Raw genomic sequence first — 144,179 nt, 5'->3', positions numbered from 1 at the left:
AGGGCCTGTTTCCACACTGTATCACTCTATGACTCTATGCTGATTTAGGATATACTGCTTTAATATAGGAGCGTTCTGAAAAAACAGTGAAGCGGCTTCATTTAATGACGCGGCGGTACGAGGCACTGGAAAAGCGACGAGCTATGGAAGTCGAAGGCTTTAAAAATGATATAAAGCTACTACGGCAGAGGCTAAAAGATGTGGAGAAGCAGCTGTTCAAGGTAGGCTTGAGCATTTAATATTCACCACAGGAATATTTCTCATTCGTTCTCTGAGACTTTAATATTTTCATCTCAATGGCTCACCAGATCATGGACAAGTTCTCCAGTCCTGAGAATTTACTTTATTACTCTATATATTAATCTGGAAAAATTCAGCAGCCTCAGGTTTGCTTGTCCATTTACTGAAAAGATGATGTTTACTGTGAAGTACAGTCAGTAAGCCGCTGAGAGGCTTATATAGATTGCAGAGCAATGTGCAGAGTCATACAGCATGGAAATGGGCCTTTGGCTCAATTCGTCCATGCCAACCAAGATATCCATCTAAGCCAGTCCCTTTTGCTGTGCCTAAACCTTTTCTGTGCATGTACTTGTCCAAATATATTTTAAATGTTGTTATCTACCTCAACCACTTCCTCTGGCAACTCGTTCCTTATACCTACTACCTTTTGTGTGAAAAAGTTGCCCACTTCAACCCCACCCCTTCCTTTCTCAGATTCCAATTAAGTCTTTCCTCTCTCATCTTCTAGTTTTATAGATGTGTTGGGGAGGGTCTGTACACATTTCTGATTTCCCAAAAGTTCTGACCCAAAACGTCGCCTGTTCCTTTTCTCCAGAGATCCTGCCTGCTGAGATGCTCCAACATTTTGTCTCTATCTTAGGTATAAACCAGCATCTGCAGTTCCTTCCGATACATCTAATTTCTCCAACCCTGGTGAACGCTGGCATTCACACTACCTTTGCCGTTCATGATTTTATACACCTCTATAAGATCACCCCACGGTCTTCCACACTCAAAGGAATAAAGTTCTCGCTTGCCCAAACTCTATAACTCAGGCCATCAAATCCTGGCAACGTTTTCGGAAATTTTCTCTGCACATTTTCCAGCTTAATGATTGATGTCCCTCCTTTACAGTGTGATCAAAAGTGAACACATACTTAAAGTGCAGCATCACCAACATCTTGTATACCTGGAACATAACATCCCAACTCCTGTACTCGGTGTTCAAACTGATGCAGGCCAGTGTGCCTATCATCCTGCGATGGCAATTTCAGAGAGATATAGATGGTCTAGGTCCCTCTGATCTTTTACACTTTCCAGGGCCCTATTGTTCACTGTGAATGTCGTACCCAGATATAGGTGTAGTGCAAGTCTCAGCAGTATATAAATGATACTTGTTTCTCAGTCTCATAATGGCTTCTTTGACTTTCATTGGCACAACTTGGGTCCTCATGTTGATAAACAGCAATAAAAGTTTCCAAACGTGATGGGAAGACTAGGTGCTGAGAGCTCCCTTATACCTGCATTAAGGAGGCATTTAAACACACCTGAGCAATTACAAACACCTGTGAACCCCTGCGTCCCAAACATTATGGTGCCCTGAAATAGGGGGGCTATGTATAAACACAGCTGTGAAACCAAAATGTATAAAATTATCCTTTAATAAAATCTGACAGTGTGCACTTTAATCACATGTGATTTTTTTTTTCTATTACAAATCTCAAATTGTGGAATACAGAGGCAAATAAATAAATGATGGGTCTTTTGCCCAAACATTATGGAGGGCACTATTTTCTTCTATATTTGATGTCAAAATAATTCTATGTTCTGATAATCAAATGTCTCCTTTATTTTGCATATATTGTGGTCAATAGTATTTGCATTTGAACAGTAACATACAAATGGCAAGTTTCTTTTAAATAAGAATTGTAAAATATTCAAATTCTGAGAATATCCAAGTCCTCTATTAATCTACTTACAGACATTCCCCAATTTACATAATTGGTGACCTGGGTAAACCCGCACTTACGTTAGCAACTCTTTAGGCCTACCGACGGCCACAAGGTCTCCTTGTCGGAGCTTGCCCTCATGGCAAATTTATGTGGGCGCAGTAGCACTTCCTTTTCCAACTTGAGTAATATTTGATTTACGCATGGGTCTACAGGGTAAAAGTTGAATAAGTGAGGGTGCTTCTGTGTGCATTTCCAAGAACCAGCTTTCTATACTCCTTGTCATGGTAGCCCCTAATCTAAAATGAAACCTTTATCATCCTGTAGCATTAACTTGTTTTTTCTCTTTGCTGTTGAGATTTTCCAGCATTCTTTTTATTTCCAATTTCAGGTAACTGAGGTTCTTGTTGTCTCTTGTTCCCTCCTCTATTACCATTTACACCATCTCCAGGCTGGTTAACTGCCTTTGTGAACCCTTCATCATTCTCTTCAGCGAACACCAATCTTTTCATTTATTTCCCCTTGTCTCCAGCTTATCAGATATATCTTTTGTTCTGTACTGTTCTAACCTTCCTCTACAACTTAAAACATGGTTATGGCCTAACTTTTTCTTCTGTTAAAAATGTAATTGACATATTAACTCCAATTAAACTCTGTTTCGAATGACACTTACCGATTTCTACAGATGCGCCATGAAAAGCATTCTATTGGGATATATACATCTCGCTATGGTAACCTTTCTACCCGAAAGAGCAAGAAATTGCAGAGAGGTGTGGACACAGCCCAGTCCATCATGCAAACCAGCCTAAACCCCCCCCCATTGACTTTTCTTAGGAAAGCAGCCAACATAATCAAGGCTACTCGCACATATAACCATATTGCAATTACAGCACAGGCCATCTCGGCCCTTCTAGTCCGTGCCGAACACTGATTCTCCCCTAGTCCCATCTACCTGCACTCAGACCATAACCCTCCACTCCTTTCCCGTCCATATACCTATCCAATTTATTTTTAAATGATAAAATCGAACCTGCCTCCACCACTTCCACTGGAAGCTCATTCCACACAGCTACCACTCTCTGAGTAAAGAAATTCCCCCTCATGTTACCCCTAAACTTCTGTCCCTTAATTCTCAAATCATGTCCTCTTGTTTGAATCTTCCCTACTCTCAATGGAAACTCTGTCTATCCCTCATCATTTTAAAGACCTCTATTAAGTCCCTTAACCTTCTGCGCTCCAAAGAATAAAGCCCTAACTTGTTCAACCTTTCTCTGTAACTTAGTTGCTGAAACCCAGGCAACATTCTAGTAAATCTCCTCTGTACTCTCTCTATTTTGTTCACCCCAATCATTCTCTCTTCTCTGCCCTCCTGTTGGTTCAGAAGATACAAAGGCTTGAAAGCATATTCCAACCAGATTCAAAAACAGCCGTCAGATCATAATTGCTACTTATTTCCATATTTTTAATAGTCGAATTCCTTTCCTCTCAATATTGGATTGTATTTCTTATTCAGTGATTTCACCCATACCCTCTTCGGTTTAATGTTTCAATATCATCTTTTCTCTTGGTAGGTAACACTTGGAATTGGTCCTGACCAGGATCTTGCTATACTTCATGAGGTGCGCCAATCAAATAACCACACAAAGATTATCCAAGGAGAGCTCAAGAATTTAAAGGCAAAGATTTATGGCTTAGAAAATCGCTTGCGATTTGGCTGATATTTTCTGTGGACAACATTTAATTTTTAGTAAGGCTATATCAACAGCACTACTATACCAGCAATGATGGAATATCTGCAAATTACATTATAATGACCAAGCAAGGCCTGGCCATAACTAAGCAACATGATGGATTTTTTTCTAACTATAAGAAAGCAGAGGGACAAAAATGGTAGTTTGCCATTTAAAAAAAATTTTTAGTAGGATTTACTTTTTGATTTAAAATAGCAAAAAAGGTTTATTTTAAGCGAAATGAGCAGCTTTCCATTACTCTGTTCAGACTGACTCTGCGTGTATGTTTCGGTTTTCTATTGGCTTAAATTCTGTTTTTAAATGATTTGATAAGTTTCTTGATTCCTTGAATGATATCAGAAAAATGTTGCATGATGTGTTGCTGAACCCTTGTGTCAAATCCTTGCAGGTGATTTCTGGCTGCCTTAATTGGCCAGATAACTAATAATTAATACTTGGTTGCCTGTCATATTTTTGCTGTTATAGAAATAATTTACCAGACTGACATTGGTAGAAAAGCTGGCGTGTACTTGTAATTCTGTTTGGGCAATATCCAAAGCAATTCACTGCACCATTATAAGTGGATGCTCTTCTTTTCAGCAAATTAGTCATCCATTCTTGATCCTTAAAAAAAAAAAAAAAAAAATTACTTGGTTATCTCAGTTTAAAATGGTGATTTCAACAGTTTTAGTCTCTTCTCCAAATGAGCCCGATTTTAATGGAGCCTTGTTCTTGACAGCTCTACCTGGGTTATTACGACATTGTGATGGCTAAATTTCTTGTTGTAGCAAAAGCTCTTATCAACCAAATTTCTTCTCCATTATCAAGCCATTCACTGCACGTAGTGATTTGTTACCAGCACAATATGATTTCCTTGTTTGGAGTTCTCAAACTTGGTACTGAGGGCCAAGTTCACGAAATCTTAAAATACATACTCGACAGAATAAAAATCTGTTATACCTTTTTGTTCAGGCTAACAAAAACAAATAGCTTGAAAAACTTTTTGCTAACACTGAGATATTGCAAGCAATTTCTATTCAAAATAAAAAAGCAACTGATACATTCTCTTAAAATTGCAAAACATTTTTTAAACTGGTCCATGTACTATAATTATGGATAATGAGATTAGCACCTCGAGTTTGGGTATCTTGGGACCACCATTCCACAATGCAAATTATCATTGGTAATACAGATGTGAATGGAGCTACTCTAACTTGATTCATAATAAACGTATTTTACTTCCACTAAAAAGCTATTTTGATCAACATAATTAAATATAAGCCTCTTTTTGCCAGTCACATAAAACCCGCCAGTCTCACTGACGAGGATTACATCGTTGACAAAGCCAAGGATATGTTGTTCATAACTAGCCTTCCCTTATCAAATTTTATCTATCCTTTTTTTCTTTACTATTTTCCCTTGTACTCCATTCTTTTTCCTTTCAAAAGACCATAGGTGCTCATTCAGAATTCCGATTTTGCTTTCTGAGTTATCTAAAGATCATTTTTATTCCTAATTGGCCCGATTCCTTTGCTTATATCTTACTTTTTACACACCTGCAGATCGAAGGGGGGGGGGGGGGGCGGCGCATGGTAGGTGTCTGGAATATATTGGCCTGGGGTGGTGGTGGAGGCAGATACGATTGTGGCATTTAAGAAGCTTTTAGATTGGTATGTGGATATACAGGGAATGAAGGGATATGGATAAAATGCAGGCAGATATGAGGGTTTTAATATCATGTTCGGCACAGACATTGTGGGCTCAAGGACCTGTTCCTGCACTACTGTTCTATGCTCTAATTCTCATCTCATTGTGTTATTCAACTGACAGTGGTCATAAACCTTCTTTATACTTCTCCATCTGCTTTATCTTCAAGTTTTGGATTTCATCATCCAAAATTCTATAGATTCTCGAATTGGTTCCTCAGATAAAAGAAAGCAATGGGACCTTCAATATTTTAATAAAGGAGGAAGAGAGAAAGCAGGAACTACAGACCAATCTGAGCATAGTGGATGAGAAAATGGAAACGGGACATGTACAAAATATCAGTGGGATTGACCATAATCAATTTGAATTTATGAAAGGAAAATTACACTTGACTATTTATTAGATCTTGAGGTTAGCCTTTTGAGGTGTTAACTTGCAGAGAAGTTAATGCAGAACCATCAAAGTAGTGTTTTTGGACTTCAAGGAACCTTCAATAAAACATTATTAAAAGTGGAGCGTGTGGTTGGATAATGTACTCTCTGGCTCAGTTGGGAATCTGTTTACAGAAAGAAGAGTTCAAATTAATTCGTCATTTTCTGGTTGAGAGAGTGATAAAAAGGGTTCTGTTGGGATCAGTACTGGCTCCCCAACCATTCAAATCTCAATCAATGATTTGGGTGGGGGAAGCTCGTGTACCAATTCAGCAATGAAGCTTCCACAGTACTCTTGTGTAGGAAAGGCTGATCCAAAGCTGAATGACGGTGTGGCTGTGAAAATGATGCAAAGTGATTTAAGGGGATACAAATCTGATTTAATGCATGGGCAAGGTTATGTCTGAAGGAGTGCAGTGGGGAAAAATTTGGTCTTTTTGATAGGAAAATAGAAGGGTATATATTTTTTAAATTACAAAACAGTTCAAGGTTCTGGTTAGTATTTTACACAAGTCATTGAAAGTTAATAGATATTGTAAAATATATGTTTTCTTTATTTACAAGAGGATTTTTGTTTGAGACTAAAGCCACCTTGCTCCAATTATAAAGGACTCCTCTGATGGTTCATCTGCGATATAATGTACAGATCTGGTCTACGGAAGGATGTACTGGTGAAAGAGGAAGAGTCGCAAAGATTCACCAGATTAATTCCTGGGTTTCCTGGAATTAATTACTGGAAGAATTGTCATATAAAGAGTGAATAAACAAACGGGTGTCTATTCTTGTGTGCAAAAGATTGAGAGGTGACATTGAAATATGGAAAATTCTTATGATGCATGCGAGGGTAGATGTGAAGGATAAACAAGCCAATACCCAATAAGGTCCTAATTGCAGTTGGGCAGGCCTTGCCCTTCTCATGCCTGACACCAAACCCCTGAAGCAGATACCCTATTTCAACCTCTGTCAAAGAAAGAGGTTGCCAAGGGAAATAGTTCAAGACTGTGCTTAAAGCCTCTTTGAAAAATGCAACATCCTGATAGATACTTGAGATTCCTAGCCAGCAACCAATCAAGCTGGAGGAGCAGGAGCCGGGATGCTGTTGAGAACCTCATACATATGCCTTGGAAGAACACAGAAGCCTTGTGTAAATAGCAGAAGGAGCAATGTATCCACTCACCTGCCTCATCAGGTATCTTCTGCTGAATCTGGGGTAGAGCATGTTGGTTCACACATAGGCTCATCGATTACCAGAGTAGAAGCAAGACATCAATACAGAGGGACCTCCAAAGATAACTTCCAAATAGCTCTTTCTAATGCACTTTTGTTAAATCCTATCTCGGCCAAATAAAATTAGGCTCCCTCCAATTTAGAACTTTTGCTCCTGTTCTATTTTATTTAAATTAGACTGAGTAACTCCAAAAGATTCTCTCACGTGAGTATCCCTGACCATTACTAGTAGAGAAGAAACACTTAGAATAGCAATGAGTACATCAAGTCCCTTTGTTCGGAACCTGTACAACTACAGTGTAAAGAAAGCATATTATCCCCCAAACTACTGACCCATTCACACTTTAAACATCCTTGACCCTTAAGGATGGCCAGTTAATGGCATGGTCGTCTACACCTTCCATCACTTGCCTGATCTTCTTGCGTATGGCATGCCACAGCCTATAGTTGTAGGTCCACTTGTTCTATTTGACCTTGTTCGTGCACGTCGGGTTGGTTGCATTAGTCGAAACAGGGTGGACCACGTGAAGGTTGCAATCTCCCACCCCACTTGGCTGATGATTGAGATAGACTGAGAACACAGTAATTAGCCAGATTGGATTTGTGAAAACATGTCTTCCACATTCACAAAGTGCTGGTGGAACTCAGTCTGAAGAAGGGTCCCGACCCAAAACATCGCTTGTCTATTCTCTTCACAGACGCTGCCTGACCCACCGAGTACCTCTAGCACTTAGTGTTTTGCTCAAGATTCCAACATCTGCCATTCGTCCCCATATCTTCCACATGGATGGGTAGATGTCAGTGTTGTAACTATTTGAAAAGCTACGCTAGAGGTGCAATTAATTCTAAAGAACTTGTCTTCTCGACTATGGTCTGGTCGTTTAGCCAATGTTGTAGCCATTGCTCGTTTGCATTTTCTTGATACCTCAACTGTCTTCTATGTTGGTGGGGATAGAGGAAGCCAAGTTATATCATATACAATGCCCTCCATAATGTTTGGGACAAAGACCCATCATTTATTTATTTGGCTATGTACTCCATAATTTGAGATTTGTAATTTAAAAAAATAAATCACATGTGGTTAAAGTGCAAATTGTCAGATTTTATTAAAGGGTATTCTTATACATTTTGGTTTCACCATGTAGAAATTACAGCTGTGTTTATACATAGTCGTCCCCCCCCCCCCCCCCCAATTTCAGGGCACCATAATGTTTGGGACACATGGCTTCACAGGTGTTTGTAATTGCTCAGGTGTGTTTAATTGCCTCCTTAATGCAGGTATAAGAGAGCTCTCAGCATCTAGTCTGTCCTCCATTCATTCCATCACCTTTGAAAACTTTTATTGCTGTTTATCAGCATGAGGACCAAAGTTGTGCCGATGAAAGTCAAAGAAGCCATTATGAGACTGAGAAACAAGAATAAAACTGCCAACCTTAGGCTTACCAAAATCAACTGTTTGGAACATCATTAAGAAGAAAGAGCACTGGTGAGCTTACTAATCACAAAGGGACTGGCAGGCCACGGAAGACCTCCATAGCTGATGACAGAAGAATTCTCTATAATAAAGGAACACCCCCAAACACCTGTCCGACAGATCAGAAACACTCTTCAGGAGTCGGGTGTGGGTTTGTCAATGACCACTGTCCGCAGAAGACTTCATGAACAGAAATAGAGGCTACATGCAAGATATAAACCACTGCTTAGCCGCATAAATAGGATGGCCGGGTTACAGTTTGCCAAGAAGAGAAAAGAGCAACCACAGTTCTGAAAAAAGGTCTTGTGGACAGATGAGACGAAGATTAACTTAGATCAGAGTGATGGCAAGAGCAAAGTATGAAGGAGAGAAAGAACTGACCAAGTTCCAAAGCCTACCACCTCATCTGTGAAACATGGTGGTGGGGTGTTATGGCCTGGGCATGTATCGCTGCTGAAGATACTGGCTCACTTATCTTCATTGATGATACAACTGATGGTAGTAGTATAATGAATTCTAAAGTGTGTAGACACATCCTATCTGCTCAAGTTCAAACAAATGCCTCAAAACTCATTGGCTGGCAGTTAATTCTACAGCAAGACAATGATCCCAAACATACAAAGGAGTTTTTGAAAGCTAATAAATGGTCAATTCTTGAGTGGCCAAGTCAATCACCCGATCTGAACCCAATTGAGCGTGCCTTTTATATGCTGAAGAGAAAACTGAAGGGGACTAGCCCCCAAAACAAGCATAAGCTAAAGATGGCTGCAATACAGGCCTGGCAGAGTATCACCAGAGAAGACACCCAGCAACTGGTGATGTCCATGAATCACAGACTTCAAACAGTCATTGCATGCAAAGGATATGCAACAAAATACTAAACATGACTACTTTCATTTAAATGTATAAACACTGCTGTAATTTCTACATGATGAAAACTAAATGTATAAAAATCGCCTTTATTAAAATTTGACAATGTGCACTTTAACCACATGTGATTTTTTTTCTATTACAAATCTCACATTGTGGAGTATAGAGGCAAATAAATAAATGATGGGTCTTTGTCCCAAACATTACGGAGGGCACTGTATAGGCATGATGTTATTAAACCGAACTAAAAAAAAAAGATTTATGAGGACGTTACTGAAAGGTTCGGGTTATGAGAGGCTGGATCTTTTCTCCTGTGGAGCATGGGAGGCAGAAGGATGACCTTAAAGATTTATAACATCAAAAGCGGCAGAGATAAGCTGGTCACAGTCTTCTCCAGGAATGTGATGTCTAAAATGAAGCCATACTTTTAAGGTGAAGAGGGAAAGATTTATAGGGGACCCGAGGGGGGGACCAGTGCGTATAAGGAACAAACTGCCAAAGGAAGTGGTAGAAAGGAAGAGGTGGATACAATTACAACATTTAAAATATAGTTAGACGGGTGCAAGTGAAAAAAGGTTTGAAGGGATATGGACCAGGAACAGGCTAGTGGGACTAGCTCAGTTAGATAACTTGGTTAGCATGCCAATTCATCCATGCTACCAAAACGACCCAAAGTAACTCAAGGGGTCAGGCAGCATCTCTGGAGAACATGGTTAAGTGACGTTTTGGGGTCGGGACCCTTCTTCAGACTGATTGAGATGGGACGGTAAGAAAGCTGGGGCAAGACAAGGCCTGGCAAGTAATAGTGGGTACAGTTGAGGGGGGTAATGGGTTTGATATGCAGATGGTTAGAGAAAAGCCAGAGATGAAAAGACAAAAGCTGTGGGATAAGGACGGAAGAGTTCCAAATTGTGACACCAGAGGAAGGAATCCTATGGAGGGCACTCATTCTGGCAATGGAGGAAGCCCAGGACAGAAAGGTCAGTATGGGAATGGGAAGGGGAGTTAAAATGCTTAGCAACTGGGATATCCAGGACGCCTTGATAGACCGAGTGCAATTGTTCCCCGTGTCCCACTTTCCGATGTAAAGCAGGGCATCGGGAACACCGGAGGCAGTAGATGAGGTTATTGGAGGTGCATGTGAACCTCTGTCTCATCTGGAAGAAGTGCTGGGGTCCCTGGATGGAAGTGAGGGAGAAGGTGTAGGTGTTACATCTACTGTGGTTGCAGGCGAAAGTATCTGGGGAGAGGGTGGTTTGGTGGGAAGGGATGATTGAACCATGTAGTTGCACAGGGAGCAGTCTCTGCAGAAAGTGGAGAGGGGTGGGGTTGAGATGATGTGACTGGTGGTTAGGATAGATGCGGCCTGACTAGTTGAGTACCTCCAGCACTTTTTTTGCTAAAGATTCCAGCATCTGCATTTTTTTTGTCTCTGTTCTGAGTTAGTGGATAGAGAGAAGTGAGAGAGACGGCAGAGCAACCTGAACATGGCATGGGGAAGAGAAGGAAGAAAAGAACAGTGTGTGCGTACGTGCACAAGAGAAGATGTCAAGGTATGAATGGAGGTGAAAGCAGAGGCTGTAGATGCAATGAAGCATTCTCACATTGAGGATCTACCTTATCCAATCTTATAATATATTTTGCGATCTCTTGAATAGAGGACTTAGCAACATAGAAAATAGGTGCAGGAGGAGGCCATTCGGCCCTTCGAGCCAGCACCGCCATTCATTGTGATCATGGCTGATCGTCCCCAATCAATAGCCCGTGCCTGCCTTCTCCCCATATCCCTTGATTCCACTAGCCCCTAGAGCTCTATCTAACTCTCTTAAATCCATCCAGTGATTTTGCCTCCACTGCCCTCTGTGTCAGGGAATTCCACAAATTCACAACTCTGGGTGAAAAAGTTTTTTCTCACCTCGGTCTTAAATGGCCTCCCCTTTATTCTAAGACTGTGGCCCCTAGTTCTGGACTTGCCCAACATTGGGAATTTTTTTCCTGCATCTAGCTTGTCCAGTCCTTTTATAATTTTATATGTTTCTATAAGATAACCCCTCATCCTTCTAAACTCCAGTGAATACAAGCTTAGTCTTTTCAATTTTTCCTCATATGACAGTCCCGCCATCCCAGGGATCAATCTCATGAACCTACGCTGCACTGCCTCAATCACAAGGATGTCCTTCCTCAAATTAGGAGACCAAAAATGGGCACAATGTGGTCTTACCCTATACAACTGCAGGAGAAGCCTTTCATTATAAGCAGCCATTCCCTAAAATTCTGGTGATAACAATGTTTAATAGATTAAACATTATATATTTTTTTAATTTGGAAATTAAAAGCTAATATGATCACAAATGACCGCAGTGATCTATTGTCATTGAACCCGATATAAGTAACGACCTTCAGGAAAGGAATTCTGCTGCTCATGCCTCATTGAGCTTCAGTGTCTCCTGACCTTAATTTCCCTCAAATGTCATCAATCGAGCTGGTGTTGGTCACCTGCTGAATCACTTGATATTCAAGAAATACAGAAGGTGAAATGTAAGATTAACAAGCAACACCCACATTCCAAGAATTATTTATTTTTAAAGTTTTGCTTCCATTCTTGGCCCATTCCAGGCTAAGAGATTTATTTTAACTTGCAACCCATGAGTCTAACTGTTTTCCATAATTACATGAACAGCACCTAAAATATGTGGTTTACTCCCATATTCTCTCAATAGGTATCATCCATCAAAACGGAAAATAGCTTGTGGGTGGGGACCATTTTAGCAAGCCAAATGAATTTACTGCTCATGGTATTTAACCTTTTATTACTTCATAAGACAGATCATATTTACTTTAGACACTGCAACTTGTCAAGCAGGTTTATTCACAAATAGAACAAAAAGAACCGGCAGTATATAGGAATCCCAACATGAGTACCAGATCATCCTTACACATTCACACTAGTACGACTTCACATTGCCTGTATTACTGCCAAAACCTAAATCACTCTAACAATTGAACCATACCACTTCCTGATGCATTATTATGATCTTCCATTGTTTTAATGTATTTATAGAATGTAGGTGTCATTGGCCTGGTTAGTTTATTTCATATCCCACTTGCCCTTGTGGTGTGTGTCTTCTCTCTGGAAATAGTTATTTCTGTGTAGTTCCTGTTCTCTGAACTTTGATCGCCCAGGCAACGAAGGAGCATACAAAATGTGGTGGACACTGCTTGGTGCATCATAGGTACTGATCTCCCCACCACTGAAGGGATCTATAGGAGGCGCTGCCTTAAAAAGGCAGCCAGCATCAAAACCCCACATCACCTTGACTATGCTCCCATTTCATTCCTACCATTGGGAAGAAGGTGTAGTAGTCAAAACCAGGTTCAAGGATAGCTTTCCCCCCAAAAAACATCAGGCTCCTGAACACTACACACTAACCAATGAATTGTCTTTGTCTTTGGTTGCAATAAGGACTTTGGGCTTTTTTGCACTATTATAGTGGTTATCAATTTATTGAATGTTTGATTACATATCACCTACATTTCTTGTGTTTACAGATCTGTTATGCTGTTGCAGGTAAGAATGTGATTGTTCCCTTGTTGGTACATATGACAGTTAAACATGCTTAAGTGACTTCTTCAGTGCTCTTGAGCCGAATTTTGATCTGAAAACACTGAAAGAATAGCACTATATTTCCAAGGAAGGAAAGTGTATAACAGGCAATAGATTGTGCAAGTATTACTGTTTACATGTCCCTGGTATCTATGACCTTTTAGAAATAAGAGTTTTGGAGTGTGCTCGTGAAGAAAACTCAGCAGATTGATGTATTACTATCACAGTTAAAATATATTGATGCATAGGTCAGTGAATTAAATCCAACTTTCATGGCAGCTTTGTTCTGGATGGCTGTGGCCTTTAGCCACCCAGATGATTGAAGAGTACACTATTCCACTCCTGACTCAATCTGTTTTGCTGGTGGAAAAGATTTCCAGATTTGGCAAATGATTCATCATCACAGGATACTCGGCTTCTGAGCTGTTCACATAATCACAGTAATTATGTGGCTGGTCAAGTTTTGCTCTTTAATCAATGGTGATCCCCATGATTTGATAATGGGGCATTGGTAATGGTAGTGCATTTGAATACCATGCAAGGTGGTTAATTCTGTTACTGAAGATTGTTGTTGAATTTAAATGACTTGCATGTTGTTTGGAACATATCAGTTTTTGCTTGAATGATACTTAGGCTTTCCAGCATGAGGCTAAGCCTCTTCATTTTAAGGCATTGTAAATCCGATTGCTCAATTATCAACAGACTTCCCTGGTTCTCACTTTACAATGGCAGGAGATTCATCAAAGAGATCGAGAAAACTGCTCAAACTATTCATTTCTTGGTTAACACTCCAAGTAATTTCTATTGAATATATCATATCTTTAAAAGGTCCCATCCTATTTCTGGGTCATTTCCTCCAATCTCCTGAATACATTCTCAGCAATAGGTTACATCACCGATAGGAACTCGACATGTGTGATCCCATCTTCTCACTCATTGCAATGTCCTCTACCATTCTCATCAACAGCACTTCCCACCCCTCAGCAACTCGAAATGGGACCTCCTTTTCTTCCAAATTACTCCCACCAATGGAGAACACTGCACGAAACAGGCCCTTCGGCGCATCGAGTCCGCAGCGACCAGTGATCCCCGCTCATTAACCCTACCCTACACACACTAGGGACAAATTTACACTTATACCAAGCCAATTAATCTACAAACCTGTAAGAAAGAACTACAGTTGCTGGTTTAAATCGGAGGTAGACACAAAATGCTGGAGTAACTCAGCGGGACAGGCAGCATCTCTGGAGATTCATTCTCTCCAGAGATGCTGCCTGTCCTGCTGTGTTACTCCAGCATTTTGTGTCAACCTACAAACCTGTATGTCTTTGAAGTGTGGGAGGAAACCGAAGATCTCTGAGAATACCCACGCGGTCACGGGGAGAATGTACAAACTCCGTACAGACAGCGCCCGTAATCAGGATCATACCCGGGTCTCCAGCGCCGCATGCGCTGTAAGGCAGCAACTTTACTGCTGTGCCACCGTGCCGTGTAGAAACAGAAGCATTCCGAACACTGGTCCTGTTGTCATTCAATGAGTCCATGCGTGATCTGTTACCTCAGCACCACTTGCTGTAGTGATGCGGAAGATTGGAAACTTGCTGAGAAAAATAGGAAGAAGTTGGATCAAGTTACATGGCCTCTCACGCTTACTCTAACATTCAGTGAGATCAAAGCTGATCTTTTGTTTCACGTCAGATATCACGTGATTCACAAACTAAAATCAATGGATTTCCATCTTTAAAATATACAATACCCAATCCTCCAACCGCCTTAGATGTAGAATCCCTAAAGGTCAGCAGTCTGTGGGTGGTCATTTCTCCCCATTTCTGTTCTGAACGACTGAAAGGGATTGTAGGTAAGACTATAAATATAACAGTACGAAGAAGGGTGCAGACCCGATAAGTCGTCTGTCCATTCCCTTCTACTGATGCTGCCTGACCCACTGAGTTCCTCCTGCAGTTTATTTTTTGCTCAAGATTTTGGCTTCGACAATCTCTTGCGTTTCCAGCAATGAATTTGTCAGGTGAATACAAAAGTAACAAATGGAATTCAGTCAGGAGCAGCCAGAGTCATAGAATATACGAGAATTATGGAAACGGGCCCTTCAGCTTAACTTTTCCATGCTGAACAATATGTCCCATCTATTATTTGGAATATTGTGTGCAGTTCTGGTCGCCCCATTACAGGAAAGATGTGGAGGCTTTGGAAATAGTACTGAGGAAGTTTACCAGAATGCTGCCTGGATTAGAGGGTTTCAGCTACAGGGATAGTCTTGGATTGCTTTCTCTGGAATGTAAGAGGTTGAGGGGAGACTTGATAGAAATATATAAAATTATGAGAGACATTGATAGGGAAGATAGTCAGAACCTTTTTCCCCAGGATGGAAATGTCCAACACTAGAGGGCAGAGCTATAAGTTGAGAGGGGGGAAATGTAATGGAGATGTGCAGAACAAGTTTTTTTTACAGAAAGGGTCGTGGAGCCTGGAATGCATTGCCGGGGTGGTGGTGGAGGCAAATACGATCATGGCGTTTGAGGTTTTTGGATATGCAGATGAAAATGCAGTGAATAGAATGTGGAATAGGATGTGGAACATTTGCAGGCAGATGAGATCAGTTCCTCGGCATCATGTTCAGCACAAACATTGTGGGCCAAAGGGCCCGTTCCTGTGCTGTACTGTTTTATGTTCTATCTACACTAATCCCAGCTGCCCACATTTGGCCCATATCCCTCCAAACCCCGACCATCCATGTACCTCTGCAAATGTTTTTGAAATGTTGTTACAGTACCTGCCAATACTTGTTATAGTACCTGCCAGTCCAAGATAACGTATTGAAGGAAGGAAAACAAGGCAAGAAAATAAATGGGGTGTGGAGGAAAAGTGGGATCTTGGAGCGATTGTCAACATATCCCTGAAGTAACAGGACAGGTAGATAGATATTCCAAATGTCTCCTTGATTTTAATTGGTTTAAACAAATAATATGAAAATTGCATTAAAAACATTTAGGAACAGCTAATGTACAGTTCTGGCCACCACATTTGCAATGATTTATTTAAAATAAAGGAAATGGAGTAGAGATTAAATAACATAAAACATTGAAAATCTAGACCGGTCATCTCCCTCAGCAAAGGGCAACAATTGAAGTTTATTGGGAGGAAACATGGAGGAAGTCAAGGGGCAAGACATATATAATGCAAAGTAGCCTTGCAAATTAACAAAGCTATCAGAAATCTAAGCAAAACATTGGGGTCAGTTTCTAGAAGAAAATAAATAAACAGCAGAGGTGTTACATGAGGTGAATTCTAGTCTCTGTTTCATAGGTAGGATTTAAAAGCAAGATGCAAAAAAAAAAAAAAATCTGGACTGACATTGCAAGAATCTCTCAAGACCTGCCTCTCAGTGAAGGTGAATGTTGATGATGAAATCAAAAATCTTAAGATGCTGGAAATTATATATAAAACCAGGAAACAGTCGATCAGGCTGCATTCATGGAAGAGGAACAGAGTTTCTGTCTTAGATCAAAGATACCAATGACTTTCAGTCAACGCCTTAAATCAATGCGAGAATACAGCCAACAAGATCCTCCAAATCCACAGGCCGGATATGCAACTGTGTCCTCTCCCAGACCAACAACCCAAGGATTGATGTTCTAATCATCTTCAACCAGCAGTGATAGCTGGGCAATGTTGTTCACATACCCTACAGCACACTCCTGGAACAAGCATTGTACTCCAAGTGTAATCATAGCACATGAGAACAGACCCAACTAGTCCATATCTAACATAGTCATTTGCCCATGTTTGGCCCATTTCCTCTAAACCCTTTCTATCCACTGCATTTCGTTGTCTCTGTACTGTACACTGACAATGACAATTAAAGTTGAATCTGAATCTGAATCTGAAGCATTTTGTACTCTCCTGTAAACTCCAAAGAGATCTTGAGGGGTTGGGGTAGATCTTTCTGAATCCTTGGCTCAGAACTGCTCGAACAGATGGAGCATCATCCAGAAAGACGAGCAGTACTCCCAGTCTCTCTGGATGGAGGCAGAAAGCCTGTCGCAGCTTGCAGAAGGAGCATACGGTGACAGCTTGAGGCAAGTCTGTGGATACAGCATTTGTCACTTCAGAAACCACAGAACTGGTGTGGAAGCAAATCACCCTCAACCCTAACGAACTGCCTAAGAAAAGGAATGATAACATCTCACCTCAGCTTAAGATTGTGGATTCAAGTCCTACTCCAGAGATATGAACCTGATATGGGTTTCTGTGCAGTGCTGAAGGAAAGCCTCAGGTAGTAAGAAATATGTGACAGAAGAAGGCTCTCTCTTTCTTTTATCATTTCTGTTTGTGGGATATGCATCAGACAGTGCACATCTATTCCCCTGCTCCTTTCCAACAAATATTCAACTGAGAAGATGATCTAAGTTTTTACCCAGAGGTTGGCACCTCTGGCAGTGCAGCACTCGGAGTATCAGCCTGAATTACAAGCTGAAGTCTTTGGAGTGATCCTAGAATCCACAACTTGACACAGAAGCAGAAATGACATCAGATGAGCCAAGACTTGGCCACAAAAACAACATCCGACGCCCTATCTTCGCGTCATTGTGGCTTTACTTGAACATTCGACAGCAGCAATCATGTTTTGTGGATACATTTTAATCCAGAAGAACATGCTTATGAAAAGGTATTCGAGCAGCTGTGGTGAATGTTCTATCTTTTCAGGGGTATTTTCAGCAAAGCTTCAGCATCAATGACAAACATTTAACCAGAAGCACTGTCTTCAAGAGAGGGACCAAGAACTAGAGTTTGTAATTTTGCAGTTATCTACAGCTCCAGTCTAGTACACTGCAAACTGCTCTACAAACTAGAACGTCACTCAAGGATATTACATTGCAGAAGTTGCCCTCTGGGCTCCAAATACGTTGGGGCGGTTCAAACTCAGCTAACTGCAAATAATGATACTCAACAGGGACAGGGATTTTTCTGAGGAGGTGCACCAGTAATGACTGGCCGGGAATCCATGTGGAGTGAACTCCGACTACTTTCACTGGATAAATGTAGCCCGTTCCGCGCCAGCAGCTCTCGAGTCAACAGCAGAAAGGCTTCATCGACATTCTGCGCCTCTTTGGCTGACGTCTCCAGCACAGCCAAGAGACCAAATTTTTCAGCCACATTGCAGGCCTCCTCGAACGGAACCTCACGTCTCTCCCCAAGATCAGCCTTGTTTCCTGTTGGGAGTGGAGAGAATCACAGTGATCAGCCACTTGCCTCATGTGCCAGTCCCATATCTTATGCAGATTTATCCAATGAGTGCACCCACCCTGCTCTTTTACGGTTGTGCTGGAAAGAAGATTCCTTAGGATGTTCCAAACCTGTTTATCACCCTTTAATACACTGTTTCAGATCATATTTTAACTATATCCCAAACTCATCCTTCACCATCTTCACCTCCACTGACCACAAGGTGCAGTGGAGCATTATGCAGTTGTATTGGAGTGACCCCATTAGCCTCCTTCATTAACTCTAGACTCTGCGCCTATGGCATCAGGTCATATCATTTGGATTATTGATCCAGAGACAAGAGTTCAAATTCCATCAAGGCATCTGAGAAATTTAAATTCAGTTAATTTGATAAATCTGAAATTAAAAGTTATTTTTGTAATTATAATCTTGAAATGATTGGATTGTTATAAAAACTCATCTATTTCAGGTGGGGAGATCAATTTGTTCATCTGTTCAGGCATTCCCGAATGACAGTAGACTCTGTATCTGAACATTTACTACATTCTGTTCAAAAGGGAACTGCAGATGCTGGAATATCGAAGGTACACAAAATTGCTGGGGAAACTCAGCGGGTGCAGCAGCATCTATGGAGCATACTACATTCTGCTGGCACGTGAACTGTGGCTGGGAATAGGTACAATAGAGGGCAAATACCCAGCTTCAGTGATGAATCGATTCTCCTCCCTGACTAACGACAAATTAAGAAAGCACCAAGTGCGATGAACTGAAGAGACTCACAGTCAGGGACTAGAATACCCTTCCATGACCTGATATCTCCACTATCCTGGCCATATGCTAAAGGACAATATTTAATAGGAATCTGAGGGGTAGTTTTTTCACATGCTGATCTTGTCGGTGTTTGTATAAATGAGTCAATTCCATGCTGAACATCAAAGTCACAACACAAATTCCTCTTCCCTTTTATTCTTTTGCTAATTACCTTAAATTGATATCTTCTTGTTTGTAATCTTTCTGGCTCTGACAAGAGTTTGTCAACTTTACCAAAACATTTTATAAGTTGAGATTTCTTGCAAACCTTCCCTTAAAAAGATCTGCTCCACAGATCTGCTTCTACAATCTCCCCACATAATTGAAGTAATTCAACTGAGCTACCATTCATCTATAATAAATCGCATCTATATTCTCCCTGAAGTCTTTCCTAAAATCAAGCGGCCAAAACTGCCCCAATAATCTAGATGGGACCCAACAGAGAATGTAAAGGTTTAGGATAACTTCATCACTTTTGCATGAGAGCATACAACAATACAGCATAGGAACAGGCTCTTCGCCCCATGACGCCTATGCCCTGAAATCCCTATTTATGAAGCCAATGATCACGTGTTGCCTCTCAACTGGTCTTGCTTCCCTCAAAGATTTATGTTCCTGTATTCCTGTAGGATTGAACCACTTAGGTTATGGAAGCAAAAAATGCTGGGAATACTAGGCATTCCATGGAGAGTGGAACAGAGTTAATGTTTCGGATGATCTTTGATCGGAGCTTAAACCTTCAGAAGTTTTAATTCAGCACAAGTAGGGAATGAGGAGAGTTTATTTGTATTGCAGATTTCTGAGGCTTGACACCAACCACTGTTGATCATTGACTCACGATTGTGACTTTGTGGAGAAAGTTACCAATTAGCCCCTCCAGTTTTACCATATGCAGCAAGATCATGGTTTATCACTGTCCAGCTCCTGTGCTTACCCAGTACCTACTCATCAACAAATGTTGAGCTGGAATTCCTGTCTAACAGAACACTGATTCTCTGCTTGATTGCTAATTAACAACATTTAAAAGCCATTTGGACAGGTACATGGATAAGAAAGGTTTGGAGGAATACAGGCAAATGGGACTAGCAAAGATGGATACCTTAGTTAGCATGGATGAGTTGGGCCATAGGGGTCTGTTTCCTTGCTGTATCATTCTGTGACCATAATTCTTGCTGGCACGGTGGTGCAGCGGTAGAGTTGCTGCCTTGCAGTGAATGCAGCGCCGGAGACCCGGGTGCTGTCTGTATGGAGTTTGTACGTTCTCCCCGTGACCTGTGTGGGTTTTCTCCGAGATCTTCGGTTTCCTCACACACTCCAAAGACGTACAGGTATGTAGGTTAATTGGCTTGGTAAATGTAAAAATTGTCCTTGGTGTGTGTGTCGGATAGTATCAATGTGCAGGGATCGCTGGTCGGTGCGAATCCGGTGGGCCGAAGGGCCTGTTTCCGCAATGTATCTCTAAACTAATAAACTAAACTAAAACGTGTGTATATCCAGGCAAGTAATTCTCATACTCCATTTCATTTCAATTGGATTTATGATTCTTGACAGAAACAACAACTGATGAAACATACCAATCAGCAACTGGACAACATTGGCTGCTCCATATCGCTGGATCTCGTTGACCCAGTGGGGCACCGAGTTGAAGGAGGACTGCTTGGTGATGTCATAGGCGATCATGGCCCCATGGGCACTCCGATAGTAGCTCTGTGTGATGGTCCGGAAACGCTCCTGCCCTGCGGTGTCCCACACCTGTACCTTAAAAAATTAAAAAACACCATGTTAGCAAACTGCTGTCAGCAGAAGCATCAAAGCCATACCGGACTGCTTCCAGAGCGCCAAAGTGGAAGACTAGGCAATTAAACTCCACCATGTCACTTACAGATCTCAACAGAAGATAACAGAGCTAGGATACTTGCCGGTTCTGATCCTTTCATAGAAACATAGAAAATAGGTGCAGGAGTAGAGGCCATTCGGCCCTTCGAGCCAGCACCGCCATTCTATATGATCATGGCTGATCATCCAACTCAGTATCCTGTACCTGCCTTCTCTCCATACCCCCTGATCCCTTTAGCCACAAGGGCCACATCTAACTCGTTCGTAAATATAGCCTAAGAACTGGCCTCAACTACCTTCTGTGGCAGAGAATTCCAGAGATTCACCACTCTCTGTGTGAAAAATGTTTTCCTCATCTCGGTCCTAAAAGATTTCCCCCTTATCCTTAAACTGTGACCCCTTGTCCTAGACTTCCCCAACATCGGAAACAATCTGCCTGCGTGTAGCCTGTCCAACCCCTTAAGAATTTTGTAAGTTTCTATAAGAACCCCCCCCTCAATCTTCTAAATTCTAGTCTTTCTTCATATGATAGTCCTGACATCCCAGGAATCAGTCTGGTAAACCTTCTCTGTACTCCCTCTATGGCAAGAATGTCTTTCCTCAGATTAGGAGACCAAAACTGTACGCAAATGGATTTCAAATGGATTTTGGGGTTAGACTACCATAACCTGCGAACAAGTCTGAAAACTCAAAGGTGTTCTTAAGGAGAGGACCAAAATATAAAATAAAGTATGTAGGAATGGATTAGAAGCCGAAAACCTCCCAGTGAGTCAGGTGGTAGCTTTTATAGAAGAGCTGTTATCCTGGAGTAAGTTGCAGAACACAAGGGACGTATGACGGGGAATGAGCAACCCGCAGTTATGGAACATAGAATTGGCACAAGAACATTTGGATACGCAGGGCACCGAAAAGGGCCCTGCAGCCCAAAGTGTATGCCTACCTTTTTGCCCATTTATACCTATCTCATCTGTCCATATTATGACCTTCTATACCTTGCCTGTTTGTATTAATCTAAATGTTTCTTAAAGGAAGTAAGTGTATCTAATGCATCATCTTCTCTGTTAGTGTGTTCCTGGTAGTAGCCACTCTCTATGAAAATCTTACCCTTCAGATTTCCTATTTATTAAAAATCTTTAGAATCATACAGCGCAGGAACAAGCCCCTTCAGAAAAACATGCCCTTCTGACCAAGATGCCTCATCTTCACTACTCCCACTTGCCCACATTTGACCCATATCTCTCTAAACATTTCCTAGCCATGTACCTGTTCAAATGCATTTTAAATGTTGTTGTAGTACCTGCCACAACCACTTCCTCTGGCAACATTCCATATACACATCACACTCTATGAAAAAGTTGCCCCTCAGATTCCTATTAAATCTTAACTTGCATCTTAAACCTATTCCCCTCATTTTTGATAGTCCTGGGAAAAAGATTTGACTACCGATACTTCTCAAAATCTTATGTACTTCTATCAAGTCAACCCTCAGCCTCCTTTGCCCAAGTAAAACAAGCCCAGCCGCCACAATCTCTCCCCATAATAAAAGTCCTCAAATCCAGTCAACATCCTGGTGAATTTCCCCTGTACTCTCTCCAGTGCAGTCACATCTTTACTATTGTGTGGCAACCACAATTGCATGCAGCACTCCAGTGTAATCTAACCATTGTTTTGTTAAATTGCAACATTACATCACGAGTTTTATATTCTATATGTCCTGACCCATGAAGGCAAGCAAGCCATATATCTTCTTCATCGTCCTATCGATCGCTGTTGTCATTTTCAGGAACGTATGGACCTGAATCCCAAGGTGCCTCTGTTCATCACATTCTTTAGTGCTTCATTATTTACTCTATAAGCTCTACCCCTATTTGATCCTTAAAATGCATCACATTGCACTTGTCAGAATTAAATTCCATCTATCAATGCTCCGCCCAACCTTTCAACTTTTCCTTTCAGAACTTATAACGGCCATTTAGTGCTCAAGTGTGTTCCACATTCAATAAGATCATGCCTCATCTTTGACCAATTGCATATCCTCCACATTATTAGCACCTTTAGACATCAATCTTAGATTTAAAACTCATATGTTGTAAAACATACTTGGCCAATAAAGTATTATTATGATTATGATAACCGATTCAATATCAGTTACAATTTATGGAAGTAAATTCCAAAATGTTAACCATTCCTTGAATTTAAACATATTTCTTAATTTCAACCCTAAAAACCATGGCTCAATTTTATATCATATTTAGTGGAAATGTTTTTGCCCCTTGCTTGCCTTTACCTTGAAAAATGTAACAGATCATCCTCTGACTATGTAAATTCCAGATAATACAATCAAAGTTTGTGCAATCTAATAAAGGTGATAGTGTCCAGGCATCATGCTGGTAAATCTACATTTTTCTCCCTCTAAGGAAAATCCCAATCACCTTTATGGTTATTTTCAACACCCGTGACATTTTAATCACTTTTTTTTTCAATTCAATTCAACTTTAATGTCATTGCACAAATACTGAGTATCGGTACAACGAAATGCAGTTTTGCGTCAGTCCGTAGTAGTGCAATATAGAAATTTAAAAAAAAAGAGGATACAGAACAATAGAAAATGCAGAATAATTAAACAATGGGGACGGAGGGACCGGAGGAATCTATCGGCGGGACTCCGAGTTCAGCAATGCGACGGTATGATTGTAGAAGCTGTTCCTCATCCTACTGGTACGAGACCTGAGGCTCCTGTACCGCCTCCCTGATGGGAGGAGGGCAAACAGTCCATGATTGGGGTGGGAGGGGTCTTTAATGATCTTCCCAGCTCGTTTCAGACACCGTTTTCGGTGGAGGGCATCCATGGCAGGGAGCGGGGCGCCGATGATGTGCTGCGCGGTTTTCACCACCCGTTGTAGTGCCTTCCTGTCCGCAACAGTGCAGCTGCTGTACCATACCGTGAAGCAGGCGGTCAGGATGCTCTCGATGGTACACCTGTAGAAGTTGGTCAGGATCTGGGGGGACAGGTGGGCTTTCTTGAGCCTCCTCAGGAAGTAAAGGCGCTGCTGTGCCTTTTTGATCAGCTTGGAGGTGTTGAGGGACCAGGACAAATCCTCCGAGATGTGTACCCCGAGGAATTTGTAGCTGGAGACGCGCTCCACCTCAGTCCCGTTTATGTGGATGGGGGTATGTCTGCCCCCTCTGACCTTCCTGAAGTCGACAATAAGTTCCTTCGTCTTCTTATTTACTTATTTACACGGATCCCAAGATTCTTTGAACCTCCTCTGTTATTGTTTTTTAATTATTTCGAACATACTCTTCATTATTTTTAGATCAAATTGGAGAATTCATATTTGCCTACATTGGCATTGGGATTGGTTTATTATTGTCATGTGTATCCAAATACACTGAAAAACATGTTTTGCATATCATCCAGGCAGACCAGATCATGCACGATTACAACAGAAAAATAAAGGAAACAGAGTGCAGGATATAATGTTACAGCTAAAGAAAGCGCAGATAAAGATAAAGTGCAAGGCCTCCAATGATGTATATTGGAATTGAGAATGCATCCCTAGCGTACAAGTGGTTTCAAGCTTTTGTATCTTCTGCCTGATGGGAGAGGGGAGAAGAGAGTGCGAGCGGTTCTTGATTATATTGGCTGCTTTCCCAAGGCAGCATGAAGTGTAGATGGAGTTGATGGGGGAGACTTTGTGTAATGGACTGAGTTGTATTAATCTGATCGTCTACCTTAGGAAAAAAAAGACACAAAATGCTGGAATAATCCAGCAGGTCAGACAGCATCTATCTATGTGTAGGCTCCCTTTCCTGCTTGATCCGCATAATTTAAACAATTCTAATTGTGCCAACATTGAACATACTTAAACCATCAGCATCCACAGCTCTCTGGAGTAAAAAGTTAAAAAGATTAATTATGACCAACCTTTCCTCCCAAGTCTTTGATCCCTGAACCCCCCACCACCACAATGGGAAACATCATCACAGTATTTGTCATATCAAGCCTTGAAACCTTATTTATCCATTTCCCAGCACTGATGCTGCCTGACCTACTGATGCTGCCTGACCAACACTTTGTTTTTTGCCCAGTCTTGTAGATCAGCTCGCATTTTATCTAAACGACAGGAGAGCTTTTTCTTTTCTACTCATTTTACAGTATCTGGAAATTGCTCATTAGGCCAGCATTCAGTCTTAATTGACCTTGAGAAGGCATGGTGAGTCATCTTGAACAACTACTTTAAAAAACATTTCATTCAAGACATATGTGCTTCACAGGCTGGGCCAGCATTTAATTGCCCATGAGGCGTGGTCACTTACTTTCTTGAAACACTGTCAACCTTGAGCTGTCTGAATACTCACAATGTTGTTAGTGAGGGAGTTCCAGGACTGACCCAGAGACAGTGGAGAAACAGTGATTTATTTCCAAGTTGGATGGTGTGTGGATTGGACAACTTCCAGGTGGGGGGTGTCCTGTACTTTTGCTGCCCTTGTCCTTCCAGCTTGCTGAGATTGTGGGTTTGGAAGATGGCCATTAAGGTGAAACATTGCAGTGCATCCTGTAGATGGTACAAACTGCTGCTACAGTGGTGCAGTTAGTGAATGGTTGTGACAGTGGTGCCTATCAAGAAGACTGGTATGTAAGGTACGATGTCAAGCTTCTTGAGTACTATTGAAGCTGCACTCATTCAGGCAAGTGGAGAATGCTCCATCACACTCCTGACTTGAGCCTTGTAAATGGTGGACAGAATTTGGAGAGTTGGAAGGCAAGTTACTCACTACAGGACTTCTAGCCACTGACCTGCTCTTGCAGCCACAATGTGTACATGGCTACTCCAGTTGAGCTTCTGGTCAATGGCGATCCCCAGGATATTAATAGTGGGAGGAAATTCAGTGATAGTAATGCCATTGAATGTCAGGGAGTGATAGCTGTATTTTCTCTTGTTGAACATCATCATTGCCTAACACCTATGTGTTACTTAATATTACTTGCCACTCATTGTCCAGGTCATGCTGTGTTTGGATGCAGACTGCTTCATTACCTACAGTTGTGAAGGGTTCTGAATATTGTGCAATAATCAGCAAACATCCCCATTTCAGTCCCTACAACTGAAAGAAGGTAATTGACAAAGCAATTGAAGATGGTTGGGTCCAGGACACCATCCTGAGGACCTCCTGTAGAGATGTCCTCTGGCTGGTGATGGTGGTCCCACAGTGTTGTGAGACAAGGAGATCCAGGAATGTGACTCAGTGTGATAAAGGACAGTCAATCTATTTCCAAGCACTTTACCCACTGAACTCTCCTGAACATCTATACAAATAACATGCACAGATATTCCCATCTCCAAGGTCATCAGCCAATACCTATTCATTGACAATTCACATTTTCTGTCGTCAATTAGCTGGAAATTTGAGGTACTTAGTTCCTCTAAATTTATTATAAACTGAAGTAATTTCTTAAGAACAGCTGTTGGTCCAATCATTTTATATTTCACTTTTTATTATTACTCACTTGCTTAAATAACAGTGATACAACAATTTCCATTCTAAAATAAATCAAATCAAGAGTAATAGTAGTTCGGACATTTGCAATATTTTTTTCTTATGTCTTTTAAATTTTGGCATGGAAACCATTTTGTCCTTGTGACGTCTCGTTTTAGTAACATTATCTTGTTCAATTCTTGATCCTTTTGCCAAGATATTTCTGAAAAAGAATCATTCAATTTGATAACTGATGAAAGTTTATTTTTGTGATTCTTCCTATTCATGTAATCAGTTTTTGTCCTCTGCCATTCCTCCCAGTCATTACTATCTGTACTTGTTTTTTGCATTTTGTATGGTTTCCTTTTACTTTTCCTTTTATGTTGTGTCCCACCTTTTTAATTGCCGATATTCATGGTATCGGTCGATAGTAAAATTGACTTTGCACAACTTTAAACTTTTTATCAACTCTTCTTGCAGTTTTTTCTGTCAATTTACCCTTTCAATATTTGTCCAATTTACTGTGGACAATCTCACCAAAATCACACTTAACTGGACCTACAGAAACCTGAAATCCCACACCATCATGTCCAGGAACTGTTACTTTCCTTTTGCCATCAGGTTCTTGAACCAACCTGCAATCTTTATCCTACATGAGCAACAACCACTACTGATTACCTCTTACTCTACCATGGACTGACTTTCTAATTGTGTATTTTTGGCTAATGTCTTGTTTATGGGGTTTTTTTCCTTTTCACCATCTTGTAGAATTTATCTGTAATTTATGTTTTGGGTGTCTGCGTCTACATAGCTGTGATGATGCTGCAAACAGGTTTTAATTGTACCTGTACTTCATTATACTTTTGTTTGTGACGATAAACATGAATTACTTTACCCATTTCACTAGGTTATTGCTCAACTATTTGCGCAAGATCTGTTCCTTTGGAATTTTTTCACCAGACAAGTTAATGTTCTCAGACTTATACCCTTATACCCCCACAACTTAAGCTCTAATAGATTCCTTAGTTCTCTTTTCTAGTTTAATCACTTAAATTTCCCCCTTTACTTATGTTACATAAATCACTGCTTTATTGCACTTTATTTTTTTATTTTAAGTAGTAATAACACCATTTCCACCTACAATTCTAACACCCTCTGTCATATTTATTATCTGTTGGGTTTCTGATTCTAACCTTGTTAAAATTCAAAACTTATGATTCCTTCCAGTGCCAGTGCTGGTATCTGGATGGCAAGGATTCCATTTGCCGTGGGTCAATGTTTTGGAGAATGTGAGTCACATAGTAGGAGTGATAGAAATGCAAGCAAGTTGCCCACCTTCACTTTCTTGCCTTCAATATCCATTGTTTTAACGATGAAGTCCACTCCAATGGTATTCTGTTGCTTCTCGAGGAAAACCCCAGATTTGAAACGATGAACCACACAGGTTTTGCCAATGTTGGAATCTCCGATAAGCACAATCTTAAAGAGATAGTCAAAAGCTTCATCTGCACCAGTCCCCGTTGTGTTCATACTGCAATTGAACAAGTTATTGTATCAAGTTAGTAATATAACTTCCAGTGAAACCAGTGACTGATAACAATAACAGTTTACGATCTAGAAACAAAGAACTGCAAATGCAGGTTTCTGATAAAACCTGCTGGAGTAACTCAGTGGGTCAGGCAGTATCTCTGGAGAACATTGATACGTGACAAAGCCTCGCAGGTAATAAGTTGACACAAACAAGGGGGAGGGGTGGGTTTGGAAGGCAGATGGTTGAAGAAATAGTTGCTAGTCCAGGTGGGGCACTGGGGTGATGGAACGGGAGAGAGGGATTTGCAGTTACCTAAAATTGGAGAATTCAATGTTTATATTGTTGGGTGGACCGTACCCAAGCGGGATATGAGGTGTTCGTCCAGTTTGCCTAATTCTAGCAATAGAGAGAAAGGTCAGTATGGGAAATGGAAAATAGTTAGTAACCAGGAGATCCAGTAAGCCTTGGCAGACCAAGCGCAAATGTTCAGAGAAATGGTTGCCATGTCTACACTTAGTCTTGGCGATGGCCACATCAGGAACACAGAAGGCCACATCAGGAACACTGAATGCAGTAGATGAGGTTAGAGGAGGTGCACATGAACCTCTGTCTCACCTGGTAGGACTGCTGGGACCCCTGGATGGAGGTGAGGGAGGAGGTATAGGGGCAGGTGTTACAACAACTGCAGGGGAAAATACCTGAGGAAGGGGTGGTTTAGGTGGGTTGGGATGACTGAACCAAGGAGTTGCAGAGGGACCGTTCTCTTCAGAAGGGGGAAAGAGGTAGGGATGGGAAGATATAACTGGTGGTGGGTTACATTTGAGTTGAAGGAAATGTCAAAGGATGTCAAAGGTGCTGGATGTGGAGGTTGGTGGAGTGAAAAGTGGGGAACTCTATCCATGTTCCATTTGGGCAAAGGAGGAGCAAAAGCAGAATTATGGGACACCGAGGAGACACCTGTGAGGGATGCTTCTATGACAGCAGGAGAGAAACACATTTACTAAGGAAGAACATCCTGGATGCCCTAGAATGGAAAGCCTCATCTGGGAGCAGGTGTGGCAGAGTCAGAGAAATTGAGACTAGCGGATAGCATCTTTGCAAGAGGTAGGGTGGGAGGAAGTGCAGTCTAGATAACTATGGGAGTTGGTAGGTTTCTGGTAGACAACAGTCGATAGTTTGTCCCCTGTGATGGAGGCAGAGTGATCAAGAAAGAGAAGAAAGGCGTCAGAGATAGTCCAAGTGATTTTGAGGGCAGGGTGAAAGTTAGTGGTGAAGCTAATGAAATAAACAAGTTCTACATGTGTGCAGGAGGCAGCCCTGATGCAATTGTCAATGCACTGGTGAAAAAGTTGGGGGTTGATACCAGTGTACGTTTGGAACAAAGACTGTTAGACGTTACCAACAAAAAGACAGACATAGCTGGGACAAGGCTGCACCTTGGAGAAAGTGAGACGAGAAGTTGTTGAGCGTGAGGCCAGGTGGAGGAGAATGTTCATATAGGGAAATTGATTGGGTCTATGCTAAAGGAAAAATCAGAGGGCCTTGAGACCTTCCTGGTGAGGGATGGAGGTGTAAAGGGGCTGGACGTTCATGGTAAAGAAGAGGCAATAGGGGCCTGGAAACTGAAAGTTGTTGAAGAGGTGCCTCGAATGTAGGTCAAAAGAGACTGCACAAGAGAGGATAGTGCGGCAGAGATGGAGAAATTGAGAGTGGGGGACAGTGTATTTGCAAGAGGCACGGTGGAAGGAAGTGTAGCCCAGATAACTGGGAGTCGGTTGATTTGTAATAGCTGTCTGTTGATAGTTTGTCTCCTGTGACAGAAATAGTCCAAGTGAATTTGGGGGTAGGATAGGTTAGTTGTAAAGTTAATGATATCAATGAGTTCTGTATTGGTCCAGGAGGCAATCTATTCGTTCATGGGCTATGATAAACATTGCTCACCCATCCTCAAATGGCCCAAGAGACCCATTCGTGAATGGCCCCGAGGTGTCACTGGGGATGTACCTTCTTGAACCCCTGTATTCAGGCTAATGACCAAGTAGAACTGGAAAAAGTTTGAGATAAAATAAGTTTCAATTTGCAGGCGTGGTATGGGACATTAAGGTGAAATTAAACATAAAGGAGTGGTTGTACAAGGATTAAAAAATACTGATCACTGGAGACTAAGACTCATAATCCTGGATGAAGAAAGTCAGCAAATCTGCATTAGTCTTGTAGAAGGAATATGTCATTCATTGCAAAACTGAAATGAGTGCGTTTATTATTGTTTCACCAGAAAAGTGCTTTAGGTGCTCAATCTGAAGAGTCACCTTCACTATCATTCATCCAGAACCCTTCAAGTTTCAACATTACCGGTCAAGAGAGTCATGATCAATGTTCCAAAGTACCAACAGAACAATGAAATACATACTTGCTGCAGCTTTACAGGCCTGTAAGCGCAATACACGTGTATAATATATAATAAACAAATATTCAATAAATATAGTGCCAGCTGCCTCACGGTGCTGGAGACCGGGTTCAATCCTGACTTTGGGTGCTGTCTGTGTAGAATTTGCATGTTCTCCGTGACCGCGTGGGATTCATCTGGGTATAATGGGTTTCTTCCACAAAGAGGTTTGAAGGTTTGATTAGCCCACATAAAATTGCCCCTAGTGCGACACAAGTGGATGAAGTAGTAGGATAACATAGAACTAGTGCAAACGGGAGATTGATGGTCAGCTTGGACTCAGTGGGCAGAAATGCCTGGTTCCATGCTTTATCTCCCAAAGAAAAAAACAATACTACTGCAAAAAAAAAAAGTTCTTAGTGCAGCCAAAGACAATTGCTAGTTTATAGTTGAGGTTAGTGTGTGTGGTGTTCAAGAGTCTGATGGTTATTGGGAAATCACTATACTTGAACCTGGTGGTCATGGTGTTCAGACTCCTATACCTTCTTCCCAATGCTAGGAATGGAATGAGAGTATGGCCAAGGTGATGTTCGTCTTTGATGATACTGGCTGCCTTTTTGAAGCAGCACCTCTGGTTCAATAGTTCTCTGATGGATCCCTTTGCGGAGGTTAGTAGCCGTGATGGACTGGGCAGCGTCCACCATTTTCTGTAATATCCTTCATTCCTGGGCAGCTGAGTTGCCGAACCAGGCAGTGATGCAACCAGTCAATATGCACTTGACCGTAGACCTGTCAAAGTTCAAGAGAGTATTTGTCGACATATCAAATCTTGGCAACCTTCTAAGGAAGAAGCAGCATTGATGGGCTCCCTTTATGACTGCACTAATGTGCTGGACCCAGGACAGATCTTCAGAGATATCCACACTCAGGAACTAGAAGTTGTTGACTTTCTCCACCAATCCTTTGATGAAGACAACAGTGGATCCTCAACTTTCCCCTTCTAAAGTCAACAATCAGCTCCTCCATCTTGCTAACGTTGGAAGCAAGAATGTTGGTCAGGCACCATTTAATTAGACTTTTGATCTCCCTCCTATAGTTTGATTTATCATAATCCATTATTCGTCCAACAACAATGCTATTGTGGGCGAGCTTAAAGACAATGTTGGAACTGTGTCTGGCCATTCAGTCATGGGTAAAGTGAGTCGAGCAGAGGACTAAGCATACAGCCCAGAGGTGCTCCTGTGCTGATGGTTATTGAGGAGAAATGTTGTTGTCAATTTGTATAGGTTGTGGTCTGTTGTTGAAGAAGTCGAGGATCTAGTTACATAGGTGTGAGCAGATACCCAGTTCCCCGTTTGATAACAAGTTTGGAGGGGATGATGGTGTTGAATGCCGAGCTATAGTCAATGAACAACACCCTGATGTACAGTGCATTCAGAAAGTATTCAGAACCCTTCACTTTTTCCACATTTTGTTACGTTACAGCCTTATTTTAAAATGGATTAAATTCACTTTTTTTAAAATCAGCAATCTACACACAATACCCCAGAATGAGGAAGCGAAAACAGGTGTCGAAATTTTTGCAAAGTAATTAAAAAGAAATAACTGAAATATCACATTTACATAAGTTTTCAAACCCTGCTATGACACTCAAAATTGAGCTTAGGTGCATCCTATTTCCATTGATTATCCTTCAGATGTTTCTACAACTTGATTGGAGTCCACCAGTGGTGAATTAAATTGATTTGACATGATTTGGAAAGGCACACATCTGTCTATATAAGGTCCCACAGTTGACAGTGCATGTCAGAGCAAAAACCAAGTCATGAAGACAAAGGAATTGTCCGTAGACCTCCCAGAGACAGGATTGTGTCGAGACACAGATCTGGGGAAGGGTATAAAACAATTTCTGCAGCATTGCAGGTCCCGAAGAGCACAGTGGTCTCCGTCATTCTTAAATGAAGAAATTTGGAAGCACCAGGACTCTTCATAGAGCTGGCCGCCCGGCCAAACTGAGCAATCGGGGGAGAAAGGCCTTGGCCAGGGAGGTGACCAAGAACCCGATGGTCACTGACAGAGTTCCTCTGTGGAGATGGGAGAACGTTCCAGAAGGACAACTATATCTGCAGCACCACCAATCAGGCCTTTATGGTAGAGTGGCCAGACGGAAGCCACTCCTCAGTAAAAGGCACATGGCAGCCCGCTTGGAGTTTGCCAAAAGGCATGAGAAACAAGATTCTCTGGTCTGATAAAACCAAGATTAAATTCTTTGGCCTGAATGCCAAGCGTCATGTCAGAAGGAAACCAGGCACTGCTCATCACCTGGCCAATACCATACCTACGGTGAAGTATAGTGGTAGCATCATTCTGTGGCGATGTTTTTCAGTGGCAGGAACTGGGAGACTAGTCAGGATCGAGGGAAAGATGAACGGAGCAAAGTACAGAGAGAAGGTACACAAAATTGCTGGGGAAACTCAGCGGGTGCAGCAGCATCTATGGAGCGAAGGAAATAGGCGACGTTTCGGGCCGAAACCCTTCTTCAGACTGATGGGGGGTGGGGAAAGGAAAAAGGGAGGAGGAGGAGGAGCCCGAGGGCGGGCGGATGGGAGGGTGGGAGGAGACAGCTAGAGGGTTAAGGAAGGGGAGGAAACAGCACGGGCTAGCCAAATTGGGAGAATTCAATGTTAATGCCATAAGGACGCAAGGACCCCAGACGGAATATGAGGTGCTGTTCCTCCAATTTCCGCTGTTGCTCACTCTGGCAATGGAGGAGACCCAGGACAGAGAGGTCGGATTGGGAATGGGAGGGGGAGTTGAAGTGCTGAGCCACCGGGAGGTCAGGTAGGTTATTGCGGACTGAGCGGAGGTGTTCGGCGAAACGATCGCCCAACCTACGCTTGGTCTCCCCGATGTAAATCAGCTGACATCTAGAGCAGCGGATGCAGTAGATGAGGTTGGAGGAGATACAGGTTAACCTTTGTCGCACCTGGAACGACTGCTTGGGACCTTGAATGGAGTCGAGGGGGGAGGTGAAGGGACAGGTTTTGCATTTCTTGCGGTTGCAACGGAAAGTGCCCGGGGAGGGGGTGGTGCGGGAGGGAAGGGAAGAATTGACGAGGGAGTTGCGGAGGGAGCGGTCTTTGCGGAAGGCAGACATGGGGGGAGATGGGAAGATGTGGCGAGTGGTGGGGTCACGTTGGAGGTGGCGGAAATGGCGGAGGATTATGTGTTGTATTTGCCGGCTGGTGGGGTGAAAGGTGAGGACCAGAGGGACTCCGCCCTTGTTGCGTGTGCGGGGATGGGGAGAGAGAGCAGTAGTACGGGGTATGGATGAGACCCTGGTGTGAGCCTCATCTATGGTGGCGGAGGGGAATCCCCGTTCCCTGAAGAACGAGGACATTTCCGATGCCCTGGTATGAAATGTCTCATCCTGGGAACAGATGCGGCGTAGGCGGAGGAATTGGGAGTAGGGGATGGAGTCTTTACAGGGGGCAGGGTGGGAAGACGTGTAGTCCAGATAGCCATGTGAGTCAGTGGGTTGTACAGAGTACAGAGAGATCCTTGATGAAAACCTGCTCCAGAGTGTTCTGGACCTCAGACCGGGGCGGAGGTTCACCTTCCAACGGGACAACGATCCTAAGCACACAGGCAAGAGAGCACAGGAGTGGCCTCGTGACAAGTCTGTGAATGTCCTTGAGTGGCCCAGCCAGAGCCCAGACTTGAACCCAATCGAACATCTCCAGAGGGACCTGAAAATAGCTGTGCATCGATGCACCCCATCCAACCTGACAGAGCTCGAGGGGATCTGCAGAGAAGAATGGGAGAAATTACCCAAATACAGGTGTGCCAAGCTTGTAGCATCATACCCAAGAAGACACTGTAATCGCTGCCAAAGGTGCCTCAATAAAGTACTGCATAAAAGGTCTGAATACTTATGTAAATGTGATATTTCAGTTATTTCTTTTAAATTACTTTGCAAACATTATTAAACACCTGTTTTTGCTTTTTTATTATGGGGTATTGTGTGTAGATTGATGATTTAAAAAAATGAATTTAATCCATTTTAGAATAAGGCTATAACGTAACAAATTGTGGAAAAAGTGAAAAACTGAATACTTTCTGAATGCACTGTATGTGTTCTGATTGTCCAAGCGGTCCAAAGCAGAGTCGAGAACCAGCAAGATCACATCCCCCATTGATCTATCAGCAGGCAAATTGTACTGGATCCAGATCCTTGCTTAGATAGGAGTTCATATGCGTCATAATCAATCTCTCAAAGCATTTCATCAGCATGGACGTTAGTGCCACAAGTCAGCAGTAATTGGGGCATGTGACCTTACTCTTCAATAACACCAGTATTATTGATGGCCTTTTAAAGCAGGTGGGAACTCGGATCCTAGTAATGAGAGGTCGAAGATGTCTGCAAAGGTTCCAGCCAATTGGTCTACGTAGGTTTTCATTTCATCCCCAGGATATGTACAGGAATTCCTCAAGCCCAATTATCATCAGCTCCTTCATCAAGTGACCTTCCTTCCAGAACTGGTGATGCTTGGTGACAATTGCACAGTGTTCAATTCCATTTGCAACTCCTCAAAGATGTAGTACATGGCACATGCAGCAAGATGGGGCAAAAAAAAAATTTCTGCCCCATTCCCATGCTGTTCCAAGGTATTTCAAATGACACCTCACTATCCCAGCACATCACAGCCTTCCTAGGGTGGAAGATTGCAACCTTCACGTGGTCTGCCCTGTTTAGACGAATGCAATCAACCTGGCGTGCACAATCAAATAAGATCAAATAGAACAACTTTAGGCCGTGCATGCCATACGCAAGAAGAAGAAGACAGCCTTCCTGTCTCAATACTGGGATTCACAATTTAAAATAAAGAAAAATGGGTATAGCAAAATCACTGAACTGACAAATGGCAATGTATCACAAAAGTACCAGAAAAAGTCCATCTCCAACAAAAGGGAGTCTTAACAATGAAGAAACTCAGCAGATCGGGTGGCATCTGTGAAGATAGAGGGAAACATCCCAGATACTCCAGATTCCAGTATCTGCACCCTCTTGTATTTACACTCTTTTGATGTTCATTGTCACTACTGTTACCTAGTCCTTTACTATCATCTTTGCAATCACCATTCACTAGAAACTCATTTGAACTAGCTACATAAATGCTGTGGCTACAAGAACATGCCAGAGACTGGGTATCTTGTAGAGTCATACAAGGTGGTACCAGGTCCTTCGGCCCAACATCCCCAAACTGACCATATGCCCCATCTACACTAGATCCACCCATCTGTTTTTGGCCCATATCCCTCTATCCTATAAATCTATCCTATGTATGTACCTGTCTAAATGTTTTTTTAACATTGTGGTAGTACCTGGCTTAACTACCTCCTCCGGCAGCTCGTTCCATATACCTACCACCCTCTGTGAAAAAAAAGTTGCCGCTCAGGTTCCTATTAAATCTTTTTCCCCTCTCCTAAAACCTATGTCTTCTGGTTTTTGATTCACCTATTCTGGGTAAAAAACACTGCATTTACGCAACCTAATCCTCTCACGATATTATACACCTCTATAAGATCACCCTTCATGCTCCTGCTCCAGTCCTAGAGTGCTCAATTTCTCCCTAAAGTTCAGGCCCTCAATTCCTGACAACATTCTCGAAAATCTTCTCCGCACCCTTTCCAGCTTGTAAATCTCATTTAAAATTTCCCCCTCTTTCCTTAAAATCACACACTCTAATATTTGACATTTACTTTCTGGAAAATGGGCTCTGACTGTCTAACCAATCTATGCCTTTTAAAACATTTATAAACTTCTGTCAGGTCTTCCCTCGGTCTCCAATACTCCAGAAAAAAATATTCTAAATTTGTCCACATTCTCTTTATAGCCAATACTATCTAATCCAGGCAACACCCGGGGGAACCACTTTTGCACCCTCCCCCAAACCTCGACAGGCTTCCTGTCGTGCAGTAACCAGAAATATTGTACACACAATACTTCAAATTCAGCCTAACCAAAGTTGTGTGCAGTATATTTTTTCTTCTCATTACTCCATGGCGTGCTGGTAGTAGTGAGAGAGAGAAAACAGCCAGCAAGAAGCAGACTAGTTTGCCTGACATTTCTAACTTGGACTGTATAGATGCTGGATATTGAATGTCAAGGAAAGGCGTTCTGACTCTCTCTCAGAGATGATCAGTTATTGTGAGACATCGATGTTGTAATTGGCCCCTGCCCTACTGTTATCCTGGATATACACAAATTGCTGGAGTAACTCAGCGGGACAGGCAGCATCTCTGGAAAGAAGGAATGGGTGACGTTTCAAGTCGAGACCCTTTTTCAGGCTGTTATCCTGTCTTGTTTTCAGTCGTAGATAGACTGCTTCATAATCTAAGTGGTAACTCAAATCAAACATTTCCAGTTTTGACCTTGTAATGGAGGAAAGGTCATTGATGAAGCAGCTGAAGATGGTCGAGAGTGCAACATTATCCTAAACCTTTCATGGCACTGTCCTTGGCCTCCAACAATGATGCTACTTTCCTCGACACAGGTGACAACTCCAGCCTGTGGAAACTTTCTCCTCGTTTTCCACTGACCATTTTATTCATCAGCAGTGTTTAATCAAATAGGGTCCTAGCTATTCTCTCACCTGGCCTCCCATAATAACTCTCCATGCACTCCGCAGATGTGCCGACAACCCAGGCTCTGTGCCAATATGATTACAATGAATAAACAAACCAGATAACAGTATCTATAGGAAACATTGGCTTCTGTACTAAAAAAGACTCTCCCTTTCTCTTTAATTTCCCCGCAGAATTCCTTATTTGCTTCAAAGCAAGGTACTATTTAGAGAGCTGTGTAGCACCCGAGAAGCAAGTTGTTTACATTGTCAAGACTCGCTGGGGAGGCTATGGACTCCCTCATCTCTCTTATTGTTTCCTCCAGTAGATATGAAGTCCATTTTTTTCCACATAGATCAGTTTTTTTCTTGAGGTTGACATTGAGGAAAAACACAAGCAAATATTAAACAAATCCGGTCCCCTACTGCACTAACCCCATGCCCTTAATCCCAGCCGCCCAGCATTCAAGAGGTTGTTTCCTTGCCGCGAGGATGGGAGTGAACGATAAAGTTGAAATCACAGCTCCCATTATTAAACAAAAAGTAACTCGTGTGCTGGGATGCGAAGTGCGAACGCTCCCAGTCACAGCGGGTGGACATTCCATGCTCTGCACTCAGTGAAAGGTGCGGGGTTACTGCACTCAGTCCATCGCCCTGATCGGGAAGCCGGCTTTGGCAAGATTTTTCTAAATAATACCAACAAACATAAAGAGCGAAGCCCCCTGCGCCCACCCCACCCCCGGAAATGTAGATCAGAGGGACTTACTTCGCACCATTTGCCAGCCCGCTTGCTCCGGAGCCGCCGCGACCCGCTCACCTTTCTAGCTGCAAACACCTTGCTCACACCTGTCGCACCCGCTTCCTGGGTACGCGTGGGGGCCGCTGGGACTTGTAGTCCATCATGGGCTGAGCTTCTAGCCTAGCGAAGAGGAGCATGCGCGCTTTAACAAGACCAGATCTGACCTGGAGACGCAGGAGACATTTCGGCCCATCGAGTTATACCGGTTCGCAGGGTAATCCCATTTCCCCGCACGCTTTCCCTACAATCTGTTCTCCTCATGGTCCCATCAACTTCTCCCACTCACCTACACACTAGGGACAATATCTGATCCCTCAATAAGCCCATCCATTGGGATGTGGGAATAAACCAGGGAGAACATGCACACCTACAGCAACCAAGATCAGGATTGAACCCGGGTCTCTGGGGCTGTGAGGCAGGGGCTCTGCCAGCTGCACAACTGCCACCCCGTTTCTGTTCAAATTGGAAAGAAAATTGAAAGAAATAAGTTATGTGGTAAGTGCAATTTCTGCCGGTTACTATGGTGTGGTTGTAAGCAATATAACTTATCCAGATCAAACAACAAAACTTTCTTTTTTACAACCCAGCGGTATTGATTTCTCTAACTTTAAGTAACCCTTGTATTCCCTCTCCCTCTGTCCCTCTTCCACCTTGGTCGTCATAATAGTTTCACTGTCCTCCTGTTGAGTTTCACTGTCTGGGTAACTCGTTATCACCTACCCCACAGCCAACAATGGACCATTGTGGGCTCTGCCATTGCTGCTCTTTGAATATCTTTCATTCATTTGTTCTATTTACCTTGTACAACTCTGGTTTTCCTTTCCTTTGACTCTCAGTCTGATGAACGGTCTCAACCTTTTCAGATGAGGCAGAGATTCACTTGCACCTCCTCTAACCTCATCAACTGTATCCGCTGTTTCAGGTGCAGACTCCTACATATCAACGAGATCAAGCGCAGGCTCAGTGATCATTTTATGGAACACCTCCGCTCAGTCCGCCTAAACCTACCTGATCTCCCGGTTGCTAAACACTTTAACTCTCCCTCTCATTCCCATACTGACCTTTCTGTCCTGGGCCTCCTCCACTGTCAGAATGAGGCCAGAGCAAATTGGAGGAGCCGCAGCTAATTTTCGCTTGGACAGCTTGCACCCCAGCGGTATGAATATTGACTTCTCTAACTTCAAGTAACTCATGCATTACCTCGCTCTCCATCCCGCACCCTTCCTAGTTCTTGTAAATGACCCAGTCATTCTCACAACATGGTACAACATCTATATAATTAAAAGTCTCATCTTTACCACTTCCTGTTTGCGCTGTATATTGATTTTAGAAAAAACGCCACCCTGTATCGCTGTGATTTTACTCACAGTCCTCCGATGAGCCAGCCCTGAGGATTTTTCCTATCGATGTAAAATCAAAAAGTTATGAGTTTAAAAAAAAACGTGAGATCAGCTGATTGGTCCTCTCGCTTGTCAATCACCACGATTAAGGTAACACCCCTTCCAGGGGGGGCAGGACTATAAAACCCCGGATGCCTGGACGTGAGTCAGTCACTCTGCAAGATCGCGAGGGAGAGGCCACGACTGTCATTCTAAGCTGTGAATCAACTGAACTGTGAGTCTGCAAAGAGCAATAAATGATTTGTTAGCCCTTAATGACAACGCCATGAGTTGTTTGGCCTGCTGCCCTGCCTGTGCTTGAAAGTGCAATGCTTAATTGGAAATGAAATGTAATTACAATGCCATGAGTTGTTTGGCCTGCTGCCCTGCCTGTGCTTGAAACTGCAATGCTTTATTAGGTCTGACTGTGTTTGGAAGGAATAATTTCTTAATTAGGTCTGACTATGTTTGGAAGTAATAAATCCTTTATTAGGTCCGACTGTGTTCGGAAGGAATAAATGCTATATTATGTCCGACTGTGTTTAGTCCAAAAGTCCCGCTCATTTTGTGACTTCCGCTTAGTGGACAGGTCGCGCTGATTGCGTAATTTCCGGTGAGTGCAGAGGTCGCGCTGATTGCGGAAGTTCCGCTGACTGCGGAAGCTCTACAGTGGAGAGGTCGCGCTCAGCCGTGTGAGTAGATTCAAGAAAGGTTACTGTCATATATATGATGTGTGAGTCAGTGTGTGTGTGAGTATGTATGTGAGTGTGTGTGTGTGAGTGTATGCGTGTGTGTGAGTGTGTATGTGTGTGAGTGTATGTGAGTGTGTGTGTGTGTGTGGGTGTGTGCGTGCGTCTGCGTGTGTGTGAGTATGTGTGTGTGTGTGTGTATTGGAATTGGCGGAGAGGTGGAACATTGCGTTGGGGGACCAGCCCTCCCGTGTGAAGCTGGGATCCAACGCATCCCACATATTCTAGTAGTTTTATTCAAAATTACTTACAGTACACTTCAACATGTTGTTATAGCTGTGTAGCGACGATTAGACTAGCAGCACAAGCTGGGTTACGGTAATATAAACCGTGTAGTAAGCGGAGCCTCTAATAATAAAGCACTACAATTGGTTAGTGTGGAGTAACCAATTTACATCTTTCCTTGTAGAAATAAAATGAAACACACCTAAATGCAGGTGGCCTATAAGCATAAACACACAAATACGTGATGGCCAAGAAATACAGTACCTGAAACGCTAATAACGCATGCAGTGACGTATAGATGGTTTACACAAAATCCTCATACCTAAGGGGTGGCTTACAGACTCGTCTCGCACGTGTGTGGTATAGATCCGCATCTCCTCCCTTCACCAGGGAAGTAACCGGGGACCCATGCATGGACGGCGCCGGAGACCCATGTCGGTGGGGTGGAGAAGGCGAAGCCGCTGAGCGGGGCGCCGAACGTTGTGGTGAGGTCGAACAGTTGCAACTTTTGAAAGCTCTCTGGTGCTGTGGGTACCAGGACCAGGCAGTGTCCTTGTGAGTCAGTTCCCGCAGGGGGGAACATATATCGCTGAGGTTGGGAATTAATTTTCCCCAGTAGTTGACCATTCCTAGGAATCTCTGTAAACTCGTAACGTCAGTGGGAACTGGCATCTCGTTGATGGCAGTGGTCTTGGAGGGGTCTGGTCTGAGGCCATCACTGGTGAAAATGTGACCGACATAGTTGACTTCTGTGACACAAAATCTGCACTTTAGAGGGTTGAGCTTGAGATGGATGCCTTTAGCACGGTCCAGTACTTTTTTTAGATTGGCATCATGTTCAGCCGAGTTGCATCCGGCAACGAGAATATCATCAACAATTATGGCGCACGGGTACCCCGCAAATAATTGTTCCATTATGCATTGTAAAACTTCGTTAGCAGAGTTGATGCCAAAGGGCATCCGCAGGAATTTATAGGGGCCAAAAGGGGTGCCGAACGTGGTGAGATTGGACGAGTCGGGGTCCAGCGGGATCTGTCAAAACAAACTTTTGGCATCCAGAACAGAGAACACGGATGCACTATCTGAGCAGCAACTTCCTCCACTGTGCGCATCGGGTAGTGTTGGCGTTTGATTGCTGTGTTTAGGTGTCTGGGGTTGATACAGATTCAGATTTCTTCCTTGTTTTTCTTTGTTGCAATCACCATGGTAGAAACCCAGTCTGACGGGTCAGTGACCCCCAGGGACACCATCCGCTGGAGCTCATAGCATGTGGGATGCGGTGTGGTGCTTGGACCACAGGTAGGACATTTGGATGCTGTGGCGATGCTGTACTTGATGGGCAGCTTTCCAAGCTTGTCGTCAAATTGTTATTTGTATTCTGAAAGAATCTGCTGAGTGGAGCCCTCAGTGGGAGAGATTTGATGGACGGCAGGCCCAAAGGTGACCAGTCCTAGATCCTGGCATGCGTTAATGCCAAGCAGAGTTGTAGAATCCTCACGGACAATGAAAAACTTCAGTTTGTGAGCTTGTGACTCCAGGCGGCAATTCAGTTCAGTTTTTCCAAGTAGGAGCAGTTCCCCTCCCCCATAGGCTCGTAAAGTGGCCGTAGTGTTTGCAATATGTTTGGCATTACGGATTTGTATAAATTCAGATAAAGACATGACATTACATTTAGCACCAGTGTCAATCTTTGTAACCGCAATTTTGCTGTTAACGAACAGAGAGACTTCAGGGTCAAGTTGCTTGTTAGTGGAAGCAAGCAGCGCGTTGATGTCTGGACTGTTATCTTGGTACTCAGTGAGGCGAGCAGGGGATGGCGCTTCCAGCTCCTGGAATTCGTTATCAGTAGGTTCATGTTTTAACAGGTGTACAGTTTGTCTTGGGAACGAATATGCCATGCGAGAATGACAGCATCTCATGAAGTGGTTAATCTTCTTACAGTAGTGGCAAATTTTACCATAAGCAGCGCAGAATTCGCGACCTGGAGCGTGGGAGCCGTCACAGTTAGAGCACCGTTCGATAGATCTCTGAGGCTGTTGGGGATGCGTTTGGGGTTGTGAACGCCGGTTACGATTGGAGGTGTCGGTAGCATTGACATTGTACGAGGATCGTGGCCCCGAGCCGAAAGACTTTGTGTGAGAAACAGTTCAGCAATTCTGCAAGCATGTTCAGCTTGGGCCAAAGTCAATTCAGTATCACAAAGCAATTCGTCTCGTACCTTATCACTAAGCAGGCCTCCTACCAGTTTGTCACAGATGAGATCTTCACACAGATCTCCGAAACGGCAGCGTGCAGCCATGTGTTTTAAATCACTGATGAAGTTTTCAACAGGTTCTCCTTGCTGTTGGTAGCGAGCAAAAAACTTAGTACGTTCAATTATGGAGTTGGCACGAGGTCGCATAGCTGTCTGAACTTAGTGAGCAGGACTGCAGGGTCATCAATAGTTTCAGCAGGCACCACAACCTGGTTGTTGTGATTCAGAACTGCAGGCGTGTAGTCAAAACGCTCAGCGCACTTCATTGTTTCAGGGCCACTGACATTGAGTAATACAGAGGCACGCACGTCTGGTGCAGCATTGCAATGAGCAGCGCGAATGTAATGGTTTTAGTCACGCTCAAAGATGCGCCAGCGTTCAGCGATGTCCGATTCAAAGATCAGAGGGTCTGGACGGCGAAGCGAGCTAGCCATGGCAGCGATAGTGAATATACAAAACTAAGTGAATAAAATAAAAACCAATACAATTAAACATGAGTGGGTTCGCAACCACATCTTGACACCATGTAAATGACCCAGTCATTCTCACAACATGCTACAACATAGTTTTATTAAAGATCACTTACAGTACACTTCAGCATGTTGTTATAGCTGTGTAGCTGCGATTAGACTGGCAGCACAAGCTGGGTTACAATAATATAAACCATGTAGTAGGCGGAGCTTCTAATAATAAAGCACTACAATTGGTTAGTGTGGAGTAACCAATCTACAGTTCTCTGACCAATCCGACAGTTCCCCTGATTAAATTTTATCTCTGTATGCTTCGTTATCACATTCTCTTAGCTAACAATCATATATTCTACATTTTTCTTGAACTGCATCCCCTTTGATGTCTCATTTTCACACCTTAGACTTCCTTATCTCTGTCTCCCTCTTCCCGGACTCTGAAGAAGGGTCTTGACCCAAAACGTCACTCATTCCTTCTATCCAGAGATGCTGCCTGTCCTGCTCAGTTACTCCAGCATTTTATGTCTATCCTCGGTATAAACCAGCATCTGCAGTTCCTTCCTACACATTCCTCCTGCAGGAAGTTATTCGCCGGGTCTTCTGTTCAGCCACAGGGATAGGTTCGATGGATTCCCCCGGAAGCTGCAATCTGCTGGGTCTTGAATTCGGCCACACAAGGGCCACAGCCTCCTGGGAGCTTCAGCTGCACATGGTCTCCTAGGAGCTTCCTGCTTACAGGGTCTCTGACACTGTGAGACAGCAACTTTATTGCTACTGTGCCACCATGCCATGTGCATCTTTCATTCTTTAAGATAATATTTTGTAAATTCACAATCTCTCTTCCTTTGGATAGTGCACATTAATTAAATACCACTTGTTTATACAGCATCCATACACCATCTCAGCCACACAAACATACACACATGCTCACAGATAAGCTAACACATATAGACATACAATACGCACGTGCTCACAGACAAACATATACATTCTCACAGACAAGTTAACGCACATGTGCTCCCTCACACACAACTCTGGTGTACACAAATGTCACAGTACAATGTGCAGCAGTTGCCTCTCAGTCCCGGCGATGTGGTTTTGATCCTGACCTCGGGTTCAATGGTTCAATGGTTCAATGGTGCTTTTATTGTCACATGTGCGAAGTGCAAACGCACAATGAAATTATTTTCTTACAAATAGTCCTGTAGAATATTGTCAGTATGTCTAAATGTGTGTTTTAATGTCTTTCGGTGTGTCTTGTGTGTGGGGTGGTGTGGGGGGGGGGGGGGTAAGGGGGAAACCGCTTTTGGTCGCCTCCACCACAGAGAGGCGACTTTTTCCATGTCACCTCCCTCGCGGCCTAACACCAACGATTGGTGCGGCCTTTCCCGGAGTCGGGCCCGGAGCTTCAGCAGCAGGCGCAGCGTGGACTTTTTCCGCAAAACGGCGTCCAGGGCCTGGGATCCCTCGTTGGGGACCCCCGCAGAAGAAGAGCTCCGACCCGCCGGCCCGCGGCCTACAACACCTTGAAGCTGCGGACTGCGGTGCTGCCAGCCACGGGCGCAGCGGGGACTGACTTACTTACCATCTGGAGCGGGATCCCTCGCCGGGAGTCCTTGGAGAAGAGCTCCGACCGCCGGCCTGCAGCCTGCGTCATCCTGAAGCCGCGGTCTCCGGTAGGGAAGTATCGATTCGGGACTTACCTTCCAGACGAGAGGGCCTGTTATCTGGCCACCCGCAGCGGCGACTGCGGAGATTATGGCCCCGACCATGGGGGAAAATGGAGGAGGACTGACTATACTTTGTGCCTTTCACCACAGTGAAGAATGCTGTGGTGGATTTTTGTGTTAAACTTTTATTGAGTATTGAGTGGGTTTTTTTATTGTACTGCTGCTGGCAAGTTCATTTCACTGCACTTTATTGTGTATGTGATGAATAAATCTGATTGATTGATTGATTGATTGTACATGGCCCCTGGTGTTGGTGGATGGATTGTACATGGCCCCTGGTGTTGGTGGGTGGATTGTACATGGCCCCTGGTGTTGGTGGGTGGTAGAGGAACTGAAGGGCATGTGTGAGAATAGGTTGAAGTGAAATAAGTCAGGAAAAGGAACTGGTGTGAATTCGTGTTCCAGCATACAGTGCATTCAGAAGGTATTCAGACCCCTTCATTCCTTCCACATTTTGTTACATTACAGCCTTATTTTAAAATGGATTAAATTCATTTTTTTATCACCAATCTACACACAATACCCCAGAATGAAGAAGCGAAAACAGGTGTTTAGAAATTTTTGCAATGTAATTAAAAATAAATAAATGAAATATCACATTTACATAATGAAGCCCCTATCGCTGCCCAGGCTTCACCGCCATCGCTGTACTGCTGCCGAAGCCCCACTGCCGTCAAGAGACCATTCGGCTTTTCTGCCGCCTCCTGGGAGGCCTTTGGGGGCGAGTCGGGCCTACAGACTCGACACTGCCCTAGAAAAGTTGGATGAATATTTTGACTGGGAGCCTTCCCCAGAGAGCTGCAGCGATGCATATAGAGAGAGAGTTTAAGCAGGAATCGGCATGCAGCTTGTAGCAATTCACCTTCCTCTTCCATCACCTCAACTCTGGATTTGACCCGCTTCTCTGCATGGGGTCGGTGTCCTTCCCCTCCATCAGTGGCCAATGGATCAGGTAATAGCTGCTGTGGAGGCACAGGGGGACATCACTCGACAACGTATCCTCCCGGAGTCTGAGGGTGACCCAGGAGGAGCTCTGGTTTCAGGCATCAGGAAGAGACAGGTATATTACAAAGCATTTAAGTGCAATATCAGCAGCTGTACAGAAGATGGCACAGTGGGGCATCTCGTAGAGCTGCTGCCTCACAGCACCAACAACACAGGTTCAATCCTGACTTTGGCAATGTCAGAGTGGAGGTTTCACGTTCTCTCTGTGAATATGTAGGTTGCTTCTGTTTCCTCCCCGCGAGCGAATAGTCACTGTACATTGCCCTGAGTGGGCAGTTGAGTGGTATAATCAGGGGGGAGAATAAAATGGGATTATTGTAGGATTAGTATAATTGGTTGGTTGATGGTTGTTGCAGATTTAGTCGACTGAAGAACCTGTTTCTGCGCTGTGTCTCCCTAATGACTTTAATGGAAACCAGCCATGAGTAGATTACTGTCAAGAGTCAAGAGTGTTTAAATGCCATAAGCACTGGGATCAGAATAATTACATTCTTAGTTGCTGCAGCTTTACAGGGCGCATTAGCACGCTATAGCAAATAAATATGCAATAAATAATAAATTACCGGTTATACCAGGTAAACCAGATCATCTCAGTGCAAGTTGAAGCATGTGGTGCAACATATACAAAGTCCATAGACTAGACTTTAGAGATACAGCTTGGAAACAGGCCCTTTGGCCCACTGAGTCTGCGCCAATACACAATAGACAATAGATGCAGGAGTAGACCATTCGGCCCTTCGAGCCAGTACCGCCATTCACTGTGATCATGGTTGATCAGTTCCCCTTTCCTGACTTCTCCCCATATCCCTTGACTCCACTATCTTTAAGAGCTCTATCTAACTCTCTCTTGAAAGCATCCAGAGAATTGGCCTCCACTGCCTTCTGAGGCAGAGAATTCCACAGATTCACAACTCTCTGGGTGAAAAAGTTTTTCCTCATTTCCGTTCTAAATGGCCTACCCTTCATTCTTAAACTGTGGCCTCTGGTTCTGGACTCCCCCGACATTGGGAACATGTTTCCTGCCTCTCCCTTAATAATCTTGTACGTTTCAATAAAATCCCCTCTCATGTTTCTAAATTCCAATATGTACAAACCCAGTCACTCCATTCTTTCAACATATGACAGTCCTGCTATCCCGAGAATTAACCTCGTGAACCTACGCTGCACTCCCTCAATAGCAAGAATGTCGTTCCTCAAATTTGGAGACCAAAACTGCACACAATACTGTAGGTGTGGTCTCACTAGGGCCCTGTACAACTGTAAAAGGACCTCTTTGCTCCTATACTCAACTCCTCTTGTTATGAAGGTCAACATGCCGATCAGCGATCAACCTGTACACGAGCACTATACTACACACTAGGCAAAATTTACAATTTTACCAAAGCCAATTAACCTACAAACTTGTACATCTTTGGAGTGCGGGAGGAAACTGGAGCACCCGGAGAAAACGCATGTGGTCCCAGGGAGTACTTGCAAACTCCTTACGGACAGCACCTGTAGTCAGAATCGAACCTGGATCTCTGGCATTGTAAGGCAGCAACTCTACTGCTGCACCACTGTGATACCCTAATATTTGTTATCCATAGTATTTGGTGCTGAGGTAGGGTTGTTGTTAGTATTGTCCAGTGTGGTGCAAAAGCCTGTTGATGGCAAGAAGCTGTTCTTGAACCTGGAGGTAACGGTTCTCAAGCTCCTGTACTTTCTTCCCGGCAGTAGCAGTGAGCTGAGAGTGGATTATGTTGTTGTGTGTCTTTGATGATTTTAGCTGCCTTCTTGAGGCAGCACTTCATGTAGATCCCTTCGAAGGTGGGAAGATCTGTACCCGTGATGGACCGGGCATGGATGGAATGATATCACTGTGAGCTGCTCTGCAGGAGTAGGGAGATGACACATGTCAGCAGATTAATTATCAATGTGAGCAGAGACACCGGCCCACATGTTGCCCTCTCACGGGAGTAGGGAGATGTCAGCTGTGAACGTGTTCCCATTGGCAAGAGCAGAGAAATGTCCGCAGTTACATATCTCTCTCTATTGTGAGGGCAGATAGTTCAAATTGACTCCAGGGAGAGGAATGGACGAGGCCGTGCCCAAGTCGGAGCCTGTCGGCTGTTCAGCCTGGAGGTTGGTATTGATGGTTGTACAGTCTGGGTTGTACCATCAGCTACCAAAACCCACCCGCAGTGTGGTCACGAGGATATATCATTGAGCTTTGAAAGAAAAAGAACATGAGATGAGGTGTTTGTTTTCAGAGTCATAGCATGATACAGCATAATAGCATCTCTTCAGCCCAACCTGCCCATGCTGACCCAATTGCCCATTTGAGCTAGTCCCACTCACTGGCACCGACCCATATCCCTACAAATGTTTGCTCACCGCGTACCTGTCCAAGTGTCTATTAAATATCGCAATTACACCTGCTTTTACAACTTCCTCTGGCACCTACTTTTATGCACCTCCCATCCTGTGTGAAAATTGCCCCTCAGGTTGCCTTTAAATTTTTCGCTCTCACCTTTCCAATGTCTTGTACAGCTGTAACATGATGTCCCAACTCTTGTACTCAACAGTTATTTATAAGTGGAGACACAAGAGACTGCAGATGCTGAATGAGCAAAAAACAAGATTGGAGGATGTGGTGATCTTATAGAGGTGTATAAGGAGGATGAGATGTATAAAATCACGAGAGGAATAGGTCTGGTACATGTACAGAGTATCTTGCCCAGGATAGGTGAATCAAGGACCAAAAGACATAGGTTTAGGTGAAGGGAAAAAGATATAATAGGAATCTGAGGGATAACTTTTTCACACAATGGAACAAGCTGTCGGAGGAGGTAGTTCAGGCTGGAACTATCCCAACGTTTAAGACAGGTACATGGGTAGGACAGGTTTGGAGGGATATGGATGAAATTCAGACAGGTGGGACTGGTGTAGCTGCGACATGTTGGCCGGTGTGGGCAAGTTGGGCCGAAGGGTCTGTTTCCACACGGTATCACTCTATGACTCTATGACCTTAAACCTATGTTCTCTGGCTTTAGACTCCCCTGCCCTGGTGAAAAAGTGTGGCTGTTCACCACATCCATGCACCGCATGAGTTTATAAACCTCTATTTGGTCACACCTCAGCCTTCTACACTTTGGGAAAATAAGACCCAGCCTATCCAGATTTTCTTTCTTTACAACTAAACCCCTCCCATCCTCGTGAATCTCATCTGGCACCCATTCCAGATTAATGACATTCTTCCTCTGGTAGGGTGATCAGAATTGTACACAGTATTCCAAAAGTAGCATTTCCAATGTCTTGTACAGCAGTAACATGATGTCCCAACTCTTGTACTCAACAATCATTTATAAATGGAGACACAAGAGACTGCAGATGCTGGAATCTTAACGATAAAAAGGTTTGGAGGAACTCAGTGCGTCAGGAAGCGTCTGTGGAGGGAAATGGACAGCCGGCACTTTGGGTCGAGACCCTTTTTCAGACTGATGGAATAGCGGGGGAAAAGTTAGAAAAGAGCAGTGTGGGCAGGACAAAGCCTGGCAATTAATAGGTGGACAGATAGGTGTAGCAGTGTTAAAGGCTAGAGGTGCAAATAAGACAAAATGTGTCAGATAAGGAAAGAAAAGGAGGAGTAAAATGCAAAGCCAGAGTTCTTGTCAGTTTCTTTGTTGAACTAAATTAAGGCGAATGTTGCAACCAAAAGCACTTGAACAATTGGTTGGGAAGAAAGCCAAACTGTAAAAAAGAGGACTGCACCTCCTTTTCAAGATGACTGACACCGACAAGGGAGGAGTGTGTTCAGACTTGTGACTGGAAGGATGTCATGCCAAAGTGTCTATGCAAAGAAAACTACTGTTATTACATGATTCGACAATATACTTCCAGACCAGAGCATTTTTATTTCCAAATCAGAGCTGTGTTATTCAAATCAAGTCAAGTTGAGTCAGGTTTATTGTCAGATGCACAAATATGGTGTGATACAGGAACAATGAAAATCTAGCTTGCAGCAACATCACAGGCACACACAAAATCAGTTTATCGGACTTTATCCTGCACTAAATGTTTTACCCTTTATCCTTTACAAGTGCGCTGTGGACGGTTTGATTTTAATCATGTATAGTCTTTTCTTTGACTGGATCACACGCAAACAAAAGCTTTTCACTGTAACTCAGTACCCATGATAATAATAAACTAAACTAAACTAATTACACATAACTCACAGATACATTTTTAGGGCAGTGAAAAGGAACAGTCTTTAAAAAAAAAAACATTAGTATGGAAATGCACAATTAGTAAACAAGTCCATGGTGGTGAAATTGATGGTCTGTAGTGTTCCATTACTGAGGTGGGATGAGGGTTGTGCAGGTTGATTCAGGAATCTGACAGTTACAGTAAAGTAGCTATTCCTGAATCTGGCGGTGTGGCACTTCAAACTTTTGTACCTCCTGCCTGAAGGTAGCAGAAAGAGGGCACAGTGGGGATCCTTCATAATAGATGCCCCCTTTTATAGGCAGTGCCTCGTGTCCATGCTTTTGGTGGTGAGCCCCTGGTGGACCAGGTTGAGTCCACAACTCTCTGCTGCCTCTTGTGTTCCTTTTTTTTAACATTTCATAATAGACCTTATTCGAGATATAAATATATAAAAAACATGATCCTTACAAGACTACATCCGACATTCTCAGAGGCTATACATACATACTACACAGTTTCCCCAAATCACAAATTTATCCCCCCATTCTTGCCACTCATGTGGCCCACCGGCGTGGAATCCCTTCCCTTATTTTGAGGGGCGTCTACACCACACCCTGCCCCCCATGTCCAGCAGCAGAAGGACCCTAGACTGTGGTCCTTCCCCACCAAGCCTTGGCGTTGGTTGCACCGAGCTTCAGTGTGTCCCTCAGCACGTACTCCTGCAGTCTGCAGCGAGCCAGTCGGCAACATTCCCCGACGGACATCTCGCTCCACTGGGTGGTGAACAACGCTCGGGCAGACCAAAGAGCGTGTTTCACCGAGTTGATGACCTTCCAGCAGCACTCGATGTCCGTCTCTGAATGCGTCCCTGGGAACAGTCCGTAAATCAGAGCCCTCTGTGATGGAGCTGTTCAAAATAAACTGTGACAGGGACCCTTGCGGACCTCTCCAGAATCTCTTAGCGAATCCACACTCTGCAAAGAGGTGGGCAACCGTCTCCTCTTCATAGCAGCCGTCCCGAGGGCAGCGTGTGCTGGTAGTGAGGTTCCGATGGTGCAGGAAGGATCTGACTGGGAGGGCTCTCCTCACCGGCAGCCAAGCCAGGTCTTGGTGCTTGTTGGTGAGTTATGGCGATGAGGCATTTTGCCAAACAAGCTGGGCAGTCTGCTCCGGGAACCACGCCACCGGATCCATGGAGTAATTTCCCTGCAGTGCCTGCAGGACATTCCGTGCTGACCACTGCCCGATGGACTTGTGGTCAAAGCTGTTGGTGCGGAAGAACTTTTCCACGAACGACAGATGGTGCGGCAATGTCCAGCTGACTGGCACATTGCGTGGCATCTGCGCCAGGCCCATCCTTCGCAACATTGGGGACAAGTAGAACCTCAGCAGGTAGTGACACTTGGTGCTCACGTGCCTTGGCTCTACGCTCTGCCTGATGCAGCCATACACGAAGGTGGCCATCAGGTTGAGGGCGACGTTGGGCACGCTTTTACCCCCGTTGTCTGCCGACTTGTGCATTGTGGCCGGTCGCACCCGGTCCATCCTCGACCCCCAGCTGAACTGGAAGACAGCCCAGGTGATACCTGTGGCGTAGCAGGGAGAGACAGACCACATTTTTCCCTGTTGCTTCCACAGCTCCAGTTTCTTCCCCAACTTGGCTATCCGCTCCAGCCAATTCTTGTCACCAGACCATGATACAACCAGTCAGGTTACTTTCAACAGTATATCTGCAGAAGTTTGTTAGAACATTCGGTGATAAGCCCAATCTCTTTGAACTTATAAGAATGTAGAAATACGCCTTCTGTGTGAAAATATGTATGTGTTTGCCCCAGGACAGGTCATCTGAGATGTTAACATCCAGGAATTTGAAGCTGCTAACTCTCTCCACCACCGACCTGCTGATAAAAATGTCAGCGTCAAATAAAGCCATTGATTTTGAATGTAAGAAATGCCGCCAATTTAAGTTATACAATTAATATATTTTCATCGTTAACTTATGGCAAATTGGATGCATTTTAAATTCAAAAGCCACTATATCAGAAAAGAATAATTAGTTGTTGAGAAATACTTTCAAACATTAAGGAGCGCCTCACCAAGAAGATTTACAAGAGACTGCAAAATCGTTCCAAAGTAAACAACCTCACTTCTCCTTGGGAAAAGTAGAATTATTTATTTTGGATCAGAGGAGATATTTAAATGAGATATTTAAAATGCCTCAAGAATTTATTAATAAATAAGGACAGAGAGGACGGGTCTATATCGTAGCTGGCATACATTTTAAACAATTCAATGATTCAATTATGATTTATTATCACGTATCTAGGTACAGTGAAATTATTTGTTTTGCATACAAAACACAAAGCATGCAAAGAGTCACAATTTATAAGGTGCCGACAACGTTAAGAGTCAACAGAGTTTTATTGTCATGTGTCCCAGATAGGACAATGAAATTCTTACTTGCTGCAGCACAGCAGAATATGTAAACATAATACAGAACGCAAGATAAAAGTTCAGTGTGTCTATAGACCATAGACCATATCTATATTACTAAAAGTCTGTTCTTGACCGGTTTTGGCCATCTGTGCTGCGATTTCCGAGAGAACGCCACCACCTACGGCCGTCATTTTTGGCCACCTTGCTCAGAGCCCCCCTCCGCCGTATGTGTGCCGAGGATTTTTCCCATCGATGAAAAATGACAGAGATATTAATGATTTTACAAAATTCCCCATTCTCTCTGCTGCCCCTGCTGGCTGCAGGGGGGAGGGACTATAAAACCAGGAAGTGGTGTGCCTCAATCAGTGTCTGCAAGCTGGAGGAAGGCAGAGGGTCACGTTTCTCTGAGCTGTGAATAACACGGAACACATGTCTACTCAAATGTAAGTGTCCTTAGTGGTTCTAAAACGCCTGCAGAATGTGTCTATTGGTTCTAAAATGTTTGCAAAACGTGTTTATTGGTTCTAAAATGTTTGCAAAAAGTGTCTCTTTTGGTTCTACAATGCTTGCAGAATGTGTCTTTTTTTGTTCTAAAATGTTTTTTAGGTTCTCCCCCCCCTCTCCTCTCCCTTCCCCCTCTCCTCTCCCCCCTCCTCTCCCCCACTCTCTCCTCTCCTCCCCCTCACCTCTGCCCCCCCTTTCCTCTCCTCTCCCCCCCTCTCCCCTCCTCTCCTCTCCTCTCCCCACCTCACCTCACCCCTCCTCTCCCCCCCCCTCCTCCCCCCCCTCTCCTCTCCCCCCCCTCTCCTCTCCCCCCTCCCCCCCCCTCTCCTCTCCCCCCTCTCCTCTCCCCACCCTCTCCTCTACTCTCCCTCCCTCCTCTCCTCTCTCTCTCCCACCCCTCTCCTCAATCCCCTCCCCCACCATTCCTCCCCTAAACCCCCTCCCCTGCACACACCCTACCCCTTCCCTCCACCCTCCCTCCCCCTCCCTGCTCCCCACCTCTCCCCCTCCCCTCTCAGCACACCCTCTCTCTCCCCCTCTTTCCTCTCTCTCTCCCCCCTCCCCCTCTCTCCCCCTCTCCCCTCTCTCCCCCTCCCCCCCTCTCTCCCCTCCTCCCCCCCCCTCATCTCCCTCCTCCCTCCACCCCCCTACCCTCTCCCTCCACACCCCTACCCTCTTCCCTCCACCCTCCCTGCTCCCCCTCACTCTCACCCGCTCTCTCTCCTCCCCTCCTCCCCCACCTTTCCCCCTCTCACCCACCCTCCCTCTTATCCTCCTCTCCACCCCCCTATCCCTCTTGCCCCTCTCTCTGTGTCTCTGTCTCTCTCTCTGCCTCTGCCCCTTCTCTCTCTGCCCTCACTCTCTACCCCCGCCCCCCCCCCCCCAGATGTGACTGCAAGTTGGGGGCTATGCGTCAGTAGATTGGGTGGTTATGGGGTAAAAGGAGCAAATTAATAATATTAATATAATATCAAGGGGGTAATTAGCGTGAGTGCGGGGGGGGTATAGTTAGTGTGTGTGACGCTGCGTGCCGCCTCCCCCACCCCCCCCCTCCCCCCACACAACTGCACGTTGGGGGAACAGACCCAACGGGTCTGCACTTGGTCTAGTATACACAATAAATAACAGATAAAGTGCAACAGTAATAATAGGCTGTTATTGTTCAGAGCTTATTTGATGTTGTGTTTAATATCCTCATGGCTGTGGGGAAGCAGCTGTTCCTGAACCTGGATGTTACAGATTTCAGGCTCCTGTACCTTCTTCCCGATGGCAATGGAGAGATGAGTGTGTGAGTCTTTGGTGTGGGTCTTTGATGATGTTTGCAGCCTTTTTGAGGCAGCGACTGCGATAGATCCTTTCGATGGTGGGGAGGTCAGAGCCGGTGATGGACTGGGCAGTGGTCACAACTTTCTGCATTCTTTTCCGCTCCTGGACGTTCAAGTTGCCGAACCAGGCCACGATGCAGCCAGTCAGTATGCTCTCTACTGTGCACCTGTAGAAGTTTGAGAGAGTCCTCCTTGACATACTGACTCTTCGTAATCTTCTCAGGAAGTAGAGGCGCTGATGTGCCTTCTTTATAATTGCATCAGTGTGCTGGGACCAGGAAAAATCTTCGGAAATATGCACGCCCAGGAATTTGAAGTTTTTGACCCTTTACAAAGGTATTCATTATAGTCCCGACGATCCCTCTTTGTGTTCAAGAAGGAACTGCAGATGCTGGATGATCGAAGGTACACAAAAATGCTGGAGAAACTCAGCGGGTGCAGCAGCATCTATGGAGCGAAGGAAATAGGCGACGTTTCGGGCCAAAACCCTTCTTCAGACTGATGGGGGGGTGGGGGGGGGGGGAGAAGAAGGAAAAAGGGAGGAGGAGGAGCCCTCTTTGCTGTTGGCGGGCTTCCTCTTTGTTCTCCACACCAGGAACCTCTGTTCTCTCGGCCCCCCACCGGCTCCCTCTTTGTTCTCCCAGCGCCCCCACCCCCCCCCCCCCCACCGGGAACCTCTTTGTTCTCTCGTGGGTGCCCCCAGGCCGGCTCCCTCTTTGTTCTCAGCGGTCCATCCTCGTCCAGCCACCAGGACTCACGTGGCCCGACTTCGGCCGACTCCGGTACTCGCTCAGGCCCATCCACGACTACCCCCGGCTAGTTCCTCTCTTGGACAGCTCTGTGGCGCTGCCATTTGGCCCATCAAGTTTGTACCAGTCCACGACTGCATTAAAGACATCACTTACAACACTTGTAACTGAGCTCCATTTCTCCAGACAGTGCTGTTCACCAAAAGAATCAACAACGCCTAAAGGGATCAAGTACATTTCCAAGAAAAATGTAGAAGGGTCTCGACCCGAAACGTCACCCATTCCTTCTCTCCAGGGATGTGTAAGAAGGAACTGCAGATGCTGGTTTAAACCAAAGATAGACACAAAAATCTGGAGTAACTCAGTGGGACAGGCAGCATCTCTGGAGAGAAGGAATGGGTGACGTTTCGTGTCGAGACATTTAGGCAGGTTAGGGATAAGGTAAACGAGAGAGATAGACGGTGATGTGGAGAAATGAATGAAAGATATGCAAAAAAGTAATGATGATAATGGAAACAGGCCATTGTAAGCTGTCTGTAGGGTGAAAATGAGAAGCTAGTGTGACTTGGGTGAGGGAGGGATAGAGAGAGGGGGAATGCCGGAGCTACCTGAAGTGCAAGAAATCAATATTCATACCATTGGGCTGTAAGCTGCCCAAGCGAAATATGAGATACTGTTCCTCCAATTTGCGATTAGCCTCACTCTGACAATGGAGGAGACCGAGGACAGAAAGGTCTGTGGAGGAATGGGAAGTAGAATTAAAGTGTCAGGAGATCAGGCTGGTTCAGGCTGGCTGAGCGAAGGTGTTCCGCAAAACGATCGCCCAGTCGCCGATGTATAAAAGTCCACATCTAGAACAAGGGATACAGTGGATGAAGTTAGAGGAGGTGCAAGTGAACCTCTGCCTAATCTCTGCAAGAGATGCTGCCTGTCCCGCTGAGTTACTCCGGCATTTTGTGTCTATCTAAGAAAAATGTAATTGACTGTGAGAAAAGTTTTGTTGTGTTCAATGACTACATGAAGGGTAAACAAACTTTCTATTCAGGAGGAGCCTGCGGATATTCAGGGAAGCATGCCTGGCCCTTCATGTAGCAGGCTGCATGTTGGAGAAACCTGCAGTGCTGGCAAATCAATGTGCAAGCAAATCCATCTCCAGCCCACTGAAATGTAAGTGTATAAAGTCACATTTAATGCAGTTGTGAACTGGTGCAAACTTGATGGGCCAAATGTCATCCTTCCATGCTGTAATGTGAGTATGGACTAGGGTCAGGATGGCAGGATACAGAAGTAACCTAGGCTTGTGCTAAAAGCGCATGTGAGCCCATGGGAGAAGGACGAACATACCTTGTCTTGCTACAATGTAGAAGATCTTCTTGAGAGCACACAAGCTGCTGGGGTAGAGTGAAAGAAAACCTTTTACTGGTAGCATTTAGCTTAAACATTTCATATTTACCAATCTAAGCAACACAGTGAAGACATCAGTGGCGTAACGCTTAGCAGAAACACAGTTACCGAAATCAGGTTTCAATCCTGACCGCAAGTGCTGTTTCTGTGGAATCTGCACATTTTCCCTGTGACCGAGTGGGTTTCTTGCAGGAGCTTTGTTTTTCTCCCACATCCCAAAATTGTTTTTTGGGGGGGGGGGGGGGGGGAGGGGGGAGCACAGGAACCAATGGGGATGCATGAGGAAAAATCAAATTTGTGCAGATGGGTGCTTGATGGTCGGCATGAACTGGGTGGTGCAGTGGTAGAGTTGCTGCCTCACAGCGCCAGAGATTCTGGTTCGATCCTAACTTCGGGTGCTGTCTGTGTGCTGTGACCGCCTGGGTTTCCTTCAGGTTGCTCCAGTTTCCTCCCACATCCTAAAAACAAGCAGGTTTGTAGGTTAATTGGCCTCTGTAAAAAGAAAATTGGCCTTAGGGTTAAGGAAAGGATGAGAAAGTGGGATAACATAGAACTAACATGATCCATGGGTCAGCATAGACCCAGTAGACTAAAGGGCCTGCTTCTGTGCTATCTCTAAACTAAACTAAAATAGATGGGCTGAAGGACCTGTTCCTGGTTTATAGAACTATCTCCATGTTTCTTTCACAGTGCAAGTACAGAGGCTGGAACATTTAACTTTATCAATGAGTTACAAATGTGGGCCTTGTGCAATGGGAGGAACTGGGAGTTGCTTGCAATTTCGCATTGAAATAACCATCAAGACATTGCTATTTTTAGAGCTTTTAGACCACCTGTGACAATAATGAACTGGCCCGGTTTAAATTGTTAGGCACAAAGACCCTCACATTTTAGCAAGATTATGGTCTCGATGGAAATGGTTTTGAGAAATTTTGAGAATTCCATCCATCATCAAGCACCAACCTAACAGTAGCCCACAGTCAGAAGTCAGCAGTAAAGGTGCCTTTCAGCTCCACACTGGGTCAGTAGCAGCCTGGTGTGCATGGTTTTGATGTATGCAATGGCAACAAGCTGTCGTTCCTTTAAAGGAGATGAAATGCTTTACATGCCAGAAGAAATCAATGGTGTACAAATTGCAATACAGCACCAGGAGGAATAAGAGCAAAGTTACTAATGCAGCACCTGCACAGGGAGGGTAACTCTCCAACAGGAAATCATGGAAGTGTCTGCACTGCGTCGGTTGTTGAAGATCGTGCAGAGTATGTTGTGTGTGGCAGTGGCTGCAAGCACAAAATCTTATAATCACTGTTTCTATTAACGGCAGATTATTTGACAAGCAGAATGACACAAGCGGCAGATTGTTCCATTGTGGGTAAAAGTACCCCAAGCAAGAATCTTAATCACATTCTCAGCACAATGCACAGCCTCATGCTTTCTCTGGTGAAGTTGTGAAGGATGTGGTAACATACAATGGTCAGCAATTAGAATTGGCACTTGTTGGAGCTGACTTAACTGAGTGACGTGTAGGAAGGAGCAGCAGATGCTGGTTTAATACAAAGATGGACACAAAATGCTGGAGTAACTCAGCGGGACAGGCAACATCTCTGCTTTCAAGAGAGAGCTAGATAGGGCTCTTAAAAATAGTGGAGTCAGGGGATATGGGGAGAAGGCAGGAACGGGGTACTGATTGGGGATGATCAGCCATGATCACATTGAATGGCGGTGCTGGCTCGAAGGGCCGAATGGTCTACTCCTGCACCTATTGTCTATTGTCTGGAAAGAAGATTTTGGGTCGAGAGCCTTCTTCAGCGTGACCACTGTAATTCACCAAAGTTTGGATGAGAAGAATCAAGCACATTTGGAAAGATTTATTCCATGCCTAAACACCTGCAAATACTGTTGTACAAACGTGAAATCTTTAAAGATGTCTACACCAGTATCACGGGCTACATGGCAGATGTATCTGCATTGAAACCTGGTGCCAAACCAGAACATGACATTACAAACCCCAACCAGCGAACAGTCAATGAGAACAGTCAAGAAGAACCAGCCAACCTGAAATAAACGCAGAGTAATAGTAAAAACCAGTCCGCGTTGAATAGACCAACCCAGTCCTAGGAGCAGACAATGGAATAATGTTGCAACTGCTATATGATTCTCAAACACACAACTGTAGCAAGCAAAGCCTATTGGCTACATCTCAAGGCCTGTACTCAGAGCCAAAGATTATAGAGGAGCAAGAGCTGATGGGATCTTTACCCTAGTTGGTGGGATCTCTACGCAAAGTTAGTAGGTCTGTACACAGGGTTGGTAGGTTCAGTATGCACAGGGTTGGTGGGTACAGTAAGTACACAGGGTTGTACGATCTGCACACAGAGATGGTGGCATCTGAATACAGAGTTGAGTCAAGAATTAAGAGTTTCCTAATAGTCAATGTACTCACAACGGAACAAGGAAATTCCTACTTGCAGCAGTATCACAGCCCCGTACCCCCCTTTTTTGCCTAAACATGTTTCAATGTCTCCGGCTTTGGACGAGGCGCTGCTGTGCTCTGAGCAACCTGGTCGTGGGTGTTGGAGAGTCGTGGCGGAGGGAGTGATGAAAGCAAAAACAGCGGTGGGGGCAGATGCGGATGGAGAGCCGGGGCTGGCGAGTCACTCGCTGCAGCTCCGGCCATGGGGCAGTCTCAGTGCATGAATCCCGGGCCGTTGGAGGCATCGGAGGTGTCGGAAGCGTTGCGCCGCGGCCGTGAGAGTCTCTGTGCCGAATTCGCCCTGGTGACCGGCATGGACCAAGCTGCGGTTCGGTGCATCCTGGAGGACAATCAGTGGCTGCTGGAAGTAGGTACCGAGCATTGGGTAGAAGCGGTGGAAGGTAGTGGCCTTCAAATGGGAGTGGTAAGAGAAAGCAACCACCCCCATTTGCTAGATTTTCACTTGCTGTAACTGCCAGAAAAATGTTCCCGATGTTGGGGGAGTTCAGAACCAGGGGTCACAGTTTAAGAATAAGGGGTAGGCCATTTAGGACTGAGATGAGGACAAACTTTCTTCACCCAGAGAGTTGTCAATCTGTGGAATTCTCTGCCACAGAAGGCAATGGAAGCCAATTCACCGAATGCTTTCAAGAGAGAGTTACATTTAGCTCTTGGGGCTAGCGAAATCAAGGGATATGGGGAAAAAGCAGGAGAGAGGTACTGATTTTAGATGAACAGCCATGATCATATTGAATGGTAGTGCTGGCTCGAAGGGCTGAATGGCCTCTTCCTGCACTTATTTTCTATGTTTCTATGCTTGAATATATGGCAATAAAACTCGACCACTTGATTTTGAAGCATTCATGCATGGTGGAGGTATAACGTAGTCATAGAGTGATACAGTATGAAAACAGGCCCTTTGGCACAACTTGCCCACACCCGCCAACATTGACCTTGAAACCTTGATTATTGAGTATTGATCTCAGTGAACCCTTCAAAATTCTTACAGGGTTTTATAGGATTGGTTCAGCAATGGTTTATGACCAAAAGATTGAAGAAACAATTAAAAGTAGAAGATAAAACTGACCAATAATATAAAAATAAAGGCAAATATTTTAATAGATTATTAAAAAGAAAGGTTAGCAAGTGAAATTTTCCTCAGTGCATCTGGGGAATTAATAATAGACAAGGAAATAGCAGATGAATTAAACAGATGTTTTGCATCAGTCTTTATCTTTACTGCACAGGACACAAATAACATTGGAGAAGTCGCAATAAATCATGAATTGGAAGGAAGAGGAACTCGGGAACATTACCATTATCAGGACATTGGCACTGAACAAACTGTTGCAGCTGCAGACGGACACGTTTCTAGGTCCTGACTGACTTGATCCTGGAGTCTCGTGAAATAGTTGATGGGTTAGTTTTAACTTTTCATAATTCCTTTGATTTGTAGAAGGTTCCAATAGATAGGAAAACTGCAAATGTAACTCTTTTATTCAAATAAAGAAGGAAGGCAGAAAAAAGCAGCAAACTGCAGGCCAGTTAGCCTGGCCTTTGTATAGGCAAAATGTTGAACGCTATTAAAGACTTCACAGCAGGGCCCTTTGCGAAATGCAAGGTTAAAACATTGTTTTGTGAAAGGGAAGTCATTTGGCAATTTATTGGAGTTCTTTGAAGAAGTAACAACCGGTGAGGATGGAAAGACAAGGATAAAGGGGAACCAATGAATATACCATATCTAAATTTCCAGCAACTGTTGATAAGGGCCTCATCAAAGGTTGTTGTGGAAAATAAAAGCTCAGGGTGTCAGACATAACATATTGGTGTGGGTGGAAGATTGGCTTGCGAATAGGAAATGGAGAGCAGGCATAAATGGGTTGTTTTGTGGTTCTCAGCATGTGACAAGTGGTGTGCCACAAGAATCAGTGCTGGGGCCGGAACCTTTTATAATATATACTAGTGACGTGGATAAAGGCATCGACCGTATGTTTGCTAAATGTTCTGATGTAAAAAAGATAGATAAGGAAAATAAGAAAAGAACATAATTAGACCACAGAGGGAAGTCGTTAGGTTAAGCAAGTTAGTGATGATCAGCCAAATGGAGTGTGTCACTGAAAATAGGAAATTGACCATTTTAGGAGGAAAAATAAGAAAGAAATATGTCATTTAAGCAGTGAGAGATTGAAGAGTATAGGAAGGAAATGCAGATGCTGGTTTATACTGAAGATAGACACAAAATGCTAGAGTAAAGGAATAGATGATGCTTCAGGTTGAGAGTCTGACGAAGAGTCTCAACCAGAAACATCACCTATTCCTTTTCTCTAGAGATGCTGCCTGACCTGCTGAGTTACTCCAGCACTTTGTGTCCATCTTCAGAGATTGAAGAATGCTGGTTGTAGAGGAATCTGGATGTCCTGGAGTATCTAGTACAGGTAATCCTCGGGATACAGCCGTTCAGGTCATACAAACTTGCCCTTACAGAATTTGCAAAACACTACCTAACAAATTGAGATTGGAATAAAAGTCGTACTCACCGAATTTATGTAAAAGATGTAAATAAATCGACACATTAATCTTTTAATTTTTTCAATAAGCAAGGGGCAAAGATAATCGTGTCTTCAACTCTGACCAGCAATGACTTATCACGTGGTGCAGAAGGCTCGAGACATTGTGGGGCTATATCTGCTCCTAATTCATATGTTGGTACATTCACATATTTCTTCTGACTGGGATATCCAGAACCAGATTTTATGGTGTTAAAATATAGAATATTAAATTATGGGTACAACAAGATACGTTCACAAATGCTGATGAGCATTATGTGCCATGTTAGAATTGCCACTCCTTTTCCAGATTCCCAGCCCTTCAAAGTAACGTGGAATATTTATCTCCAAGCCATGTCCAGAACAGAGTTTGAACCTGAAATTGAAGATGTCTGGGCAAGTTGGGAAGGTTGCTGACTAAAAGCACACAGGATCCTTGGCTGCAGAAACAGCATGATTGAGAAGAAACAGTTATTAATCACAGGCTGGAATTCAGGAAGGGAATTATGTTCGTTTCCGCGCACCATTGAATCATGCACACAAGGTAAGTCTTTGTGACGGTATTTTTTGACAGAACTATTTAGTTAGTTCAGCCCCTCTCTTATTTCCCCCAAAGTTCTGCAATTTTCTTCTAAGTATTCACCCAATTCTCATTGATAAATTGTTATTGAATCTTCTTCACTCAAAAAAATAGTGCTTGTGTTTAGAAATACTATCAAGAGGATTTAACAGGAAACTATTTAGGGTTGAGGGAACTCACACACAGGGGGAGCAGAAAAGCTCTGGCTTGTTCTAAATTAGAGGATAAGAAAATAATTATTTCAAAATAGTAAAAGATTTTGATAAAGATAGAGAAATATTGTCAGTGACTGGAGGAAGCAAATTTTGGATATAAAACAAATGAAAATATTACAGATTTGTAAATCTTAAATAAAACAGAAAATACTTGCAGTCTGAAGAAGGATCCCAATCTGAAACATCAACTGTCCATTCCCTCCACAGATGCTGCCTGACCCGTTGAGTTCTTCCAGCATTTTGTGTTTTGCAAATACTTGAACTAGCAAGTTGGGCAGCATTAACAAAGGGAAAGGACTTCAAGTTCAAGTTTACATTTATTGTCACTGCACCAATTGGTACAAGGAGATTTGGGTTGCCATACAGCCATACGAATAAAAAGAACACAACACATGATAGAATTTAACTTGAACATCCCCACACAGCGGAATCAACGTTTCCCATTCTGGGGGAAGGCAATAAAAGTTCAGTCCTCTATCTCTTTGTTCACCCGTGGTCGGGGCCTATTGAGGCCTCCGCAGTCGCCGCAATGGCGACCCAATGTTCAAGCCCTCTTGCCGGATGAACACTCTCAGCGGCTTGGAGTTCCGAATCGGCCGCTTCCTACCGGATACCGCAGCTTCCGAAGTCCACAGGCTGAGCTGGGCGGAGCTCCACACGGCAATCTTCGGCGAAGGATCTGTGCGTTGTTAAAGTCAGCGCCGCCAGCGGCTGGAAACTCCGCAGACCACAGCTCCATGGTGTTGAAGTCGGCATTCCCAGCACTCCGGAGCTCCAACACGGCGACCCCTGTAAGGCATCGCCCAGGCTGGTGTGTGTTCAGCAGAAGGTTTTGAGAGAATAGTTGCTACAGTGTTTTCCAAGAGCGAGAGAAATGTGTTTGTGGACTGTCCACACCAGTGAAGGTGGTTAGTCTTGTCAGGGAATGTCACATACTAGTGTAGTCCTGGTGTAGTCAGGGAAAGTTACTCATTGGTGGGAAAAAAAAGACACAAAGTGCCGGAGTATCAGCAGATCAGGCAGTATCTCTAGAGAACATGGAAAAGTGAGGTTTGGCATCGGGACCTCTCCAGACCAGTTAGCAGAAAGGTCCCCACCCAAAACATCACCTATCCATGTTCTCCAAAGATGCTGCCTGACCCACTGAGTTACTCCAGCATTTTGTGTCCATTTTTGTATCTGTAGTTCCTTATTTCCACTCCTTGGTGGACCTGGTTAGTGTAGTCAGGGAGTGTCACACCAGTGGACCTCGACTTCCTCATTCACATACCACAGTCTGTTCGTATTGGTGGAAATGTGTCAGCCTCGATAACAATCAGCACGGGAGCACCTCAAGGCTGCGTGCTCAGCCCCCTGCTGTACTCACTCTATACCCATGACTGCGTTGCCAATCACAGTGCGAACTCCATCATCAAGTTCGCTGACGACACCACTGTTGTGGGGCGTATCACTGATGGGGATGAGTCAGATTATAGAAGAGAGATCGAGCAACTGTCCATATGGTGCCAGTGCAATAACCTGGCCCTCATCACCAGCAAAACCAAGGAACTGATTGTGGACTTTGGAAGGAGTAGGAGGGGGACCCACAGCCCCATTTATATCAACGGGTCGATGGTTGAAAGGGTCAAGAGCTTCAAATTCCTGGGCGTGCACATCTCTGAAGATCTTTCCTGGTCCGAGAACACTAATGCAATTATCAAGAAAGCTCATCAGCGCCTCTACTTCCTGAGAAGATTACGGAGAGTCGGTTTGTCAAGGAAGACTCTCTCTAACTTCTACAGGTGCACAGTAGAGAGCATGCTGACCGGTTGCATCGTGGCTTGGTTCGGCAATTTGAGCGCCCAGGAAAGGAAAAGACTACAAAAAGTAGTAAACACTGCCCAGTCCATCATCGGCTCTGACCTTCCTTCCATCGAGGGGATTTATCGCAGTCGCTGCCTCAAAAAGGCTGGCAGTATCATCAAAGACCCACACCATCCTGGCCACACACTCATCTCCCTGCTACCTTCAGGTAGTAGGTACAGGAGCCTGAAGACTGCAACAACCAGGTTCAGGAATAGCTACTTCCCCACAGCCATCAGGCTATTAAACCTGGCTCGGACAAAACTCTGATTATTAATAACCACTTTCTGTTATTTGCACTTTACCAGTTTATTTATTCATGTGTGTATATATTTATATTATGGTATATGGACACACTTATCTGTTTTGTAGTAAATGCCTACTATGTTCGGTGTGCTTCAGCAAAGCAAGAATTTCATTGTCCTATACAGGGACACATGACAATAAACTCGCTTGAACTTGAACTTGGACCTAGTTAGGCAGCATCTCTACTAGTTGTGTGATTGTGTTATGTTCAGGGCTCAGCCACTGGTGAGGCTACCAGTCCAGCTTAGTCAGTGGACCTAGTTAGTGTGGTCAGGGAGTGTCACACCAGTGGACCTGGTTAGTGTAGCTAAGAACGTGACACACTATTTTGGGTGGTGGTCACTGAAGTCCTTTGTCCAGAGTACATCTGTGCCCTTTCCACTTTCAGTAATTCATGCAGTTGCTGTTCAGCATGAAGAAGCACTGATTCATTTGCGTAAGGACAATGAACGATAAAAATCAGGAGGAGGTTTCCTCACCCACATTTGACCTGACATTATAAGACATCTGCAATGAAGTCTGGTGAGGTGCCAGTAATTTACAATACTCCATCGTAAGCCACTACTCAAGAAAGGAGGAAAAGGGAAAGCACGAAACTATGAACATATATCACTAGAAAATTGCTGGAATCTGTTATTAAGGACATAGTAGAACATTTAGAAAGTCTTAAGTTAATCCACCTGATTCAACATAATTTTATGAAGAGGAAAGTATGTTTAATAAAAGTTCTATAGCTCTTTGAGGGTGAAATGTACTAGGTTGGTAAAGGAGAACAAGATGTGGTGTATATCGACTTCCAGAAGGCTTGCAATACCAGAAAAGGTTCCAATCTATGTTAAGAGCACATGGATTTGGGGTAAAATGCTGGCAAAAATGGTGTTGTTAATCAAAGAAAATAGAAAGCTGGGGTAAATGGATCATTGCGATCGGTAAGCAGTGGAGTGTCCATGGACTAAGTGCTGGGGTGTCATCTACAGGGTTTAGAGAGTTTCAGTTTTGCAATAATAAAGCTATTTCTCCTGCAGGATTTTCAAAAATAAAGGCAATTAATGTATTTTTGTTGCTGGGAGATAAAAGTACGAAAGTCTATCTATTATGTTGTTTGATAGAGTATTATTGCACAAATGTTAATAGAGGCGATTGGTAATCAATTTCAATGGCCACTTGTGGGTAAAGTATCAGCTGTGTTCCTAAAAGACAGTGATGTCTGATTACTATGGGGAGGGTGACATGGAAACCGTTTTTAGTTCCCCTATACAGTTTAAATACAAGATAGCATTTTTTCCGCTTGTCAATTTCCAACTTAACTTTCAAAATCTTGTTATAATCAATTTAGCCTGCTTAATACAAAATGTTCCCTAATTCATCACACGCGTTATATCAACGTTTGGAAATAGGGTTTATAGCAGAACCATTTGTATTTAGAATCTATACTGATAAATTGACTGAAGCGATTGAATGTCTTGCAGCCTGATTTGCTAACTATACAGAAATAGGTGGGTGAGAAAGTTGTGAGAACACAAAGATACTACAGAGAGATATAGAAAGATTCACTGAGTGGGCAAGAAGCTGGCAGATGGAGTATAATGTGGGAAAATGTAAAGTTCTCCACTTTCGAGAGAATGAAAAAGGGAATCATAATTTAAAGAGAAAGATTACAAATATGGCCGTACAAAGGAATCTGGGTATCCTACTATCTGAATTATGAGGTTAGTTTACATATATACCAGGCAATTAGTAAGACATTTACAACATTGGTTTAAATTTTTTTTTTATAAAGGTAAACTTTTGCAGGATACTGGTGAAACTGCATCTAGAGTATTGGTCTTTATATTTAAAGATGTACCTGTAATTAGTCAATTTAACTAGGATAATTTCTGCGATTAAGGAATGGATGTAAGAAGAAAGGATGGGCCTATACTCATAGAGGTTAAAAAGAATGATGAATGTTCTTATTAAAACTTGCAAGACTTTGATAGGAAAAAAAAGACACAAAGTGATTTGCGGGTTACTCAAGCACTTTCTGTCTATTTTTGTAAACCAGCATCTGCTTTTCCTTGTGTCAAGATTTTGATGAGACTTGATGAGGTGGATACAGAAGGACTGTTTTCCCCCAGTAGGATTAGAAGGTATAGCTTCAATGGTTCATTGGTTCAATGGTGTTTTTGTTGGAGGGTAGAGTTTCAAAGTAAGGGGTCGATCAATTGAAATGGAGATGTGGAAGAAATTTATTCTCCTTGTGTCCTGATTCTTTGTAGTCTCTACGCCAGGGAGCTGTGGAGATGGAGTCACAGATGAGGTTCAAGGCAGAAGTTAACAAGGGATGTGGGGAAAGAGCAAATTCGACTTGGATAGGCTTGGATAGAGTGAATGTGGAGAGGATGTTTTAACACGAGTTGGAAGGTCTAGGATTCAAGGTCATAGTCTCAGAATGAAGGGACCTTCCTTTAGGAAGATGGGGAGGAATTTCTTAAGTCATAGGAAGGCGAATCTGTGGAATTCTTTGCTACAGAAGGCTGTGAAGGCCAAGTCAATTGATACAGTATTTGTAAGGCAGAGATAGATAGATTCTTGATTAGTACGGGTGTCAGGGGTTATGGGGAGAAGGCATGAGAATGGGGTTAGGACGTGATGGGCCGAACGGCCTAATTCTGCTCCTATCACTTGATGCTCCCACTCTCTCTGCTGTCCAGGGCTCCACTCTCTGCAACACAGCAGCAGCACGTGTGTTTTGTTATTCCCGCCCCTGATTAGACACCATTTCAGGCCGGGCCCCAAATGCTCCAATCACTGCGCCCCTTCCCCTTGTTGCCGCCTATCAGAGGCGGGGCCCGTCGCTCACCCGGCCAATCACATGGCCGTACTCGGGGCCGGTTTAAAGCCCACTGACGATGTGACGGCGAAAGTGGGCGGGACTTCACCACAATGCGCGCTGCTGATTGGCTCCGCGACTGTCAATGGTGAGGGAGGATATATCGGGGGGCGGGCACACAGCCTGAGTTCTTTGCTCTGATTCGTGCATCCCGCCGTCAATATCCGCACAGGTCGCTGGAATACGCCCGCCCCTACGGCGGTTGGCTGGCGCCGCTGTCGATCTGCCGTTTCCGGCGGCGGCCGAGGGCCCGGCTTGTTTTTTTTGTTCTCGCTCCGGTCAATGTGCGGCTGCAAGTTTACAAAATGGCGACGGTGCCGGTGTACTGCGAGTGTCGGCAGCCCTACGACGCCGGCCGCTTCATGATTGAGTGCGACGTCTGCAAGGACTGGTTCCACGGCAGGTAACCGCTCGCAACCTGTGTCAGGGTGGCCGAGGGTCGGTGGACGGCTCCTAGGCAGGGAGCTCCTGGCCTTTAACAACCGGCCCCGCGACTCTTTAACAAAGGGAACGGGGCCGGGACGTGATTGGGGAGCCCGGGAAGGGAGTTGTGGGACTGTAGCCGACCGGGCGGTCTGTGTCTGCGGCGCTGTTCCACAAATCCTCGGGGAAAGGTCGCCCACTGGCCGCAACCCCGGTCTCTCGCCACGCTGTTTTGGGGCAAACAACGAGTGGGTGTCGCTTGTTCCTCTCTCGCCCCGTCCGTTAAGATCACGGCCCGAGTCCACTCGATCCCCGCGATCAGCTGTGTGACGCTTTTGGGCATCACCAAAGTCTGCAACTGGCCTCTCGGTTCACGATACTTTCCCTCTGACCCTCGGCGAACCTCCTCTTGCCCCTCCGCCTCCAATGTAAACACTGCCTTCCGCGCAACTATCTTTCATGCCCAACTTTTTATCATCAGGATATGTTGCCATGATCTCTAAGCTCAGTCTGTGGTATAAACTGATTAGAGTTATTCAGCACGGAACTGGGCATTTGTCCCAATGTGTCCCCGACATCATCTCAACCTATCACTCGTCTGCGCCACTGGCCAGTCAACGACCAAGTCTAAAGAAGGGTCCCGACTTAAAATGTCGCCTGTCCATTCCCTCATCAGATGCTGCTTGATCTACTGAGTTACTCCATCTCTTTGAGTTTTAGTCAACCTGCCTGCCAACTTCGCCTATGGAATGTGGGAGGAACCGGAGCAAGCCCATACAGTCACGGCGAATGTTCAGACGCCTCACAGTAGTGCCCGGGATCGGTGTTGAACCTGGGTTACAACAACTGTGGGGCAGCAGCACCAAACACTGTCCTGCACTGAGTTGACTCATCTTCAATGGGCGAGACAAATTAAAGAGACGAAGGGAATACAGTTTTTACGTACGATTGTCTGCCCGGGGGTGGGGAGCGGGGTTGAGTTGAGTGCCCGGCACTGAACAGTGTACCAACGTGAAAATAGTTCTCCCCACAGTATTTTTCTGCCCTTTGTCCAGTTCTCTATCCATGCTAATATGTTACAGACAAATCTTTTGTGTGTACTTTAAGAATCAAGTGTGTTTGTAAAGTGCACCAAGAACAAACAATGACATTCTGGCTTGCTCGGCGGGACAGGCAGCATCTCTGGAAAGAAGGAATGGGTGACGCTTTAGGTTGATACCCTTCAAGGCAGCATCTCTGGAGAGACCTTTGAAGGGTCTCGACTGTAACATCACTCATTCCTTCTCTCCAGAGATGCTGCCTGTCCCGCTGAGTTACTCCAGCATTTTGTGTCTATCTTTGATTTAAACCAGCATCTGCAGTTCTTTCCTACACATTCTGGCTTGCTGCAGCTTTACAGACATGTCTACACAACAACACACCGAATAATTATACAATGTGACCAGACTATAATAGTGCATGCCGAAGTACATAGTGTAACCTAATTAAACTTGCAGAGGTGGGATTGGGAAGTGTGGTTCACTAACCAGATGGTTAATGGGATGAAGTTGTTCTTGAACCTGGGGGTCACTGTTCTTGGGTTCCTGTACCTACTTCCCGATGATAGCAGTGAGAACGTGGCCAGGTTGCTGCGGGCATTTGGTGATATTAGCTGTATATTTGAGGCAATAATTCCTGTAGATTCTCTTGGTAGAGAGGTCAGTACCCATGATGGACCAGGTCTTCGTTCCTGTGCATTTGAATTACTGAACCAGTCAGTATGCTCTCTAGTTTTGAATATTTGATGACAATGTCTTTTGAGAGTCTCGATGATATAGTGGATCCAGTGGTTTCTCCCTTATCTATTGTTTATAGATTGCCTTCAATGCTAACTGCTAACCCAACTGTTTTCTGTGTAACAGGCAGTTTTCAATCCATGCTAATACCCTTCCTCCAATAACTCTTAATTTATGTACAGCCTCTTGTGCAGCGCCTTGTCAAATATTTTCTTCTAAATCAAAATACGCTACAGATACAGGTTTCCCTCTATCAAATCTCCTTGTCTTGTCTTCACAGTTTAAGCAATATTGTCAATTATGATTTACCTTTCATAAAACCGTGTTGACTGATTATATTCAGCAGTCATCAATATACCATACAAAGAGATAAAAGAGGAGAAATGAGTGCCAATAAAAAGAGGATATTTCAAGATATCAAGATAAAGTAAATGATGTGGAGAGAAGATGGGGTGCAGGAGAGCGACCTCATCTACTGCACCCTATGTTTCCTATGTGGGTTCCTGTACATCGGTGAGACCAAATGTAGGCTCGGTGACCGTTTCGCTGAACACTTGCACTGGGTCTGCAGATGCCTACGGGATCTCCCAGTTGCTAACCATTTTAACTCCCCTTCCCATTCCTGTACTGACCTTTCTGTCCTGGGCCGCCTCCATTGCCAGAGTGAGGCAACATGCAAATTGGAGGAACAGCATCTCGTATTTCGCTTGGGTAGCTTACAACTCAACAGTATGAACGGTGTATTCTCTAATGTAAAGTAGCTTCAATTACACTCCCCTCCCCCTTTCCCGCCTCCTCCCTCCACCCGTTGTTTAACCAGTTCTACAGTTTGTAACAATATATCCCTCTTGAGATCACACTGTCCATAGCCAACAATTGGCCTACAAGGGAACCACCCTGCCGAGGTCATCTGTTGCCAGCACTGATTTGTCCTTGTGTTTTCTCGCCACCAGTTCTATCCCCTCTCTCCTATTTTCAGTCGGAAGAAGTCCCAACCCGAAGAGGCACTTATTCTTTTTCTCCAGAGATGCTGCCTGACCCCCTACGTTACTCCAGTACTTTGTCTATCTTTGGTATAAACAAGCATCTGCAGTTCTTTGTTTCCACAAGAGAGAGTGGTTTGTTTTTGCTGAGGAGTGGGTTTTATGTTATAGGGAGACCAGATTGAGATGAGTTTGTGTTGAAAATCGTCAGTTGAATTGCTTCAAATTTGTTTTCATTTTCTCTCTGTTGAAGTTTGTAAACTTGTGGAGTTTGAAATGTATTTATTACAAGATATTATAACAAGTGTTTTTCATTCCTTTTATGATCTGTACATAAAAGTTTGTTCAGTAACTTCCTGTTTGTAAGAGCCAAGTCAAGAGTGTTTTATTCACATATCCCAGATAGAACAATGAGATTCTTACATGCAGCAGCACAACAGATATGTAAACAGTACATGGTAAACAATATAAACATGAATGAGAAAAAGTTAAGTGTGTGTGTGTGTGTATATATATGTCCCCTCAGCGCACGTACACGCATGCGCGCGCACACACACACACACCTTTTACCCCATCCCCACCCTATCTAGTGGGGATGGGAGAGGTGGGAGGGAGGTGGAGTGGGGCAGGGGGGAGAGAAGGGGGGGGGGGAGGGAGGTGGAGCAGAGAAGGTGGGGGGGGGAGGGAGGGAGGTGGAGCAGAGAAGGGGGAGGGGGGAAAAAGGGAGAGGGTGGACTTGAACTCGGCGAGCGGGCGGCGCGAACGGGGCCGACTGCGAGCGGGCGGCGGGTCTCGGCAGCTCTCGGGACATCGCGGGACCTCTGAAACCCTCGGAAGCCCAACCACATTACTGCGTGATCAGCAGCTTCAATCTATATCACTGGAGGAGGAAGGCGGCTGTGATGTGGGCGGGGCAGGGTGCTGAGGACGGCAGGCCGAGTGCGAGTTACGCGGTGGGGGGGGGGTCTACATAACTCGCAGCTCATGGAAACCAGTGGCCAGCAGGCTGCGCGTTAAAAACTGCGCAGCTGGCCGCGAGGAGCAGAGCCATTGTGACGTCATCAGCTCATTAGCTTTGAAAAATATCTCAGATTTGTGAATAAATTTAATTAAACTCAAGAAATAATGAATCAAATTTTGTGATGAGGCGATTTTCGAGATCATGAGGTCAATCTCTATCGGAATATGTAAAAATGTCACCATTAGTGCATCGTGTTTTCGAGGCGATGTGAATCACAGAAAAACACACAAATCCACAAATACATCCACATCCAAGCTCAGAGTTTTCTAAGTTACTAGACTAAGTGGGACCCATTGGGTCCCAGCATCACATGGAAGGGCTGATCTTAAATTCAACAAACTGGCTGTTATTTATCAATCTGGCTTGGTCGGCGTGGACTCAGTGGGGCAAAGAGCCTGTTTCCATGCTGTATTTCTCCATATTCTCGAGAGATGTTGCATGAAACGCTGAGTTACTCCATCACTTTGTCTTTTTTTATATACCAGCATCTACAGATCCCTGTATCTTAACTTGTCAGTCTCTGTGGTCTTATTCTTTTAGAATATTGTGTTTCATTGATATTCCTGTAAATATTATTTTATGTCTCATTGTATGTTTAATTATTCACACATCTGTTTATATTACTGACTTCTTGCTCATTAAACCACAGCACAAGTACAGCATCCTGTCTGATCACTACACTGCAGGGAAAATTGTGACTGCATGGGAGATGAAATTTGAAAAATTGGTATTTACTGCCTCATCCTCAGTATTTTCCATATTTCATTATTTGTCAGTGTATCATAAATGATTTGGTTCGATTGTATTATGATGCATCTCTTCTGATCTATGAAGAGGGTTTTATGTATTTCCCGTGAGTATTTTATACCATTGTTCACCAAAGCTGTTGTCCATTTTAGCTTCCCCAAGTTTTCTTCTCTGCCCCTCAGTCAGCTATTATTCAGTTCATACAGTAGTCGGTTTCATATAAAAGAGATTGATGTTATGGACTCCACCGCCTACTGTTCCCCAATCTTTTTCCTTTTATTTATTCTTATTTTTTGCCATTACTCATTTTCATTCTTTAATCTTGCATTGACTCTATTCTTGGGCCAGTATAGTGAATAGAGTAAAAGTCCCTTCACAATCGGGTATAGCAAGCAAGTTTATAAAAAAAAGCGTATTTCTGTAGTATAGCTTCCTCATTATAAATACTTGCCTTTGAAGATCAGGTTCTGGGGTAAGCCCAGCCACTGGGTGATAGGATTGTAATTTGAGTGACAATTTATCCACGTTTCCATGAAACATAATATGCACTATATATTTCAAATAGGAGGGCATAGCATTGAGCAACAAGGGTGTGACTTCTGGTTGAGCTGTTTTTATTTCAAAGACTAAATTACATCTGTTTTTGATTAATTTGTGTCTTTTCAGATAACTTTTAAACTGTTCATTTGCATATGGGGCAAAGATGTTTGTTGAAGTTACCTAAAATTTGAGATTTTGACGTTCATATCGCTGGGTTTTAAGCTACCCAAACAAAATGAGATGCAATTTCTCCAATTTTCACGTGGCCTCACTCTGGCAATGGAAGTGAACAAGGACACAAAGGTCAATTTGGTAATAGGAGTTGAAGTGGTTAGCAACTGGGAGATCGAGTAAACCTTGGCTGACTAAAATTTCGCTGAACAGGTGCTCTGTCCGCCAGGTTCTACTGGATCTCCCAGTTACTAACTGCTTTAACTTCCCCTACCATTCCCATATCAACATTTCTGTCCTAGGCCTCCTGCATTGCCAGAATCAGGGTAGTTTACAATACAGCAGTATGAACATTGAGTTCTCCAAGTTTAGGTAACTTCTACAAACCCCTCGCCTCCCCTTTGTTACCCCCCCACCCCCCCCCCCCCTCTCCGTTTTCCTCCACTTGAAGACTTTTAACCAGTTCTACAGTTTGCAACTCTATCCCTCTAGCCAACAATCGGCCTGTCAGGGAACCTGCTTGCCAGAGGTCATTTAGTGCTGACCCTGACTTGTCCTGGTGTTTTCTTGCTTCTTCCCATCCCCGGCGTGCCCCCCCCCCACCTTAATCAGTCTGAAGAAGGATCCCAACACAAAATGTCACCTATCCATTCTCTTCGGAGATGCTGCCTGACCTGCTGAGTTACTTCAGCATTTTGAGTCTATCTTTGGTATGAACCTTTTTATTACATAATTTTATACACAGATTAATTCAACCCTTCACCACCTCTATCCTGAAAAAGATAATCTTATTTTATACTGTCTTTCCCATAGCAGTAATTGGCTAATCCTGGAAACGTTCTCAAGTTTCTTCTCCCCTGCAGTCATGATGCAGTATTTGCTATGGTCTAATGAGTTAGAACTCCTACCCCCAGTGGTACGCGAAAGGTCTTCAGGGGGTATGCCGCAATTTTCAGCTATGTACTACTGAAACATAGATTCATTATTAGAAAAAAATATTGTGGTTATGAATTATTTTATACATACATAATTGCAAATAATTTATATATTTTGTATGAATTCTCCTACTCGAGTTGTGATAGCTGCTGTATTTGGGTAGTTTGCAGACTCCCGTATGACAACCAAGGGTGCAGTGCTGCCAGAGCTCACCGCTCCCGCACCTCTGTAAAACAAATAGAAAAAAAACTTGCGGGGAATTTTAACTAGAGGGTGTGTGATCGGGGTAACCTGGTTGAAAGAGGGGGAAAGGGAAGACCCATCACTACTGAGGTTCCCTGTAGGAAGGGGGGTGGGGGGGAACAATGGGACCCAGCAGAGTCAGACCACGTGCTGTCTGCATCGTGGATGTTGTGGGCCTGGTGCTGAGCCTGGAACTCTGGTGAGGTGACGGCTGTGGCCTGCCGGTGGAGAGGTGAGAGTCGGCAGAGTCGCTGATGGAGGCCAGTGGGGGGCTGGGATAGAGATATGGGTTGGCCGCAGCAGCATCGGTGGCCCCTGGAGACAGTGAAGGTCGGCGACAGTGGCGTTGGCCCCGGGGATGTGGTGAGCATCGGCGACCTCAGCGATTGTCCCAGAGAAGGTGGGTGTGTGAGTATGTGTGCAAAATAAAAATGTATGCAATTTTTATCGACTTTTACAATGAAATACGATTGTTTTTAACGAGGGGTATAAGATGTTTACGAAAATTTACAAAGTGGTATACAGGTATCAAAACTTTGGGAATCACTGAGTTAGAAGATGCAAATTAAGTTGTTACTTTGCATTTGTCTTCACTTGCATTGGTTTTAGACATGCTGCTAAAGTGGGAACTGAATGGAAGGAAGATACTTGGAGGAATATTTCAAATCACCAGGAGTGTGGTACTGAGCAAATTATTAGAGCTGTGGACTGACAGGCCTGAGTCCAGATTAATTTCATACTCTGATCTGAAAAGTAGTTGCTATTGAGATTGTTGACACATTGCTTTTACTTTTCCAATTTCCTGCATTCATGGAAAGTTCCAATAGATTAGATAAATGTTACTTTAGTTGCAAAGGGAAGGAAGCAGGAAGTGGGAAGTTGCAGGCCAATTAGGTTTACATTTGTGCTGGGGAGGATATCAGAAACTATTAAAGCAGTAAAAACACAGAGCAATCACAATGAGAACGAGCATTCCCCCCTGCAGGAACTATACATCAGGAGGTGCAACTCCAGAGCCAACAATATCATGAGAGACCCCTTCCACCCCTGCAACGGACTGTTCCAGCTGCTACGGTCAGGCAAACGCCTCCGTTGCCATGCGGTGAGAACGGAGAGGTTGAGAAGGAGTTTCTTCCCAGAGGCCATTCGGACTGTAAACGCCTATCTCACCAGGGTCTAACTCTACTGAACGTTTTTCCTTCCATTATTTATTATGTAAAAGAATATGTGTGTTATGATTGTGTTTATAGTTTGTTTGGTTGTTTGTCTTTTGCACAAACGTCAGCGAGCATTGCCACTTTCATTTCACTGCACATCTCGTATGTGTATGTGACAAATAAACTTGACTTGACTTGACTTGAGTCAGTTTGGTCTCAATCACATTTGACCCATCTACTTTAGTCCTTTGAAGGCATGACATATCCTGTGGATAAAGAAAACCAGTGGATGTTTATACTTGGATTTCCAGAAGGCTTTTGATAAGGTGCAAGATCAAAGATTATAGTCGAAAATAAAATTGTTTGTTAGGAATAGAAAATTGTTTCCTGCCAGCCAGCCAGAGTGGGTGTAAAAGTTTTTCCCCCTACTCCAGCACTTTGTCTTTGTTTTGTTGATAAGGAGATTGGTGGGTAATTGAGAAGAATGCAAAGTAACTGCAAAAGGGTATAGATCAGTTAAGTGAATGGGCAAGATATTGGCAGCTTGAATGTAATGTGAGAAAATGTTACTTCATAAGGAAGAATGAGAAAACAAATTATTATTTAAGTGAAGTGAGATGACAAAATGTGCTTTAAGGGTGTTTGGGTCCTAGTTCATGAAACATAAAAACTAATCAAACAGGTACAGCAAGTCTGTAGGAAGACTAATGTATAAAGTTCTTGAAGCAGCTTTGCACGATGCTGGTAAGGCTTTGTCTAGATTACTCTGTGCATTGGTCTCCATGCTTAAATGCTGATACGTTGGAGGCATTGTAGGGAACGTTAATTTTTGTGGTGAAGAGATTGATGTACGGAGCAAAGGTGTAGGTTGAAGTAATTATGAATATTAATGAAACAATAAATATATTAGTAGACTGTAAAAGCTGATGCTGAGATGATGCCTCGCTCAATTTTTGGGATGTATCCAGAACTACCGTTGTGGTTTCAAAATAAGTTTGGGATGGAGATGAAGAATTTCTTTGTTCAGGGAGTCATAATTCTTTTGAATTCTCCAGCACAAAGACCTGTGGAGTTGGAATCATGGAATTTATTGACACAGTGAATGACAAAGTTAAATTACAAAGGGAATGAAGGATTCTATGGAGAGAGCAGGAATTAGTGGTGAGATAGAATCATTAACATTTTATTGAATTGTGGCACATGCTAGAGGGACTGACTGGCCAACTATTGCTTATGCATGATTTGTAAAAGGCTTGTGTACAGGTACAACAAATTAGGAACATTAACAATGTTTACATTTATTGTCAGAGATGTGGGATACAAAATTAGGAGGTTCAGTTATACAGGTCATTGGTGAGATTATATCTGAAGTACTGTGTACAGTATTGGTCTCATTTTAAGGAAATGTGTAATTATATTGGAAGCAGCTAATATCTGGATTGTCGATGAGAGGTTGGAAGGGCTAGAATTGTATTGGCTGAAGTTTGAGTCAGAAAGGATTTGAGTGACCCATGCAAAAATTCACTGGAGGTTTTGGCAAGTGTGGTTTTTTTTTTAAAAGGGCAATCTAGAGCTAGGGGCTCCTGTTTAAAAATAATGAATTGTGCATATAAGACGAGAATGAGGCAAAATGGTTTCTCAGGGTCGTGTGTCTGTCGATCCCCCTAACCCAAAAGGCAGTGAAGCAGGCTTTGAATATTTTTAGGCCTGGTTAGATAGATTCTTCTTCTGGGAAGGACTGTATGTGGAAGGATACCAGAGTAGGCAGCAATGTGGAGGTGAGCTTACAATCAGATCCACCATAATATTGATTGGAGCAAGTTTGAGGTGCCAAGTGGCTGCTTTCTGGTTCTGTGAGGAGGCAATTGATGAGGGTTCTGGTGAGAACCTTCACAATGGCAGGCAGAAAGCAAGCACTTTTGTAATCATTGCAATTGGACATATCCTTTTGGAAAAAAAAATGGACATTTGATATCTCCAGCATATCCCCTTCATATTATATGAAGGAAATTTAAGTTAAGTCGTGCTGGAAGTAAGGATTGAGCCTGATCCAGGGGTCCTACCTATTAACTGTTGGTTAGTCTTTTACACTTTGCCAGACTGGAGTAATGCTGAGATTGCAGCAGAAAGCATGCTGTTATTTGCATGACCAGTCCAATAATGATTTGTATTTATAATGCATTACTTAACCAGTTTTGACTCTGGTGTAGAAATTCACCCTTCACTGGTGCTAATTATGGTAGACCTCGGGAATGTCCAGGGATTGTTCTGGCTTATGTTTGCTTTGAGTCATTAGATTGGTGCTAAACCATTAATTTTGTGCAGGAAAGAACTGCAGATGCTGGTTTAAAACAAAGGTAGACACAAAATGCGGGAGTAACTCAGCGGGTCAGGCAGCATCTCTAGAGAGAAGGAATGGATGACGTTTTGGGTTGAGACTCTTCTTCTGAGTCTGAAAAAGGACATGTCCAATCGGAGTCTGAGAAGGGTCTCAACCCGAAACGTCACCCATTCCTTCTCTTAATGCTGCCTGACCCACTGAGTTTCTCCAGCATTTTGTGTCTACAATTAATTTTGTGCTCTTGAGTCCTTTCATACTGATATTATTTTCCTGTGTTGGTATTTCTTTTGCTATTTTTGGGGGGACTAAGTTGATGCAAATTACAGAATAGGTTAGGTGGTGGTCAATTCAGCAGTTACCTGTACTTTCATAGTGTTGTATTGGCCTTTTGGTTATTGCTTTAGATAGCAAAGTAATTCTGATGGGTGTCAATATCTAGATTAAGGACATTATATGGAAATCTTGTTCATTTCTCTCTGATAAAATGGTCTTTCCACGTTCTGTCTGAAAAAGGGTCTTGGCCCAAAACATCGCCTTTCTATGTCTTCCAGAGATGTTTCCTGACCTGCTGAGTTAATCCAGCATGTTGTTCTTTTTTTGTAAACTAGCATCTGCAGTGCCTTGTGTCTGCATTCTAAGCATTTAGTCAGGAGAAAGACTGTTGTTAGCCTTCCCCACCCTTGCTAATCATGCTTTCCAGCGATTCACATATTTGCAGCTCTGGTGTTGAATTCATAAAGGAGAACCAGTTCCCATTAGAATTCTAGTCCGGTTTTGCTCGTGGTAGAAATACACTTTTTTTTTTGGTCACATTTGTTGGTTCCTTGCTAGAGTGATCCATCAAGTGACAAAGTTTATAATCAACACAATTAATTGCTAAAACTCCACATTAGTTCATTATTAATGGCGTAAACAACTTCATGAAGTCTGTTCTGTCATGCCTCGCTCTGGACAGTTATGTCTTTGTTGAAGAGTCTTGAGTCCCAGGGTATGATCATAATGCAATGATCAGGTCTGTCACAGTAGGGGTTGTCCACCAGGTTCCTGACTCTGTGCTTCAGCTTCATGTTCAACAGTTGGAAAGGTTGGCGGCAGTTGCACACCAGGTCTCGTATGATTTTGGTTTACTGATGAAGAACCGTAGTTTTTGAGTGCAATACAGAGGGACCAGCAACCTATGGGCAGATCTGCATTTTGCTGTCTCTGGCTCCCAGCTGCTCTTGATTTTGGTGGATAAGTAAGCATCTGTTTCAGGACAGTGTGAAGGGTGAGATTCAACCCTGGAGCAGATCGTGATTTGGGAAAAACCAGTACATTTAATGTAGAACTGGTTACCACCAATCATGATGCCAGAGGAATTGTGTAAAAACTGATGCAAAGTAGTGCAATATGCCTGAATCCTGAGTCTTGATGGAAAAGGATATGCTTTTGCTGCATCTTCCCACTCTTCTGGACATTCCCACAGACTGTCCTGCTATCCATCTCTGTTTCATATTGTTGTTTCAATTGGGGTTGTGTTTTAAAATACAATTTTATATCTTGGGATAATTCCTAACTATTTTTTGAGGAACAAGAAACGATGCACTTGCTTTTATTTTATTTTGTGGTTGAAACTAAATCTAGTATTATAAACATACTTGCAACATTTACTTTTACTGTCTTTGGATTATATCTGATATTTGCTGTAATAGATGGAGATCCTACTAGCTGATTTGTTTTGCTTTCCACTGCAAACAAGTGATAGTGAAGACACTATCCTTAACCCAGCAATAAAAATCTGCTGTGGGACTGAAGGCTGCAGTTTATAAACTACACACTTGAGTGCACGGAGTCCAGGGGGAAAGTGTTGGAGGTTTTCTGTGTTGCAATGTATTATGCATCGGGTTGTTGGCCCTACAAGGTGGAAATTTAATGTGTGATGCAGCAATGTTTGGTTATTTAACAATTTAACTTTGGAATTTGATGTAGTCTTTGGCTCTGCTCGACTGTAAATCTGTATTTTTCTCTTTCAGTTGTGTACGAGTGGAGGAACACCAAGCTGTTGACATTGACTTGTACCACTGTCCCAAATGTGCCATCTTACATGGAGCCTCTCTGAGTGAGTTTAAAGACTGAACCCTTCGAAGAAAATATCTTAGTGTTCAATTGCTGCTTTTCCCAACCCTTTTCTAAAGCGAGAATGAAATCTGCAATTCTGAAGATGTTAAAAATCTGAAACAAAAAGAAAATGCTGTAAACATTTGGCAGGTATGCTGCATGTATAAGGAGAGAACTGGGTTAATACTCCAGGTCAAAGCGTCATCAAATCTGGGAAGGAGAGATAGTCAAAGTTGCAGGATGGATGGGGTAGGAATGGATAGGATAAAAGGGCCATGTTTGCAGGGCTCTCGCTTAACTTTTTTTCCCTGTTGCCAGCCGGGCAACCGTGGCAGTTTTTTAAGTTGCCAAATGACAGTTTAGGTGGTCATTTAAGATGGCTTGCATGACGCATGTGATAATGTGCTTGGACGAAGTGCATAGTTACCAGTCGGAATTATACTCAATGAAGCATTCACATATTATTTCTGCTTCAAATAAAGTCACAAACTAAACATTCACCAATCAAGACTTGATATATCCCACAATGACATGCAGCAAAATTATAAGACAGTATCTCAACTCTTTTTACACATTGCAATTAATGCAATTTCTATTAGTTCTTTCCACTTCCAAACAAAAATGTGGTTGGATTATTCAGCGTATGATCAACCTGTGTCAATAAAGCCTGGACCATGGTAACATAAATGTGTACGTATAGTTGTGAATGTTGCTCAGCATCTATGGATCGAAGGAAATAGGCAATTCATGCTGCTCTAATGACAAAGGTAAATCTGAGCCAATACCATCGATAGGCTGGCTAATTCTGATACGGACAGAAGATTATTTGAGTTACTTGAGGCTATGGAATTTTTCTTTGGGTCTAGAAGGTTTCAATGAGCTGAGATGAAAGACAAAGTGTAGTTAGAGCTGAGCAGCATTGTAATGGTGCAGAAGACCACATATAAGTCCAAGTGGGATAATAAATTAAAGTGGCTGGCAACTGGAAGCTCAAGGTTGCCTCTGCAGACTGCACTCCAAAAGTAGTCACCTAATCTGTTTGGTTTCTTCAGTGTAGATGAGGTTACTCTGGTCCAATGGTTCAATTGTACTCTATTGTCACATGTACCTAGATACAATGAAATTCCTTTTTTGCATATAATTCAATAAATATCTTGCTGTACATATGCTCAATCATACTTAAGTACAAGAGCATACGAAGAGTTAAACTGAGACGGTATATAAGAGTTGTGATGTTTTTGGTGCCATTTTGTATGATTCAAGTCCAAAGCTGTTAAAAATGTAGTGTCTTAATTTGGCCATAACGGCTCATTGTCCTGATGGCGGCATTGGCATAGAGTTGCAGAGGTTGGCCAGCCAATCTTGTCAATGTTCTCCGTCGCTGTTTTGCCGGTCTGCACTGCTGCAGATTGCTTCCGATCCATGCGCTCGGCCTTTTGGAGCACTGCCTGACCTGATCCAGCCCCAGGTTGCTGCAGAATCTCCAGCAGCCACATTGCCTCTGCCACCACAATCTTGCTGTGTGAGCATTGAATATAGTACATTAAATTGGAAGGACTGCAGGTGCATCACTGCCTTACCTGAAAGGACTGTTTTGGTCCCTGGATGATAAGTAGGGAAGAGGTGAAAAGATAGGTATTGCATCTCCCGTGCTTGCATGGAACAGTGCCATAGATATGGGAGTGATTGTTGGAAATGGAAAAGGGAGTGGTAAAGAGTGGTAAATCCTTCAAAATGCTGAAAAGGAGGAGTAAAATACTGTGGCTGGAATCATATTGAGGGTGGTGTAAATTACAACGGATGATCCATTGAATGAATGCTGGTCGAAGATGAAGGCCTGGGGTACTCCAGACCTTGATGTATCCAGGAGGAGAGGGGATGAGAGCAGAGATGAGTGAAATAGGTGAGATGTGGTTCAGAGCTCTATGGTGGAGAGGCAGCCACATTTAAATGAGAAAGAAGCACCCGTGGCATCAGTCTCATCAGAGCAATGAGATGGAGGAATTGTGAGAAGGAAATGGAGGCAGGGTTTCCTTCTTTCCTGCAAACATTGGGGTCTGGGTGACATCTCTAGTCATGCTCTCTGTGATGAGACCCATGCTGATGCCAAGCTAAAATGTTTCTTGGCACTGCACATTTTGGATTTATCCCAACTTCTCAATCTCCAGAATGGTTTTGTGGGATTTGATGAAGACTAGTTATTCAGGTCCACAGAGTAATATAACAGAAGCAGGTCCTTTAACTTACCCTGCCCACAAGGACTATAAAATAACTCATCTATACTAATCTTGTTTAACAGAACTTTGTCCCTATCATTCTGTGCCTTGCAATTCAAGTGCTTGTCCAGATACTTAAATATTATGAGTTTGTCTCCTCTACCCTCTTAGACTGTACATTCCAGATTCCGGCCATACTCTGGGAGATAGATTCCTAAATCCAGTCTAAACTTCTTGCTCTTTAAAGCAATGTTTTCATTGAGTCATATAGCAGGCAAGTAGCTTCTTCATCCGCACAAGCCCCAACTCAACTTGTCTCATTTGGCCCATATCCCTCTTAATCTTTCCTATCCATGTCCAAAAGCATATTAATGTTGTTATTGCACCTGCCTCAACTACGTACTTCCTGTGACAGCTCATTATATATAACCACCATCCCGTTTGGAAAAGGTTGCTCCTCACGTTCCTATTAAATCTTTTCCCTTTCACCTTAAACCCACACCCTCCAGTTCTTGATTCCCTTATGGGGGGGGGGGGGGGGGATAAATGACACTGAGTATTCATCCTATAATGTTTTTACACTTTATAAGATCATCCTTCAGCCTCCTGCTAAAGTCTCTGGTTGTGAAAACATGCAGGGAAAACTCCACTTTGAGCGCAATGCGATATCGTAGATGAGAAGAAGTGTAATTCCTGCTACAAAAGACCATTTGAGTCATTGGATGGAGGGAAGTGATTAGCAAAAGAGCAGGTGTACATCTCTGGCAGTTGTATTTTTTTTCTTTCCCAGTTTTGATGAAGGATATATGACCTGAAATGTTAACTATTTCACTCGACAGATACTGCCTGACCTTGGTGTTCCCATCATTTTCAGCTTTATCTCTGATCTCCAGCATTTTCAGTTTTTGACATTTCATTTATTGTTTGGATATTTCAGTAATATTGTTTTGTTTATTACCTTATCTATTGTGTACTATTTACAAACCTTTTGTGCTGCTGCAAGTAAGAATTTTATTGTTCTGTTTTGGGACATGACTATTAAACATTCTTGACGGGCTGAGGCCAGGCGACAACTCTCAGACACCTCCTCCTATTTATCCTTGGATCATGATCCCACAGATGAGCACCAGGCCTTAATCTCAAACACCATTACTGATTTCATCACTTCTGGCTGTCTGCCTTCCACAGCCTCCAACCTTATCGTTTCCCAGCCCCGCACAGCCTGTTTTTACCTTCTCCCCTAAATCCACAAATACAACTACCCTGGCAGACCCATTGTTTCTGCCTGCTCCTGTCCCACGGAGATGATTTCCATGTACCTCAACTCCATTCTATCCCCCCGGTCCAATCTTTCCTGACCCAAGATACCTCACATGCTCATCTTCTCTTTAATGACCTTCCGCTTTCCGAGCCCCCGCTCCTTCATCTTTACTACGGACGTTCAGTCACTCTACACCTCCATCCCCCACCAGGAAGGGCTTAAAGCCCTCGGTTTCTTCCTCGACCGCAAAACCATCCAATTTCCTTCTACTAACACTCTACTCAGCTGGTCCTCACCCTCAAAACTTCTCCTTTGAATTCTCCAACTTCCTCCAAGTCAAAGGCGCGGCTATGGGCACCTGCATGGGCCCCAGCTATGCCTGTCTCTTTGTAGGGTAGGTTGAACAATCCCTGTTCCAGGCGTACACTGGCCCTAACCCCGAACTCTCTCCATTACATTGATGACTGCATCGGTGCTACCTCCTGCACTCATGCAGAACTCATGGGATTCATCAACTTTGCCACCAATTTTCATCCTATACTCAAATTTACTTGGAACATCTCCAACACCTCCCTCCCCTTTCTTGATCTCGCAGTCTCCCTCAAGAAATAGGCTATTGACTGACATCTATTACAAACCCACTGACTCCCACAACCAACTTGGCTACACATCTTCCCACCCTGCTTCCTGCAAAGACTCTATCCCCCTGCTCCCAATTCCTCCATCTAAGCCGCATCTGCGCCCAAGATGAGGTGTTCCATACTAGAACATCCAAGATATCCTCATTCTTTAGGGAACGGGGGTTCCCCTCTCCCATCATAAATGAGGCCCTCATTCGTGTCTCCTTGGTACCCCGCACCTCCACCCTTGCTCCCCCTCCCCCTAGTCACAACAGAGAGTACCCCTAGTCCTTACCTTCCACCCAATCAGCTGTTGCGCACAAGAACGGGATCCCACCACTAGCCACATTTTCCCATCACCCCTTTCTGCCTTCTGCAGAGACCGTTCCCTCTGCAACTCCCTGGCTAACTCATCCCTTCCCACCCAAACCACCCCCTCCCCATGTACCTTCCCCTGCAACCGCAGAAGATGCAACACGTGTCACCATACCTCCTCTCTCGACTCTGTCCAGGGACCCCGACAGTCCTTTCAGGTTAGGCAGAGGTTCACTTGCACTTCCTCTAACTCCATCTACTGTATCTGTTGTTCATGATGAGGACTCTTATACATCGGCGAGACCAAACGCAGAATGGGTGATCGTTTCGCGGAACTGCTTTGCTCAGCCCGTGTGAACCAACCTGATCTCCCGGTTGCTGGACACTTCAATTCTCCTTCCCATTCCTACACAGACCTTTCTGTCCTTGGTCTCCTCCATTGTCAGAGTGATTGGAGGAACAGCATCTCGTATTTTGCTTGGGCAGCTTACAGCCCAGTGGTATGAATATTGATTTTGCTCTATTCAGGTAGCCCCGGCATTCACTCTCTCACTATCCCTCCCCCACCCAAGTCACTCTAGCTTCTCATTTTCGCCCTACAAACAGCTTACAATGGTCTGTTTTCTTTATAATCGTTACTTTTTTGCATATCTTTCAATCATTGTTCTTTATCTCTCCACATCACCGTCTATATCTCTCGTTTCCCTTATCCCTAACCTGTCTGAAGAAGGGTCTCGACACAAAATGTCACCCATTCCTTCTCTCCAAAGATGCTGCCTATCCCGCTGAGTTACTCCAGCTTTTTGTGTCTATCTTTGGTTCAAACCAGCATCTGCAGTTCCTTCTTAAACACTCTTGACTATTTGTTTGACCTGCAGTGAAGAGACGGAAAAACTGGCACCGACATGACTACACTGAGGTCACAGACTCGGTAAAGATGATACAAGCAGGTACACCGGTTTTCGTCAGGCACCTCCGAGCCCGGCACTTTCCCAGGTATATGAATCCTTCAATTGTCTGCTGTGCTTGTAGCATGTTAAAGGGTGTTTGATAAAGCTTGGCCTTTCTTGGCTATGTAAACAACTTACTGCCCTGCTTCATTACAGCTACAAGGCTTTTTGTATGCACTGCACATAAGTAAAGGAAATAGTATTTTTGTGAGTGTTTGTCTCTTTTATGTTGCCCAGACAGTTCCAGTATCTTGCAGAGGCCGGGCATAGTGCAAGTGGAATGATGGTGGTGATGTGAGGAATTTTCCTAACTGCAGACAAATTTCCCAGTTTCTTTTGCAAATGCAAATGTATAAGAGCATCCTAAAAGCAGACTGCAAGCGTTTCAGTCGGTCAATACTCTCCTTTGTAGAGACAGATGGAATAAGTTACAGTTCCTAATGAACAAAACTACCAAAATGCTCAAATCTACAGTGAAATACAGAATGCTGCAGCAGAATAATAGGATTGAGCATAGTCCATCTGTATCTGTGAAATTGAAATAATCATTGAATCCTCTACTGGAGTTTTGAGAATATGATTTGAAAAGGGGGAATTAGTGGATTTGGTGCATTTGGAATTTGGAAGTCCTTTTATATAGTCTCGCACAGGAGGATGGCCAGCAAGGTTGAAACTCATGGAATTGGGATAATATACTGACGTGGATTGAAAACTGGTTAGCAGATAGTACACAATTGGAATAATTGGATCATTCTCTGGTTGGCAGGATATGACTAGTGAGATAATGCTGGGATCAGAGTTTGGCCTCTGGCTATTCACAATCTTCTTTAGCCATTTGGTTGAGGGGACCAAGTATCTCAATTCCAAGTTTTCTAAAGTAGGTGGGATTCTGAATAAGAAGGAGAATTTAAAGAGGCTTCAGTGGTTATGGACAAACATAGAAAAATAGGTGCAGGAGTAGGCCATTCGGCTCTTCGAGCCAGCACTGCCATTCAATATGATCATGGCTGATCATCTAAAATCAGTACCCTGTTCCTGCTTTTTCCCAATATCCCTTGATTCCTTTAGCCCTAAGAGCTAACTCTAACTCTCTTGAAAACATCCAGTGAATTAGTCTCCACTGCCTTCTGTGGCAGAGAATTCCACAGATGAATAAGTTGTGATCGACAAGTTGAATAATTGGATGCAAACATGTCAGATGGAATATAATGTGGCACAAATATGTGGTCTTCTACTTACTTTGAACAAAACAGAAAAACTGATTATTTCCTTAAGTGATGAGAACTGTGAGATATTCAGGTGGACGTATACAAGTCACTAAAATGTGATGTACAAACACAACTAAAAATGAGTCAAAATCATACAGCACAGAAACACAGCTTTTCAGTCCAGCATGTTCATCGCCATGTTCAGTGCCCATCTAAGCTGATCCCACTTGCCTGTGTTTAATCCATAACCCTCTAACCCTCTCTGGTGAGACTTCCATGTCGAGAAAGGATGTGATTGCCATTTTTCCAGATCAGGTTGGAGGAAGGGAGGAGGCCTCCCTTCCATGAGGGGTCTAGAACGAGGCACCGGGAAATCTTGCAATAAGAGTCTGAAGAAGGGTCTCGACCCAAAACAAAACCCATTCCATCTCTCCAGAGATGCTGCCTGTCCCGCTAAGTTACTCCAGCTTTTTGTGTCTACCATTTACAATAGGAAAAATGCTTTCACTCAGAAGGTGGTAACGTAGAAACATGGGGAATAGTAGGCCATTCAGCACTTTTACTCTGCTCTACTATTCTATTCTAACAGGGTTAGTTATTGATTTTGGCACTACTTTCCCATCTTTACTGTGTATACTCCTGCATCTCTTTGGAAGTAAGGAATGTGTCTGGCTCTTGAATATTTTTACTGACTTGGCTTTCACTGCATTCTGGGAAGGGAATTCTATCTGGGCACTACATGGTTTACCATGAGTCTGGAGGCTGAATTACGTCTGCATCCATTGGGAACATTCTCCATGTATCCAATCTATGTAGTCTTAAGGTTTTAACAGTTTCTATGAAATCCTCTTTAATTTTTCTGAACTCCAGAGAGTGCAGGCCTAATCAACCCAAACTCTCCTTGTACTCTAGTCTGCTATCTCAGGATTATATTTCTGTTCATACTCAGATAAGGAAATCAAAACCATACTGTAATCTTCAACTGGGGTTTAGCTAAGATCCGGACAGCTGCAGACAGACGACTTTGCTCCTGTGCTCAAATTCTCGTGCAATGAAGACAAATGCTTTTCTAAATACATGCTGCACCTGACCCACCTCACTGGGTACAAGGACACCTAGCCCTTGCCGCACTTTCCCCTTTTTACAGTCTAACATTATTCAGATAAGCTGACTTGCAGCAAAATGCATAACCTCACATTTATACACATCACGCTGCATCTGCTGTGCAGGTGTTTCCTCTTTGAACTGATCTAAATCATGTTGGAATCTCTCCACGTCTTCCTCATCATTCACACTTTTCCCAGGTCCACCTGTTCCCTGCCAAAGCTTTGTTTCCTCATTCCAATGATCGATGTATAATGTGAATAGATGAGCCTATTCGCACATCCCAGCAGACTGCTGACTGGGGGGGGGGGGGGGGAATAAACTGTTCCTACAAACTATTTCTCAATCCATGACAATATATTACCCCAGGTCGCTTGTACTTTTGCTCAATAAACCTAAGGTGGGGCCTCGTTCTAAACATGTCTCTTTTAGAATGTCCTGAAAGTGCTTGACAGCCATTTTTGTTGTTTTTTAAATTATAAGTAATGTCATTCTTGTACTGTGGGAAAGTTATCAGGCGGTTTGTGCACTGCAAATTCTCTCAAACGTAGAGATGTCATGACCAGGTAATCCATTGTGGTGTTGATGAGGGATTATATATTTGCCAGTACATTACGGTGAATTCCCTGATAGTCTTTGAAATAACGCCAAAGTTCCCACTGCGCAATCTTAGAAAAGATGGGATCTTAATTTCGGGTCTCGTATGGAAAAACACCTTCTCTGCCAATACAACACTGGAGTGCCAACCTAGATTTTTGTGTTTCAATCTCAGAAGTGAGATTTGGGAGAGAACAAGAAATAGACAGGGGACAATTAGAAGGGATACTTGTTGAGCGTTTGCTTGCCTTAGGATTTGAGATGGGGCTCGCATTGATCAGCTGGATAGGTAATCGTGCATCAGCAAGGTAATCTTGTTCTGCAGTGACAGTAGCATGGATAAGGGGTTTCAGTAGCTGATGGCCAATGAGGTACTTTTCCTTTTTGTCAATAATTATGGAGATTCCTGTTCCGTAGGTGAGGTTGCATATATATGCATACAGCTATACTATATACATATACTCAATATAAAGCCTTTGTTTGGGTTGCTGGATGGCTGGAGTGAGACATTCTTATTTTACCTTAAAAATTAATTTTGAATCCAAAAGTAAATACTTAACATGTGGGAAGAAAGAAACCTTTTTTAATATTTCCAATTGATGGCTTTCCATCAGAATCTCTGAATGTTTCACCAATATTAATGTTGAGCTCCATAATGCCTTGTTTCTTTCTCGTAGTGCTGGTGGAATTGTCATCAAGATGCACGGTACCCAGCTGACACACAAGTACCTGGAAAAGCATGGGTTTGATTTTCCCATTTTGGTGCCCAAGATAGATGGACTTGGAATTGCTCTTCCTTCAAGCACCTTTTCTGTCAGGGATTTGGAAGAATATGTGGGTAAGTGGTGGCAACATGTGAGGTGGAGCCCAGTCACTTTCAGTCATTTGTCATCCATGGCTCTGAAAGTTTCCTCTCGAGTTCTGCCTTCTGAATATTAATTGGTTCTCTTTCTACTTGTTTCCTCATGAGCTTCCTCAAACAGTGCATTCCTGATGTTACCACATTGTGTTTGGGAGTCGAAGGATATCTCATCTTGGTCTTCCAATCACCTTAAACCTGTCTCCTCTGTTAATTACTTTTCTGACACAAAGTGTTTGAAACATTTCCCCCTATCTTATCTACATGTATTGAATACTTAGCGTATACTCTTTTCAACTCTTCTCGCCTCTCCACATAACTAAAACTATTCATCTTTGGTCCAATTCTAGTGTGTTTTACGCACGCTTTGATAGGGAGAACATTGATGTGCCTTCCCAAGCCCCCATTTGCCGTGATGGTATTTCAGTCACAGTCACAGAGGCCGATGTCAGAAGATCCTTCAGAGGGGTGAACCCTCGGAAAGCATCTGGACCTGATGGTATACCCAGTCGTGTTTTTAAAAACCTGGGCGGACCAACTGGCTGGAGTTTTTATGGACATTTTCAACCTCTCGCTTCTGAGGTCTGAGGTTCCCATCTGCTTTAAAAGGGCATCAATAATACTGGTGCCCAAGAAGAGCAAGCTGATGTGCCTCAATGACTATCGACCAGTGGCACTAACGTATGTGATGATGAAGTGCTTTGAGAGGTTGATCATGGCGCATATCAACTCCTACCTCGACAAGAACCGAGACGCACTGCAGTACGCTTACAACCGATCAACGGCGGATGCGATCTCACTGGCTCTCCACTCCGCTCTGGACCACTTGGACAACAAAACTCATATGTCAGGCTGTTATTCATTGACTACAGCTCGGCATTTAATACCATCATCCCCTCCAAGCTGGTTACCATGCTCTCAAATCTGCGTCTCTGCGCATCCCTCTGCAATAGGATCCTCGACTTCCTTATCCACAGACCACAGTCTGTCCGTATTGGTGGAAATGTATCATCCTCGATAACAATCAGCACGGGAGCACCTCAAGGCTGCGTGCTCAGCCCCCTGGTTTACTCACTCTATACTCATGACGGCATAGCCGGACATAGTGCGAACTCCATCATCAAGTTCGCCGATGACACCACTGTTGTGGGACGTATCACTGATGAGGACGAGTCAGAGTATAGAAGTGAGATTGGCCGATTGACCAAATGGTGCCAGCACAATAACCTGGGTCTCAACACCAGCAAAACCAAGGAACTGATTGTGGACGTTGGAAGGGGTAGGATAGGGACCCACAATCCCGTTTATATCAACCTCTGGTGGAAAGGGTCAAGAACTTCAAATTCCTGGGCATAGTTCCGAAGATCTCTGCTGGTCCCAGCACACTGATGCAATTATAAAGAAAGCACATCAGCGCCTCTTCTTCCTGAGAAGATTACGGAGAGTCGGTATGTCAAGGAGGACTCTCTCGAACTTCTACAGGTGCACAATAGAGAGCATGCTGACCTATAGCTTGGTTCGGCAACTTGAGCATCGAGGAGCGGAAAAGGCTGCAAAAAGTTGTAAACACTGCCCAGGCCATTACCGGCTCTGACCTCCCTATCATCGAGGGGATCTATCGCAGTCGCTGCCTCAAAGGCTGCCAACATCATCAAGGACCCACACCATCCTGGCCACACACTCATCTCTCCGCTGCCATCAAGTAAAAGGTACAGGAGCCTGAAATCTGCAACATCCAGGTTCAGGAACAGCTGCTTCCCCACAGCCATCAGACAATTAAACATAACTTCAAACAAACTCTGAACTATAACAGCAATTATTTCGTTGAATCTTCTTTTACTCTTTGGTATTTTAAATACGTTCATTTTAAGATTAAAATAAAAAATAATAAAAGACCAACAAAAGCATATTAATAAAAATAAAAGGATTTGTTCTACAAAATTTGGATTCATTCAAAAGGCCGCACTTAATGGCCAAGAAGGCCGCAGGTTCCCCACCCCTGGTCTATGGTATATAAACGCACTAATCTGTTCTGTATTTATCCTTACAATATTCTGTTGTGCTGCAGCAAGCAAGAATTTCATTGTCCTATCTGGGACACATGACAATAAACTCTCTTGGCTTGACTTGACTCTTGACTCTTGTCTTGTCTTTCTCTGCATAAGAACATAACAAATAGAAGCATTTGGCCTTTGACACCACCTCCTCCATTCAGTAACATCATGCTTGATGTTTTACCTCATTGCACTAACCCCATATCCTTGGTTGCCTCTATATCTAAAACTATATCCATCTGTCTTGATTGTACTAAGTGACAGCCTCCCCAGACCTCTTCGGTGGAGAATTCCAAAGATTCATTATTCCTCCATGAAGAACTTTCTTCTCATCTGCCTTGAATAGATGCTGTCTTATTTTGAGACTTTGACTCCTGTTTCCAGTTATCACTGCTGAGGGAAACATCAAAGTTGGACACATCCTGTTAGGAATAGAATTTTATGTATTTTATTGTTGACGCCTTCCTAAGCTACAGTGTTCTTAATCTAATGTGTTTTATGTGTACAGTTATTATTTAATCACTTGGGCTACTTCAATAACTTTTCCCAAATCTGTCCCCATTGCGAAAGACGAGCACTTGGTGTGTGGGAACATGGCCAATGTGGGTTTCAAAATACATGCTGAATAGGATGAAATGTGTCTGCTTTTTACCTTGATTGGATCTAAATTCTGGAACTTCCTTCCCAATAGCTCTGTGGTAGTGCCTTCATCAAAAATACTGCATTAGTTCAAAATGCGACTCACCGTCTTCTCGCGAGCGGTTAATGATGGGCAATAAATACTGGCTTTGCCAGCAATGTCTGCCCCCTGCTTAAAATCTCCTATTCCCCATAACGTCTTATTTATTCACTTCCCTAATTTCCTCACTGTTTATTTATCTTTTACTTCAACTCCCAGGCAATCTTTTTTAATAGTTCTCTGTTCAATATGGAATCCAAATGGGTTTGGTAATTTTAAGTTTCAAGCCATAGTTAATTATTCTTGTTTGTATGCCATGACTTGCAAGTTTATTTGACTATTAATTTTTAATCTTCCAAGGTGGTGAGAAGGTGATCGATGTGATTGATGTGGCTCGGCAAGCTGATTGTAAGATGAAACTGCGGGAGTTTGTAGAATATTACAATGCCCAACGAACCAAAGTATTAAATGTTATTAGCTTGGAATTTTCTGATACAAAGTAAGTTGTTTGGGCTGAATATTGTTAAATGTGTTGGCATTGTAATGTGCGATGTCTTTAATGGTATATGATAATGTGGCTGTTAAACGTGCCAACAGATACTCGGGGGCGGGGGGGGGGCGGGGGGGGGGGCGGGGGGGGGGGGGGGGGGGGGGGGGGGGGGGGGGGGTGGTGAGAGAAAGAAGCTGCATTTATTTTTCATTTCCATGGGGTATCTGAAAGTAATTCAGTAGAATTAAAATGCCCGTTAATTGTTGACTAATTGCTAGTTAGTGTAAATCAAACAGCAAAATCCCACCAATCAGAGAGGGGTTAATGAACAGTTTGAGAAATGAAGCTGTCATTATGCTTGACCTTGCCTGTAGAGGGGAGGTTTGAGAGTTGTCGAGGCAAATTCATTGCAGTGATTTTTTTTTTCTTAGACAATACTCAATGTTGACATGTTGTGCTGGTGTTGACAAAATGAATGCTTAAGTTTGAGGTTGTAGTGCCAATTAAGTGGTTAGCTTTATATATTGGCTGGTGGTCAAAATAGCTATGTGCGTCCAGACAAGAAAGAGTAGGTGCCAGAGCACCAATCTTCAACATAAGCAAGATGTGAGTTAGTTGGTTGACGTAAGGGCATTTGGAGGGGGAGGGGGGAATGAGGAGGAGAGAAGGAGGAGGAGGGAGAACACAAACTGTCCCCATCACTGGACCTGTTACAGAAATTGCCAACAGCTTCACATTCCTTGGCATCAATATCACCAATAAACTAACCTGATCCCGTGACACTGATGCAGTGATCAGTAAGCACATCAATGTGATTTGGCATGTCCATGAGGATTGTGTGTAACTTCCAATATTGACACGATTCTTCTCAGCATGATGTGGAAATTGCTCTGCCCATGACTAACTGAACCTCCAGGGAATAGAAAACATAGCTTAGTACATTACAGGCTCATCATTTCCATCTGTCAAGTCAATCTTCATGGTGCATTGCATCAAGAAGGCTGATAGTGTCAAGGATGCTGCCACATTGGCCATCCCCTTTTCAACTTTCTGTGAGATGATACTGGAGCCTGAAAGCACAATGTCTGGACTTGAGGACAGCTTCTTCCCTATTGCTATTAGACTCCTGAACTAATTTCCTGCTTTACAGTATCTTCCTGGAGGTGCTGCTAGCTACTCTTAACTCTACCTCATTCAGCTATTCTGTTATTGCACTTGAGTAGTCTTTTGCACTACAGCAAATTGTATTACAATCTTTGCATCATTCTGATTTTTAATCGTCATTGTAGTTTTTGTTGTATTTATCATTTATCATTATCATACAATCATGCGAACAAGGAATATCATTGCACCCTGGTTTATATAATAAATGAATCAAGTAGATGATAGAAATGCTTCAATATCAGGAGTTGAGTAGCTCCCCGTAGGCAGCCTAGCTCGACATATTCCCTTGCGGCCGTAGTATTAATGGTCCAGCTCAACCTTAGGTCTGTGCTAATAATTGAGATGTGGATGAAGAGGGGAACTCCGTTGGTGGTAACATCAAAGAAATGAAGGAGAGGTGGTCACACCTCCTTTAGTTGGAGATGGTTAGCACCATCAGATAGATGGTGATGTGAATGTTATTTACCACTTAACCATGTTTGATTGTTGCCTAGGTCTTGCACCCTGCAGGCAAGGATAACTTAGTTTGCCGAGGAACTGCAAGTGCTATTGAACATTATACAAATGTCAGAGCACATAGACCTTCAGCCCAGAGACATTAGGTTAGATGAACTAGCTACCAATGTCTGACTAAGGGAGTGTGTAGGGAATGAACAGAATTGGGAACCTGCCGGGTACCACCCGCTGCGTGTAGACCTGGGGGACCCCTCAAGGGACCAAAAAATGGGTGCTAAATAAATGAGTGAGGTGCCACTTAAATCCACTACCATGGTGTGCTCACTGCCACGCCTATATCAACAACACAAACGGAAGACATATTCCCCACTGCAAAAGGCCCGCCAGACCCTCCACACAGGGCCGAAAAAATGGGCTAGCATATAGACGAGCAAGGTAGCACTAAAAAATAATGCCAAATGACCATGTTGAGTTCATAGAGTGCAAAATGGGTTACGCCAGACAAATAGTCCACAGCACTACAGGTACCAGACATCCCTAACCCTAGACCCTGCTGTCCAACTAGGCTACCCTAGATATTGTGGGTACCAATGAAAACCAAGTTTAAATGATCTATCACACCTTGGGGGATATAAAATGACCTATGACAGAACAATTATCTGCTGCCCAGGGTCTACCAGACCCCCTAAATGGACCCTTGGGCCAATCTAGGCTAGCCTCGATATTAAAGGTACCAGCTAAAACCAGGTTTAGATGATCAATCACAGCCTAGGAAATACAAAATGACCCATGCCAGAATAATAATCCATTGCCTTGGTCCTCCCAGACTCCCCAAATAGTCACCTAATTGCCCAACTGGGGGGAGGGGGGGGGGTCTGATGGGCACAAGGCAGCAGATAATTGCTATAGCATCGGTCATTTTGTATTCCCCAAGGTGTGATTGATCATTTAAAGCAAACATTTAGCCCGATGGCAAACATGAGGTCATAAATTGACATTTTGGTCCTAGCCTCATTTGTATATCGCCCAATGTATTTTTAACGTTTATTATTAATGTACTTGTGTAAGGAATGATTCATTAAAGAATAACGGACTCAAATGTTAACCTTACCCCTAAGGAAAATTTATTTCGGTATGTTACATAGTTACATTAAACCTTTAAACCTTTAAATTCGAAAGATATTAACTCCATATTGTGTAACATATTCTGTAATTCAATATGTTTACCTGAGAATAATTCTGAAAAGAAAACTGGATCTACCATTCCTCAGTTCTTAGATATGGCCATTTCAAAACAAACAGTATGCACCAAAAGCAGTTTGAAGTTGTCATTAGCAAAATTGGCAAAAGGTGAACAGCTGGGACATCTTTTGCAAAGAGATAAAAATTAGCTTGGCTCTCCAATACACTGTTGGTTATGACAAAATCTGGATATGGATTGTTTTCTATATTCCTTCCCTGCCTGTCATCTATCTGGTAGTTCAATTTCATTTCAACTTTGTCACAAATTAAAATTTTTACCAACTACTTGCTTGTCTTTCTTTGGAACTTGGGTAAGGGATTGCACAAGATGTGAGGAAGTTCTTTTTCGACCTTGCTGGTTGCTTGTGCAGATTGTTTGCTGGTTTCATGAGCTGAATGATCCTGTAGTATTCCTTTCTCTAAGTATGCATGAAGGCCATGCACATTCAGCAGACAGAATACACAACTATCTGAGCAATCCACCCACCCAGCCTTGACTACATCCACTGTGGCAGAGACTAGATCCCACAAAGGATCATCAGTCATGTCCGACCCCACAGATGTGCAGTGGACATCCTCAGCCCAGGGGGCTGTCTGTGAAGAATTCTGTTTTTATTTTGTTGACTATGAATGTAAAATGGACTATTTCTGTTGAACTGCAGTCTAACAGGATAAGGCATTTTTCAAAATTGAGCTGATGTTAATGTCAAATGCAACGTTAACTTACTTGCTATTTATACCCCATTACAAGCTGCTCATTTATTCTCTTGATTTATACGCAGGATGTCAGACTTGGTGAAGGTTCCTGACATTGTACAGAAGCTTTCATGGGTGGAGAATTACTGGCCTGAAGATTCCATCTTTCCCAAGCCCTGTGTTCAGAAATATTGTCTGATGGGAATGGAGGACAGTTACACCGACTTCCACATTGACTTTGGAGGCACCTCTGTATGGTACCATGTACTGTGGGTAAGTGACCTGGTGTGAGCTTGAACTGTTCATGAAAGCAAACAAAAGTATATTATTCCAGCTCTGCATCCCTCCCCCAAGCTCCTCTCAAAATATTTGCTTAACTCAAAAATGTTGGCATCTCTAAGATTAGAGGCTTGGAATAAGTTGGTCCTATTTGTGCAATCTTAACCACAGTTATCGGCTTTTTATTTAATCATATTTCTCTGGAGCAAAATTACTCTCGCTTCTGATCCATGGTACAAATCCTAATAGAGTCCTAATCTTTGATTCCTCAAGCCTTCTTGGCATAGAGATTGCCTTCCTCTGCCCATTATTTACGCACTTAGCAGCACAACTAGATTTGTGATGAGTTTGAAAATTAAGAACAAAATAAAAGGTTAGATTTTCCCACACATTGCAGTTCACCTGAAGGATATTCCAGATGTAGAATATGGTAGCAAGTTGAAGTGTCACCACTTGTATGATGAGTCCTGTGCTGTGGTGAAAGATACAACTGTATGGGTGCAAATTGTATAACATTCTTTGAGGATTTATTGTAAAGCCCAAAAAAACACAACATTTTCTTCCTTGCAGGGTGATAAAATCTTTTACTTGATAAAGCCTACCAATGCCAATCTTGCACTTTATGAAAGTTGGAGCAGTTCTGTGAACCAGAGCGAAACGTTCTTTGGAGACCAAGTGGATCGATGCTACAAGTGTGTACTGCAACAGGGACAGACACTTCTCATTCCCACAGGTATGGTGAAAAGGAGATGGCAACAGGGGCTTTCTATTCTGCCCCACACTTCGTCATGGTTGGCATTGCACAATTTGCCTAATTACACACAAACAAGCAGGCTTTTACTGCCATTGAGTCTGTCCTGTTATCCAGATCGTGGCTAACTTATGATCGAACTTGACCCAATATATTTTCATACTCCAATTTAAAATTACAAGTGATATAGCATCAGATTCAGCTTTGTTGAAGAATGTCTGTACCACTGTCATCTGAATGTATCTTTTTTCTAAATTTGCCATTGAAAATTTTGACTCTACTGTTCATTAGAAGTAAAATGTAAATCAAAAGATATTTTGCAAATGACGAAATACTTGAAGCAGAGAAATTGAATTAAGGTTTCATGTTATTGGACTTTGGTCAGGTATTGACCTGTGGCTGTGCTGGGCCTTGGTTTGCTCTCTTGGTTCTACCCAAGCCTTTATTGTTGTTTTCAAGGTTGGATCCACGCTGTCCTAACCTCCAAGGATTGTATGGCTTTTGGTGGAAACTTTCTGCATAACCTCAACATTGGAACACAACTCAGGTTAGTAGCCACTCTGTATGCTTGTCTATTCCTGAGCTTTCTCTCTCCGACAACCAATGTCATACTAGGTAAGCTGCCTATATATCAGCAGACTTATCAAAGATGGTTGTGTAATACATGCTTCAAGCATAAGACACTATTTGGATTTAGTTGGTTTCCTGGGTGGGAATGACATGCTTATGGTTTGGTGTAGACATATGGAGTGTGAACTTTGTGCAGTGAGGGAATACATTGAGTGCAAGATTACAGGCAGCAGTCATTGACAGATTGTCAGGTGGTGAAATTATTTTTCTGGTGCTCTGGCAGCAAATAGCCAGAGTGAAACTGAAAGACTGCATTTGTAAGGGCGAACGGGCTTCCAAATATCCTAACACATGCCATTCACTAGCTTTTAGAGTCGGAGATACAGCACGGAAGTTGACCCTTTGGTCCATCGAGTCGTGTCTGCCATCAACCATCTACCTACACTGCACCGGATCCTACATTATTTGCATTTTTCCCCCACATTTCTATCAATTCCAGCCCCCCATCCCATCCCAAGATTCTACAGTGGCAATTTACTGTGGTCAATTAAACCACCAGCCTGCACGTCTTTGAGATGAGAGGGGAAACTGGAGAACCTAGGTGGCACAGTGGCGCAGCGGTAGAGTTGCTGCCTTACAGCAGCAGAGACCCGAGTTCGATGCTGGTGCTTGTCTGTACGGAGTTTTACGTTCTGCCTGTGACCTGTGTGGGTTTTCTCCGCGATATCTGATTTTTTCCCCTACTTTCCAAAGACGTACAAGTTTGTAGGTTAACTAGCTTGGTAAAATTATAAATTGTCCCTAGTGTATTGGGATCACTAGTCGGTACGGACTCGGTGGGCCGAAGGCGGTGTTTCGGCTATGTATCTCTAAACTAAACTCAACCTAGAGGAAATCCGTGTAGCCACAAGCAGAATGTGCAAACTTCATAACCAGCACCTGAGATCAGTCTGCTGTGTTCTGGTGCTTCAAGCACATATGCAGACCTTTAACAAAAAATTATTTTATTATTCTTACATTCTGCTGTCAGCCATGTGTTGTGGATCCTGACTGTAGCAGCAGGAGGCTTCCTGTCTCCAAAAAACATTGTTTAAAACAGGCAGTGAATGATACTCGTATGGAAAATAAATGACAGACTTTTTCAAGACATATTTATAATGCTGGAGCATAACCATTCAATGTAAAATATTCAGACACACTTGTGCATGCTGCTATTCCAGTAATCACTATGAACTTCACCCACAAATTTTTCAGGTTTTATCTTTCTTAATATTAAAACCTGCATATGTTTGCTGATGGAAGAATCTATGATTTGTACCTTTCCTATCGCCTTTTTTCCTTCTTGCCAGCCTGATGCAAAATTCCACTAACTGTAATCTCTCAATCCATTTTCGTGCCAGTACTTATTCCTGCATATTGCTGTCCTAACTTTTCCATGCAGCTCAGAACTGCATTTTATCGTCCTCTTTGCTTGGTTAAAATATTGTTTCCTTGGTCCGGCATGCTCCCTCTTGAAATTCTCCCTGAGAAATTGTACTTTCCAAAATCCATCTCAGGCTTTTCGTGGCCATGTGTTAAATAATATCTGTTGTAGTGTCAGCATCCAGATGGAGCTGTTTGTAAGTTTATGATCTCTGATTAAAAAAATCTTTAATGGCATCAGTGTTGTAAAAAGCAGTTTTATTTTCCAACAAAATTAAAACATGCTGTTATTAAGGTGACAGTTTACATAAATTGTGTTACCTGTCCATGTAGTGGATAAAAAGCAGATATGCCAGTGTGAGTACTTTGTATTCCAGCCAACACTCATTTCTTTCCAGTGAGATCAACAGAACAAATCAGTTTTTTTAAATGAAAAAAAAATGCTGGAGTAACATGCAGGTCAGATACCATCCCTGGAGAACATGGATAGTTGGTTTTGGGTCGGGACCCTTCTTCAGACTGATTGATTAGGTTCAGAAGAGATTAGGTTACTGTCAGCATCAAGCCTTCTCTAAATTGGAGAATAAGGTTTATTCCTTGTCTAGGATAGATTGATATTGAGGAAATTAAGAAGAATGGGGATAGGACAGGATTATGCTACTGGGCTGGTGACCACAATCTTATTGAATAGTGGAGCAACTGTGAGGTGCCAATGGCCACAACATATATTTTAAATATTCTTCACCCTGAAATCCTCGAGTTCCTTTTTAAAATTGTGTTCTGCTACCAATGTATGCCAAGATTTGGTCTAAAAGGTTTAATAATGTGAAAAGCATGATTTTAAGACTGATCAGATAAATCTAATCTTTTATCAATGCCCATTCCCATGCAATCAGTAAAACATGCTGTTTTGTTGAACTGTCACTTGGTTTTAACTGCTTTATCTGCAGCTGCTTTCAGTCAGTCTGCTATTTAAAATGTCTTTGTACTTAATCTTTGTCTCTTAATCTTGGTCTTGTGTTTGATCTATCGTCATAACTAAAAAGTTGGAAAATAAACATGTTTTAAGATGCAGGCAAGGTGAGGCATGATAGGACTAAAGTAATATCTGTGAAGGGGTGGAGGCAACGTAAGAATAAATGGTACTTTCTTTGGATGAGAGGGATTAGGATTGGTAATCGTAGCTGAATGAGAGGTGTCAATGGAAGATGGATGAGAATAGAGGAGAGATCGAAGTGCAGGAAATGAGAGACCACGTGGAAATCTGAAATGAAATGATTCTACATCAGCAAGTCCAAAAGCCGATTGGATGACTGTGAAGAAGCAAACCTGCATTCAGTATGGAAGAATAAGCACAAGAAGTCTGTCCTCCATCCCACTCCCATTCTGCCCTCTTTGACTTTGATCTCTCGCGCTCTTCCAGCAAGCACAGGGTGTAGCATTTCATTTTCTGTCTCCACATGTTACAACTTTCAGGACTTGACAACAATTTCAGAGAACTAGCCTTTCCAGTTTGTGACATAATTACCAGTTCTGATAAAAGGTTATCACCTTAAGGTTCACTCAGTTTTACTCTCTTCACAGATGCTGCCTGACCTGGATTTGTCTAGCATTTTGTTTAATTTCAGCTTTATGGCAATAACTGGTCTATCTCATCGTTTTAATAGTTATTTTATTCTGTTTCCCATGTTTTTTCATCTTTCCTGTTGCTGGATCAGCTGTGATTATTCTGCCTGCACCAGCGTTTGTGTAATTGAATTTCTGGGTCTCTACCCAATCACAGACATTCGCCCTTCTCTGCAACAAAAACATGCATGTTTTTTAAAACTTTTCCCAGCTTTGAAAGGTAATCAACTTGAAATGTTGGCTGTGTTTCTATCTCCACAGATTTGCCTGACCTGCTAAAAAGCTCCAGCATTTGTTACTACTTCAGATTTTCAATCTCTGCAGCTTTTTGAGTTTTGAGCTTGCAACTTTTGTCTATTCTTACCACAACTCCTTATTCCCACCACCACATTGCTCACCCTGCCCACTCACAGACAGGTGCTCCTGTTGAAAATTCTTCCTCCAGATTCTGGTAGCATTATAGCTAGGTCCACATTACACCAGGAGATTGAAAATTTCTGGAACTGCACAGAAAGGCAGCTGCTTTTGAGATCCTTGCATTGATGCTAGTTAATCTCTGAGCCTTCTGTACTCCCTGTAATGAATATTTAAAGCAACAATCTTGTTCTGGGGTACAATCTAACAAAGCTAAAATTATTGGACAAGGGGATTTTATAGACTACTTCTTGCATTTCACCAGTCCATTGGAAGAAGAAGAGATCAGTAATATAGAGTAATATTTATCTCTTGATTCCAGGATATATGAGATGGAGAAACGATTAAAGACTCCTGAACTTTTCAAGTTTCCGTATTTTGAAGCAATGTGCTGGTATGTGGCAAATGGCCTTTGGGAAACTCTAAAAGGTAAGGGAAGCAAATGGGACCTGAGCAGTAAGTAAGATGCTCGGTTTCATTCAATGACACTGCAAATTATAGTGCATTGCTAGTCTATTAAAATTAATTAACTCTGCTGCTGGGCCACTGTAATTAGATAATTTCCAACGAAGTTGGTTGAATTTAGATGGGCTTGTCAACTTATAAATATGGAGTGTTTGGTGAGAACCAAAATTCTTTCCACTTTTGGATGAAAATCCTACATCTTTCAATACAAGTGTGATAAATAGATTGGAGGGGTCCAAAGAGGTGGGTGAGCGCTAATTGTCATGGGCATTCATATGGAAACTCAATACACTAAATCGTGTCATTTTCAACGAGCTTACAAACTAATTTCTAAAGGGTTTTGTAGGATTTTAGAAGTAGATCAAAGATTCAATGGCAATAAGGAAATCTAAAACAAATAAATTCATTGATTAGCTCATAGATCTGGGGATTTTATTTTGCAGGAATAGTCAATACCATGGAAAGTTACAAGAGAGATTCACTGGGATTGTACACTCAATGGTGGGTGGGGAAGCTTCAGTTACTGGATCTGAAGAATCTAGTTATCTTGGTGTTATAGATTAAACAATTGAATAAGGGCTTAAAATAACACAAAAAACATTGCAATTAAGGGGGGCTTGTTTAAAAATATTTGCTCTTTTTTATTGAATATTTTGTCTCAAGTCATCCATTACTTAACCACGATTGACTTTAATGGACTTAGTGCATTTCAATTTTGCTTCTGTTTAGAAATGAGGGAAGATGACTGTCAGCCGCAAGAATACCTAGTGCAAGGAGTCAAGTTGCTCATCCCATCACTTAAATGCTGGATTCAGAGGGAGGTAATGGCTTCTAAACACATTTTACTGTAGTTTGGTTCTTCAGAGGTGTAGGCATAGTTAGACTGTTCCTGTGGTGCAAATCATGTACATTTGAGTTTGATCAGATATTTGAAGGATCTGCAATGATACTACCCATGTCATTCAAATGCTCAGTTTCATTAAACATTATCGGTTTAACATTGCATTTGAAAACTAACTAACTTCCAGCATTTCCCTGATGCTGCACTGGAAAGTCAGGCTGGATTGTGTTTTCAAGTGTAGCTTAAGATGATTGTAAGCTGCTAGAAAGGCTATATGAAGACAAAATGTAGACTTGGCCTGTATTCCGCGGAACCTGAACATCAAATTCAGTGAAATTATATTTGAAAGTTTATGATGTTCCAACTGAATAGAGTAGATGGAGAAAACCTCTCCTTGTGATGGCAAGTCCGAAGCTTTGAAATCGGTACTGGACTGTTCAAGAATGGTGTGTGAAAGCACTTTGATAATGCTGGAAACTATCGGCAGGTCAGGCAGAGCCGTGGAAAGCGAAAGAGTTTCAGGTCAATTAGTTCTCGTCTGCATTTTGCTTTTCTCAAATATTATGAAAATTACTCTTGTAAAACATTCCAGAGTTGAAGGTTAATAGGAAGTTTATGTCCAGGTTGCTGGATTCATAGTCGGCATGAATAATTGAGGGTCCAACTTGGGATGCAAGGATGTTGATACAGATTATCAGTTATCCCAGAGGGTTATAGGGATGGAAGCAGCAGGTGGCACTGCTGCCTCTTAGCTCCAGCAGTACGGATTTGAACCCGACCTCGGGTGCTGACTGTGGAGTTTCCACACAGTGTCCTCAAACTGTAAGATTTCTTCCGGTTGTTCATGTTTCCTCTCACATCCCAGAGATGTTCTGGTAGTTCAGTTGACTTCTGTAAATTGCCCCTAGTGCAAATGGGTGGTTGGAGAATTAGGGTGAGTTAACTGGGGTCTGTGAGAATCAGTTGCATGGACTTGGGTGAGAAATGGGATTCACAGGATTGCTCTGAGAGCTGGCATGGAGTTGATGGGCTGAAGAGTCTCAGTTTATGTAGTGATCACATTATAAAGTAGCTATAGAGGTGAGGAAGGACATGGTCATGGGGGAGATTTGATAGGATGATGAATTTTGAACTGGAGGAGCTGGTAAACAGTCTTCATTGTTTAGTGAGCACTGTGGGTGATCTGATCCTTTGATAGGAGTTAATGTACTTGCAGCAAATGTTATGTGTTTGGGTTACTAGAATGGAGAAGATGGGAGGTTGTTCAGAAGCATTGCTTTGGTTGAGTTTTGGAGGTCTTTGAGGTATTAAGGTTTCAGCAAGTTAATTGAGGCATTGGCAGAAATGGATTCCTATGGTTGTGGAATGGAGTTTATGATTAATCTAGGACAGCATGAGACGGTGACCAGAGAAGCTGAGGGTAGGGGGAGTAGAGTTTCTGGAGCCAGTCAAATTAGCATTCTGAAATTTGAGACTGATTAAGAGATGCAGAGTGAGGGGTGACTCAGATTGTGGAAACTGTATTAGGAATGTGCAGGAGAAATTATAAGGACAAACTTTTAATCCCTAGTGATATGCAGAGGTAATGATTCAAGAACAGCAAGAGAAAGTATTGAGTGATCTGCCATCTTTTGGATGGCAAATTGGCTAAGTGGGTTGGATGCAGCAAGCTACACCAGTACCTGCTCGGCCTCTTACTTTGTTCCAGGAATGAACCCAAGAAAATCAGTCTGAAGAAGGGTCTCGACCTGAAACGTCACCCATTCCTTCTCGCTAGAGATGCTGCCTGTCCTGCTGAGTTACTCCAGCAATTTGTGTCTATCTTCGGTGTAAGCCAGCATCCACAGTTCCTCCTTGCACAAGTAGCAGGAGTAGGCCACCAGGCCCCTCAAACCTGTTCTGCAATTTAATATGATCATGCTCATCTATGCTAGCCTCAAATCCCCTTCTGTGCCAGTTTCTCTTAAATCATTGATCTTTCAAACATTCATCCAAATATTAATCCAAGTTTGTTGCTGTTTATGAAACTGGCTGGGAAAATGAACTAATGGCAATTGAAAGAATTTACAATATTGGCAGGAAGCGAGTGGGCATGAAGATGGAAGATGCAAAGAATTTGAAAGTGCTTTACAAACATTCATAAAACAGTGAATGTTATATTTAAGATATTGTGCACTGGTTCATGACGTACAGAAAATAAGCTCACAGTAGCACGTGTGGAGATAACATTTCCAATCATTGGCTCTTCAGCAAATGGTTGGGCTTTGCCCTGAGAATTCCTGCAGTAATGTTCTTGAGCTGAAATTACTGACCAACACTATCTGGTGTTAAACTTGATCAAATGTTATCTTGATGTCAATGGCAGTTGCTCTGGCTTAGTCTCGGAATCAAATATTGTATTCAGCTGACTGAGACTGTGATGAGGTCTGAAGGAAAGACTGAAACATTTGGCGTATGCTCATTTGTGTTTAGATGTATTTTGGATAAATTAAAGTCCTGCAAATTTCCTGCAAATTGGCAAAGTAGATAGCATGAGGCTGTTACAGCTGGGTTGACCAAAACCAGGGGCATAATCTCAGGGTAGGGGATTGGCATTTGAGGATTCAGCAGAAAAACTTTATTCGGAAACGTTTAGATCTTTAGGATCTACCATGCAGAGCTCTGGATGCTTGGTTGCTGATTGCCTTGAACATCAAGACTGTAAATGTTTTGAAAACGAGGGACGGAATCAAACACTGGAATCGGGGAGCATGATGGAACAGATGAGGCATAATCTGAGCAGAGCTACTCAAAGGGTCACAGTGTCAGTTTCTTGTGTTTGTGTACCTGATATTGTAGCTATAGTTATGCTTTCAGTCCTTTTGTCAAATTATTTTACTAATTTTGTTCTTCATTCCTGTTTTGGTTCCAGGGGTTAATTAGCCGCACGTCTGAACTTCCAGATCAAATTAGACCAGGGCATCTTATTAAAGAGCTCAGCAAGGAAGTTCGCTTTGTGGAGGTAAAATGAACAGTTATTTCTTGGATTTATCTGAGCACTGGTTGTAATCAGCATTGTATGAATGGATAGGACTGAAACGCAGAAAACAGTAGAGAATTTTAGAAAAAATTGGCTGTTTATACTGTTTTAAAATGTTTGTCTTTATCTAGGCATCATAGTCCATTGAGGTGCAAAGACCGTCCCATAAATCATCCAATCAACTCAATTTTCTGCCACTTGGTTAAAGGTGGCAATAAATTTGTTCGTTAAGTTTAGTTTAGAGATACAGCGCAGAAACAGACTTTTCGGCACACCAACCAGTGATCTCCGCACATTAACACAATCCTACACACAAGGAACAATTTACATTTTTTTCCAAGCCAATTAACCTACAAACTATATGCCTTTGGAATGTGGGAGGAAACCAAAGATCTCAGAGGAAACCCACGCAGGTCATGGGGAGAACGTACAAACAGATCAATCCGTGTCTCTGGCGCTGTAGGGCAGCAACTCTAACGCTATGTCACCGTGGTGCCAAAGTTGTTCATATTCTGCCCAAAATTTCTGGAATTGTGGACAATGAAGGTGGTTGTCAAAGTATACAGCAGGATATATATCAACTACAGTAATGCGTGGAGAAATGGCGGATGGACTTTAATCCAAGCAAGTGTCGGGCATAGCACTTTGCGATGTCGAATGTAAGTGCAGTTGCCTATAGCTTTCAATGGCAAAAGGCTTAACAGCATTGATGGGGTCAAAGTCCATAGCTCTCTGAAAGTCTCAACACGTAGATAGTGGTTAAAAAAAGGCATATGGAATGCTTGCCTTAATTGGCCGGTCATTGAATACAAAAGTCAGGAGGTTGTGATTTAGCTTTATAGGACTTTGGTTGAACGCCATTTGGAATAATGTGTGCAGTTCTGGGCATCTCATTACAGAAATGGAGAATCTGGAAAGGGTGCAGAGGTGGTTTACCAGAATGATGCCTGCTGTATTAGCCAGGGCTTATTAGCTACAGGGAGAGGCTGGACAGACTTGGATTGTTTTTTTATGGAGCGTCAAAGGCGGAGGGAAAACTCAATAGGTGTATATAAAATTATGAGAGGCATAGATGAGTAGATGGTCAGAAATTGTGTCCCTCTTACCTTGAATATATGCCCTTTAGTCTTTAACATTTTTCTCCAGGGGGAAAATGTCACGGAGATGTGCTGGGTAAAGTTATTTCTCCTATACAGAGGGAGGTGGGTGCCTGGAATGTGCTGCGAGGGGTGGTGGTGTAGGCACATACGATAGGGCCTGTTTCTGTACTGTTCTATGTTCCATGCCCCTTGCTTTCACTGGTTATTTTTCCTATTGCTTTTACTTTCTTGGAAGATGAACACACTGGCTGGTTGTATGCAGAACCTAGCTAGTAGGGGCTTTGCCAGTATTATACGGGTAGGCAGCAACAAGCCCATCCATGAAACTGGGAATACTTACTTATGATATTCCCATCAGCCATCCTAACCCTAACCCTATCAACCTTAATATTTAATAAAATTCAAATCATATTTTTTTAAATCAGATTTAAATGCTCAAATGTTTTTATAATTTAAAATATTTCTGTAATACAAGCACTAAGAACGAATATAAACTACCTAGTGTCCTCAGAGGTATAAATGTATCCATTGAAACACTTAATCTGCTTGTGCATGATGTCATATGTGGTTCAGGAGAATTAGCTATGAAGGAAACTTGATTAGTTTGAATAATAATAATTATTGCCTCTGAAAATCAAGATTGGTATCAGACCTTGAGAAAATTGCTGCAGAATATAAGGATCTTTAAGATAAAAGAACCTTTGTTAAAATAGTTTGGATGGATCTTTAATTTAGATTTATGTAGTAAAATATCCAAATCGTAATTGTTTTTTATAACAGTGACCATTTTATGGTGCAAATTTTTTTTAAAAATCCTAAAATTACAATAGCTTGCCATTGCCACCATTTTGATTGTAAATCTGGCCTTTGTTAACTGCAGGCGAGGTTGTTTCATTCTAGCAACATTTTGTTTGGCCTGTGGTCTGAAACTGCAACATGTGCCATTTTAACGGTTTTGTAGGAATTAGAGTTGGAACTGTTTCTTCTTCTGTTGATCACTACATGCAAAAGTTTGGTTTGAGCTGGTCATCTGTGTCTGGTTAGCAGATGCATATGAAGCTCAGAAACTGTCTACTCTGATTAATGTTAAGTCGTCAAACATGCACGCACAAAGCAGAAGTCACTCAGTCATTCGCACGAAACTTCTCCTGTGTATTTGCAGGAGATGAACATTGGAAATAAACCTGTGAAATCTCAGGGAATTGTGCCTGCAGTGCCAGTCACACGGATCTCTCAGGACAAGAATTGTTCCTTCAGTATTAATCCTAGTAAGAGAAAATGTAGAAGACTAAGAGACCCTTCGAACAAGATGCACTCAAACCTGGATATACTGGAGCTTCACACCCGGCAGGTATTGAAGAAGATGGAAATGGCTCCGTGGAATGAGGTAGGTGCCGTGCAACTGTGTGCTCGATTAGGGATGAGGTGGCAAAACTACTTCTACTCATGGTTCCGTGAATTTGTTAACAGGATGATATGTCCAGCTCCACATTGAGAGTGAAACTCAGTGGGACCTCATCACCATCTTCGACTGCAGCTGAAAAAGGTTGCAGTGGTAATAACTTGCAGCTGGTGTTGTCGAAAGGAAGAATCATTAGGTACGTGTCATAATTTTGAATTGGAGGACTTTAAAGACAGCATTGGAAATTGTCCTGCATTGTCGTTTGTCTGTGAGTTGACTGATTATTGGCTGTTCTCAGTTAAGAAAAGTCAAAGAAAGGATTACGAGAGGTATAGGTCTTCAAAGCATTAAAATGTCTCTTTGGTGTATTGTTATGCTATGTATAATCCAAAAACTGACACAGTGACATCACCTTCCCCCTCTCCCTTTAGTCTTGCCTCTTGTCTGCGATAAGGTGGAGACAAAGAGAAATAGTGTCAGAACATGCCAGATGGATGATGCCTTTTGTGTTCCTTGAGTTTAAGGTGGGGTTTGAGCCAAGGGTAAATGACAGTGGGAGTAGGAAGCATTAAAGTAACACCCTACTGGAAGCTCTGAGTCACCCTTGCATACTGATTGGGTCTGTCTCTCTGCATTTGGTTTTTCCAGGAGATTGCATCCTAAGCACCAACACTAATACATTAACTTGAGTGACATACAGGAGTATTGCTGTCTGTGTGTTTGGGTCCCTGGGTGGTTGGAAAGGAAGGGATTAAAAGGGCAGGTATTGCATTTTTTTTTAATGCTTGCATGGAAAGGTGCCAATGGAAGGGGAGTGTGCAATGAAAGAGTGAACCAGTAAGTTAGTGAGAATGGTTCCTTTGGAAAGCTGAGGGGTTGGTGTCTGGTAATGGTGTATTATTGATGATGGCAGAAATTACATTTGTTGATCCATCGAAGGTAGATGTTGGTTTGGTAGAAGGTGAGAACAAGGGGAACACTATTATTTCTAAAGGTGGAAGTATGGGGATGAGAATGGAAGAGCAGAAAATGGAATGGATGGGGTTCAGAGCCTTGGCAAGGATGTTCAGGGGTGGGAAGGGATGTTTTATTTTTATTTTTTAAACCCAACATTTTAGAAGAAAAATGAAAAATGTTCTATGGAAAATATTGAAATGATGGAAAGAATTGAATCAGGGATAGGGAATCTGGGGAAAATGGACCATATCCTTGCAGGAAGAGTGGAATTGGTTTACACCAGGTGACTAGGAACCTGAATAAGAACTGATACGTTTTTATTCTAACCGTAGCAGAATGAAAAAATCTGCCCATTTTCAAAATGGATACTTGTTTCTAACATGTTTCCTGAGCTGGCGATAAGAGGTCTGGAAAAGATAGGGAAGCTCAGATATAAGCATCTAAGAGGGAGAACAGGTTAGAAATTGGCAATATTAGGTGAAGCTTTTGATTTTGTGCAAGTACAGGAAGCAGTAAGATAGTGTACTGAACAAAGGTGGGGGGGGGGGGGGGGGGGGGGGGGGGAGGCACCTTACTTGGTATGTGCAGTTACTTTTCCACTATTTTGCCGTTCTCCATTTTATTGTCCTCTCAGATACACATTGTGTTGCCATCAAAAATCCAAACATACCATTTTTACAATCGTTCCTTTATCTACCAAATCTGCCATGACTTGAAAAATTTACTCTGTTGGCGAAACAGCTTAAGCCTTTGAAAACCAGTCTGAGGAAGTGTCTCGACCCGAAACGTCACCTATTTCCTCGCTCCATAGATGCTGCTTCACCCGCTGAGTTTCTCCAGCATTTTTGTCTACCTTCGATTTTTCCAGCATCTGCAGTTCTTTCTTAAACAAGGCTTTGAAAATCCGCACCAGTTATCTTGTGGACTGTAGGAGTTTGTGTATTAATGAGATAAACGGTTCTCTCAAGAACATGACATTTTAATAAAAATACCGGCTGATGCCTGCAACCTAGAATAACAGAAAATGCTGGAAATACTGAGCAAGTCAGGCCACATCGCTTGGAAGAGAACCAGTTAATGTTTTGGGGTGAACTCTTCAACTCTAACAATCTCTCCACACAGTGTTAATACTCCAGAACCCATTTCCATCTATTATGTGTTATTCATGAAATGTGTGATGCAGTTTATTAAAGTTTTTTTTTTGTAACCCTCCCTCCAGTCATGGCAGGAACAAAGTGATGAAGTCTGAACATTGCAGCGCCAGCAGCGAAGATGAAGAGGAGGAACAGACAGATGAGCAGAGCAGTGTGCTACATGAAGAGAACTTGCAGTGGGAGGATCAGAAGCCAGCATCTCAAACTCCACTGAACAGTAAGTCTGCACATCCAGCCCTATCCATTAAATGTGCATCTATTATGTTTATTATAAAGTACGTTGTTTTAAAGTTGCAAATGAGAGAAAGATGGTTTGTACAGCCCTGCAGTTTAGCGTTAGTTCATAAAGCTACGTAGCATGGAAATAGGCCATTCACCCCAACTTGTCCATGCCAACCTAATTGCCTAAACTAATTCATCCTTTTATTTCTACTATTTGTGGTACATTTATATCATTAGTTGAATTGAAATAATTTGCATTATATCTGTTTAATTGGCCTTATTTTCCCCCCTTGTTCTGGTTCCTACTCTCTCTCTCTTCCTTAAACTGATGATGGAAGCTTTTAATATATATTTTATTTCTTTGACATATTTCTTGAAAATTTTGCAGTGGTTTGGTTTTATTATCTTTTTTGCAGTGCTGCTTACATTCTCCCAATGTGGACTAGATAACTTATTGGCAATGTGTGCAACACGTACAAGTCTGAAGAAGGGTCTCGACCCAAACGTCGCCAATTCCTTCTCTCCATAGATGCTGCCTCACCCGCTGAGTTTCTCCAGCATTTTGTGTCTACCTATGCAACAAATACTGCAGGGTCTTAGTAATGCAAGTAACTGTTAATGATGCAGTGGAGAAAATCTTGAGAACTGAACTTCATGTCTGCTGAGCATGTTGTTCCATCCTCTGGTAATAGATTGGTTGATTGATCTACCTCAGCATGGAATGAGAACAATGGAAACTGGTGTATTTGCTATCTAATCCACAAGACAATTGCTGTGCAACAGAAAACATTTATTAAGCTAGATTAACCGATCTGTCAGATCAAGGATAACTTGGTGTGAAATGACCATCTTAAATTGATGTCAATGACGCCAATAATTGAATTGTTTAAGGTGTGGGCTGACCCGGCACCAACTCATGTTAGACTTCATGAGCGCAGGTTCTCAACTCTTTGTAAGTTATAACTGTTTTCAATGAGGTTTCCGAAGTTATGCTCACTACCTTTGCTGATGAGACAAAGATGGACAGTAAAGTAAGATGAGAAGAGTGTGGCTAATGTGGTTAAGTGAATGAGCAATAAATAAAGGAAGCATGTGTAGGAAAGAAATGCAGATGCTGGTTTAAATCAAAGGTAGACACAAAATGCTGGAATAACTCAGCGGTACAGGCTGCATCTCTGGAGAGAAGGAATGAATGGGTGACGTTTTGGTCGAGACCCTTCTTCAGGCAGATCTAAAGGAAGCATGTTGTCTTAACGATGCGAGACTACTGATGCAGTGGGATCTTGGTGTCCGAATGCAGATTGGCAAAAGATTGCAAGAGCCGCAAGTAATTAAGGAAGCCAAGTATGTTCTTGCAAGGGGGAATCAATATGTCAGTAGTGAAATTTAATTTTTCAGCTGTCCAGGGCATGAGTGAGACAGTATCTGCAATACTATGCATTGGTCTCCATTTAATGAAATATATAAATGTGTTGGAAGCAGTTTAGAAAAGGTTGGGCTGGACTAATGCCTGGAACAAACAATTTGTCGTACCCAGGAGGGTATAGTTTATATCTACTGGCAGTTAGAGGGGATTTGAATGAAATGCAAGAGTGTCAGGGTGATCAGGAGCAGAGTCTGAATATTTGCAATGCAGATATTTTCTTGGTAAACAAGGGGTTATATCTGACACAAGAGACTGCCAATGCTCGAATCTGGAGCAAGAAACAAATTGCTGGTGGATCTCAGTGGGTCAGGCATCTGTTGTGGGGAATGGTCAGTGGGAGGTTTAGGACAGCTAATGTTTAAGGCGGGACACTGGCAAAGTTGCTACCTTACAGTACCAGAGACCCAGGATTGATTCTGACTACAGGTGCTGTCAGTTTGGGACTCGAATTAAAATGCTATCTGTTTCCTTCCACAGATGCTGAGTTCCTCCAACAGTTTGTTTTTGCTCAAGGGCATTGAAGATTATAAGTAGATGGGAATGTGGAGTTGAGATTACATTAATTCCAACTGTGATCTTATTCAGTGGTTTGAGCTGTTTTGAGGGACCACGTGGCTTTCTCCTGCTCCTAATTTGCATGTTATTAGTCACCCCGCATCTTCTTTATTTTTCAGAGTTCTTTGAGAGTGTGAAAATCGAAATTCAGGATGGAACGTCTGAATCATCTGAGCAATATAACTCTGATGATATGAAGGAGGAATACAGCATACAGGTGCTTGCTTTAGTGTTCTGCCAGTTCTAGAACACTTCATCTACTTGCCTAGCTTTATTTCATAGGATTAGATCCAGCATTTCCCCCATTTCATACGGGGCTTTACATGCTGACATTAAAAGCTCTCCTACCTCACCTAAGTGTGAAGGGTTAAAATTGGGAGGAAATGTTAATATTGTGTTGCTCAAATCCCTTACTACAAGATGCCTTATCATGCTCACGTCTACCTGCTAAACTGACCTAGTATTTTTTCTATATTTGACTGAACCTTGTCTCCCCCCCCCCCCCCGTGTCAAATTGTCCCATTTCCCCAGCCAAATTAGGTCAAAATGTCCCAGTTGTACAGGCAAACATTTCAGCAAGGATATTGAATCCATTCTCATACTGGTCCAGCCTACCCAACAAACATTTCCAGTGATCCGAAAATGTAACACTTGTCTTCCTACACCATCCCTTTAGCCATGCGTCCATTTGATTGATCCTCCTATTCTTGTATTCAGTAGCACATGGTAATCCAGATATTACAATTTTGGAGGTCCTGCTCTTTAATCTGTTACCTAACATGCTAAACTCGTGTTACAATACCCTACATCATTTTCTACCAATGTCTTTTGCATTCAGGTGTACCAAGCCCTCTTCTCTAGACTCCCCTGCAGCTGTGCTGAAACACCCTTGGCCCTGCCCCAGAGAAGTAATGTATCATCCAGCATTCTGTTTTGTAGCCACAGAAACTCCCGTCTGCTGTCCTTGCAATTGAGTCCTCTACTTCCTCTCCTTCCTATGGTTCTCCTCCACCCTTGGAGACACAAGAGAACTGAAAATATTGGAATCAATCAACTCTTCACCTGGATCCACCAACCACATACCACCTCTTGCCCCACTTCCTTTCATCTCTATCTCCCAACAGTCCCAACAGAATGGATAGTCGTCTGTCAGTTAATTGGCTTTCGTAAATTGTCCCTTGAGTGTAAGATAGAACTAGTGTACGGGATGATTGTTGGTTGGCGTGGACTCGGTAGGCCGTAGGGCCTGTTTCCACGCTGTATCTCTAAACTAAACTAATCTTTCTTAAACAAAGCTCTTGTTGCCAACTGAGCATAGCTTGAAGATATGCAATTCTTTATCGTCTTCAACACTAATGTAAATTTCTCTGCAGAAGTTAAGTTCTTGGGATGAAGGCTTTGACCAGTCAAGTGATAGTGGGAAGAATGATTTGACAAATAATTCATTGACTGGTAAATCCCACCAAGTTCCAGAGAAGCCCAGGACGAGTCTGAAGCGTTGCAAGAAGGACAGTATGGTTGAGAGGTAAGTTAGAGATGAAGGACTTCAATTGTTTGGAGTCACTAGATAGAAATGGGACAAATAGCTTTGATCAGGGGTTTAGGGAAGGTCGGATAAAGATGTTCAAAATGAACACGATGTAGCTCTGACATAGCACTGAGAGTTGAAGCGCAACATGTGGGCATACAGGGAGATAGACACAAAAAGTTGGAGTAACTCAGCGGGACAGGCAGCATCTCTGGAGAGAAGGAATGGGTGTCGTTTCGGGTCGAGACCCTTCTTCAGACTGACCTGTCAGAAGGGTCTCGACCTGAAACGTCACCCATTCCTTCTCTCCAGAGATGCTGCTTGTCCTGCTGAGTTACTCCAGCTTTTTGTGTCTATCTTCGGTTTAAACCAGCATCTGCAGTTCCTTCCTAGGCATGCAAGGAGTCATGGGTTATTTCAGTTTCAGAAAATACTGGCAAGTAAGATCCAAAGACATTTAAGTACATGAGGCAAAGATTCATGAAGGAAAGAGAAAGACCTGTTAGGGATCAATAGAGGGAGAGGATATGGGTAAGGATGGTAATAAAAACTTCATGATTCCTTTCACAGCCAAAAGAGGGAATGACACCAGGGTTGTAGTAAGTTTGAAAATGAGCAATTGCTCAACCTAGGTTATGTACATCCTAGGATATTAAAATAAAGAGTGGAAATTACAGATGCTCCGACTACAATTTTCAGTCCTGCTTGGCCAAAGGTTGTCGGACCAATAACACGGTGGCATAGTTTAAAAAAGGAATAAACTGAGGAACTGCAGACCGGTTAGTTTAACTTTGGTGCTGAGCAGTTTATTGGAGTTGCTTTGTAGGAAATTATTAACCTTTTAGAATGCAATAATTAATTAGTGAGAAATTGGCACAAATTTAGGGGGAGGTACTGTCTGCCTAACCTCATTAAATTTTTATAAGAAGGTTCTTGGGAAGGATTGAGGTCAGTACATTTTATGTAGTCTACCTGCATTTTAGCAAAGTTTGTGACAAATGTTCACATGGTAGGCTATTTAAAAAAAAGAACTCCACATGACAGGCTAGTGGTAAGTGGGATGCAAAAGTGGGTTAGTGGCAGGAAGCAAAGGCAATGATTGGAGTTTTTGTGACAAGGAATTTGTTGCCAGTAGTGTTCATGAGTCTTAATACTCTGTCCCTTTATTAATGATTCTGATCTAAATGTAGTCGACATGACAGTGGTTTGAATATGGAGCAAAAGTAGGTTGCAGTTGCTTGGAGATAAAGAAGCCCTGGTGACTGCTAGAAAAGTGATGCATCTAAATAAATGGATGAACATAGAACATTACAGTGCAGGAAAAGACTTTGCCCCACAATGTTTGAACCAAACATGATGCCAAATTAAACTAAAAATGATCTTGTCTGCCTCTACATGATCCATATCCCTCTATTCCCTGCACTTCCATGTGCCAATGTAAAAACCACAATTGTATCTGCCTCAACCACCACCCCAGGCAATGTGTTCCAGGTCCGTACTGCTCTCTTTTAAAACAAAACTTGATCTGCACATCTCCATTAAACTTTCCTCCTCACTTTATAGCTATGCCCTCTACCATGTATTTGGACATTTACACCCTGGGGGAAAAAGGTTCTGACTGTCTACCCTATCTATCTCTCTCTCTCTCTCTCATAATTTTATATACTTCTATCAAGTCTTCCCTCAACCTCTGTTCCAGAGAAAACAATTCAAGTCCATCTAATCTCTCCCTTTAGCGGAATCCCACCAATCCAGGAAGCATTCTGGTAAACCTCTGCACACACGCCAAAGCCTCTACATCTTTCCTGTAATGGGAAAACCAGAACTGCAGTAACCATTTCCACTAGGTGTAAGGTTGATGACCATTGGGTAAAGTCAATAAGCGCAGCAGAAAGAGGAAAAACATGTAAGTGAAACTGAGGTCACAATTCACAGCAGTTGGAAATCCGAAATCAAACTCTGCAGGTAATCTACAGCAACTCGAGTAGCATGCTGGTAAGGAGAAACTGGATTACTGTTACAGTAGGTTGACCTTGTACTTGAACTGGTCAGTTGTGACATCTACAGAATAGATTGGCTATCTGAAATTCTGAAATTTCACATTGAATCCAGAGGGCTGCAGCGTCCTAGATGGAAAATGACATGAAAGTGGGATGGAGAATTAAATCGACTTGCCCTGCTTATATCCCCCACATAGGACCCAACCAGCGACTGACCATTGTCCAACCATATGCCTATCGAAAACCTTCCGTCACCTGTGTCCTCCTATCACTTGCCAGGCTTTGTCCTGCCGTTCCTCTCTGCTAGTTTTCTATGTTCTCCCCCACCATTATCAGTCCGAAGAAGAGTCCCGACCCGAAACATCACTTATCCGTGTTCTTCAGAAATGCTGTCTGACCCACAGAGTTACTCTGGCACTTTATTTTTTCCCCAGCAATCTTTAACATTGCTTTAATTTTTCTCTTTTGTTATGCTATCTGATCTGAATATTTTCAGCTTTCTTTTTCAGCTTTCCAGCAACTACTCTCTTTTGCATTTCAGTTTCAACATTGAAATCCATTCTCCTTTGCATTTCACAAAACAGATATGCAAAGAAGTCAGTTGATATTACTGTTACTTTTCACCTACTTTGATATCTTATGTAAATTCTACTCTGCATTCCATAATGCAAAGTCCATTTTCTATCGGAGAATACAACTGGTAAATAGCCCAGAAGATTTTGTATTGTGCAATGAGTTAGTACCGTAGGATTATTATTGGGTTTGCTATCTTTGAACATGAATAAGTTACAGCATGGATAAAGTGTACCCCAGGTTGTTAATAAAAACAAGAAAAATTAATAATTAACTTTAAAATTGCTATCTGTAATTTTTCAACAGTAAATTAAAAAAATTTAAACTGTAATGCTGAAAATTAAAATAAAACAGAAATTGCACCTGTGAAAAGAGGAACTGAATTAATGTTTGGGTTTTGATTTTCTATGTAATGTCTAGTTTTCAATCCATGATAATACACTGCCTCAAATACCTTGGGCTTTTAATGTATGCATCTTGTCATGCCTTTAGGAAAGATAGGTTCTCCTCAATGTCTCTTGCCTTTCCCTGTCACATCTCAAAGCATTTGTGCAAATTTGTCAAACTGTTGATAATGTTTGATTGTATTCTACTTTGGTAAATGATTCATTATTTCCTCTTTGATCATTGACTCCAGCATCTTGCCAACAATTGCTTGACCTCTCCTATCCTACCTCCTGACTTCCTTTCTGCACAAAGGAGTCATATTGACCATTTCCCAATCTTGTGCCCTCCTGCAATTTAGTGAGTTTTGAAAAGTTTTAGCCAATGGATCCACTATCTTTGTAGCCACTTTCTTTAAAGCTCATGGATTCAGGCCATGTGGACCTGGTGATTTGTCTGCCTTTCACCCAGTGAGTTCCTCTTATACTTTAGTGTCCTTTGTATTGGGATTTTTAAAAGTTGCTCCCATCTGTTATCTCAGGGATATTTCTAGCATTCTTTCATGGTGAAGACTGATGCAAAATGTTTCTTTAACTTATGAGCTGTTTCTTTGCTTCTTGTTTATATTTCGCCAGTCTCGAAGTCCAAAATCTACTTTAATCGCCATCTTCCTATTTATATGAGCATATAAATTCTTATTTGTTTTCAAATTACACATTCTCTTCCAAAATCAATGTTTTCTTTTGTTTTTTTGGTGATGGACCCTAAAAACTTCCCAGTCCCCCGTGGTCCACCAGCCTTTGCCACTTTGTAGCCCTGCTTTGCAGTTAACATTATCCTTCCTTTATATTAACTGCAGATCTTGCATTTTTTTTAATGGAATTCCTCTTTATAATTGGGATAAATTCCTGCTACGTGTTGTGACCTAGTAGTTTGAATATCCCCAACTGTTCATCTAATGACTTACTCTTAGATTATTCTTCCAGTCCACCTTGGACAACTCTTCCATCATGTCAAAAGAAGACCTATGGCACTGTAGTGTTCACCTTCAAGCTGTATGTGGAATTCTAATACGTCGTGGTCGCTACTTTCCAGGAGATCTTTAACTACAAGACCTCTTATTAATGTTTTCTCATTACGAGTGACCAAATCTAAAACTGCCTCTTCGTCAATAGGTTCGATAACAGAATGCTTTAAGCAAACCCTGATGTACTCCACAATTTCTTCTTGTACAAATGCATTTCCAATTTTGCTTTTTCAATCAATATCTGGATTAAAATCTCCTGAGACAATTGCAGTTCCCATCAAGCACATCCTGGATATTTCCCCATTTACATTCTGCCCTATCAAGAGGTCACATTCCCGCACAAGAGAACTCCTACACATGTCTTTCTGCTCTTCATGATTTTAACCCATATTGACTGTGCATTTCTATCCAGCATGATATTTCTACATCATGACTGAACATTGCTCTAAAACCAACTGGGCATGTCTTCCTGCTCTGCATTTTGTGGCTTCCAGATTCTTTTGTTTATATTCTCAATCTCTTAACTACTTTCATTCACTCACTGACCAGGAACCTTGTTTATAGCTTAACCGCATGGTCACCGTGGTTTTACTCTTTCAGTGACAACAGCTCATCCACACTCTACAAGTGGCTTGCATCTCTTTTTCAGTTCTGACAAAGGATCTTCGACCTGAAATGTTTACTAGTTCTCTTCCCATAAATGAGGCCTGGTCTGCTGAGTATTTCCAACACTTTCTGTTTTATCTCAAATTTCCAACATCTGCTTTTTTTTGTTTTGTTTTTCAAAAGGAAGAATAGGTCATTTGGACTGACATGAGTAATGTGAAGAAATGGGTTCTGATTCATGGGCACTGGCTCCAGTACTGGGGAACAGGGAACAGTTTGTTAGAACTGGATTATTTGAGTTGTGCTGAAACCAGTTTCTGGTGAATCCTGTAAATGAGGTTATTGACAGGGCTTTAAACTCATTTGGAATGGTGTAGGGTTTCGTGTGTCGGTTAGCTTAAGAAGTTAAAAGGTAGGAGAGCAGTGGTACAGGATAGTGATAGGGAAATGAAAATCAAAGTTTGCCAGGAAAGGACAGAAAATATCAGCAAAGATGTGCACCAGAAAGTGAATCTAGTTTAAGTAAAAAGTGCCAAAAATCAAAGCTTAAAGATTGTTATTTCAGATTCAGATTCAATTTTAATTGTCATTGTCAGTGTACAGTACAGTGACAACGAAATGCATTTAGCATTTGAAAGTAAATGTAATAAGAATAAGTAGTTAATGGTGCAAATGGTAGTGTGCGAGTGTGATCTGATGTGGTTATCTAGACTGCGATTGCAGGGTTATGAGAGGTGCAAGATCTATATTCCAGATTATTTGAGATTCCAACAAAGTACGCTAGAGGGGCGGTGGATAGCTTTGCTAATGCAGGAAGGAATGAGTATGTGCTGAGTCGTATAGATATAGCAGAATGTGACAAAAATCTGTTTGGGTGCAAATAATGAAGAGCAGAGGAATGAAAACATAGCTGGGTATGGTCTGTAGGCCCTGAAATGTCACCCCCCAATAGGTCAGTGCTTAAATGGGAAATATCAAAGGCAAGAAAGAAGGATGTGAAATTAATGGATGCTTTTAATCTGCATGTTAATTAGACAAATCAAACTGGCAAGCTGCCCCGAAGAATAGGCAAAGTGTTCCAGGGATTGTTCCTTAGCACAATGTTTTACAGAATCTCCTCCTTTTACAGAACCTACTGGGAACAGGCTGTTTTAAATTTGGTCTTGTGTAATAAGATAGGATTGATTAAAATATTGTGGTTAAGGATCCCAAGAGTAGTAGTGATTACAACATGGTTGAATTCAGTGAGTGGGAAAGCAGCAATCATCACCCTATTGTATGAGAAGAGAATAAGATGAAAAGCGGGCAAATATATGTTTATTGGCTTAACATGTGTTGTTGGCAAGATGCTGGAGTCTATAATTAAGTAAAAAAGCTATTTAACAAAAACTTAATGTAATTAAACTATTAAACAAAGTCAACCTGTTTTTATGAAAGGTACATGTTTAACAAGTTTGTTGGAGCTCTTTAACAATATTGTCATACAGTGTGGAAACAGGTCATTCGGCCTAACTTGCCCACACTGACCAACATGTCCCATCTACACTAGTCCCACCTGCCTGCGTTTGGCCCATATCCCTATAAACATCCTATCCATGTACCTGTCTAAATGTTTCTTAAACGTTGCGATAGTGCCTGCCTCAACTACCTCCTCCAGCATCTTGTTCCATAGACCCCACCACCCTTAGTGTAAAAATAAAGTTACCCCTCAGGTTTAAACTGGGGGGGGAGGGGGGGAGGGGAGATTTAATGGGAACCTATGGTTCTCGATGTAGCAGTTGACAAAGGGCAACCTGTTGATATAATGTATTTGTATTTTTAAAAGACATTTAACAAAGTGCTACATGAAAGGCTTTTGCACAAAACAAGAGCTCATGTTAGGTGAAGTGTGTTAGCTTGATGAAAGACTGTTTATCACATAGGAAGCTCTTTTTCACACTGGATGGATGTTTTAAGGTTCTTGACTTGGTTATTTACAATTTATATTTGTGACCCAAATGATAGGTGTTCTGTGCAAGGTATCCAAATTTGCCGATGACATGAAAATAGCAGGAGAGGGCATGTTTCAATGAGGATATTGGTAGTCTGCAACTGGATATTGGTAGGTTGAATGAGTGGATGAAAAATTGGCAAATTGAGTTCAATGTGCAAATAGCATTCAGGCATTATTGAAAGAGGTTTGGTGTTTAAAATAGTGAAGCATCCTTACAGTTGCACTAGTGCTGCGAAGGCCACACCTGGAATACTGTACACAATTATGGTCCCCTTATTTAAAAAGGGATATTTTGGCATTGGAGGCATTCCAAAAATGATTGCTAGCATAGTTCTTGGGATGAGAGTTTTCCGAATATTAGAAATTGGATTTATATTCTTCTGAATTTAGGAGAATGAAAGATCATCTTATTGAAATGTACAAGATCTGTAAGGGATCAGGACAGGATAGATATTGAGATGTTTCCACTGGTTTAGTTTAGAGATACAGAAGGGAAACGGGTCCTTTGGCCCACTGAGTCTATGCCGACCAGCATGGGAGAACCTGGAGGGAGAATCTCAAGGATGCACAGTTGCATGATAAGGGGGTGGATATTTAAAAAGGAGGTGTGCATGAACTTCTTGCAGATGGTGGCTATCTCTGGAATTCTATACCCTGAGGTTTGTGGAGGTGAGGTCATTTGGAGTAGTTAAAGAGGAAGTAGATACATATATTAGATGGATCAGGGGATTGAGGGTGATGAGAAACTGGCACAGAGGTAAAGATGAGGCTTCAGACAGCTTGACTGTGACCATATTGAATGGTGGAGCAGGCTTGAGGGGTTCAAATGCCCTACTCTAGCTCCTGTTTTCTTGTGTTATATTTAAAGGTGCCGTTAGGAGCGCTGAAGCAAGACACTTGGTGATTGAGCAAAGTAAAAAGGATGAGAATTTTAGTTGTAACTAAAATTAGTTGATATGAAACCAGTTGGTAGCGTATTTGGATTTTCAAACTCATTTACAATATCAAATAAGGGGTTGTCTAGAATTGATGTACTTGTGGATGAATCCAATAGTCTAACATGGATTGAGAGCTCATTATCAGCACAAATAAGTTGGGGTAAACATGGGATAAATATGGTTTGACTAGTGCTATTTAGCAGTGTCTGGACGTTGGTTATTGACAATTTTTAATATCAATGACTGAAGGGACTGAGTGCAATTTAACCAAGTTATAAAAGATACAAAGTTAGAACATAAATAACATCAGGCATAGTAAACACCTCACTTGCTCTGCCATTCAACATTAGTTAGAATGTGGAACTCTTTAGTACAGGAAGGTGGATGTGGAAGTTAAACAAGCAAATGAATTATAAAGAAATATAAATATGTTAAGTATAGATTTTAACATTGGGAGGAGATTTGTCAAACAAAAATACCACCCATTCGGAACAAATGTTCAATTTTTCTGCTGTTTTAAAATTGCTGTTTGCAAAGCCTGAAGAAGAGCGAACATCTCCCCAGAAGAGCAAACATAGAATAATGAGCAATAAATATATATACGTACATGCAGTAGTAGTAGTGCAATTTTTCTGGGGGCAGGAGTGTCCGGGGGGGGTGACTGGCAATCACCAAGGTGCAGAGTTAAGTAATGTAACACCCGCAGGGAAGAAGCTGTTGTTCAATGGCGTTGATGAAGGGATCATCGCACTGCAGGAAAATGTATATGACAAAACTTGAGTGGGAAATCTGGGGGCGAGAAGGAAGAGTAATTTCCAAAGGGAAAAATTTGGCTCGTGGAGTATAATTTGGGAATTTGGATATCCTTGTTTATCAAACAGCATGGTAGCATACAGATACAGCAAATAATTAGAAAGAATAAAATATCAATTCAAAACAAATGAAGAATTTCTATAAATGTTAATACTTATGGGTGTTCACCATCCCAGTGCTGAAGATGAAGTAAATTAAATGGATAAGAGAGACGGATCTTTGATTTGCGCAGTGTTGCGGATTCGGGGGGGGGGGGGGGGGGGGGGTGGAACCGAGGCCAAGCTTGGCTAAGCCACTAACGTCATGAATGGTGGAGCAGGCCGACGGAGCCCTAATTCTGCTTCTGCTCTGATGTCTTGTGGCTCTTAACAGATCTCTTAAAGTATGTGGCCAGTTTTCTTTGTTGTTACTGCATCAGCTTTCACCATCCAAAAGTCATTCCAGATTTAGAAAATATCCTGCTCTTCTTCTGGCTCTTAAGTCTGCATTCTCAGGGTTAATAACTCCTCCGATATAAATTCTTGTCCTTTTTTCAGTCTATTCCAAAATGCAGTATTCAGAAAGTAACACAATTTCAGTTTTAAAAGATTAAGCATGTCTTCCTAACTTTGTACTTTATGATTATGCCGATAATGCCGTTGATATAAATGCTTTCTCTGTCATGCACACCTCTATTCCTGCACCCTGCTGTTTCGTTTTTATTACATCGCCAGTTTTCCTACCACTCTGAATCTTTCATTCTGTGTTAAATTACATCTTCCATGTGTCTGCCTATTTCACGTCCTTGTGAAATTTGATACTATCTTCATTTTTTTATAATATTTCAAAATTATCAGCATTCTACAGATTTCAGGGATGAATAGCATGTTCATCCATTCCTCATTCCAGTGTAGAATAACACAGAGTTCAGCTAATGTGTGGAAGGGAATCTGCCACGCTACAGAATCTCTTGCGTCGAAAATGACGTCAACATTGACAGTGTTGGTGGGGTAGGTTGTGTGAACTCCTTGTTAGTAGAGACATACCGTGCCCTCCATAATGTACTCCCCAATTTGAGATTTGTAATAGAAAAAAAATCACATGTGATAAAGTGCACATTGTCAGATTTTATTAGAGGGTATTTTTATACATTTTGGTTTCACCATGTAGAAATTACTGCTGTGTGTATACATAGTCCCCCCCCCCATTTCAGGGCACCTTAATGTTTGGGACACATGGCTTCACAGGTGTTTGTAATTGCTCAGGTGTGTTTAAATGCCTCCTTAATGTAGGTATAAGAGAGCTCTCAGCACCTTTCTCAGCAGTCTTTCCATTACCTTTGGAAACTTTTTTTTGCTGTTTTATCAACATGAGGACCAAAGTTGTGCCAATGAAAGTCAAAGAAGCCATTATGAGACTGAGAAACAAGAATAAAACTGTTAGAGACATCAGCCAAACCTTAGACTTACCAAAATCAACTGTTTGGAACATCATTAAGAAGAAAAAGAGCACTGGTGAGCTCACTAATCGCAAAGGGACTGGCAGCCCAAGGAAGACCTCCACAGCTGATGACAGAAGAATTCTCTCTATAATAAAGAAAAATCCCCTAACACCTGTCCGACAGATCAGAAACACTCTTCAGGAGTCAGGTGTGGATTTGTCAATGACCACTGTCTGCAGAAGACTTCATGAACAGAAATAGAGGCTACACTGCAAGATGCAAATCACTTGTTAGCCGCAAAAAGAGGATGGCCAGGTTATAGTTTGCCAAGAAGTACTTAAATGAGCAACCACAGTTCTGGGAAAAGGTCTTGTGGACAGATGAGACAAAGATTAACTTATATCAGCGTGATGGCAAAGTATGGAGCATGTATGGTGGAGAGAAAGAACTGTCCAAGATCCAAAGCATACCACCTCATCTGTGAAACACGGTGGTGGGGGTGTTATGGCCTGGGCATGTATGGCTGCTGAAGGTACTGGCTCACTTATCTTCATTGATGATACAACTGCAGATGGTAGTAGCATAATGAATTCTGAAGTGTATGGACACATCCTATCTGCTCAAGTTCAAACAAATGCCTCAAAACTCATTGGCCGGCGGTTCATTCCACAGCAAGACAATGATCCCAAACATACTGCTAAAGCACAGAGGAGTTTTTCAAAGCTAAAAAATGGTCAATTCTTGAGTGGCCAAGTCAATTACCCGATCTGAACCCTATTGAGCATGCCTTTTATATGCTGAAACTGAAGGGGACTCGCCTCCAAAACAAGCATAAGCTAAAGATAGCTGCAATACAGGCCTGGCAGAGAATTACCAGAGAAGACACCCAGCAACTGGTGATGTCCACGAATCGCAGACTTCAAGCAGTCATTGCAGGCAAAGGATATGCAACAAAATACTAAACATGACTACTTTCATTTATATTACATTGCTGTGTCCCAAACATTATGGTGCCATGAAATGGGGGGATTATGTATAAACACTGCTGTAATTTCTACATGGTGAAACCAAAATGTGTAAAAATGGCTTTTATTAAAATCTGAAAATTAGCACTTTATCCACATGTGATTTTTTTTTTCTATTACAAATCTCAAATCGCGGAGTACAGAGGCAAATAAATAAATGATGGGTCTTTGTCCCAAACATTATGGAGGGCACTGTATTTGTGTAAATGGGTGGTTGGGAAGAGAAAACATTACCTACGCCCAACAATTTTCCTTGCTGCATTTCAGGGTACAGCCACCATCTCCAAGTACAACCGAGGCCATTCAGGGCATGCTTTCAATGGCAGCCTTGCAGTACTCAGACCTTCGCAACAGCCCAAGAAAGAATAGGGACAGCCTGGATAAAAGGAACCTTTCCAAGTCACATCATGGCATAAGAACTAATAGGCGGGAGAAAGGAGAACTGAGCCCATGTTCCAGGGCATCAGACTGTGGTGGGTATTTCAGTGTGTTTGTACGTGTACTCAGGATTACAAAACAAAGTAGGAGAATCCTACTTTGCAGGTGGAATGTGGACTAGAATCGTTGCAGTTCCACATACAGATGCTGATCCATCAGCATAACACCAGTAATGGTGGGGTGGGTGTGCTGGAAATGCAGATAGGTTTGGAGCAGGGTAAACTGGTTGAGGTGGTGAGGGTTGACTTGGGGGAGAGTTGGAGGTAGAAATGTGTGGTAATGGTGAGGGTGGCGAAGTGTTTCTGAGGGTGTACAAGGAACATGGGAACAGCATTAGATTACATTGTTCATTGAGCCTGCTCTGCTGTTTGGTAAGATAACAGCTAATTTACATTGTAATTCCATCCATCTGCTTTGTTTCATAATCCTTATTATTTTTGCCTAATGAAAATCTTTTCATTTTGAATTTTTCAACAACCACTCCTTGATAATTTTTTTTAAGTGAGTGTGTATATATATTTACAGAACTGTTTTAAAACATCGCTACTTCAATGATTGAGCTTTTAATTTTTAAGCTTGAAATCCTGTTTTCATGGAATCGTAGAATGGTACAGCACAGAAACAGACCCCTTTGACTCAGCTCATTCATACCAACTGTGATACCTAACAACACCAATCCCATTTGGCTGCATTCTGCCCATATCCCTCTATGCCTTTCGTCCAAGTACTTGTCCAAAGGGCTTTGAAACATTGTAATTGTTTCTGTTATCCTTCACCGGAGGAAATATAAAATTTGTTCTATCCATGAGAAGTTGTTTATTTAGACGACCTTAATCTTCCTTGCGTGATAGAATATAAACTAATTGTGTTCAATCCAGTGAAAAACAGTCTTGACCTAAAACGTCACTTATCTGTGTTCTCCAGAGATGCTGCCTGACCTTTGTTACTCCAGCACTTTGTTTTCATTTTGCTTTCAACCAATGTAATGTTTCAACCTCATTATTCAACTGAATCTGCCTGACACCCATTCCAAGATAGTATATTTTTCAAGAAAAAAAAGTTCAGTGTTTTTCTCGTACTCCAGATAAAAGCTCTGGTTGAACTTTATAACTGACGCTTGTTCCATTCCTTTCAATGCCCTTCCTTTTGACATAGACACCAACTTTCCATTAGCTGTTTCACTTACCCATAGATTGCCATCATTTCCAAACTTGGGTTTCTGAATGACACCCTACTATTTGAAAACTGCCACAACTTTCTTGCATTCGGATTGGATGACTCGTGCCTCAGTTTTGCCCTTTCCCCAGAAATAGAAACAATTTCAGTCTGTGCTGCCAAGAGCACTACTAATTTAAGACCTCCAAGTCATTTCTTATCAGCTCCTCCTATTTCCACAAATTTGTATTCCCTGTATCATCCAAGTAAATCTTGTCAATTCATGTCAGTTTTAGGTCCTCTTAGGCTGCATGGAGCACTTCTGGAAGTCCATATAAATTCCACTCGTTCTTCTGCCCATGTTACTGCCTCAGAATTCAGATGTATTTGTTAGGACATAATGTGCCTAGATTGGATATCTCCGATTAGTTTATCCAAGTATTCAGTTGACATGCACAATGAGGTTTCTACATATGCTAGACTAATAGGCCTGTGATCTCCTTCAAAAACAGCAGATGGAACTCCCAACAAGCACTGGAGTGATGGGGAATGGGGTGGTCAAAGCTAGGATGCTGACAACAGAATTTTGGATAAACAATCCAGAGGTAATGAGATTCTCGGCAAACAGGAGAATTCCTGAGTCGGGAGACCTTTGGAAGATTGTCTACACAATATACAAGTTCCTGGTATCCACCTCAGGAAGTTAAAGCTAAGAAGAAGGCCATTCGGCCTCATTCCTGTTCTGCTATTGAGTGGGATCATAGGCTGTGGGCCGAGCATCAAAAATGTGTCTAGAAATAGGATTTTGTGACCCAAGTCACCAAACTACATGAAATTTTCACATATTGTGTAAAAAAATATATAAATCACCCCTGAAACTCGATATGAAGAAGACTTGCACATTTTTATTAAATTAGAGAAAAACCGGAAAAATGTCAGGAATTTTTTAGTCCAATCAAAGCACGTTTAACATTGAGTTGTCTGCCAGTTGGCCAATCACGCGCTTTGTTTCAGGCTAGCACACAAAATGGCTGAGAGGGCTTCACAGATGCCTGTTTTACTGGAGATTCCGATTTGTTGTTCTGTGGAATAAATGTCGTGGAAACTTGCAGCAGGTAATTGTATTTAGTGGGAAAAGCATAAAAAAGGCTGAAGAAAGTGCTGCGAAGTGGATTAAAGTACAAGAAAGCCTTCAAAGTCCCTGCTGATGTGTGGAACACAAAGAAGGCCCCCATGAATCAACTCTAACTAAAAGGTAAGATTAAAGTCTGAATTTATGAAAATCTATCTGTATGGACTTTAATTAATTTAATTGCACCCTTTTATAATGTGAATAAATTCATTCATTCATTCATTCATTCCTCATTCATTCGTTCACTCACTTACTCATTCATTCATTCATGAAATTGAGGGCCTAAACTATAACACAGTCAATTAAACATTACTCTATAACAAGCTGGCATTAGTGACAATAAGTCTTTAACAGCTAATCTCGGAGCTGCCTGCGAAAACTTACTGGGAAAAAGTGCTCCGACCGCGGGGCCTAGGTACTCGCGGTAAAGTGAAGCCGCGGCCTCAATTAATAAGCGGCCGATTCGTGATCGCGGAGCCGCGGATCATCGGCGGGGGGGGAGGCTGTACATAGTGCCGTCTATAGCGGTCGTTTTCAGACCCCGACAACGGGAGAAAAACGGAGGGATATCGATCGCTATTTACTGCGAGTACCTAGGTCCCGCGATCGGAGCACTTTTTCCCGGTAAGTTTTCGCAGGCAGCTCCGAGATTAGTTGTTAAAGACTTATTACTCTACAACAGGCTGGCATTAGTGACAATGTTTAATTGACTGTGTTATAGTTTAGGCCCTCAATTTCATGAATGAATGAATGAATGAATGAATGAGTAAGTGAGTGAGTGAATGAATGAATGAGTGAGTGAGTGAATGAATGAATGAATAAGGAATGAATGAATGAATGAATTTATTCACATTATATTAAATTAATTAAAGTCCATACAGATAGATTTTCATAAATTCAGACTTTAATCTTACCTTTCAGTTAGAGTTGATTCATGGGGGCCTTCTTTGTGTTCCACACATCAGCAGGGACTTTGAAGGCTTTCTTGCACTTTAATCCACTTCGCAGCACTTTCTTCAGCCTTTTTAATGCTTTTCCCACTAAATACAATTACCTGCTGCAAGTTTCCACGACATTTATTCCACAGAACACATCGGAATCTCCAGTAAAACAGGCATCTGTGAAGCCCCCTCAGCCATTTTGTGTGCTAGCCTGAAACAAAGCGCGTGATTGGCCACTGGCAGACAACTCAATGTTAAATGTGCTTTGATTGGACTAAAAAAATTCCCAACATTTTTCCGGTTTTTCTCTAATTTAATAAAAATGTACAAGTCTTCTTCATATCGAGTTTCAGGGGTGATTTATATACATTTTTTTACACAATATGTGAAAATTTCATGTAGTTTGGTGACTTGGGTCACGAAACTGCAGAATAAAGCTCCTCGGCCCACAGCCTATCATGGTTGATGTGAGACCTAAGTTTTTTTTTTATCCAACCTTGGCTTCAAGTCCGTCAATGCTGATGGAGAACAAAAAATTATTAAATCTAAAATAATTATTGAGTTTACATGCACACATTCATGATTCTGAAAGGAGCATTACCTAGGTTCTCTCCTGAATGACTTGGCTCTGATTTTAGACAATAGACAATAGGTGCAGGAGTAGGCCATTCAGCCCATCGAGGCAGCACCGCCATTACTATGATCATGACTGATCATTCACAATCAGTGCCCCGTTACTGCCTGCTCCCCATATCTCTTGACTCCGCTATCTTTAAGAGCTCTAAATAACTCTCTCTTGAAAGTATCCAGAGAATTGGCCTCCACTGCCTTCTGAGACAGAGAATTCCACAGATTCACAACTCTCTGGGTGGAAAAAGGTTTTCCTCATCTCTGTTCTAAATGGCCTACCCCTTATTCTTAAACTGTGGCCCCTGGTTCTGGATTCCCCCAACACCGAGAACATGTTTCCTGCCTCTAGCATATCCAATCCCTTAATAATCTTATGTTTCAATATGATCCTCTCATCGTTCTAAATTCCAGTGTATACAAGCCCAGTCGCTTCATTCTTTCAACATATGACAGTCCCGCCATCGCCACTCCCTCCATAGCAAGAATGTCCTTCCTCAAATTTGGAACCCAAAACTGCACACAATACTCCAGGTGTGGTCTCACTAGGGCCATGTACAACTGCAGAAGGACCTCTTTGTTCCTGCACTCCTCTTGTTATGAAGGCCGACATGCCATTAGGTTTCTTCACTGCCTGCTGTACCTGCATGCTTACTTTCAGTGACTGATGCACAAGGACACCCAGATCACATTGTACTTCCCCTTTTCCTAATTTGACACTATTCAGATAAAAATCTGCCTTCCTATTCTTGCCACCAAAGTGGATAACCTCACATTTATCCACATTAAACTGCATCTGCCATGCATCTGCCCACTCACCCAACCTGTCCAAGTCACCCTGCATCCTCATAGCATCCTCCTCACAGTTCACACTGCCACCCAGCTTTGTGTCATCTGCAAATTTGCTAATGTTACTCTTAATCCCTTCATCTAAATCATTAATGTATATTGTAGATAGCTGCGATCCCAGCACCGAGCCTTGCGGCACCCCACTAGTCACTGCCTGCCATTTTGAAAGGGACCCGTTAACCCCTACTCTTTGTTTCCTGTCTGCCAACCCATTTTCTATCCATGTCAGTACCTTACCCCCAATACCATGTGCTCTAATTTTACCCACTAATCTCCTATGTGGGACCTTATCAAAGGCTTTCTGAAAGACTAGGTACACTACATCCACTGGCTCTCCCTTGTCCATTTTCCTAGTTACATCCCCAAAAAATTCCAGAAGATCCATGCTGACTCGGACCGTTCCTGTTACTGCTATCCAAATGTGCTGCTATTTCATCTTTTATAATTGACTCCAGCATCTTCCCCACCACCGATGTGAGGCTAACCGGTCTATAATTCCCTGTGTTGTCTCTCCCTCCTTTCTTAAAAAGTGTGATAACATTAGCTACCCTCCAATCCAAAGGAACGGATCCTGAATCTATAGAACATTGGAAAATGATCACCAATGCGTCCACAATTTCTAGAGCCACTTACTTAAGTACCCTGGGATGCGGACCATCAGGCCCTGGGAATTTATCAGCCTTCAGTCCTATCAGTCTACCCAACACCATTTCCTGCCTAATGTGAATTTCCTTCAGTTCCTCCGTCACCCGAGGTCCTCTGGGAGATTGTTTTTGTCTTCCTTAGTAAAGACAGATCCAAAGTACCTGTTCAACTCGTCTGCCATTTCCTTGTTCCCCATAATAAATTCACCTGTTTCTGTCTTCAAGGAACCCACAGTTGTCTTAACTATTTTTTCCCTCTTCACATACCTAAAGAATATTTTACTATCCTCCTTTATATTCTTGGCTAGCTTATATTCGTACCTCATTTTCTCTCCCCGTATTGCCTTTTTAGTTATTTTTTGTTGCTCATTAAAAGTTTCCCAATCCTCTGGCTTCCAGCTCATCTTTGCTATGTTATACTTCTCTTTTAATTTCATACTGTCCTTGACTTCCCTTGTCAGCCATGGTCGCCTCTTACTCCTCTTAGAATCTTTCTTCCTCTTTGGAATGAACTGATCCTGCACCTCTGTATTATTCCCAGAAATACCTTCCATTGTTGTTCCACTGTCATCCCTGCTTGGGTCTCTTTCCAGTCAACTTTGGCCAGTCAACTTTGCTCCTGATTTTCCCTTCTCCCTCTCAAATTGTAGATTAAAACTTATCATATTTTGGTCACTACCTCCTATGCCATTGTCTTCAAACTCCACTAATTTGAGAACAAAAACATCTGTACATTGACAACATGGTACCTGACCTACCTGTGTCTACTGCTGGCAAGGTCTGTTTATATCCTTCCTATTTGACCATATAATCTGGAGTGGGACTGAAAATTCCTTAAGAGTTACCAGTCTTGCAATCTTAATGAACTCCCTATATTTTACTAGACCTAACTAGAGATTCGGGAATGAAATACTCTGAGACTCTGGACCCTGATCTTTATGTTCACATACACTTCCAGGTTCACAAGCAGCTCTAGTCTAGGGTGCAGCTGGTAGGACTGATGGGCCTATCATAACATGCACAGTACTACGATCGTATATGTTTGTTGTTTGCGAGGACTCTTTTTTTTTTTTTTTAAGCTGGTGCAAGCATGGCGGAGTGGGGTGTACCTTATCTCAGATTTTAGAGTCTCGTGCATGTGGGATTCCAAAGTAGAGCTGATATTGTGAAATGCAGTGATTATGAGGAATGAACAGGGAAGTAATGTATTAGGTTCCCTGAATGAGGAAATGAGAAAATTTGCCCTTTGAGAAGGTGGGACTTACTAGATTTTTAAAGAATAGACTTGTATTTCTGTTTTTTTTTAATAGTGTGGGGATGTCTATATTTTTTGTAAATGTATTGTTAAATCTGTCTGAGGTTTGTTGAAATCTGGTAAGCAGAAAAGGACTTTATTTGAAATGGTCCAATTAAAATATTTTTTTTGTTTACTGCTTGGCAAATGTGGAAACACAAAACATTGCAGGTTTTGAAAATCAGGGTGATCTTGTGAAACAGTTATGTTTCTGGTCATTCTCCTTGCATCAGAGCAGAAGTTCGATTGTAATTTCAAGCCAACACTTTAAATTCTGTCAGAAGAATGCCATTCCTAGTTTTACCAATGTTGCTGATTACACCAATGCACGAAAACAGGATCACTCACCTACCATAAATTACCATACATTTATCAGAGAATACAGCACAGAAATGGTCCCTTCAGCCCACTGAATCTGTGCTGATCATTGAGCATCTGGTTTACATTAATAGTTACATTATTCACATTACATTAATCCCCACTGTTTTCCTCCCATATTCCCCTTAACATGCCCAAAAATGTTACCATTATCTACACAGTTGGGACTATTTATTGGCCATGAAAAGGCATTTCGTTGGGACGGACTCACTGAAATTTAGAAGGATGAGAGGGGATCATAGAAACATATAACATTCTTAAGGGATTGGACCAGCTAGATGCAGGAATAATGTTCCACATGTTGGGAGAGTCCTGAACCAGGGGTGACAGTTTAAGAATATGGGGTAGGCCATTTCGGACTAAGATGAGGAAAACCTTTTTCAGCCAGAAAGTTGTGAATCTATGGAATTCTCTGCCACAGAAGGCAGTGCTGGTCAATTCACTGGATGTATTCAAGAGTTAGATATAGCTCTTAGGGCTAACGGAATCAAGGGATATGGGGAGAATGCAGGAACAGGGTACTGATTCTGGATGATCAACCATGATCATATTGAATGGCGGTGCTGGCTCGAAGGGACGTATGCCCTACTCCTGCACCTACTTTCTATGTTGGAGGAAACTGGAATGCCCGAGGAAACCCACACAGTTACAAGGAGAACATGCAAACTCTGCATAGGCTGCTCACGGGGTCAGGATTGAACCCAGACCACTGAAGTTGAGACAGCAGCACTACTAACCCAGCCATTTTGATGATTTGCAAAATTCTGAAAAGAAGATATTTTAGGTCAGATGTCGTCCATGTAATTTTTGTTTTACATTCGACAAAACCGATTTATCTTTTTTATAATGTACAGACCAGGCAGATTCACAATACATGTGTAACCAAAACGGTTGTGCAAGTTCAACATTTCTGCTTTTTAATTCATTTGTTTCAGGAAGGAAACTGGCAGCACTTTTTAATTTAACTCTTGAGTGATTTATTGGAAAATAAAAGAAACATCACACTTGTTAAAGGCAATAGCACTGTTTAGTCAGCCCATGAAAAAGAGCTGCATGAGGAAATTATATATATATGTGTGTGTGTGTGTGCAGGAGTAGGGCATACGGCCCTTTGAGCCAGCACTGCCATTCAATGGATGATTCATGGTTGATCATCCAGAAGATAAAGAATATTGGAAGCTTTTGTCTTGTTTTCATACCCAGGATTGAATTTGATAATTTTATTGTTACTGCTTGATAAAGGCCCTTTCACAATTGGAAGTATGATTAACCAAATTTAATCAATACTACTAAATCCAGAGCATATTTTAAATCCTCTGAAGAAGATCACTATTTTTCTGATCTGAGCTAATTCATTTTTTCCAGTTAAAACAATTCTGCCCTTCAGTGGAACAATGGAATCACTTCTAATCTCTGAACTGATGATTTTTGAACTTTTTTCTGCAGCTGTCAGGTGGCTTGTAAATATTTAATTGGTTCAAATTATTAAATCTCCGTCGATTGTGTTTCCATAAATGTTTCATAAAAATGTGTCTAATGAATAAATATGCCCGTCTCTTGCCTCATAGCTGGAGGAATGTGGGAGAAAGATTTGTAGAGAGACAAGCTTGTGAAAGAGGAAAGGAGGGTAATCAGTAAAAGCATGCAATAAAGAGGCGTGCTGGGGAGGAGGGGAGGGGGGGAGGGGGGGGGGGGGTTGAGGAGAGGAGGGTGGTAGTTGATTTCCTTTGTCTACGTTTAACTTAGATTGTTGAAACTTTTCTGGGGCACAAGCAGTAATTACCATTGATTTTATTTGTAGACCATGGGTTTCATTTATATGGGTTGTAATTCCTGGTTTCACAGTAGTCTTGTGATCCTGTCATTGGTTTTTCTTGATTGAGTGTTTGATGTTTTCACAGCTGGGCCCGGGAAGCAGGAAGCCGCTGAATGCAGTACTGTGCTGATGAATAGTGAAACAAGGGCCATAATGGGAACTACAGCTAGATTATCTGAAGAGGTAGGACGTTGTTCCCAGTGTGCCTTCTGAGTGTTTAGGACATGGATTGTGATTTGATCAGGGAGAATCTACTATGTAATTAGCTCTCTGGGGAAGTGATACTTTGCTGATTGGCCCACTCCTCTATACTACCTGGATATATAATGATTATGCAAACTGGATTCTTTGCCTAATTGGTTGTCGGATGCTGTGGAGGGTTGCTGAAAATTTGTTATAACTGAAACTATAAGCTTAAATTAAATGTCTAGTTGTATTTGTATAGTTTGTATAGTTTCACCATCTGATCGCTGGGCAGTACTGTTTGGAATGGAATTTCCGAGATTTGATCTCCAGGTACGAAGTTTGCTAGTCTTAGTAAAGACTAAGCCCATGTTCCCTTTTTCTCCCTGCCAAGTAAGACAAGGCATTCCCTAGACAAAATCAATTGATTGCCAACAATGTCGAGAAGATACTCAGGTCAAGGATAGTGGGGGCTGTCAGCATGTTGAAGCGTGTATACTGAGGGATTTGGGGAGGTCAGGACTGGCATGGGGTTGCTCAGTTAAACAAAGGTAACTCTAACTTTTATTCAAGATATTGAAGAATGAACTAAAACATCTCCGAAAAGAATGTTCTTCAATGGCAAGGCAAAATATTCAGGAGAACAAGATTTTAGTGGAAGAAATGGTGGATAGTGAGGGTCAGATTGCTTCTGACTCACTGGGTGCAGTGTACCGATCAACCACTGACTGTGGCCTGCAAGGGAGTCCAGTTGACAATGGTGACAGTCCAGATTGGATCCATCCTGGAATATCAACCTCGCCACCCCTGCATCCATCCAGCAAGACGACCATTTCCAATCCACCACCCGTGAGCAATCAGGCAACAAAAGGTCAGTGATCAATATCCTTGTAAGACAAGGGTGCGCCTGATCAGAGAGGGAGGTAAAACCGTTTCACCATCATTGAATAGAGAGGGAAACCATCCCATCAATACTGGGGCATCCTGATCAGAGACTATCTCACTGTTGATGTGCGAGAGTCCTGGTCAAAGAGATGGGTGGGCGGGATATCACCATTGGGAAGTAACAACACAGGTATCCCCAATGGGAGAATGTTGGTTATTTCATCAAGTGTATGAATATTGTTTTGTTAAAGTTTTCACATAACTGATTTTTATTAACCTTTTGATAGGAAAACGTCCAAAGAAAGGGATGGCAACTGCAAAGCAGCGACTGGGAAAGATTTTGAAGCTGAACCGAAGTGGTCGCCTCTTTCTTTAGAAATAAGACTTTATGGACTAGCATTGGGCCAAAGAGGGTCACAATGCTGCTGCATAGATGGCCCTACCTCGTGCCCTTGGAAGAGACCCTTGGATATGCACTGTTGAAGCACAGATGAGCAATAATGGAAGTATCAGAGCTGGGGAGAGAAGGACTGTAATGGAGAAGCTCTGAAAATCGTTCAGGGTTAGCAGACATTTTTAAAGGACGCTATTCTGTTTTTTCTTAAGATACTCTCTGTTGTAATTTATCTTCCAAATTATTTGATGCATTTTAATTTAACAGCATTGTTTTTTTTTTAAAGAGAAAACTATTTATTGAGGAATTGATTCAGTTGAACAAAATAATTTAGATATAAAATATTGAACCATATTTCCAAATGAATAATCCTTGCCTTTTAATTTATTCTAAAATGATTATGTTTATCACTTCCAAAATCCAACTATCTTACACTATTTTTCAATTTCACATCAAAGTGGGTATGGGATTGGCAATTAGAATTTAACTTGGGCAAACACAATGGTATATTTTGGGAATTTAACTCAGGGGAGGATATGCACAGTGAATGGCTGGGTCCTGGGGAGTGTTACTGAACTGCAAACCTTGGGACACAACTACACAGTTCCCTCAAAGTCATGACAGGGTGGCAAAGAAGGATAATGGTATATTTATCTTCATCAGCTGAAGTATTGAGTATAGGAGTTGGGACATTATGGTAAAGTAGTACAAATTTTTGGTTAGGCTGCATTCAGAAGTGATGTATGCACTTCTGGTTCTATGCTATAGGAAGGATTTGATTAAGCTGGACAATTCACAGGAATGCTGCATGGACTGGAGGGCTTGAATTATGAGAGATTGAATATGTTGGGACTTTTTGATGGAGTGAAGGAGGTTGATTGAGGGGTATAAAATCGAAATAGGGCAATCTAGAAGGCATAAGTTAAAGGTGAGAGCAAAACGATTTAAAGTCAGCTGAGTGTCAAATATTTCACACAGAGTGTGGTATATGGAAGAAGATACCAGAGGAAGTGGTGGTGGCGAGTATAATTACAATGTTTAAAAACAAAACATGTTTTTAAAAAGAAAAGGTTTGGAGTGATATGGGCCAAGTGCACATAAAGGGAATTAGTGTAGACATGCTGGTCAGGGTGGATGAGTTGGGACAGAGACTGTTTGTGTTTTATGACACTATAAATCGTAGTGGAAATTGGCCCCAAGGATCTGGTGATCAAGACTGAAGGAACTACTGGGAAGATAGTGTGTTGGCCATTCTGACATCTTTCTAGTCATGAAGCACACTGTGAATTGACAGACACACCTCTTCAACCTTATTTTTGGCTGTAAAGGAGGGCAGTTTATTGCTCTTTTAGCCAGAGCTTCACAAGTGGATAGACAATATTCACCAGGCCAAACATCTGTCAGGCTAAAATTAGAAATCAAATTTCTTTACAGGAATTAAACTTGTACAAAAGCACAAAGATACAGCAGCATAATCTACAGTTATAATTTACATACTCAGGCTCTATTTGGCAAATAAACATCCAAAATCTAAATGTGACATACTTTAGCTAAACTTCACATTGAGTTGCTTTTGCAACATGGAAATGGGAAGATAATACAATATCATGAAATATGGGGAAACAGAATCTGCAGATGCTGGAATCAGAAGCAAAAAATAAACTTCTGGAGGAACTCATCGGGTAAAGCAGCATCCATGGAGGCAAAGGGATTGTCGGAGTTTTGGGTTGAGACCTTGCATCAGGACACCTCCAGCCTCACCATCATTTGGAGACCGAAACAGCTATTCCAGGTGAGACAGAAATTCACATGAACCATTTCCAACCTTGTCTATTGCATTTTGTGCTTGTAATGTGACCCCCATTACATTGGCAACCATGTATGGACCACATGCACCCTACCACAATGGCTATCTTGAGCTCCCAAGTAGCATGACAGTTCAGTGCCCCTTCCCATTCTCACATTGTCATATACGTCCTTGGCCTTCTCCACTGCCTGGGCGAGTCCAATCACAAACTAAAGAACAGCACCACCTACTCTGCTCAGGTAGTTTAGAGCCCAATTAATTAAATTATATATTAATTAAATATTATTTTTTTCAATTTCATGTTCCTTTCTCACTCCCATCAGTCCATCCAGGGTATCTCTTTTCCATCCCTCTAGCACCCCCCCCCCCCCCCCCCCCCCCCACCCCTTATCTCAACTCATCACTCTCCCCCACCAGGTTCCATGTGCCCATCATCCATCCTTTATCAGGTTCCACCGGCCATTCTCTGCCTCACCCCTCCCTTACAACTCTACACTGGCCATCTCCCCTTGATGCCCTTGGCCTTAATGCAGAGCACCCATCCCTTTTCTTCCATAGTTGCTGCTTGGCCCGCTGAGTTCTTCCAGCAGTTTTTGCACCATGAAGTGCCACCATTATTCAGGGTCTCCATTACCCAATGCAGCCATGCACAATTCTGGAATGGAAAAGAGTAGTTTACAACCAAGAAACTCCAATATTAATTGGTGCTTGTTTCAGCTCAGTGGTCTCCTAATCAATGGAATTAAATTAGATAAATTCTCCCTCGCATAAGTGTGAAGTGATGCATATTTGGTAACTCAATCCAGGTAGGGCATACACAGTATTTGGAATAGTCCTGAAGAACGTTGTACAGTAGAGAGATTGTGTTTACGGTGCATACTTCCCTGAAAGTGGACACTCGGGCAGACAGGTTGACTATGAGTGTTTGGCAAGCATGCCTTCAGACAGGGCATAGAGTACAAGAGTGGGATTCACTGCACCACTGTGGGATCTGAGGGAAAGCAGCAAAAGGAAATTAGTAGAAGGAATGGCATAGGAGGGGATGAGGGGTGCTACATTAACATTTTATCTGGATTCAGCCTCACCACTGGAAATGCTGCATCAGGGTGTGTAGATGGCTGGTAAGCATTGTTCCTCTCGCATAGCTGACGCAAGCATCAATGGTACCTTCCAAGACTGAGTACAAGGAATGTCCACTGTGAACATCTTAAAGGCTTGTGCAGAGCTTTATTGGGTGATAATAATTGGGGGTGGGTTTCCCAAGATAGATACAGAGCACATCGTGCTTCGTCTGGCATTTCAATAGTGGATCAGTACATCAGTGTCGTATGCCAATCTTCTTCTTGCGTATGGTGTGCACAGCCTAAAGTTGTAGGACAACTTGTTCTATTTGATCTTATTTGATTGTGCCCGCCAGGTTGATTGCATTCGTCGAAACAGGGCGGACCACGTGAAGGTTGCAATCTCCCACCCCTCGTATGCCAATAACTAGTCTGAAAAGGCAGCTGCAGTTTTCATCTTGTACATTACCTTGTACTCCTGCCAATGCTCAGAGAAACTGTTTGGCATCAGATGGTGCCTCAGCGCCACAGCTGATAGAGCCACCGCCTCTCAGCTCCAAAAACAAGTCTGAAGAAGGGTCTCGACCCGAAACGTCACCCATTCCTTCTCTCCAGAGACGCTGCCTGTCCTGCTGAGTTACTCCAGCTTTTTGTGTCTATCTTCTAGCAATCCTGTCCTGCCTCGCGTTTGCAAGTTCTTTGTGGCTGCATGATGCTTCATTACCCTCCCACATCCTAAACACGTGTAGATTAGGTGGCTGCTGTAAATTACCTCTAATACGGAACATTTAACTTTATTTTCCCTTCTCTTTCTCTCTGTCTCTCGTTATTATATTGTTAACAGTATACTATATTTACATATGCTGTTGTGCTGCTGCAAGTACGAATGTCATTGTTATATCTGGGACAAAAGGCAATAAAACACTCTTGACTCTCTGGGTCAAAGATCCAATAGCTTGCTATAGGATCTTTGCTCTTGGTCACTGCGGCATCGGGCGATCCGCAGCTTCCGGGTCCCGTGGCCGAGCCTCGGGCGCCCCCTGGCGCTGTGGAGGGGAGGGAGCAGCGTGGGTCGTGGCCAGAGCGGGGTGCGGGCGGCATGAAGCGGAGCGGGCCGCTGGTGCTGGGCCGATGGAGGCCCTGCGCCCGGGAGCCGGCCCTTTGCCCGGGCCTGGTGTGGCTGGAGCGGGCGGCCGACCTGCTGCAGGTGCAGCGCAACTTGGCGGGGGCGCTGGCGGCCTGCGAGCGCGGCCTGGAGTGGCTGGACCGGCAGCCGGGCGGCAGGTGAGACGGGGCCCGGGATACGAGGCTGTGTGTGGGTGCCAGGGCGGCGGAGTCCGCGGGGCCGCGTATCCTCATTCCCTCTCTCTCTCTCTCTCCCTCCCCCCGCCTGCAGTGCGCCCCGAGCCGCCGACATCAGGTCGTCCCTGTGCACCATGGGGCTGCAGGCGCTGGCCGAGCGACGGCAGTGGCGCCGGGCCTGGGACTGGCTGCTGCAACAGTACGGCAGCCCCGACCGAATCCCCGCCGCTCTCCTCCAGCTCTGGTGAGTGTTGGTGCAGCCCTGAGACAGATGCCCTCGGCTCCAGTCGCGTTTATTGTCTCACACACGAATAGGGGGAGGTGCAGGTACAATGACAATCTTGCTTGCCAATGCCATAGCATCACAGGTAGATAGTCTCGGGCATCATAAGGAAACATAAAGTATATACTTGTTACACAAATTCTACAAGATAGCTGAAAGAGAACGGTTGTGCAAAAAAGAGGGTCCAAAACCGATGAGAAAACAAGTCCATGATGATAGTGCAACAGGTGGACCGTAGTTCTAATGTTGAGGTAGGGTTTTGCGTTGTTCCAGACCCTGGTTGTTCCATTCATCTCCCACCAACCTAGTTCTGTTCATCTACTACTCACAAATATCAACCACCAGGTCTCTTCCCCATCTGATCTTAACCATCCTCCAATGGTCCCCATTGTCGTATCCTTACGTATCGATTCCAGCACTGGTAGCCTTTGTGTTCTCACATCACCCTTCTAACCCTCCCCCCTCCACCCATCTGGGTCCATCTGCCTTTTTTCTCATCTGCTTTTTTCTCTGTCTCCCATTTCACCCCTCCCCCAGGCTCCTTCTGCTCATCAACCGTTCAACTCTCCCCCCTACCCCATCCCCTCTCTTTACACCAGCAATCTCCCTCTTCCCTCTCGGTCCTGATGCAGGGTTTGACCTGAAACATTTGACAGTTTCTCTTCTCCTTTGACCCCTGTCGCTCAGCCTGCTGAGTACCTCCAGCAGGATGTGAGAGCATATATGGTGCTGGTTGTACAACTCCCCTTGTCACTTTCCCCTTTGAAACAGCATAAAAGGCACTAAATCAAATAAATCGCTTGGGAGTGTTGGATAAGGCTGTGAGTGTTTTAAAGCCTCCACTGAATTCTTCTGGCAATTTGTTTTTTTGCATTTTTCATTTTGTTTTCCTCCTCATTTTATTCTGACAACCCAAGAGCAGTCTTGACTCCCATCGATCCTATTCCCCCCTGCAGTTCCCAGTTATGTATTCTTCCTCACATTCCTGATAATTCCCTCGATTTCCCTCAACAGTCAGTTAACTCCCCAACCCCCACATCCATGGGACGTGAGAGAAAAGCAGAGGAAAACGTGCAAAGTCCACACAAACAGCACCCGAGGTCTGGTTGAACCCTGGTTTCTGGAGCAGTGAGGCACCACTGTGTGGCCCATGAAGTAATGGCTTTAGTCTACATTTTATACGTGCTGATGTTACAGTCACGTTTATGAATGTTAGACACCCTTAAAATGCATGAAGCTGATGATATTCTCTGTGGCAGCATCATCCTATACAGCAAGGCTGGAGAGCCTGGCCAAATACAGCAGGCCGTCAGCAGCTGGCTTAAGAGCAAGGCCAGCACAAGTGCCCCAGGAAGTGTGGGTCTGGTGTTTGAGTTGTATATACTGCATGTGCTGCTGCCACTTGGTCTTTATGCAGAAGCGGAGAAGGAGATCAAGGATACCACATTATTGACGGAGCAACAGAAGGAATCGGTGCTGGAAGTTGTTTTGCGAAAGAGACCCAAACTGCTGGAGCAAGAATTGGCGGAGAGCAGGAGCCAGGTTCCAGCAGAATGCAGCGAACGCAGACAATCTGGTAACCCCCAATTCCTGTCACATATAGCAGTGTCCTGATATAAAAGCAGATAATGCTGGAAATGTTTAGCAGATTACCCTAGCAACTGTGGAGAGAGAGAGAGAGAGAGACCGATCAGTTTAGTTGAATGACCATGTGCCGAGTAGCCTCAGTGTTCTCTGATTTTATTTTGGATCCCCAGCATCTGCACTTTTTTGCTATTTGCCTTTCCTGATTGGCTGTGTTTCTGTCTAGTTCTGGCGGCCCACACACCAGTATTCCAGCAATTTGCCTCCAAAGGGGCTCTGCGTCCTTTTCCTATTTTCCTGTGCAGGATATCCCTGGATTAGAAGGATCTTCTCGCCCAGTGCAAACCTTGCACACCATCCCATTCTTTGGTGAGGCCTTGCCAAACTGTTAAGGCTGTGAAGATTGTGTGCACACTTCATGCTGCCCTTTGCTGTGTTACACACACAGTGGGAAGAGATGATTCACATACCACAATGCGTTTGACAGACTCTAACTTGGATAACAAACAAACTCTTAATAAAAAAGATGGAGCAAACCATTGGAGGGTACACACCAAAAGCTGGAGAAACTCAGCGCGACAGGCAGCATCTCTGGAGAGAAGGAATGGGTGACGTTTCAGGTCGAGACCCTTCTTCTGACTGACCTGTCAGGTGAAAGGTGTTGACCCGAAACATCACCCACTCCTTCTCTCCAAAGATGCTGCCTGTCCCGCTGAGTTACTCCAGCTTTTTGTGTCTATCTTTGGTTTAAACCGGCATCTGCAGTTCCTTAAACAATTGGAGGAACTCAGCGGATCTTGTGAAGCGCGGGGGGGGGGCTGTTGGTAAAATTGGCAGCATTTCAGGTCAAGACCCTGCGATCTGTTCAACAATTGTCGACACTTCCTTTCTGCTGCTCGATCCGCTGAGTTCCTCCAGCAATTTGTTTTTGCTCTGGATTCCAGCATCTGTAGTCCCTTGTGACTCATAAAGTTTCTTTGGTACTGAGTTAACAATAAGTAGAGTTACCATTGAGTCTTTTACTCCACACTCCCCATTGCTAGCTGTATGCTCAGACTGTTCCACATATGCCCACCAAGTCCTAATTCCCTAGGCATTTTGCAGACAAGACCATTCCAAAGCTCACGTGGCTGCTGTCCCATCTTCCATCTTCTGCAAGTATTAGATTGAGGATAACCAAACATTGTCATGGTGTGTTTCATTGCCACTTCTCTTTTTCTTGGCAGCACAATACACACTACGCCATATGTTCCGGTTAATTCAGCAAGTGGTGGAGTTGTGTCGTAGAAGTCTGCGTTTGGTTTCTCTTCGCAAGCTGCTTCTGGCCGTGTTCGTAGCCTATCTGCTGGTCATCAGGCTGGACCCTGGTGAGTGGCATAGCTTTTCAGCAAGCACCAGCTACAAAATGTACCTCAGCAACACACACCGGCCAATGCATCCCAACTTTGCCTCTCAAACCCGCAGCCTCCCCCACCGAGAGGTACAAGGGCAACTAAAGCACAGGAGTACCTTCGCCTGTAAGTTTCCCTCCAGACCACTCCATCCTAAGTGGGATTTAATACTGCTCGTCTTTCATTGTCACTGGAACTCCCTCCTTATCAACACTGGGATCACCTTCACCAGGAGGGTTGCAGCAGTTCAACACTGCAGCAGTGACGTCTCACCACCTCTTGAGGTTAATTAGCTACATACAGTAAATGCTGGCCTTGTCAACGACATTCAGATCCCAAAATATGGTTGATTTAATTTAAGACTGCTGTGTGTGCCACAGAAACAGGCCTTTAGGCCCGAACACATCCATGCTGGGCAAAATGTCCATCTGAGCTAATCTCATTTGCCTGTGTTTGGCCCATATTCCGTTGAACCTTTCCTGTCCATGCACCTATCCAAATGTCTTTTAATTAGTAGCAGAATCAGTGCAGTTGAACCAACCTAATGCCCTGTGGTCATTGAGGTTACTCTCCTGATAGGAGAGATGTGATGGTTTTTTTTAATAGGTTGAATAATAGTTACTCCAACACTTTGTGTTTTTTGATCAAGATTCCAAAGACGTACTGATTTGTTGGTTAATTGGCTTCAGTAAAAATTGTAAATTGTCCCTTGTGTGTAGGATAGTGCTAGTGTATGGAGATCACTGGTCTGTGCAGATGGTGGGCCGAAGGGCCTGTTTCCGCATTGTACCTCTAAGCTAAACTAAATTCCAGCATCTCCAATCCCTTGTGACAACTGACTGCTCATCATTTTCTCTGTGTCTGTTCTGAGGAAGGGTGTTTGACCTAAAATATTCTCATTTGTTTTTATTTCAGCTTTCCAGCATCTACAGTATTTTCATTCTCAATATACTTCTTTTGTTTCCCCTTCAGCCTCTCCAGTCACCTTTTCCTGTTTAACCAGTGTACGACTCTTCCTCAAGTCGACATGGGACATTATGTTCTCTCCTTACTACAAGACAAGGCTTGGCCAGTGACTTCGGCAGGAGAGTTGGTTAGTTAAACACCACAATCTAATGAATCTAGAAAATGAGCAAGTCCTGATGCTGGGCTCTTGCTCCAGTGAAGTTCGCTCGAACCAGCTTGGCATATCAGACCTGCAGTTGATAGTCTCACTGTGCAACAGGCACAGCCTTCAATGTTCCTTTCTGTAATCCCTTTCAGTTCCACTCTGCATTGAAGGGGTTAACTATCTCTGTCCCTCGGTTGCTTCAGTGGACTGTTAATCAGTGCATTGGGAAGGGAGGAGGGGACTGTGGTGCCAAAGTATTTGGGTGAGAGGAGTGAATATCCTGCGGGGTTTGGTGTTTGTAAAGAAGACTTTTCATTAAAGGACACATTGAAGGAAATTTATGTCAGCCGGTGCTCCAATGAAACAGACTGCAAGCCGTTGTGAATACAATATCCACTTTAACAAAGGGAACATCCGTCATAGGTTGACGGCCCAGTAAACATCACGGTAAGAGGCATGAGTAGCCTTTGTCTAATGTTGTATCAATAAATGGAACTTGGCTTTCATTATAAACAGAACATAATGTCTTTGGGGCCAGAACCCCTCGACCAACCCAATTGTAGTCAGATATGACAACTGCGACTGAGTTACAGGTGTGACGTGTGTATATTTGTGACATCTGGATAGTCGACAATAAAGATGTACTTGAAAGGTGTTGATTTATGTTCGTTTGAAGGTGTATTTTTCTCCCTCTATGCTACCTCTCCCACCCACACAGCCCTTAATTTGTCCTTTCTCCATACCTCTCTAGGTGATTGTAGATTGAGCTGCCTATCCCCAGGGTAGTTCTTTGGGGCAGTGCCACAAGACAAATTTTCAGCTGCTTTTTCAGAAGCCTTCCTCCCTCTATAAGATCAGAAGCGGATAATTACAGTAATTCCACTCCACTCGTCTCAGCATGTGAAGCAGGCCATGCCTGCATGCAGCAAGACGGTGTTAACATACAGCACGGGCTGATGGAAGGCAAGTAACATTTCTGTCTGACCTGCCAGAAAATGTCAATGTCCAAAATAGTCAAACCATCTGCGATGAATCGGATTCCCCAGTACTAACATCCTGTCAGCGAGCATGGATCAGAAAAGGGTACATATACACAAT

At 42.9% G+C, this 144,179-nt stretch overlaps 4 protein-coding genes across 16 annotated transcripts in view; 3 read left to right on the top strand and 1 right to left on the bottom strand.

Moving 5' to 3' along the window:
* ccdc77 (coiled-coil domain containing 77) overlaps positions 1 to 4,650 on the top strand; it is a 23,743-nt gene extending 19,093 nt beyond the window's left edge. For all 4 annotated transcript variants that reach the window (XM_033037808.1, XM_033037810.1, XM_033037807.1 and 1 more), the window contains exons 10-11: positions 69 to 221; positions 3,521 to 4,650. In XM_033037808.1, the coding sequence (XP_032893699.1) occupies positions 69 to 221; positions 3,521 to 3,667 (300 nt within the window). In that variant the 3' untranslated portion in view covers positions 3,668 to 4,650. The remainder of the gene's footprint in view (positions 1 to 68; positions 222 to 3,520) is intronic.
* A 10,888-nt stretch (positions 4,651 to 15,538) lies between these two features.
* Positions 15,539 to 37,764, bottom strand: rab19 (RAB19, member RAS oncogene family). 3 transcript variants are annotated; one of them, XM_033037804.1, is made up of 4 exons: positions 37,673 to 37,764; positions 27,699 to 27,894; positions 20,621 to 20,804; positions 15,539 to 18,223 (listed from the first exon to the last, which is right to left on the bottom strand). In XM_033037804.1, exons 2-4 carry the CDS (start codon positions 27,891 to 27,893, stop codon positions 17,958 to 17,960), a joined length of 645 nt encoding a protein of 214 aa, XP_032893695.1. In that variant the 5' UTR covers position 27,894; positions 37,673 to 37,764; the 3' UTR covers positions 15,539 to 17,957. The 3 variants fall into 3 exon arrangements, with proteins under 3 accessions (XP_032893695.1, XP_032893696.1, XP_032893697.1); XM_033037805.1 differs by having other exon boundaries at positions 37,680 to 37,764; XM_033037806.1 differs by having other exon boundaries at positions 37,724 to 37,762.
* A 29,309-nt stretch (positions 37,765 to 67,073) lies between these two features.
* kdm7a (lysine demethylase 7A) lies at positions 67,074 to 134,908 on the top strand. Of its 8 annotated transcripts, none has more exons than XM_033037799.1 (20): positions 67,074 to 67,354; positions 79,301 to 79,386; positions 84,676 to 84,793; positions 88,334 to 88,494; positions 91,609 to 91,747; positions 95,383 to 95,569; positions 96,146 to 96,308; positions 96,786 to 96,873; positions 100,681 to 100,787; positions 101,553 to 101,644; positions 104,576 to 104,665; positions 106,946 to 107,170; positions 107,254 to 107,381; positions 109,362 to 109,513; positions 111,619 to 111,716; positions 112,873 to 113,024; positions 124,074 to 124,279; positions 133,166 to 133,263; positions 133,837 to 134,134; positions 134,436 to 134,908. In XM_033037799.1, the coding sequence occupies exons 1-20, from the start codon at positions 67,257 to 67,259 to the stop codon at positions 134,522 to 134,524; spliced, it is 2,775 nt and encodes a 924-aa protein (XP_032893690.1). In that variant the 5' UTR covers positions 67,074 to 67,256; the 3' UTR covers positions 134,525 to 134,908. The 8 variants fall into 8 exon arrangements, 5 of the variants coding, with proteins under 5 accessions (XP_032893690.1, XP_032893691.1, XP_032893692.1 ...); XR_004414839.1 differs by lacking the exon at positions 133,837 to 134,134 and adding an exon at positions 125,912 to 126,004 and having other exon boundaries at positions 67,182 to 67,354; XM_033037800.1 differs by lacking the exon at positions 106,946 to 107,170 and having other exon boundaries at positions 67,182 to 67,354.
* Positions 134,909 to 138,490: 3,582 nt separating this feature from the next.
* pex26 (peroxisomal biogenesis factor 26) lies at positions 138,491 to 143,738 on the top strand. The gene is made up of 5 exons (XM_033037798.1): positions 138,491 to 138,694; positions 138,807 to 138,956; positions 140,255 to 140,571; positions 141,806 to 141,946; positions 142,943 to 143,738. Exons 1-5 carry the CDS (start codon positions 138,510 to 138,512, stop codon positions 143,044 to 143,046), a joined length of 897 nt encoding a protein of 298 aa, XP_032893689.1. The 5' UTR covers positions 138,491 to 138,509; the 3' UTR covers positions 143,047 to 143,738.
* The last annotated feature ends 441 nt before the right edge of the window (positions 143,739 to 144,179 follow it).

This window comes from Amblyraja radiata, chromosome 19 (genome assembly GCF_010909765.2).
Source record: "Amblyraja radiata isolate CabotCenter1 chromosome 19, sAmbRad1.1.pri, whole genome shotgun sequence".
Lineage (NCBI taxonomy): Eukaryota > Metazoa > Chordata > Chondrichthyes > Rajiformes > Rajidae > Amblyraja > Amblyraja radiata.
This window is presented reverse-complemented; position numbering and strand designations above follow the sequence as displayed.

Coding starts and splice junctions, on each gene's coding strand:
- rab19 (XM_033037804.1), bottom strand. CDS start 27,893: ATGAACACAACGGGGACTGGTGCAGATGAAGCTTTTGACTATCTCTTT. Junction 20,805..27,698: donor TTGAAGGCAAGAAAGTGAAG/GTGGGCAACTTG, acceptor TAATTTTTTAAG/GTACAGGTGTGGGACACCGC. Junction 18,224..20,620: donor TGTTGTCCAGTTGCTGATTG/GTATGTTTCATC, acceptor CACTCCCAACAG/GAAACAAGGCTGATCTTGGG.
- kdm7a (XM_033037799.1), top strand. CDS start 67,257: ATGGCGACGGTGCCGGTGTACTGCGAGTGTCGGCAGCCCTACGACGCC. Junction 84,794..88,333: donor CGAGCCCGGCACTTTCCCAG/GTATATGAATCC, acceptor TCTTTCTCGTAG/TGCTGGTGGAATTGTCATCA. Junction 107,171..107,253: donor AAATGGCTCCGTGGAATGAG/GTAGGTGCCGTG, acceptor ATTTGTTAACAG/GATGATATGTCCAGCTCCAC.
- pex26 (XM_033037798.1), top strand. CDS start 138,510: ATGAAGCGGAGCGGGCCGCTGGTGCTGGGCCGATGGAGGCCCTGCGCC. Junction 140,572..141,805: donor CAGCGAACGCAGACAATCTG/GTAACCCCCAAT, acceptor TTTTCTTGGCAG/CACAATACACACTACGCCAT. Junction 141,947..142,942: donor GGTCATCAGGCTGGACCCTG/GTGAGTGGCATA, acceptor TTTCCCCTTCAG/CCTCTCCAGTCACCTTTTCC.